This window comes from Phaenicophaeus curvirostris, chromosome 1 (assembly GCF_032191515.1).
Source record: "Phaenicophaeus curvirostris isolate KB17595 chromosome 1, BPBGC_Pcur_1.0, whole genome shotgun sequence".
In the NCBI taxonomy this organism is placed as follows: domain Eukaryota; kingdom Metazoa; phylum Chordata; class Aves; order Cuculiformes; family Cuculidae; genus Phaenicophaeus; species Phaenicophaeus curvirostris.
This window is the reverse complement of record NC_091392.1, coordinates 138793278-138914470: the sequence shown is the minus strand read 5'-3', so window position 1 is coordinate 138914470 and position 121193 is coordinate 138793278. Positions and strand designations below refer to the sequence as shown.

The 121193-nt window shown below is 40.3% G+C and overlaps 3 protein-coding genes across 9 annotated transcripts; 1 reads left to right on the top strand and 2 right to left on the bottom strand.

Annotated features, from left to right (window-relative positions):
* Positions 1–1844: 1844 nt before the first annotated feature.
* CYFIP1 (cytoplasmic FMR1 interacting protein 1) lies at positions 1845–79152 on the bottom strand. Of its 4 annotated transcripts, none has more exons than XM_069876006.1 (31): positions 79050–79152; positions 63107–63230; positions 62848–62937; positions 61375–61452; positions 60165–60266; positions 58753–58934; positions 57333–57429; positions 57066–57194; positions 55763–55867; positions 55497–55588; positions 54136–54253; positions 53322–53444; positions 50760–50885; positions 50312–50478; positions 48761–48908; positions 47262–47409; positions 45425–45581; positions 44770–44866; positions 44361–44437; positions 44159–44267; positions 43469–43588; positions 40524–40723; positions 33030–33117; positions 20553–20696; positions 18935–19025; positions 10827–10957; positions 7397–7469; positions 6127–6221; positions 4738–4976; positions 3433–3580; positions 1845–2962 (listed from the first exon to the last, which is right to left on the bottom strand). In XM_069876006.1, exons 2-31 carry the CDS (start codon positions 63221–63223, stop codon positions 2798–2800), a joined length of 3756 nt encoding a protein of 1251 aa, XP_069732107.1. In that variant the 5' UTR covers positions 63224–63230; positions 79050–79152; the 3' UTR covers positions 1845–2797. The 4 variants fall into 4 exon arrangements, with proteins under 4 accessions (XP_069732107.1, XP_069732099.1, XP_069732090.1 ...); XM_069875998.1 differs by lacking the exon at positions 47262–47409 and adding an exon at positions 46803–46956 and having other exon boundaries at positions 55497–55585; XM_069875989.1 differs by lacking the exon at positions 47262–47409 and adding an exon at positions 46803–46956 and having other exon boundaries at positions 79050–79151.
* LOC138730734 (fibronectin type III domain-containing protein 9-like) lies at positions 23998–28293 on the top strand. Its single transcript, XM_069876210.1, has 2 exons — positions 23998–24284; positions 26818–28293. The coding sequence occupies exon 2, from the start codon at positions 26949–26951 to the stop codon at positions 27618–27620; it is 672 nt and encodes a 223-aa protein (XP_069732311.1). The 5' UTR covers positions 23998–24284; positions 26818–26948; the 3' UTR covers positions 27621–28293.
* Positions 79153–87292: 8140 nt separating the features above from the next.
* Positions 87293–114667, bottom strand: TUBGCP5 (tubulin gamma complex component 5). 4 transcript variants are annotated; one of them, XR_011339068.1, is made up of 25 exons: positions 114485–114667; positions 110543–110596; positions 110358–110466; positions 108056–108152; positions 107354–107464; positions 106719–106798; positions 106127–106262; positions 105026–105143; positions 103576–103665; positions 102964–103057; positions 102236–102482; positions 101830–102032; positions 100986–101101; positions 99336–99604; positions 98183–98381; positions 95969–96157; positions 94867–95049; positions 94503–94587; positions 94284–94404; positions 93122–93300; positions 92256–92381; positions 91582–91670; positions 90279–90379; positions 88209–88323; positions 87293–87498 (listed from the first exon to the last, which is right to left on the bottom strand). XR_011339068.1 is itself a non-coding variant. In XM_069876014.1 (24 exons), the coding sequence occupies exons 1-24, from the start codon at positions 114661–114663 to the stop codon at positions 88277–88279; spliced, it is 3222 nt and encodes a 1073-aa protein (XP_069732115.1). In that variant the 5' UTR covers positions 114664–114667; the 3' UTR covers positions 87293–88276. The 4 variants fall into 4 exon arrangements, 3 of the variants coding, with proteins under 3 accessions (XP_069732115.1, XP_069732126.1, XP_069732136.1); XM_069876014.1 differs by having other exon boundaries at positions 87293–88323; XM_069876025.1 differs by lacking the exon at positions 107354–107464 and having other exon boundaries at positions 87293–88323.
* Positions 114668–121193: the final 6526 nt, after the last annotated feature.

Sequence of the window (121193 nt, the reverse complement as noted above, 5' to 3'; positions counted from 1 at the left end):
GAGCTGCTCTGTGGTTTTGGTGTTAGAGCTTGAACTCACGGATTTGCAGTTTTGTTTGCAGTGACAGTTACTGACTGTGACACTGCAGGGTTAAAAAAGCGGGTAAAAATGGAACGTAATGAGGTGGGAAGGTGGGTGGTACTTTTTTTTAAGTTCACAAAGGCAGAAAATAAAAATGAGTGATCTAATTTGCGTAACCACCTTTTTTTTGGTAGGGAGACAGCAAAGTACTGCAGTAACTTCACCGTTGTGCTTACTGTTAAAATAATCTAGTTTATTACCAGGACAAAACCAACCCCAGCAGCTTCCACCTGCAAAATTAACTGTTCCCTTCCACTGGCATGATGTGGGTGCAGGAGGGGCCAAGCTGTCAAGCAAGAAGGTTTCTTTAACTAGAATTTAAGAATGGGGTTTGAACTTCTACCTAATTTTAAGGGACATCACATCAGCGCCACTCAGTAATGGAAACCCAGCCCTCTAGCACTTACACAACAGAGAGCCCAGGAGCTGGGAGGGGCAGGAAAGAAGTCAAACTGCTGAGGAGTCACTGAGCTCCTGCCTGCCACGCTTGGGACCAGCCTCACCAAAGCCCAGGTTAGGGTGTCATACAATGGAGGCTGTTGTGATATTGTGATAGGCACTGTTGTTTTCCACCCTCGCTGTTTTAGAGGTGAGAGGATTCAAAATGAAAAAAGTTCTGCCTTTTTGTGCACCTTGCTGCACTTGTACCAGGTGAAGAGGTCTAATACCCTGTTGAAAATGAAAAAAATAGTTATCTTTTGAAATGCAGAACAAGCATTGCATGGGATTGAGGTCTGAATTCTTTTAAGCCCACGTTCACTAAAGGGGGAAAAATAAAGTCTGTATTAACACTGTTAGTTTTAAAATGTTAGAGGCCAGCTCTTCTACTGTTGCCAGTTAACTGGTAAGAATTAGAATTTACTTCACCCCATGATTAATCAGTTTTAAATATTTCTTAAACGTAAAACCCAGGCTTTACTAATTAACCTTTTCTGCACCACAGCGCCAAGTCAAAGCCACAAGGTATGTTGAGACATACCCCTAATCCAATGATTATCTCAATAAACGAAGAAAGCTTTTAATTTCCTTAATTGAAGCCTGCAGTGTAGGGACATGTTTGCTTGGCTACAAATCTTCTTCACGCAGTGCCATTAAAAACTAAAAATAAATGTTTCTTGAAGAAGACTCGCAGAAGAAATCTTGCAATGAGCCGGTGTAACAAAGCACAAGTGTTTCCTACTCTTCTCTGCCCTATAGTGGGTGACTTGTGTGCGCTCCCACTGTAACAGAGAACAGGGAGACCCTGTGGTAGTTGAATGCTTATGGATCAGCAAATCTCCATGCTTTATTTTACTGAGGAATTTCATCTCCTTTCTCGTTTCCTCAAAATCCAGTTCCCTGCCACGCCAGTACCTACCCTGTCATCACCTCCTGCAAACCTCTGCTGTCAGATGCTCGTTTCTACCCAAGTCCTGAGTTCAAGTCCATTGCTGCGATGAGTCCAAAAAGAGCTGAGCAGGAGAAAAGCCGTGCTGTAACCTAACCTTGAACTAGTAACAGGAAAAGGAAAAAAAATGGATTCTCAGAGGGATGCGTTCTTGGTTTCACACTAGGGGTTAGAAACAGTAACCAAATAACGTATCCAGAAATCTCTGGATTCCAGAATCTCTGTGTCTGAACCAGCCACCATAACTCACGTTTGTTTTGGGCTGATCCTAGCAGACAACTGAAGAGTCCTGTTGGGATCCCGCAGTGAGCAAGCAGGAATGAGGAGCTTTTGGCTGAACAGGCTGCTTTAAAATTAAAGTTTTACAGTTGCAAAGTTTTACAAACAATTTTACTGATGCGGTGTTTACATAATACAGGAACTGTAATTAAACAGAAACTTGCCATAAGTAGATCATGATTAACATCATTAGAGCTTATCTACTGGGATAGACTACACCCGATCACTGTATTCGAGAGTCTTGTAAACAAGAATTGCTTATCACTTGTAAACATGTATTTTGGTACATGGGTATGTATCGCCAGCCAAAATATTAATTGTGTTAGGAGCTCTCATTAGAAAAAGTAAACAGCCTCCATTCTAATCAATTAAAACTACTGATTAAAGATCAAAATACTATCAGTCTCCTCCATGTTAAAATTGACAGGTACGGTTGGACTCGATGATCTCAAAGGTTTTTTCCATAGGATTCTATGATTCTGTGAAACAATCACCTTAATTAGCCTTCATTTCCATAATTACTAATCCCAGATAATAGTTTTGCAAAAAGGAAAAATAAACAACTGACTAGGAAAATTATTCACAAAGCACCAGCAGACTTGGTTGGTTTTTTTTTTTTAATAAAGGCTAATTAAGCAATTAATGCTCTAATACAAACAATTAGGAATTGATTTCTAAACATTTTTTTTTTCTATAGACCCCAGTTTCTTATCCTCCACAGCTCTTACTTTCATAGCTTCAGGAGGAAACCATGTCAGTCCAGTCTAAAACGGCCACCGCAGTACAGGAATGCAAAGAGATCTCAAAAATCTTCTACAGTCACAGGGTTTTAATCAAAGCGTATAAAATTTTAGTCTAGAAAAATATGTACGGATTGTATACAGTTACTGTGCTTGGAGAGTGAAGAGGAGAGGGCACCATTCAAACGGCACAGGCAGATGGAAAAATGTAGAGACTTTCCTTAAAACTCTTGGTATGGGGGGTTTTGTTGGTTTTTTATCTCATACTTTTAACCTAAAGAGGTGCAAAAAGTATCATTAGGCGGGAAGCCTAGTTGCTGGCAAGGGACTGATGAATAGGTGGCTGGAAGCAGCGCACGTGTTCCACGGGTGTGCTCTCTCCATCCCCGGACTTCAAATACTTGTCCAAAATAGCAATGATTTCATCATTCAGAATCTGGAACTTGCGAATTCTCTCAACCATTTTCTTCAAAGGCTGCAAACATCAAAAAAAAACCCCAAACGCGCAGGAATTAGCATTGGAGATAAAAAGCCTTGGTCACAAAAGCAGCAAAAGCTGCTACCTCACCTCTCCCAGCAATGTTCTGAATGTTTCCCTTACACTGCTAATCCTGGGAAAATCCAAGGTGCATTTTGGTTTTTGAAAACGCTGCTTTTTACACAACGAAGGGCAATTTGCAGCAGCCTTGTCATAATCTGAATGCACGTACGTGAGACAGAAAGCACTAAGGAAATCCCACATAGTCAGGAAATCAGAATTCTCACTGACCAGTTCAAACTCCATTACTAATGCCTTAATTTTTTGTTCCTAAAAATCCCCGTGCCCTCATTTGCAACATTCTGTTCCGAAAAGCAGTTGCTACCATCAACGCTGCATTCGAGTACAAACAGCTCTAATTTATTGTTTTTACTATAGTGAATACAGAAAAGATGTTTTCAACTCACCACATTCTTTATAACCTCATCTTTGCCATCGTGCTTCTGGACTTTCAAGAGGTGGTAGCAGAAATCCAGCACATCAAAGCGACGCTGCTGTCCCAAAAGCACAATGATCATACAGCCAGCCCAGTGCAAGCCATCTCCAAAGCACTGCCTGAAACAGGGAACACACCACATAAAGCACGTTACACCTATATCCTCAGAAACACAATAAACACTCGGGTCCAGACGAGGCTACAAGGATGACCAGAGGGCTGGAGCATCTCCCATACGAGGACAGGCTGAGAGAGTTGGGGTTGTTCAGCCTGGAGAAGAGAAGGCTCCAAGGAGACCTTATAGCGACCTTCCAGTACCTGAAGGGGCTACAGGAAAGCTGGGGAGGGACTGTTTGCAAGGGCTTGTAGTGACAGGACAAGGCGGAACGGCTATAAACTGGAGAGGGGCAGATTTAGACTAGACATAAGGAGGAATTTCTTCACCATGAGAGTGGTGAGACAGCGGCACAGGTTCCCCAGAGAAGCTGTGGCTGCCCCATCCCTGGAGGTGTTCAAGGCCAGGTTGGATGGGGCCTTGGGCAGCCTGGGCTGGTGGGAGGTGTCCCTGCGCATAGCAGGGGGGCTGGAACTAGATGATCTTTAAGGTCCCTTCCAACCCAAACTATTCTATGATAATCAGCCATTATATTAAACTACATCTATATCCCTAGAATATATTAGACATTAATCTAGAAAATGCTGCAAAATCTCCTTTGGGTTGCAGGCATGAAAGGAAGCAAACGCCCTATGTTGCTGCCTCCATAATTGCCCAGTGAAGAGCACTGTGTTACCACTCCAACAGTTTTTCAAAATAAGGGTATTACCAAAATTAACAAAACCAAGAACTACAGTTCCTGGTTAACTTGTGTCAGTCATATTAACTTCCAAGTGCTCATTCTTGCTCATAATTCAGAGAAAAAAAATACTTGCTAGGAGTACATGCACCAATGTTCAGCTATTTTATTTAAGTTTAGCGCCTGCAGGGGTCTAGCTACTATAGAAAGACACATGGTAGGGTCTGTTTGCCACGGGATCATTCATTATACATGGCCAATACTTAAAACAGAGGGTTATTTTTGTTCAAGATACAATAATATCTGTGTTCATGGATTATGAGCCCCTCTCGGTGATGGCAGCACTTTCCCTTGTTTTAGCAATAAGCTCTTGGACACAGGCAAACAAACGGCTCCATTCTGGGTCCCCTGGCCAGTGACACAAGGAGGACAAGCAAAGCGCTGTGCCCGCAGGTGCCCTGCTGGCAGCTGGCAGTACATACTCCACAGTGAACTCGTGTGTTCCCACAGGGATGCAGTAGACGAACTGCATGGCGCTCCAGAGGCGATGGAATTCCACACACTCGTCCACGTGCATCACTCCATTGCTAGGCAGGGGCCCGCGCCAGATGGGATCATCCAGGAACGAGCGGATCCTTGTCAGGATAACCTCAAACATGGACAGGCCACAGCAGAGGCGTTCTTTGGTCAGCAAGTCCCCTTCCCTTGCGATTGCTATTTGCTGAGGTGGAGAGAAAGAAAGTGCACAATCCTTGTAAAAAACACTTAACCCTAAGACTATATGAAAAATCACCACCACCACGTTTTTCAGTTTCACTTGGTTTATTCTAGGATATATTTCTCCTGACTTAAAGTGAAGTCAGAGGCCTGGGCTTCAGTTCAGTGGAAAAAACAGTCCAAGAAAATTGTAATACCCCTTTAAATCCAAAAAGTTTGCAAGTAAGTAACACTAACTGAAGTAATGCTAATCCTGGACCAGTCTCAGGGAAGTTTAAAGATTTTTTTTTTTTGCCAGAAAGGAGGCAAAAAGCAAAAACTGAAGAGTTCAGGGCTCTGCTGCTGGTACGGGCAGTAGCTCGCGCCTGTGCTTTTCTGCGTATCTCCCTAGCTGCTGCTGTTAGAGGTGGGAAAGCTCCAAAGAGAGCACAAACAGGTTCAGACAAAACCCATAAATGGCAATGCCAGTTAGGGCTTGTCCCAGCTTGTGCCATCACATTGAGAGCTCTCTCCTACTGGGCACCAGCCTGTTTTGAGCTGCAGCACATACGATGATAAAAGCAGTCTGAAGTCTGCTTCAGAGCACTCTGCGCCTAGATTCTAGTATTCTACTCAATCCCTCGTAAAGTGCTAAAGTCAGCAGGGAATTAATGTGCCCCTCACTGACAGAAAATAATGCTGAAGCTGCAAGGACAGATCAAGAACATTCTCTGTGGTCATTGTGCTTCCAGGAAAGCTCAACTCAGCTCAGTTTCCAAGAGTTTCTAATCATCCGGCTGAGAGAGAATAAATTGTGTGTGCGTGTGCTTACATGTCTGCGCGTATCAGAAAACTGATTGCTCTTGGTGGCGTTTGCACTAGGAGCACCCAGGCTGGCCCTTACGCTGAGAGGGTGTCACACAGCAATGTACATACGTTAGCATTTTCCCCCAAACATGTCAATGACACCTGAGACTCAAGTATCTTGAACTTCTGATCTTTAACAGCTTTACCAACTCTATAGATCTGAAAAATAAACCCCAAAATCCTATTGTGCAAACAAAGTGGATGTGCAGGTTGAAGTTCTGACATAGCTGTCAGCATGTGTGAAAGGAGAAGCTTTCTAGCACTCAAGAATTTTTTTAATTGCTTCTGACACAAATAAGCAAGATTACCTGGGGTGTTCCTAGTCTTTCAATGAGAGGAACCAAATGTAGTGGAGCATATTTTGATTCTAGTCTCTTCATTTTAGCATCAAGTCTTTCACCCTCTGCAAGAAAAAAGAGAGCACTGACTCATTTAATTGGTAGCCAACTTAATTTTGTAAAGAATATTTTTTATAATTTTATAAATTGAAAGTAATTAAGAAAATTCTTATTTTTACACAACCTTTATTCAGTGCAGTAGAAAACTGGATAAAGTATTTTGATAGGTATAAATAGCCGGTTAATCTTTAATTTGCTTTTAGAAAAATAGGTATTATATTTTAAAATGTAGCACTGTTTGTGCAACAAAAAGAAACCAAGGATTTGCAGTAGAATACATTTAATTAACTAAATTGAAGACCAAGTATAAGACTTGATTATGCTGCTGCTAACATATTTGACTCCCACTTGCACTAAGCCAACTAAATTGCGCTTATCATACATAAAATGCTTGACTTTAGAAGGTGGGGTATAATGAGGGTGGAATTCTGTGTATAACAAGGTTTAAAAAAACAGTTGGCGCCCCCTCAACACTGGCGAACAAGAGATGTTCTCTGGCAAATGGGAAAATAGAATTTACAAGTAGGTACGGTGAGTCTGGAAATACTCTCCAAGATTTTTGGCTGACGGAATTTCTCTGAGCAGAACAAATCAGCTGCTCTGCCAGCGAGAAATGGAAAGAAAAGGAGTCTAAGGAGCAACAAAGAAATAAAAGAAGCATGAGGGGGATAAATAGCTCACTTTCTGACAATGAAGGATGAGGACAGCAGATACCAGAGGAAGCAATCCTGCAAACATTCACCACCGCATGACCAGTTCCATAAAAAGGCATATATGAAAAGTCCACTGGGACCGGAGACCACTCGTATTTACTTTGCTGGCGGATTCCCTATACCCTGTACGACTGACCCTGTATGATTGAGTCTACCCTATTTAACTGGCTATCATATAAGCTAAACAGCACCTTTGGAAAAGCCCTCTCACCACATCCACATCGAGGAGTAATACTGCCCTGAGCATCCATCCCACTCTTCCTTTCTACAGCATTCCTCCTGCAATTTGCTCTGAGCCTTGCTAAGAAGCATCTATTTTTAAGTCAAATAGGTCTGAACCTATTATCTCTATCCCATAATTAACACAGTGTTGTGAAGGATGACCGAGGATGGTCACTGAAACCGCAGCAGCAAGCGAGGGAAGTGGAAAGCATCACAGAAGGAAGGTGTTTTCACTTAGCCCATACCTTTGACGTGAACTCTGGGCAGAATATTTTGGAATGGTGCCGCATGCAACAGGTCACACACCTCTTCTAGGGACTGGAATGAAAAGGAAACGAGGTATTTATTTAGTTCCAAAGCACACACAAACCACACCAGATCCCTACAGCAGGCTTCCAAAAGCATGCCAGTGCCACCACAGAAACACCAGAGGGCAGCCAGCCTCTGCTGCAACCACGTATTGCTGCTCTGAGCCCTCAGTCTCCAAAGGCGATTTGATTCCATCAGGTTACCTTGGATTCCTGAATAAACTCCAGCAGGTCTCCTCCTACCCTCAGCTGGTAGTTTGTAAGGGGCAGGTTATTTATTAAGAAGACTAATGCAGAATGAGTGATTTTGGTGTGAAAGCGGCAGACGGCTCCAGTGCAGACAGAGCGGTGAAGGAGGTGACTCACTACTTGGTTATTTTTACCAGTGCTATTCCCACAACCTGTTATCTATCGTGGCAGGCATATGTCCCTGCCAGGCTGGCTGAGACATGTGACAGCAGCAGTTAACCACCTCTCAGGAAGTATTTCACATCTTCAGGGACAGGCGGAAGGAAGGCTGGTGCCTCCTGGTTCTTGGCTGCCACATGTGCAGAGAAAATGCAGAGATGACCAGAAGCAAGATACATGACTTTGCTATGTCCCTCTCCTCATTTTTGGAGAAGAGGCTTTCCTCATTTATAATCCCTCAGTGCTAGAAGAGATATTCATCAGCCATACCCTGGGCAAGGCCAGTTTATTAGACTTAATAAGCCTTCCCCACATCTAGCTGCTTATGGTTGGACTTGATGCTCTTAAAGGTCATTTCCAACCTAAATGATTCTATCATTCTATGTTAACATCATTGAAAATGTATGTGCTACACAATTAAGACCAACAAGACCCACCCACTATCAGAAATGCATTACAGGCCTGCATTTTACACTGGGGTAAAGTCATAGAATCATAGAATCACTAGGTTGGAAAGGACCCACTGGATCATTGAGTCCAACCATTCCCATCAATCACTAAACCATGCCCCTCAGCACCTCACCCACCCATCTTTTAAACACCTCCAGGGAAGGTGACTCAGCCACCTCCCTGGGCAGCCTGTTCCAGTGCCCAACGGCCCTTTCTGTGAAAGTTTTCTTCCTGATGTCAAGCCTGAACCTCCCCTGGCAGAGCTTGAGGCCATTCCCTCTTGTTTTGTCAAAGTCAAGTTAAGTTATGATAGATGACCACCATGGAAAAACATAGGTTCATCAGGGCACCACCGAGGACAAAACCAAGAGGAGGGATAGCTGTAGCGGTGTATTACTAGAAAGTGTCACCACGGTGGTGTTGCAAAAAAACGTGCACCCAGCACTGGTGTCACTTCAGTACACCCTCAAGCAGTGAGGGCCCTGGCTTGCATGGCCTTTCACCATGCACCCTGTTAACCTGAATCGAAAGTAATCCAATTTCTCATTTTGTTTCAGCTATCCCATTACTGACTATGGGTTCGCTGCTTGTCACTTGTCCCTCTAATTGTTCTCCACTACAAGGGAGGGATCCTCTAACAACATGAACAGGACTCTGAGGAACACCAGTGTCTTCATCACCTTATCTTACATCAACAGCTTTAATACACCCTAAAGAATGAGTCTTATGTGAGGCTTTATTTTTGTGCAGCAGCAGGCCCCCAGCCAACTTGTTGAGGAAATGACGTAGCTGGTTCACAGTCAGTAAACATCTCCACATGACGGCAGCCCAGACTCGGCGGCAGCGTGTGCCTGCACAGCGTGGGCAGAGCATCCTGTACCAACAGGCAGGGGAGAGACTCCCTACCCAAGTGTCAAAAACATGACACAGGTAAAGAAAGGGAAGACAGCCCCTGGCTGCTTTTGCAGTCCATAAGCCACCTTTCCCTCTGTAAGCACCCAAAAGCCTAAAGATCAAGAAATTACAGATCTGGTCATTTCGTTTGAACAGCAAATTGTGTAATGTAATCGTGTAATGTAAAAGAAGAATGGGAAAAGAAAATCATAGAACAGTTAGGGTTGTAAGGGACCTTAAAGATCATCCAATCCTACCACCCTGCCATGGGCAGGGACACCTCCCACCAGCCCAGGCTGCCCAAGGCCCCATCCAACCTGCCCTTGAACACCTCCAGGGATGGGGCATTCACAGCTTCCCTGGGCAACCTGTGCCAGTGCCTCACCACTCTCATGGTGAAGAAATTCTTCCTTATGTCTAGTCTAAATCTGCCCCTCTCCAGTTTATACCCATTGCCCCTCATCCTATCACTACATGCCCTTGTAAACAGTCCCTCCTCAGCTTTCCTGTAGCCCCTTCAGGTACTGGAAAGTCACTATAAGGTCTCCTTGGAGCCTTCTCTTCTCCAGGCTAAACAACCCCAACTCTCTCAGCCTGTCCTCATATGAGAGGTGCTCCAGCCCTCTGTTCATCTTCGTAGCCCTCCTCTGGGCCCACTCCACCAGCTCCATATCCATCTTATGTTGAGAATTCCAGAACTGGACACAATACTCCAGGTGAGGGCTCACAAGAGAGGAATAGAGGGGCAGAATCACCTCCCTCGCCCTGCTGGCCGTGCTCCTTTTGATGCAGCCCAGGATGCAGTTGGCCTTCTGGGTTGTGAGCGCACATTGCCGGCTCATATCAAGCTTCTCATCAACCAGCACCCCAAGTACTTCTCCACAGGGCAGCTCTCAATCACATCATCCCCCATCCTGCAATGAAACTGCGGATTGCCCCAACCTAGGTGTGGGACCTTGCACTTGGCCTTGTTGAACCTGATGAGGTTCGTTTAAAATGAGAGATAGAGATAAAAAGCAATTGTAACACCGTGCTCTAAGGAGCAGACAACTTTGCAATCTGTATGGTAGAGACTGGGCATATAGGAAGCAGCTGAAAGACTGAATGTTTCACAGTTTCATTCAAGCTAAGACAGCCGAGTGTCTGGCAAAGCAGGCTCTATTGTCAGCCATCCAAGCAGCATGAAGAATATCCAAGAAGTCCACGTTAACTTTGCGATGTTTCAGATGACAACAGGAATGACAAGCAGGGAAAGAAAATAACAGTACCAGATGTACAACTCATCGACATAAAAGAGTGGCCACCCTGTGACTGACTGCAGGAATGCCATATTTGATCATAATTTATGATGATGGTCATAATATTTGATCCTAAGGCACTGTACATGAGACAATGTCTCTCATCCAGCAAAGTCAGGAACCCCTGCTACCTCATAGACATAAAAGCCCCTGCAAGACTGTAAGAGATCAGAGTAGGGAACTGTTTCTACCCATCTGCCCATCAGCAATTGCAAATTTGCAGATTTCAACCTTGTTATTTATGACGTTAGTAACAAAAATTGGAGAGCACATTTTGAGAGACAGATGGGTTTTAAACTAGCACAGCAGGCACCTACCAGACTCTGTTCAATGAGGAGGCAAAACAGGACAGCATTTCCCACTTCCCGCAAATTCTGGAAGCAGACAGTCTTCAGTTCTGCATACTCAACGATGTCCTTCAACTGATGGTGAAAAAACTCCAAGATACCTGAAATCAAAAGAGAAGCAAAAAAAATTGAATCTCAAGAGCCAGACCAAAATCTAGTGATGATCACACAGGCTCACCTGTCACCTTGGGAAAGTAGGCAAAAGATTCTGGTCACGTGGATAAGAGTCACGTGGATCAGGACTAATTTTATTTTCTGCCTCAAAAGCACTCCAATTTTTTAACCAATTTGCCTATTGAAATGTTGCAGTAAACGTGCATTAAATACGCTGTATCAGAGCACAACTAACTGAGGGTGCAGGCTTAAGAGTTCTCTCTCCATGTACCAGCACATGTTTTTATCTCCAGCTGTGCAGCCCAGAGGAAACTGAAAGGAGCAGTATTCAAATATGTTTAAAATCAGAGGTTATAAGGGACTAAGTCAGTGGTGCACCGATCTTTTTAACTGGATAAATCATGCAAAATGGAGTGCCTAGCTTATCGCTCCTGGAAAAGGGAGCCAGTATAACTTATAGAGGTAAGAAAACAATTTCCAGGAGCAGGAATAAAAACTAGGGCTCTTGTCTGCTATTAGAATCATAGAATAATCAGGTTGGAAGAGACCCACCGGATCATCAAGTCCAACCATTCCTATCAAACACTAAACCATGCCCCTTAGCAAATTATTAATCCTGTTTCAGCCTCTGTCTCCCAACCTGCTGCACCACCTGACATGTTCAATTCACAGCTGTTATTTTTGAGGATGACAGAGCCAGCAAGGAGCAGAGCACTAAAGATACAGGGAACAGGACTGGCGTCGGGCTATGACTCTGACAGTGACACACTCAGCCAGAGGTGATCTGCAACCTCACAAAACAATTAAATACAGAAAACCGCAAGTGAAGATCTGCTGTCAAGAGTACATCAGATCTTGCTGGCAAGCACAGCCAGAACATGGTTTTCTTAGAGTTTTCCTAAAAGCTGTTATAAACCAGCTAAATTATTATTTTAAAAACACCTTACTTACACAAACATGTCTCTTCCATCAAACCTCTCCCCAAAAATGGTGATGCTTAACACACTAGTGGATCTCCAGCTCCTTCCTCCCAGCCCCAGAAAGGCTGCACAGTCCCTTGGCTACAGACAAGCCCAGGAGACACCAGGCTTGGCAGCTTTTGCAGGGACCTGATCTGGTCAACACCACAGAGGTTAAAGCTACAGGCGAGGAAGAGCAGAGAGTTGCAGTAGGTCAGACAGCTCTCTGGCTTTTTACAAGTTAATTTTTATCAGCATTTTTCCATTTGTCTGCACAAGCCTGACCCTTTTAAAAAGCCACCAAAAACCTTGAGAAAGAAGAAAATACACGCGCAAAGCTTTCAAATTGCACACTGTGTACAGCAGTTCATTTCCATTACACTGAATTCAGTCAGACAGTTAAATCTCTACCCAACCACATCTAAAGCAATTGAAAGGACATGAGGAATGACAGCACAGATGCCCCCCACCATCTCCCCATGTGTTTCTTGGATGCAGCTGATGAGCACTTCCCATGCAGAAGGTTAGACTCCTGTATTTACTCAGTAAGGTAATGGCTGAGAAGGGAAAGCACAAACATAAAATACTATGATAAACTGGACCATATCCATGCCAACAAAATCCCTTGAAAATATACAGCAAAGGAAGGAACTGTACTGCTAGCCCACACACTTCTACAGAAAGCCTCACATCATTAAAGTTAGTAACACGAAACATCAATAAAGTACATGGTGAGGAGATGCAGGGTTGGCTCTTTTGCATCTCAAAGAGCTGTTTGTCAATAGAAAATTTGTAGTAAATGAGTGTTCCCCCACACATTCACTGGAGATAAATTTCAGACCTAACTTTGGTATTTTAGCAACACCATAGAAAAACAGAACTGAAAAACTAATGGAGAAAGAAAAGTCAGGTGTAACGAGTGCTTGCTAAGCTTGATTTATTCAAAGGAATCACATTTAAATCTAGCTAAAAAGCAAATAAGTCATGCCAGCACATCAGAGACTTCCCCCTTCCCATAACATGGGAGCCATCTAATAAAAAAGCTCTGGAAAAGACTGTCAGTGTCCATTCAAAGTTGCGACACAAAGGTCAGTTGCAACTCCCACATATCTGACCAGCAGTGAGCACTTATATTTTCTTTTTAAACACACCAGCCCACCGTGGCAATGAGATGCTCCAGGGCTGAATACAGCGATTCCCATTTTAAAGATGAGGTTGAAAAGGCAGATTGATACAGCAGAAAATTTTACACAAATTTTTGATGCTAGGAAAAAAAATGCAGAGTGAGGGAACTGAAGAAAGCTTTACTACAAATCTACAAATTCCTTTACTACAAATTCCTTTGTGTTTTTCTCTGTCAATAATAGGGCTTCCGTGCCTTGCAAGATAGGTCGTCTAAGGATGCACTGCTAGAAGTCAAGTCAAATACTTTCCTCATGCCAACACTGGATGCCTTTCTGGAAGCAAAAGTCGATTGCATTGTCCTAGAAGTAGATCTGTGTCATAGAGGAAATCAAACTGGAATATCTACCAACACTTCTGGCCTTAGTATCCGTGGCATGTGCACAGACATTGACGGTGAACTGTCAGAAGGGCTGGAAGATTCCCCAAAACATGGTGCATAACTGTAGAATTCACATAGTTACCATGGCAAGAAAGCAGAAGCCAAGCAAGTAGGATATTTGCTATACGGATGGACATAGGAACATTTTTCCCTTTACCTTGTATGGCAAACAGGGAACAATTTGGTAAGAACAGAAGTTGAGCAGAGCAACAAGGATGATTCTGCTACTGCAACATGGAAACAACTAGCAGTCATGAAGGGGTTGGAAAATGATGGGGTGGGGGTCAAACTCTCCTCAGCTCCTCACTCAGCCTGTGGATTTTGTGGGGAGTTTCAGAAGAGAGATTGATGCTCAGAACAATGTTGAAAATATTTTATTAATGTTATATGGGCAGCTCTGAAGGGAAATCCTGGGAACCACCCATGTTGCCTAAAGCAAATAAAAAGCAGGACGGCACAGAGAGAAACCAGGAGCAATACAGAGGACTGGCAACAAGGAATGCTACTACCTAAACCCCAACAGAAGGTGTGACTGAAACCAAAGTCTTAAGTTCACCCAAAAGCAGAAGAGTAGCATAAGTCAAAGAGGCTTGAGGTTCATACCAGAAAAATTATGTATTGCCTTTTATAGTCACTCCAGGTGACAGTTCCTCTCACAGGGGACAGGACAAGAGGAAATGGCCTCAAGCTCCGCCAGGGGAGGTTCAGGCTGGACATTAGGAAAAAATTTTTCACAGAAAGGGTCATTGGGCAGTAGAACAGGCTACCCAGGGAGGTGGTTGAGTCACCTTCCCTGGAGGTGTTTAAGGCACGGGTGGACGAGGTGCTAAGGGGCATGGTTTAATGTTTGATAGGAATGGTTGGACTCGATGATCCGGTGGGTCTCTTCCAACCTGGTTATTCTATGATTCTATGAAAGATCCTTATTTCTTCACCAAAGCCCAGTCTCCACATACAGACATAGAAGTACAGACACCCGCAGTGTCTGCCACAGAAGTCCTGTGGCAGAAATACATCACCACATTTTCAATAATGTTCGAGCAATGGCATTCCCAGTCACACCTCCTTGTGTGGAATACAGAACTGTATTTTTCTGACAAACTACACATGCATACTGAAGCTCTGCAAAAAAGAAAAGGGTCTCAGGAAATTAAATTTCACTTAACTGCATGGAACTTTCCTCTTCCCCTAATGTTCTGTATTGTGATAGGTAAGTTACTGAATTAGATACATATACATAGAATTTTGCAAGGCAAATGATTCAAGGGTTTTTGCTCCTTCTCTCCAAGAAAGCACTTTTAATTAAACTCCTCTATTCCTGCAGATGGGATGACATTAGGTGTCATAATAATTGATTTTATAATCCCAGTTTCTGGTTTACACAGATTTCAACAGAAGCAAAGGCTGCTGATATAAAACAGATCTAGTAAAGTATAGAAGATTGCTAAAGGATTATGTTCCATCTCTGCTTCTAAAATCCTATCTCAATAGCACTCAAACAGCAGATGCCAGGTTTCAGCTGTGCAGTCTGTACACTAATTAATTTAGGAAGTCAGACCAAGTCCACACATGCAATGGAAAGCTAGTTGAATTTCTTCCCTTCAGTTACCTTTCATTTGCTGTAAAACAATTTCAATTCACACCTGCAGACTCAAATCAAACACATTCCAGAGCTTGTAACTATTCTAGTACCTAAAAGACTAGGATGAAAAGTGGCTATTAATTCTAGAACTGAACTGCTGACTAACAACAAACCTGATCTTGAACATAATTGTTGGTCTAGTTGTGTCAAGGGTTATTTTCTGCAGAGGACTGACTTGACTCTTGCCAAATAAAACCCGTCAATCTACAACAAAAAATCTGCTCCTAAGAAACTGGGTGCTATGATGACCTTTAGCTTATGTTCGCTTTCACAGACCTTCAAATGCTAGCTACAAATACTTCCTTAGCTCACAAGAGACAGAACGAACTCTGCATATCAGCAGTCACGCCATTCCTTTCAACAGAAATGCCTGTAAGGCTTAAGTATACACATGTATCTGGGAATTATGATCAATGAGCCTGAGCACTGTGTTTATTTTGCTAGAAAGAAAAATCCTTTGGTTCTGTGGATCTAATAAGTCCTTACAGCCCTTTCACAATTATCTAGGTGATTTGCGTTGCCCTCAAACTCTTCTGAGTAGTCTGTGATTCCCTCAAAAATCTTTCTCCTATGTGCAAGAAAAAAAACTATGAATAAACACCCTTCATACTCTTCCCCATGAGGATTCTCCTCTTTGTCCAAGTATGATCAAAAGCCTGAGAAAATGGGAAGCATTACAAGCCCTTCTGCTGTGCCCCAAGTGATGCTTCCCCAGCAGCCTCCAGCCACTACTGCCCTGCACCATGCTTCCCAGCCCAGGCTGGCTCCAGTTCCTATTAGACCCTGAACCAAAATATTCCAGAAAAAGGAGGGGTGGAAGACAGTTTTTTGCCCACCCGCTTGTGCTGAGACAGCTCGAAAAGTGTTGCCAGCAGCACAATCAGACCCAGGAGAGGTGGGAACACAGCATCCAGCAGCACAGGGCACTGGAGGCTTCCCCAAACTGCCATGTGAACGTGTGGGATCATGACCTGGTGTAATGAGGTGCAGCAGCTTTGGGTGGTTTGTTGCATTGATTTTTAAGGAAGAAACATAGAAATGCTAAACTTGGGGAAAAAATACATGATTAGACTACGTTCTCATCAAGCTTATAATATCTTGATACCTTTATCAATTTTTTTAAACAACTTTCTTTTGGAGAAGGGATATACCAATGACAAAACTCTAAGATTCATCTCACAACAGAGCTGACAAATTGCTTTCATCATTGTGTCCAATGACACTTCAGAGAGGCAGGACATAAAATACTCATTTTTGAAAGCCAGAATGCCATATCCAAATACTAGAAAAACAGCACAAGAAAATGATACCTCCAAAATTAAATTTCAAGTTTAAACTCTTATATGCCAACATTCCCTTAAAAGATTTAGTGACTTTGAAAGGTCCCTTTAAAAATCCTCATGCTTAATGTATTTTTAGACAAATATTTTTATGACTACCAGATGAGCAAGTTCCCCGCTGCTTTAGACTGTTCCTATGGAAACAAACCCATTGGCGAACAGGAGTCCTGAACAAGTCTGTACCCTGCTCCTTTTAGCAGGAATAAATCACTGTTTAGAAATCCACAGGTCTCAAGGGCTGATTATGCAGGGCTCAAGTAATTGCAATCAGCAGAGTCTGAATGAAATGAAAATCTGAAGTGTACGAAATAGCTAGAGGCTTACTTACCAAGCACACTTAAATCGCTTTGCATATGGAGAACGGACTCAGGAAATTAATTCTGATTTACAACAAGACAGATGAGGGTCTACATATTTAATCTGTAGATCAGAATCACAGATTTGGTCTGTATGTGTAGGTAGTGCCAATTATAAAGAAGTGATTAAATGATTTGTTAGGAAAGAATAGAAGCAGCACACATACACGTTCCATTGCGCTTAAACTTACTACTACAACTACTAGCCTCTGCAGGAAGATTTCAGAGGCAGAGGAGGGAAAAGACAACAGTTGGTATGAATTAGCTTACATTTTCTGTGGTGATCCAAGTAAACAAGCTGTGGCAAAGACCACTGCAGAGGAGAATTCAGCGCAGAAAGGAGAGGACAGTGATTCAAGCACAGTTTAAGCCTGCCCTTCTACAAACTAGCAGTTCCTCTCAAGATGCCAGATGAGGGGTAAAATCTACAGCACATCCCCATTGCATCGAACATTTTCTTTTATCAGTCAGAGCTGCTCCAAGGGCAGCTCAAGGGCTCCATGATGGAGAGATGCCAGGGGAGTGCAATGCAGTTCTCCAACGCCATGAGAGAAACATGATGATACACTGAGCTTCCACAAGCATTTTCTGTCTAGCATGTTTGAAAAGAAAAGGAGAAGCAGCATGACAGTGTGATGAAGACTGTCTCTGCCATTTCTTGGAAGAGACTTTCTGTGAAGTTATTAAGTGTTCACTGCTAGAAATAGTTCGGAACAGGAAAAACAGATGTGTTAAGACAAAAAACTGTTAGAAACAGGAGCAGTGAAGGAGCACAGAATCAGACTGATTTTTGAGATCCACTCTAAATCTAGTTGCCATGATCTTCCTTCACAACAGCAAGGGTTATTCTGATCACTCAGTACAGCAGGCATCTAAACCTGTGGGATTTCTTTTGCAAGAGTAAATATGAAGTCAGTTTTGTGATCTCTACAGAAGAGGCAAGTGATGGAGGATTTAAAAATGTTTTAATCAATCCTGTGAAAGCTACCATTGCACAAGTAAAGTGCAATGAACCTCAAGAGAAAGTTTCTGCTTAAGTTCTTGGGCATCTCCTGCCAAATACTTAATCCTTACAGGTAAGGATTTCTGGCAAGAGACTATAAGCTTCCTCATGTCACCAGCAGCACCGCACACCCTGGTGATGCATAACCTATATTTGGGAATACCTACTGCTTGTGTGGTCAGACCTTAATGAGTGGCCAAAACCCTCAGACAGATTTTTTTTTATACTGCTAACTACCGTGATTCATCTATTTCTACACTACAGGCAGAAAAACAGGAAGGAAACACTTAGTAAGTCCTCGATTTCGTTCAACATTGGTAATGAGCGTCAAGCAAGCTGTGGGAAGCAGAAAGAAACCAACCTCATTCCACTTGGAGTGGCATTTAATAAACCTAAGCCACTCTGGAAAAACAGAGATATACTCAGGAAGTGGGTGGCACATGGAAGGACTAATTTGTGTTAATTAGAAGTTGTGGAGGAGGAATATTTTGAAGGGGGGGAAGCAGTTTCAGATTTTCAGTGAACAATGTGATAAATACTAATTAGCCAATTATTTCTCTATAGTGGCAAGCAGCTTTCAAAGTAATTTCTTCTGCAACTGTCACACCTCCTGTTAAGTGGCTAAGACGCACCCCACAAAAGCCTCAGACATAACTATTCTGGCAGGACCGGTTTGCCTCTCAGCAGTGGCACTCCTTTCATCTTACATTTGATAAGGGCAAAGGAAGAAGGAGCAAAGGCTTTTCCAAAGAATTTGGGTTATCTAAATGAGACATTTAAACAAAACAAGTGTGAAAGGGTAACATACTTAGGAGAAAGACTAGAAATAGAAAGTATTGCGAACATCCCACCTCAAGATCAATTATATCACTAGGCTGCCTAATCACCCTTTTATTTGCCCTAAGCATAGAATTCTTAAAACTTTATTAAGTACTTTCAGGAAGACCAGCATTCAATGTTATGAGAAGAAGAAAAGACTAAGTGCAGATTATTGGGAGAGAAAAGAGAGGCAGGGAAAAGGAGAGGTAAACACGATCCAGAAGACGGTAGTTAATATCATCTTATTAATTCTACTATGGTAACACCAAACATGAACTAACCTGGAGAGCCATACTCATGTCTTGGTAACCTACAGATCTTCGGCATCACTTCCATTAGGGTCTTCACATACTGAAGAATCGTCCCTTGTAACTAAGAGAAAACAGATGTGTGTAAACACGGCAGTGTTACTGAACTAAGAAATTTTACCAAAAAATTGCATTCAAACTACACATAAATTGAACAAGCTCAAACAATACTGCACTTAATTCTGTCAGTCGTCATCTTCAAAAAGACAACTTTTTCACATCGAAGTCACACTTTCCTTCATATTTCCTGTAGCAAAAGGTGGCTAATGTAGAGTGGTAAAACCGCTAACACCAGAAGGGTAAAACTAGGGAAATCATGTTCTTCTCTTGCAGACTGTCTCTGACTGACTAACTATTTTCCAGATTTTTGTTAAAAAAAGTTGCATTTGAATGTTTTCAAAAGCCACAACAGAAAAATCTTTAGCATTAGGTATGTCTGTAACAGCTTATACTGGCTACTTCAGACATACCAGTTAAGACAGAGTCCCAGCCTACAGTCTTCCTTCCTCCCACTAGACACTTACACCTGTCTCCCCACATCTAAGCATCTGCATCAGTCATCAGCAGGATGCCTCCATCCAGGTCTTTTAACCTCCTTTTCAAATACCCAAGCATTCAATGCTACCTCTAATGAGTTAAGAACATTTACCATTTAAATAATTTTTTTAAAATCCCCCCCAAAAACAACAAAACAACTCTGAACCCCAAATCACAAAAAAAAAATCTGTATTTTCCCCTTTTCTTGGAGATTAGACCATTGTACCCGTTCAGGCAGTCACCAGTCTTTCTAGAATGTCCAAAACATACTTAAAACATTGTGGGAATTACTGTAAAACTGCCGAATGCGTCAAGCGTCTGAAGCGAGATTATGAAAACTACAGCTATCCCCTGATACAGCTGGATTGTTTTAGCAGCCTGCTCCTAACAGGCAACATAGGGAGTAAAAGGCCATTTCTTCAGCCTAAACATAACCACAAGGCATTACAACTCTACACATAGATATTAATATCACAGCAAACAGCCAGCCCCTCAACCTCCTCCTAGTTACAGAAAAGACCCTTTCCAGGCTGTTTGGATAACTTCCTCAACATCTTCAACTCTTTCAAATACGCCTGAAGCTATCCATTGCTAGATCAAGCACAGAGATTAAATATTCCTTGTTATTAAGGTGTCATCTGTCAAAGATGTTATTAATGAAAGCCCTGAAGTTAGGCAAAGCAGAAAGCACACTCCACCTGTTCTCAAAAAATATCAAGAAAGTGAATTTACAGTACAATCTTTAGATTGAAATCAACTAATTTAGAACATTCATACTTTTTCAGAGTTTACCTAGAATCTAACAGTTCTCCACAAATTAAATTCATCTCCAATGTAAAATCCAAGGCTTTCAGAACAGCTTAGGCTACCAAGGCACATCATCTATTGCTTTCACAAGACACCAAGTACTCTCAAACACAGCTTATACTGAATTTCAATGGTAGTAACATTTCAATTAGTTTTATCAGAGATCTTACTTTCACTTTGTTTTTCTTGAGACATTTCCCATCAGAAGGCATTTGGAATAGCAAAAAAAGAAAGACAATTGTCATACCAGGCTCTTGACAACTTTCAGCAATTCCTCCATCACCACAGCAATACCCTGATACCCAAGAAGTCTACAGATGACTTTAAAGTGAGGGGGTCCAACAAAATTCCTGTAGTTGCTGTAGATGCTGGAATATGCCAGATTCAATGCCTAAAATATGAAAACCGATATGATTAATGACAATTTCATCTTACTGCATTTTTACAATAATCTCATTTAAACAGCATTTTAAAGCATATTAAACATAAAACAATAACTTCATACCTCACTCTCTCTCCAAAAAGTTAAAATACAAAGCTTCCCATTTGTAAAGCAGGAAACTCCAACCAAAATCTCTGTATTAGCAAGAAAAACTTGTGAACACTTTTTTTCACCAGGCATCTTCTTTTTACCATTTATAAAGTCATGAACATGTCCTCTTTTGTATTTTTTTGTTTACACAGATGCAAGAGGATAGAAGTAGTCAATGCCAGTATTCATATCCCTGAATTTAAAGCACAGTTTCTATTCCTGTATCATCTATTTTATGTACAAAACATCTTGAAAGAAGTTACTTCAATTTTCAGTTCATAATAGGTGTTTTAAGTCTCTAAGGACTCAACTACAAAAAACCAGCCTTCTGCAGTTACTGCTCTCTGCAACTAATTAATAAGGATCTCTCTTTTTCAAATCCCTCAGCTGTACACAACATCAAAGCAAATCCAAGTCTACGATGCAACTTCATGGAAATTCTTCCAGAATTGTATAAGCAGGATCAGGTGCTTTTGCCACATTAATGACTATTTCTTCAAAGCAAACACAACTGATGCCACATAGGGATTTAGGAACTGCTTGCTGAAGCTGTGGATCAAAGGAGATTTAGCTACCTTAACATCCTCCACTTCTGTAAGTGGGTTGTTCTCCCAATACCCTGAAATTTAATTTTAAAAGGGAATCTTGTCAACTCTTCTTGCAGAAAGTTCTGTTGTGTTTCCTTTTCTTTTCTGCCATTTTCATTCTCTCTAATACATTCATGGAAGAGAGAATATTGTTAGACTTCCAACTCTACATGCATCAGCTGTAACAGAAAATTTTCCTTCACCAATATCCAGGAAGAACATTGACCTTTCCTCCAATGCAGATCCTCCTCCAATTATCCATGCAAGTCAATTACAGATACTGTAATAGATAGTATTGCACAAAGAAACTACTAGGAATCCAAGTCATGAAACCACCAAGCTCCTGAAGGATTTTAGTCTCATAAAAGAAGAGGACTTACAAATCCTCTTTAGAAGAGATTGGGATATAAGATTTATGTTGGAAATCTCTATATAAACACCAGTTTCCAATATGTTTTGAACTGTGGACTTACAAATTTAAAAGTTGTATTCTAGACTGACACATAGCAAATGCAAATTTGGCAACAGGTTAATGCTTCTTGGCCACCTTCTGTGGATGACTTAGATGTATTTCACAAAGCTTCATGGGGCAAAAATTTTTGCATTACGAGAAGAAATACACAAAAGAACAGGCTCGGAAGAGACCACCTAGGTCTTTAGAGAGAGAACAAGAATCATAGAATCACCAGGTTGGAAGAGACCCACCGAACTAGAGATCAAAATCCAACTTTCTGAATCAGGTACCTCCTTGTCCTAAGTGAAAAACCCTGCATATGTTATTAAAACACACATCCACAGACAATGACATAAATTTTATCATGCTTCTACAATCACAGAAAGCTTTAACCAGCAATTTATTTCTGCATTGCGAATACTCAAGAAGTTGCCAGTACTGAAATTCACTTTTTCACGTGCTATATTTTTTACGTGCCTGAAATTCTGATTCTATCTGTGTGAAGAAACTATACAGTAAGACAGCCTGAGCTGCAGAAGGCTGGGTTTGGGGACGCTTTTTGTTTTTCTTATCTTGAGGGTCCTGGTGAACAAGCAGCTGACCACAAGCCTTGTGACAAAGGTGACCAACAGTCAGCAGGGCTGCATCAGGCTGAGCACCACCACCAGGTCAAGGCAGGTGATTCGTCCCCTCTGCTCAGCACTACTGAGGCACATCTGGACTTTCAGGTCCAGTGGTGGGCTCCCCTGCACAGCAGAGAGATGGAAAGACATATGGGACAGTCCAGCAGTGGGCCTCAAAGATGATTAAAGGACTGGAGCATCTTTCCTATGAGGAAAGGCCGAGAGAGCTGGGACTGTTCAGCCTGGAGAAGAGAAGGCTCTAGGGGAATCTCATCCACACGCAGCAGTAACTGACAGAAGGAGTAAAGGTAAAAGAGCAAAATCTGCTCAGCAGTGTCCAGCGTCAGGACAAGGGGCAACGGGCACAACCAGGAATCCTATTTAAACATCAGAAAAAATTTCACTACTGTGAGGGCGGTCAAACAGAGAGTATCTGTCCTCAGAGATGTTCAGCATTCAACTAGACATGGCCCTGAGCAACTTGCTGCAGGTCACCCTGCTCTGGAGGTACCCCGTCCTCAGCTGTACGTCAGTCTGGGAAGCTCTCTGCTCTAAGGACTGTGGGCTTGTGTTGATTCTGTGGAGGAGGACTGTTTCCAAATAGCCAGCCATCTTTTCTGTGTACTTCAACTAAAATAGATACTTGGCTAGTTATTAGACTCCTAATATATGACGCAGTCCTGCTATTAGACTGGAGCTGGCTAAAAGGCTGTACTCCAAACTTATCCCACTAGGCAGGCAGCCTAAAACTCCATCCCTCTAGTACAACGCCTGCATTTGAGTAGCCCTCCACGTACAGAAAGGGGTCTGGGGCATTGATCGGGGAGAGAACTGATGAAACCTTATAAAAACATGTGCAGACAAATGTCCCAATAACACTAAGCATTTGTACAGTTGTGAGATTTCATTCTTTGCTTTTGATGTTTCCAGTCAGTTAAGTCTCAACAAGTAATGCGTCCAAGCTATCTACTTCAGCTACAGTGCAAGAAATTTACTTCAGTAGGTTAAAGCATTTTACCGCTGTGAGGTTAGAGGGAGGGAACTCCTTTTCACAGAGCAGAAATTTGTCATAGAAAAGCAAGCAAACATGATTTCAGTATTTAAAAAAACAATCCTCTCACCAATGCACAAGAAGAAGAAACCAATCCATCTAAAAATATACCTTTATTTAATGTAACCCTCATGGGGAAGTAGCCAAAATGGTCCACCTGTAAATGCTGGATTAGCAGAGATTTATGAACCGTGACAAGGGATGAAGAAACACCATCACACACCACTGTTACCTCCCCCCCCATGATGCACAAAAGCATAAAATGCTTGGGGAAGAAGCCACTAACAAAGGGGAGGATGAGGGTAGAGAGGGAGGGAAGGAAAGAGCGAGTTCATTATTTTTTAAGCTTTTTGCTCCCTTCCCTGCTTAATATTGAGGGGAAAAAAAAAAAGGAGAAAAAGAGTTGCTAGTTGCTGATGTCATCAAAGTGCTAACATTAATCACTCACAGCATCACTGGTACACACACAAGAGCATATAACAGGGATATTCAGGCAGCACATCGTGCGAGGAGAGGCAAGCAAGAGAGGCAAGAAAAGACATTATTTTTTCTCCTGTATGTTCTTTGAAAAGCAAGGACACAGCACCTTTGAACAAGATGTGCTCTTGCATGAATTTAAGTGGAAGAGACAAAGAAACCATGCCACCAGCAGCATCGGAGAAAAAAACTGAAAGCACCAAGCAATGAGAATTCAGTCCAGGGAATCTGAGGGGAAGAAAAAGCAGAGACCAGGTAGGAAATAATTCATGTGAAAAAGGATGCAGAAAATTTAGCGCTCATGTCATTTTCGCAGCAGCATCACTATCTGAAAATTCTGTTCTGAAATTTCTGTCAGGAAGTGACATTAAGTCCTGACTTTATAATCTATAAAGTATCAAATTGCTTTTCCAAACATTTATGTGTCAGTAATTACGTGTCTCCTAATAACTGCTATTTTCCAACAACAGAAATGTAGTATTGCTATTTAATTAAAACCTGAACATTCTACTTACAAAATGCTGTGAATATGAAACTATTGTTTCTAGACTGTGTTAGGAAGTGCTCTACAAAAAAGAAACTATAATTTTAAGCAGCTAAAGAGAAGACAAGCGAGCAAGTAAAAACTTTGATTTTACTAATGCACCCAATTTTAATATCTGCAGAAGTTAGATGACAAAATGTGTCTGTCTAATAAGGTTATTTGATAGCAAATTCACTTTCTTTATACTGTTGCTTTATCATAAAGGGTGCCCTTAGCACATGAATAGAATGGCAGCATCTATCCACATCGGTCATCTCTAAGGTTTTACATTGTAATGAAAATAAACATACATATTTTTGTTCCCACTTGTCAATAAGTATAATTTAGAAGCCTTGAGCAACAATTTTAATACATAAGCAGTCACAGACGTCTTACTATTAGTGTAACTATCAAAATCCCACTAAAATAATATATATTTTGCCAGCCTCATATCTGGAATAAAACACAACAGAAGTATTACTGAATGATTTCAGAGTATGTTATGAGCAAGTCTGATAAGCTTTCTTCATCAGAAGAATTTTTAATAGTCAGTTGTTGCTTAGCCAAGAGATTTAACATCTTAAACTCGATCATAAAAAAAAGTAATTCATTTTTATAATTAAATAATTACTAATGAAACACAGTGTTACTGTTGTGGGTATTAATGTTCATTTAAAAAGTAAGAAATTTTCACAGTGGAAAAAACTTTCATACTAGTGCCACTAGAAACTGACTATTAACCTAAAAGAGAATCAGTTTAAATTGCTGAGGTAGGCTCTTTTTCAAAAGTTACCTTTCACAACAGCAAAAGCAAAAAAATCCACACCAAACAAACAAAAATATACACTGGCTGTTATTAAGGCTTGCTTTATTATAAAATAACAACTTCAATTAAAAGTCTACCAAAGCCGAAGCCAAATTTTTGCCTTGAAAGGAAGACATTCTTTAAAAGAAGCATTTAGAAATTTACAGAAAATAGATGTTGTCCTTACACTATTTACAAATTTTTTAACACAAATTCAGAATCTCAAAGTATTCGCAGGTTTTCGAATGTTCATTTTATTATGAGGAGGAGTGTTAGTTCAGGGCAGCTACATACAATCATTTGGCACAGAAAATAGCATTAGTTATGTTTTTAAAAACACTATTTATCCAAAAGGTATGCTATAGTGAATACCACATTTCACCAACTTGCTTAGCTTAAGAAAGCCTGAAGACTAGCATGAAGATTAGATATTACAATTCTGATGCCACCAATGTACAATCATCACAGCTGCTGCTCTAGCAGTGGCTATGGATGTGCTAATACACTAGCAAAAAATAAAGAATATCAAGGGATGAAAAACTAATGTAAAATGATAATGGAGAGAAAATAATATCTGGCCATGTTTCCATGTACTGTTTTTTTTTTAATTAACCACTATGTGCAAAAATCAAGACTTGTAGATAGTAGAGGAATTTATTCCTCAAAATCCACTCCTACCACCCCTTACTTGCTACTTAACAGAAGAAAATTCATTGCTCACAAAAATAAGCTTTGAGATTACAGAAAACACCGAATTAGTAAAATAAAATGCAAAATACTCACTTTTTTTCCCATAAAGTTTGATTCATAGTATAAATTATGTTCAATATTAAGCTTTTTTCCCTATTAGAAATATTTGTTCTACTAAAAAGAACTCCAGCATTCCTCTGAAGGAGAGAGGCATTTATTAACACACCTGTGTAAATTTCTGATAATTTCTTTTTCCCTGTGGGAGGAGAATATATTTCAGAAGTACAAAGCATATTAATATCTCCCCTTGATAGTCTTGAAGAGGTTTTATTTCCCTTAATGTTACCTATGCACAAATTCCTTAAGACAAAAATATCCTTATTTTAGGGAAGGTCCCAAATACGTGGGCAGCATGTATACCAAAGCTGATATAGAAGCAAAGTTTGAACAGGATGTCAAGGGCCAGCATCCCCTTGGTTCCTTGTCGCAAGCACAGGCATTTGAAAAAAAAAAACAACTGTGAAAACAAGTGGTTCCTCAATTGCAAATCCTGAAAAACACACCATCTCTCATAGAGACAAGATATAACTGGTCACCTGGACAGGCAGCAGCTCCAGTTGAATTTCTATGAGCACATATCTAGCCTTTCACTTGGGAAAAAACACAGTTTAAAACACTCCAAACTTTATGAACTGCCAGCCCTCACTTTGAGGTAGCAGTACTAACAACAAGAGCACAGTTTCCTAACAAACTCCTTTCCTAAATTACAGAGCACTACGATTAAGATCCACACATCTCCAGTGCTGCACCTTCTCAGTTACCTCCCTAGGAAACAGACACCCTCCCTTCCCACAGCAAGATCAGCATCGGGAGTGAAAGAAACTACCTAAGCAACATCTCAATGGGAATAACCGTCCAAAACATCACAGGAAACACGGCAATGGTAATTTGGCCAAAAATGGCCAGTTGTGCTGACAGTTTTTACAGTGTCATGTACCATCCTAACTGGAACAGTATGTTATCGAGTTACTCGAGAAAGAGCTTTCAGAAGGAAGAGAGAGTCCCTGCCAGTCGCTCCTCCTTTGTCGTTGAAAACCTGACTCCGCTGACAACGTACATTGTGTGTGTGACCTGCCAGTCCGCCAACCCCTCCAGTGACCAGTGCAGAGTTTTCAACACGCTGGAACAAGACCCAGCATCTGTGAGCAACACCAAGAAAGAGCTGGCACTAGGCATCTGGCTCACCAGCAGTGTCCTGCTCCTCATCATTGCTGCAATCCTCCTATACGGCTGCTTGCACCTCTTGTGCCGCAAGAGACGTGAGCATTTGCAAGGGCAAAATGGGACCTCCGAACAAGACCACAGGATGGTGTGGACCAAAAGCACAGCACATGTCTCAGAGGAGTTCAGTGGGCAGGGTCAGCTGACGCAGGACATAGAGGGAAAGCATCCAGGTGGCATCCAGTTGGCCACTATCATTGAGAATCCCTCAGCCTGCAAGGAGCCCGTCATGCCGACTTCCAAAAGCCAGGAACGAGCGGCAACAACAGAACAGTGCTCTGCTATAAATTAGAAACCTTTCATCAAGGAGAAGATTTTTACAACACACAACATCCCAACTGCTTCAAACACATCACATGCGTTGTCAGGGCTCACAGTGGGGAGCTCCAACTGTTCACTTGCAGCACTACCAGCTGTACCTCTGTCGTCACGTCCCTTTCCAAAAGCCCATATGCAGCCAGAGGTACCCAGAGGCAGAGGTTCAGATTCCCAAGAAGTGAGCACTTCAGCCACTTCTGTTATTAAAAAATTAAGCATGTAGCAAATAATCAGTTTATCTTTTGAGGGGATTTCTGGGGTTGCTTTTCTTTAGTATAAAACAGCAAGATAGCAGCTCTGTAAGGACACTGCTAATAAGACTAAAGACCTGGGTTATCATATTTTGCACTCCCCTGTACACACCACAAACCACCTTCTGCTCCGCAGGCGAGTGACTCCCTGTAGAGGATAAGTTCAGAGAAGCAACTCCTGGTCCTTCTTTTTCTCTTTCCCTTTCAGTTTTAATGATAAAACTCATTCACCAGCTGTAAATTTCTATCCAACTTCACGGTGTGTTTTGTGTAATGAAGGGGCAAGGAAGTGAAACCACGTCAAAATACTTTTTATTTTTGTAGCAATCAAATCTGCCGATCCTCCCACTCTGCCTTGAGCTTCAGGGCAAAGTGCAAAGGCGCTTCGGACAGAAATCTCTTCACCCTCACAACATGACGCATCTTGTCTGGCTTACGTGTATAAGTCACCCTGTTTTAAATCTCAAGTGCATCTGTGTTCCTAAAAACATAATAAATCTTAGTATCGCTGTATAGTCTGGTATGTCTGAAAAAAAAGATACACTGTGATTGAAGGCATTTTAAAATTCTGAACATGCGCATAAAGTCAGCTCTTGTTGATGCAGCTCAGTTGTACCAGTAATGGCCAGGGAACTGCTGGCTGGGCAGTTGCCATCCCTTTTCATCATGCCCTGGAAGCCAAGGTGATGTACAATTTTGGCAAGAGAGCACCCGCTCAATATTTCACAGCAGGCAATGGGTCTTTTCTCTTACCATATTTTGACAACATTTCCCACAGCTTGTGAAAGACGTCAGCTCCCATATTGCTAGGAAGACAGGAGCTGGCATAAGTTTCATGTGTCACCTTTAATTTTTCCTTCTAGGATAGGTATGACATGCAGAAACACACGCTGAATAGGGGAGCACGTTACTTTTAAAACACTCCAAAATGTGGTTTTACTGTGTTAAGTTAGCACTAATGTTCTCCATCACCTACATAGCATTTCCTCCAGCTGACACGTTTCTCTTTGTCTTAACACACCAGCCTTAAATAAACTGTGAAGAAGACAACAATTTTCTGCTGTTTCAAATGAAGGTGCTTCACGAAACAAGCACTGAAAAACTGTCTTCAGAGGATGAAGCCCATATTACAAGTTTACTGCCAAAAAGGGGCAGCTAGGTAGCAAGGACAAGAAAAAAATTATTTTAAATGTTCTTGTAATCAATTTAACAGTAACACTTTTCTCACTAGGATTTCATCAAAGAAAGAAAAGATGATTTTAGTTTAGTGGAACCAAGAGACATATTCTCATCTCTGCCAACTTCTTGAGCCCTTGACCTGTTTACTTTTTTGCATCTCTGTTTCTTTATGTGGGTTTTAAGGCAGCTCAATACATATACTTACACACATGTTAAACACACATATATATAAAGTACACTGAGAACAAGGAGCAGTTCAGTCCTCAAGCAGTTTTGAGGCAATTCACCTACTGAATTTTAATATTTATACACAAAAAGACATATGTGTATGTCAGATTGAGAAAGCAGGGAGTTACCACGGAAGCGCTGCCAGGAATAGGATTTCCCTCATCTAAATATAAAACCATTCCACCCAAGGAGTTTACTATGCACTACTTAGATAAACATCTACATTGCCTCATGAGCAATGGACATTTCATACCTGCTGCAAATAAGCAACGCTCAGGGACTGTCATCCGACTTCTGCACTAGTTTTGAAGAACTCGCGTCATCACACACTATCACAGAGCTACAAGACTCTCTGTCTCTTGCATAGAAAGTTTTATTACAGATTTATTTAGGTTCACTGTGGCAGTCCTGTATTTTGGTAGTTCACTGTCCAGTTTTAACAGTGATTTAGTAAGAGCAAAACATTCCAAGTGATTACTAAACTGATAACAAGATGCATCATAGTGCAAAGTGATACTGATTTGTGCACCAACAGCAGGTAAGAAACCATTATATTCACATTGAGAAATATTTTCCAAAGGGGTCCTTTTTCACAGAACAAATAAGTTAGCATCTACAAAATGCAGAAGACATACAAACATGAAAATCTTCGGAAAATGCTGCACGAGCCAGAAAGGAAGCTCTTAAATTCTGGTCTGCACAATCTCTATTAAACCATGTACTTCATTAATGTGCAAAGCTAATTTCAAATCCCCATAAGAGTCTCTTTCTTATATGTACATTATTAAGTATTTTATTCACCCAGCTCATTCGAATCTGCTAATATTCATTTCATTAACGCTACACACAGTTCATCTGAGCAAAAGGATTGCAATGACCATGCCCAATGAGCTTTTAAAACATTCCAGCTCACTTAAAAGGCTAATGAACTTTTGCAGATTGGCTCCTTCCCACCTGACAGCTCTGCTCCCATATCAGCAGGAGAAGCAAGTTGTATCTGGGGATTTCCGTTTAACTGGATGAAGATACTGCCCAAAAAACTTTAAATACAACAGAGAACATGGACACAACTGTATATCCTAAGCATCAATACACACTATTATAGGCCAAATGCTTTGATTAATTTAGAAATATCTGAGAATATGTGAACACACTGAGATCAAAACTAAAAATTTCCTTTAATTGCTCTTAAGCGAGCATATTGACTGTGCAAAGCTTCTGCACAAAAACTGTTTAGCCATGACAGCACAACACATGCAAGTATGAGTGTACATACTCACAAGAAAACACAATGCCCTTGTCTTGGCCTAAATTAACAACAAAAGAAAACTACACGAAGAAAACTGAATCCAAACAACCTGCCCCAGAAACAATACCCAACCAACAACAAGGTCCAATAAGGAAAATAAAAATGAGGGGCTCTTGATCAGGGCATGTAGTGATGGGATAAGGGGTAATGGCTTTAAGCTGAAAGAGGGAACATTTAGATTAGATATTAGGATGATTTTTTTTATTGTGAGGGTGGTGAGGCTCTGGAACAGGTTGCCCAGCAACCTCATCTAGCTGAAGGTGTTCCTGCCCATGGCAGGGGAGTTGGAACTGGATGACCTTCAAGGTCCCTTCCAACCCAAACCACTCTGTGATTCTATATTCCTTGGCTTTACAATCACTACAAAGTGCTCACCTAAATATCCTGAGTAGTTCAAGAAATAAAAAAAGACAATAAAATAAAAATTACATAGTTACTCCTTACCCTGCAATAACTCAGGCAGGAGACGATTCAACAATATATAACCATTAAAGCATCCAAACAAGGATGTGCTCTGTGACAAGCCTAGCTATACAGTACACAGAATACTATCAGGCAGTTATATCACATGCTAGAATGTGTAGCCTCTATCAGGTGAGAATTACCAGTTGTTACTTGCTATATACAGTAGAAATGTCCTCCTAAAATTCCATACAGATATACTCAATTCCAAAATACATTAGATTCAAGAATGAAAATAGACCCTCGTAAAAATTTAGAACTACAGAGTCAGAAATATTTCCTAATCTAGGCTCATCTTGTTATGCAACTTGCTCCAGAAATGCACCTAAGAACTCCCACAATTGCTCCTGGCTTATACAGAAAAATAATCAGTTTTCTGAAAACATACAGCTCTCACAGTAAAGATCACTAAACTCATTTTAACAATGTAACCTCACTGATAAAAAAAGGACTCACCAGTTAATCCTCTGTCACTCACCTCACCGTATCATTACTTAGCTAAATTAAGTTAGCAATACCTACTAAATTCAGTGGGCTTTTTGTTCCTTACACTGCATCTGGTGAACTCCTAAAATAGTAAGGAACACATTAACTCTAATGGAGGAAAATCCCACTTTCCTAAAACTTACTGTTCCATCTTGTAGAAAATATATTCACGGTACCAGACAATCAGTTGTTACATTCCACATTAAAGGCAGGAATCCTTTTCCACTTCCTTTACATTTTAAAAGCATCAAAGTTTTAAAATGCAGCAGGTATGTTAGGACTAAAATTTGTAACGTAGGAGCTATCTCTTCAGCTCTCAAAAGCTAGTTGGCTGCACAAACGCCTTCACTGAGATTGCACAATATAAATAGGATACGATGTGCAGAAAATAACAGTAAGACAAGGACTAATAATGCTCATGTTTAAGTAGGAGCTAGATAATGAACTTAGCTAGATGTGAAAATGACACAGTGTACTTGTATAAATTACAAGAATAATTGAGTACAACTTTTTTTTAAGTCAACAATCCTCTAATTTGATCCTCATATTTTTGTTTGTCGTTTCCATACTTTCATTTTGCCTCCTTGATACTCAAGAAAACAATGCAAAATTAAGAGTGACATCTTGTTAAATATTCTCAAATGATTTGCTGAAGATACCACTGCTGGTTTTTACTGCCGTTGGATGTAGATGAATATTTCTAACTGAATATTAAAAATGCAGATATATGTTAATGTGCTATGCCTCTAACTGTCATTAAGACTCAGGTAATAACTCATGTGTAAGAAAATAAATCTGCAGAGATCAGGGAGAATAAATTTATCCCTCCAACATACAATACTGCACACATGAGCATGGCATCGGTCCTGTGAATACAAGTTAACTTTCCTCACTTGCATAGCTCCACAAAACCCACCACTGCTCTCTTGTGCCAAGTACTCCCTCAACATAAGCTCATTTCCAACCTCAGTAGGGGGCATCGCCTTAACCCACAGAGTACGTGACTGCATATCACGTACAATTCAATTGAAAACTTGTATAAACCTTCAAGGCACTCCTAACCTGCAAAGCAAGAAAGATGATGCTACTACAGGAAATAAGATGGCCAGAAGGCCAAGTTCATCACAACCACTTTGAGGTCCTTAGGTTGAAGATGCCAAAGAAATGCTATAGTTTTTTTGAAATAATTTAAGTACTTTGGTATCTGATAGTTTAGGATGGTCAGAATCTATATTCCTTTTAGCCATGACAGAGAAGACTAACCACCAATCTAATCACTTGCACTTTTGGCTGAAACATATCATAAGCTTCACAGCAAAGTCTGAAAAAGGTGTATGTTGAATTTAAAATACTCACAAAATATATCTGAATCCATTTTTAGTGACTTACATATTCCATAATTTGTACAACTAAAAAAGACACCTTCAAACCGTAGCAAACCATAAATATAAAGGGAATTAAATCCAACCTTTGATCCATAGAGATACTGCGGCTGTGCATTAGGCTGCTTGTCTCTCTGAAACTCTTGAGAAAACGGTAGCACGGTCCGAACAAATCTATAAAAAAAAATATATATATTCATTAATTACACATGGGTTAATAGGTGTGCACCTAATGTACCTTATGCTGTAACACTGCTTTTGCCTACAAACAAAATCAAAGCCAGACCCGTAGCCTTTCAGCCTAAGCTGAAATCGGGGAAGCATACAGCCTGCCTTGCCCAAAAGCCTGGACCCAAATCATAACGCAATTCTCCATCGCTTACTGGGACCCTGTTCTTCCAGTGGTGTGCAGGGCCCCAAAATATTTCTCACCTCTACTCAAGCCCAGCCCAGCAAAAAAAGAAGCACCTAACAAAGCAGCAATAGCCTCCGAGAGAGAAGGCGGTCCTTGTGCTTCCAAAATTAAGTCATCGAGAATGAATTACACCTTCAAAGAAGAGCATGACATTTCTACTTGAATGTTCTGGAGGTTTCCCCTCCAAAGAAACTCACAGCAGGAGAAATACTTCAGATTAATTCTTTCAAAAAAAAGTCATGAGGAAGGATGTAATCCTTGTAGCAAAATCCACATTTCAAAAGTTTGATCACACTTTAGTGTGAGTATGTACCAATACAAAATATGTTTTTACCTTTGTATATTGTTAAGAGGATGACAAGAGAACTACAAAGCTATGGAGTACTGCAAAGAGAAGATCAAACAGTCCACTCCTAATTAGAGTCTGAGTAAAGGTGCTTAGGTAGAACTCTGAAGGCACGAGTCCTCTTGTGAATCAGCCATACAGACCTACTCCCTTCATGTCATTCATTAACTATGTAATGCGCATTTTGCAGCACTACAGTTGAAGCACAGAAAGAAGTTAATCAACATCTAGTACAATTCTGATTTTGCTTAAATTTACTAAGCCCAGCAAAATTATTGGTGTGTGATTGTGGATTGGATGGTTACTCAATGTGTGGGTTTAAACTTGATAAAAAGGATTTCTTGGGGCAAAGCTGCATGTACACAGGGAAGAGGAAAACCACCCATTTAAGAAGCATGCACCAAATGTTTGTAACAAGTGAGGCCGTTCTGTGTGTTATTTTTATACTACGTAGGTATAAAATTTAAATTTCCTCCTTACATTTACATGTCCTCACCGTACAAGTTTCCTCCCTTCTCTCTCACTTACATAGCAACTTAAAACTTCCTCTTCAGATTACTTGAATCTGTTGTCTGCACAGATGCTTCATTAACGAGTTTACTGGAGATGTTGATGGAATGCAAAATAATCTGCAACATATGACAGTCCCAAAGATTACTCTATTCTTTCTCTACAAATCCTATTCCTTTTTAAACTGACATCAATTTTCAAGCCCTAAGAAAATCTCTAAAATGAAAGAAATCAAAAGAGATATCATGTCATTTGAGATAAGACTGGGTTTCAGTGTGCAGTCGTATCAGACAAGGGCTGATAAGTTATCACTAAATTAAAACCCTCGCAAAGAAAAACGTGTTTCAGAATATAAATGTGGGTGCATGCCATGACTTGGGAAGCTATAACTATTACTCTTTTTCTTTCCAGAACAGTATTATGAATATATTTGAACTACAGTGTCATTAGTGACTGTGAGCTAACCAGTCAGATTGTATTTGGACTGAGAAGAAATCACAGCCTCAGAAATCATATACCAGAAACATTTTGAGACACAGTCTCTATGTTTCATTAGCTCCCTACAAACACAGGTAACTCTTGTGTGTTTCCCAATGCTCCTCTACATTCTTGAGGGTTTGTCCACCTCTAATGATTTAGAATTGTAGCAATTCTAAACAGGGCTGATTGATGAGAAGCTCGACAAGAGACAGCAATGTGTGCTCACAGTCCAGAAGGCCAACCGCATCCTGGCCTGCATCAAAAGAAGCGTGGCCAGCAGGATGAGGGAGGTGATTCTGCCCCTCTGCTCTGCTCTTCTGAGACCCCACCTAGAGTATCGTGTCCAGTTCTGGAATCCCCATCATAAAAAGGGTATGGAACAGATCCAGAGGAGGGACATAAAGGTCATCAGAGGGATGGAGCACCTCTGCTAGGAGGATAGGCTGAGAGAGCTGGGCTTGTACAGCCTGGAGATGTGAAGACTCCATTGAGACCTTATAGTGGCCCCCAAGTACTTGAAGGGGGCTACAGGAAAGCTGGGGAGGGACTTCTTAAAAGGGCATGAAGTGATAGGATGAGGGGGAATGGCTTTAAATTGGAAGGGGGAAGATTTAGTTTAGACATTAGGAAGAAATTCTTCGTGATGAGAGTGATGAGGCACTGGCACAGGTTGCCCAGTGAAGCTGTGGCTGCCCCATCCCTGGAGGTGTTCAAGGCCAGGTTGGATGGAGACTTGAGCAGCCTGATCTAGTGGGAGATGTCCCTGCCCATGGCCGGGGGTTGGAACTGGATGGTCTTAAGGTCCCTTCCAACCCAAATCATTCTATGATTCTATGATTATAAATAATCTTAAAAGTTTCTCAAAGACTTGAAGCAAGTATCCTTTAGGCTTTCTTGAGGAACATGGGGGAAAGATGCCATGAGAGAAAGACAGACACTAATAAAAGGAAATAGGACCAAGAGATAGTCACTTGGTATCTTACAGCAGAGCTATGGCTATGTACTAAGGATATAACAGGGAAAAGGGTGCATCAATCTAGGAGGTACAAGACTAATAAATATTAGAGATAACTTCTCTCAAAACTAAAGGCTATATAGAAACCTTTACAGTTCAGCATCATCTGCTATTCTTCAAGCTTTTTCAATGTGTGTGCTTTCTCTTTTTGGCATACAGCGGGTTGGTTTCCTCCTGCTCCTCCTCCAAGAAATAGAAATACCTCTTTGAAGGACTGAAGTTCTTTGAATATCAGTGCTAAAGCTAGGCAAATTTTTACTTTCCTTCAGATACTGCTAGATACAGGCTTTGGCATAATCCAAGATATCAGTTCTTTTCATTTTTAATCAGTGTTGACGATCTCACAGCAATTTATCCATTTTAATCAACACAGCTTGTAAGCAGTCAAAGTAGATTAAGCAGATGAAAGCCTGCTGGCTTACCAAAGCTGTGCAAGAGTGATTGCTAAAGGACAATATGAACTCCAAAGTAAGTATTTTAGGTATCAAATAATTTTATATCAGTGTTTTTGCGATAGCTACCAGAAAGGAGTTCATAGCGAGCACTTTATAAACTACCCTAAATGATTCTATGATTCCAATTATCATAATTTATTTAAGAAAATAAGGAGAAATCTGAGAGAAACCACTTTGATCAATAAACCTGCCGCCTTGCTACTGCAGGAACCAGATCAGACAATCTCATTCATAAACTTTCTGAGCTTCATCTCAGGAGTAATAAAAGTACCACAATCATCCTCCCCAGCTCATACAGAAAGTATCCCTCTGCACCTCCCTGTCTAATTGGTATAAACACTTCCAATTTCCAGCCTTCTTAAACCTGCTTGTCCTATCTGCCAGATCTAAGGGTAGCCCTACACCTCCTCTCTCAGTGAATGCTAGATCTAACTCACTCTTTTTGAACATTAATGTCAGGACAGAGAGAACAGGGGGCTATAAATTGAAGTGCGAGGAAACAGCAAATGAAATAGAGAACGAAATATTAACAGATATCTACTATCCCATTGCTATCACCTTTCCTTTTGGCAGAAAGACTGGTTTGGGCTGGTTTTCTTTTCCAAGTGGGGGAAGATAAGGTACTTGTTGTCAGAGTTGATGGAGTATTTGACTACAGTCACCCCTACTTTGCATTAGCCTATATTTGGCTTTTTGTAGCAGAAACTAGGTAGTTTTTACTGTCGTACAGCTATTCAGGTTTGCTCCAGCAGTGCCTGAAATGACTGAATTTTTTTCTGAACAGTGACTATCATAGAGTATACACAAGACAAGAAGACACAGCTGCTCTCTTGTGAAAACAAAGCAGTATGAGAGAGACACGGAGTTCAAGAAGGGAAGGGAGAGGAAAGCAGGAAGATTGCAAAATAAAAAGCTGGTCTCTTTGTTCATTCTGTGATAACTCTGTATCTGCACAACAAATATGTCATACTGCATTTGGAAAAGTGCTACACGCATGAATACAGAGAATATAGATTTGGATAATCTGTTGAGAGGAGATGGAGCTACAAACCTGACTACTCAGGAACCTTCTATCATTTGTGTCAAGAAAGCACAGAAAAGCCTCAATCCAAATAAACGTCTAGGCTGTTTCACACTAGCCTCTGTTAGCCCTGAACACAAAACATGCCATCAGCTTAGAATTAGTAAAGAAAATTAGGAACACTACAGATAGTGGAAAATGATGAAGATGATCAGAGGGCTGGAGCAGTTCTGCTAGGAGGACAGGCTGAGAGAGTTAGGCTTGTTCAGCCTGGAGTGAAGACTCCGTTGAGACCTCATAGTGGCCTCCAAGTACCTGAAGGGGCTACAGGAGAGCTGGGGAGGGACTGTTTACAAGGACACGGAGTGATAGGATGAGGAGGAATGGCTTTAAACTGGAAGGGGGAAGATTTAGATTAGACATTAAGAAGAAATTCTTCACAATGAGGGTGGCAAGATACTGGAACAGGTTGCCCAGGGAAGCAGTGGATGCCCCCTCCCTGGAGGTGTTCAAGACCAGGTTGGATGGGGCTTTGAGCAGCCTCGTCTGGTGGGAAGTGTCCCTGCCCATGGCAGGGGGGTTGGAATTAGATGAGCTTTAAGGTCCCTTCCCACCCAAACCATTCTATGATTCTATAATTTGAATCCTCCTAACTCCACAAAGATATGAGGGAATAAAAACGTACTAACACTGGCATAAGCGTGACAAAGATTGCTGGTGTGGAAAGACCTTTGGCTTGGAAAAATATGCAACTAAAGGCCAACACGAGAGCACCGAAAAGACAACAAGTAGGAAATGGCTGTTCACTCAGTGTAAGAACTTGCAGGCAACAGCTTGAGAGCAAAGTAAAGAGATACTATTTCGTGAAACACAGCTTCACTGCACACTCCTCACTACGGCAAACCAGGAATGCCAAACTCGGCTTTAAGAAGAGGACTGGACAAAGCAATAGGGGGAAAATAAAATACACGTAAATGGCCAGAAATGAACTAATATCCCACTGTTTTTACTCTACAAAAACACCTGATCATTGTTAAAGGCTGGAATATTTCCTGGGAAAAAAAATCACCAGAAACCTTCCTTGTTTTCATACTCAGCCTCTGCATGGCTGCTCCCAGTCTCAGGACACTGAACTAGAGAGGGCTCAGACCTCACCTGCAGTTCATATGTTCATGCCATTATCCAAAAGTTTGTTCTCTTTTTTTCTGATCAACAACAAGCAGATTAAAAACACTCCTGGATTTCACTGCTAATGACCATCTGCACAAGTTCTCTAACTGATCTCCCCTTTTGTTCTCCACAAATTGTTGGGCCCGAGTCTGGATATAGCTGAGCAGCTGGCCAGCACTAACGAGACTAAATTTCAGAAAATTGGCAACTGCAATTATTGAATTGCTAAATCTTTTAATAGCAGCCTCACTGTTTAATCTCAGTACATTATCAGACATAACAAAAATTCCCAAGTCCCAAACAATTAAATATGCAACACGTTTCAGTGCTTCTGTGTGAACAGCCTCAGCCTTTGAACCAAACCTGTGGGGTTTCTAAACACTTGACCTCTCTTAACAAATGTTTGAAATCATCACATTCAAGTATTCCTAGAAAAAGAGCTTCAACAAGGTGCTGGATACCAGTGAATCTGACCAAAACACTAACATTAAAGGAAGGATCCTTAAGCCTAGGCTGTGGTCAAATTAATAAAAGGCATATTTCCTGGGAGCTCTGCATCCAAGCAGTACCTCTGCTTTCATCATACTTATTACTCTTTCTTCCAGCCTTTGGTTGTTACTTTTCTCCCCTTGTTTGCATGTAGCTTTCACGCAAGATATTACTTACCAAGAGTAAAGAATTAAACTAGCAGCTCTCACAGAGCTCCTTACTGCATTTGCACACAATAACCTGTACAGATGAATACAGAGAGCTCATCAATTTAAGGTTCATACTAACGGCAAGGCACCAATAGATATCATGAATGTGCTTAAGAACTATAGATGGTCTAGAAACTCCCTGTTCCCTAATGGGCACCGTATAGCATGTGCACCCATTAATTCTCTTCACACTGCTGTTTTTGACTGACACCAAAGGAAGTCTGTGATGAAATCGGACAAATGGTACACACATACCACCTAAGACCTGGCTCCCTTTATCATCTTTTCAATTACCGTGAATTAATGACCCAACAAGCTTGAGGATCAGCCTAACTCAATTTGTAAGTACAGTTTTTAAACAGACAAGCAACAGTCCTACAGGATGCTGCTAGTGTCCTTTGGCATTCTGTGCTTGTTTCCCAAGCACTGGGGTCTGCAGTACGGCAGTCCCTATAGCCAGGATGAACACGGACTGAATTGTCACAAGAACCACTGAATGCCTTTCATTAAAGCTGACAGATGAAGGATTAGCATTTTATCAAGATTTTCTTTTAATACCATGCTTATATCATTATTAATACATCACACTGAAAATTCCAATATTTATCTCCAGATATATGAACTGCACGGGAGCTTCCTCAGAAATACATTAAACTCTCCTCTGCAGACAGATTTATGTAACAGAAGTTTCTTGACTAAAACTTAACCACAAAAAAACACACTCGCGCAGACAGAATCTTGAATCTAAAACATAGCATAACCATCATGGAAGATGTCAGACAGGGAAAGCTTTCCAAGGAGAAAGTGAAAGAAGAGAACAGGCTTCAATTTCTTTCTACAGCTCAATATTCAATATCATTTTACTGTCGCTTCACACAGTTCTAACCAAACCCTGAGTAAAGGCTAAAAGCAACACAAACCCTAAAAAAACCACATAAGCAGGAAGCCCAGAAATGTGAAGTCCCAAGTACTGTGACTTTCACTCATTCAGGCTTTAGATCCCACCTTTGTCTTTCCACTGTTCACTCTCTTTAGAGGCTGCAACTATAGATGCAGTGCACTTGTCCGTTCTCCAGTAAACAATCCTTTTCTTCACATGAACATAGAATCAGGAATATAAATTTATTTCCATTGTCTCACAGCTGAGAATCCAGTTTACCAAAATATCTCCCTGATACGCACTTTGCAGTATTTTTGGACACACTTTATTTTTCAACATATGATAGCTAAGCCATTAAAATGTCAGAATTTGGATGCTGCAGTTACATTTTACTTATTGTGGACAAATAACAGGCTTTCACACATTTGACAGTACTTAGTAAAATGACTCATGCTGCTTCGTTTCAAGTAAAGTATTAGAAATGGAAAACACACTAAATGAATAGAGAAGGAATTGTCAGTATTTGGGAGAAAAGAAATTGCAGGAAGGTTGTAGAAGAATTGCTGCAAACAAAAGGCTGCCATGCTAACCTGTTAGTGGATCCATTGTAGCAGTAGTTTGGAAGGAAATCATAATTGAGTTCCCAAAAGACATGAAGAGTGATTCTTCCATAAGGGGCTGACACGTTGTGATTGGCTTCTCTGAACATGGCATCAAAGCTGTCCAAGGTCATATATCTACTCAGAAGCTTGTGAGTCATTTTGTTTATCTCTATTAAGCCATCCAGCTCCTACAAAACACAAGAGAAAAGAAAGTGAGCAGTGTGTTTAATAAAGTGAAGAAACTCAACAAAGTACATAAATAACCTTGACCAAATAGAAGATTAGGAAGAAGTCAATACGAACAACTGACTCCCCGCTTAATCCCTAATGATAAAAGCTGGAAAGAATCAGTGCTCTTGGCACTGTTTGTAACTATCTCCCATCAAAGCCTTCTGAAACTTTGAAGGTATTCATTAAAATCTGTCCACACTACAGACTGGTCTCAAACACTGATCTGCGCCAACTTTTTTTTTCATTGAGCAAAAGTTAAAATGTCAATGTTTAAATGGGGTCAGACACAGTCCAAGAAGCATCTTCTGGATTTCCTGCTTCACAAGGTATCACAAAGTAATTTCTGCTCTATAGGGCAATTGGTGAACTAACTTTAACAGTAGCACTGGTAGGAATAATATACATTTACCATAAACCCTTCTGATGACTTACTCCATGGAAGAATGTGCTAAGATGCAATTAAAGACCTTCCCAGATATTTTAAAATGTCTTGAAGGTATCCACAAAATCACTGGCTGCAGACTACACAACTATATGTTAGCGCCTTTCATAATGTTTCCCCTCTTGATAAGAAATTCCCAGCATGGTTTCCGGCACTTTCATGAAGTACATTAAATGTAAAAGTAAATGTAAAAATAAATCCATCTCTGACGTCAGACACTAAAAACACCAAACACGAGCACACTCTCTCACTCCAAAAAAACCCAAGCACTGATTTTAAAGATTGTTGTGCAAGTGACCTAGCGAATGAATGTTCAGAAGCTTTGTTTGCCTGTGCATCACATTACTGGTCATCTTCCCATGCAGTGCTGTCAGATTTAATTGCTCCAAGCTTCACAGGATTTTCAAAACTGTGAGTAACAGTCAGTTTAAGGAAAAAGAATGACTATGATTGTCATTACAGTACCGAGTCTAATTTAAGGGGAAAAAAGTAGCTCAGTCTTTTAAAAATTATCTCAATTTAATTTACTTAGCTTGAAACACAGCCGAAATTACTGATTAGTTAAGCTACTACTATCAGTTTCTCACTAAGGAAATCAAGTAGTTTTCAGCAGAAATTATTTCGCATAAAACAAAAGAAGTGAAAAAAAGAGCTCAGTGTAGGGATGACACCTTAGCCCTTCCACTTCCTAACTCAAAAAAGAGTGAGAACCCGTGACCAAAGAAACACATCACTGACCATCTCTGTCCACTTAGCCACTAAGAAAATCCTATGCATAATAAAGAAAACTATGTTCCAATAACTGAAAGGCTAGAACATCCAAGTGCAGAAAAGTCAAGAGGCTCTATGGCCTCGGTATTTGATTTATCATCAGTAAAGAATGACATTAATTCAAGGTAGTTAACACAACTGGTAAAAAACCTATTGTGAAAAGCCCGATGGTAAAATTCCTTGCATAACTTTTAATTTTTTTCTTCACTCCATCAGAATTGAATGTGTCTTATATTTTTCTTGTTGACTGCATATTTACCTGTCAAATTAATGCCATCCGGAAATAGACTTTGGGCTTTTAGCATTTTAATCAGGAAAATAACTCAAAAAGACAACTCAGTATTGCACAGATGCTCTTCTTCCACAGGCACAAGTCAGATCTTGCTCCTCCACAAAACAAATATTTTTGTCATGCTACAAAACCAAGCTGCCTGGGTAAATAAAGTAATTTTGATTTTATTAGGCACAAAGCTGTCTTGTTTTGGTCTGCAATATATCTAGAAGCATGGACAAAAAGTGACCATTTATAAAAACTTAAATCCCAAGAACGGGGTTGCAGCAGGTTTATTTTTTTCTGAGCAAGGGAAGAACAAGATTCTCAGTCTCAACAGAACTGGGACTTGCACAGTCCCACATACAGCAGCATACTGAGAGTACTGCATCAGGTCAGGCCAAAGTACTGTTTGAACAGAGATGCAGGCTAAGGCATAGGAAGAAAAAAATCATAGCACATCAGAATGAATTAAGTCCACAATATATTATAATGGTGACAGAGGACTTGTTAGTATAGTTTATGATGTAGCTGGAGCTGACTAAATGAATGCCTTTTGCAACACTACCTGCCTCTCTAATAAGAGGTTTTGTTAATCTAGACTTAAGAAAACCAGACGAACTTCAACTATAGCATTGTATGACTTCACACTTACAGAAAAAATATAACAAAACACAAGAAAGAAAAGTTTTGTTATTTGTAGAATCATACAATGTCCTCAGTTCAAAGCAACCCAGAAAGATCATCGAGTCCAGCTCCTGCCCCTGCATGTGACAACCCCAAAATTCACCCCACATGTCTGAGGGCATTGTCCAAATCCTTCTGGAATACAGTCAGGCTTGGCACCACAACTGCTTCTCTGGGGAGCCTGTTCCAGCACTCCACCACTCTCTAAGCAAAGAATCTTTTCCTAATATCCAAACTAAAGGTCCCCTGGCACATGTTCCTGCCGTTGCCTCGGGTCCTATCATTGGTTGTCAGAGAGAAGAGATCAGCGCCTGCTCCTTCTGTTAGGCATTCAGCCTTCTCTTTCAGCAGTGACTGTACAACTATTTGCTGAGAGAACACCTAGAGCACTTCTGGTAAAATCTGAGAGAAATTGTTTCTCAATGCAAATAAAAGAAATAAAAATCAAATTAAATTAAACCAAAACAAAAGTAGCATCCAGATCCCAACTGCAGTGCTAGTGCTCTGACAAAACTACAACACAACACTCACCACAATGGAAGTCAAATCCTCACTTTCAAATCGACCAATTGCCAGTTCCATTGACCTGTACATGGCTGCTGATATTCGCTGAGTGATCAGTCGGTTCAGGTCTATTGATCTACCAAGAAGCTAAAGAAAAAAAAAAGGCTATGAAGTTTTAAACTGAAAGTCAAATTACAAAACAAGCTGTACAAGGTCTATGAAACTCCGCAGATTAACAAACTCACACAGTGAACTTGTGTTCCAAACACACAAAAACAAAGCAGATGGACAAAAATTTATAAATTCATGAACAAATGAGGTTAAAATTTACATCCCAATTCTCACAAAAAGAAGTAAAATCACATGTTGCATTTATATTTAAGTATAGATATCAGCATTTTATGCTTCCATGACATTGTGCCGACAACATATTGAAAATGGTGAAAGACATTACTAAGAAGACAACACTACCACATGTGATATTCCTATTTGGCTGGTGTTTGCTTAACTGCAACAGACATTTGCATTAAAACAGACTCTTAAGATTTTTTTCTTAATTTACCCCTTCATATGACAAAAAAGCTGCTCTCCAACGTCAGTTATGCCACTTAGATGACAGGACCCAAAGCACAGAAAGAGTTTTGCACACCTACATAAATCAACAGCACTGGAAAACTGCCAAGCAACTCAAAAAGAACAGAATATGAGTTAACTTACTTGGACATGTCTTTGTTTCAGCAGTGTCTCATAGCGGTTGGACGGTAGCAGCTGAATGGTTGCCCCTTGATTCTTGCATTCTGAACGTAATCGTTTATCCAGAAGCAGGCTATTAAGAAAGGCAGAAAACGGTTGAAGTATATTAAACAGCAAAGCAGAGAAGAAAAGCATGAATAAGACTGCTTGCTACTGGAATAGCTACCTGCCAGCCATCGCCTTGTAGTACACAAATATTTGGTCCGCCAGCTTGTAGACAAATTGGTCAAAACAAAGGTTTACCTTGGGAGCAAAAAAAAAAGTGCTTTTAAGAAGACTTAAGATTAAAAGAGGGGAGCTTATCCAAGACCTCCCACTATTTATCAGGCATAATTAAGAAAGCTACCACATCCAAATTTCCCCATATAAAAGATGATGACATTCAGTCTTCAGCATTAACTTCAGGCATTTTGCAGAGGTCTACAGGTCTTCTCACCACATATTACCCAAACAGTTACCCATCATCTGTTTTTTTTCTTCTCAGTTTCTCATAAGAAAGTTTCCCATAATAGCTCTTAGCATGTAGCATAATTTTCACATTCAGGTACAGACTATTTTTCTCCAGGTTACTTTACCTCTGCCTCAATCTCATCATAGAGGAACTGTTTCTTAAATTTAGTAAGCGCATAATGAGCACTGTCATTATAAAGGTCCAAAGAATACAGAACATACCTGAATGAAAAAGAATAAAGAAAACAGTTACATGTGTTTAGAAATTATGATTCTTTAGGATGGTGCAGTCAAGATGATGTAAGCCACTCAATATTGTAATCTACATGTGGTTCATGCAAACAGGACTTTTGCTTGAGTTAATATATAAAGCCACACTTTCTCTTTTAAGAAAGTCTTTTATTAGTTCAAGAATTTGCATAGGTAAGTTTGCAGTCTGAAACTTGTTTTCTAGAGGTAGTTTTCCATCAGAATGGAACTATGCTTTTACCACTGTACATTATATTTGACATCTTTGAGGATTAAGGAGAACTCACTCAGGAAACAACACATAAGGCTGGTGCAATGACACTTACATGAAAGGTTTCTTATTTCAATTATTCACTTCAAAAAGAAAACTTTGAGAATTTGGAAATTGGCAAATATAAGAAGAAAACTGCATGAAGGTTTAGAATACCTCCTCAGACTGCTTGTTAAAACCAATAAAAGCAGTAACATTATAATACAGAATGACAATCATTAAGAATAACCATTCAACTGAAGAGCAGAAGTAGGTCTTACTCCATCATTGATGCCTCTTTGGTCTCCAAAATATGGTCCGTCAGAATCCAAGGCATGGACATCTCAATAGGAAACTGGATTCTTCTGCCCATTGTCAGCTCTAAGAAGAATTCCCTGAACCACAGCTGTGACAGATCACAGCATTGCTGCAGGGTTTCTTTCAGAATAAATAAGGAAGAATTACACTTCTTATAAAAACACATTATGAACAATACAGCTGTGATTCTGATGATGCAATGTGAAACAAAAAAAGCAGCCATGACTCATTAGAGCTATCCATAGTCCAAATATGTAAACCAAATTCAAAACAGAGCCCATGACTCATTCAAAGAGTTTGGAACTCCATGTTGACCCACAAAGTGGTGTCTTATTACAGAAATAAGTGTGGAAGTGGACCAGACTACCAGTCAAACAGAAAAACTACATACATCAGTAAAGTGGGATTTCTAGTTTAATTTCTCAGTTAGAAGCTGAGAAAGCTTTACACTGAACTTGGGAAGCAGCAGGTGAAGGAGATAAAAGTGTACCAGATCCACCAGTACATCTTCCCCTCTGGAGGACTGCATCACTCCACATGTTCCTCTGGATTAGATGGGCAGGAAATGACAGACACATGAAGGACGGATTAAAACAAAAAGTTTCTAAGGCCACTGCCATGGGCATGGAGGTATGCTTCCCACGTCTCCAGAAAACACTCAGCACAAGCTTTCTTTTGCATAAGGCTTGAGAATCAAAACAGGAATGAACTTTTTATGTTAAGATCTCCTAAAGACCTTTGGAAGTGCTGTTCCCCAGTAGCATTATGACTGACATTAACAGGCTCCCCCTTCTTTGAGGGTAAAGGAGTCCAGCAGCAAAACAAAAATGAAAGACAACACAGCATGGTGATGACAAAGACGAGATACACTCAATGTCAGTAGGTGAATACTTTAGGACAGTATGTTTCCGATTACAGTTAACTGAATAGTAAGAGTAGTGAAATGACATCAAATTTACCACAACAGAGATTTTTTTTCCTCTGTACTTAAGACAAAAACAAAAAATCCCCAAAAACCCAAAACACAAAAACTACTTCCTTTTAAAAATTTTGACGTGTATAGGCTTATCTGTCCCTTGATTATATAAATATGTACATAAAAAAAAATAAAAGGGAGGTAACAATATGAAATTTGACACATTATAAATGAATGTATAACAAGTCAAAATAAAAATCCCACCACAATACTGAATACCAGGTCTCAGAAAAAGTTTGTACAGACCAAGGCTTTTGATAAATAAACCAAAGATAAGTTGGCTTAGGCAATCGGAAACATTTTCCAGGTCGTGTTAGAGGTGTTAGGACATGCTAAGCTGGACACTGATCATCTACATATCTTACCACTGAAATTTATCAAATGAGTGTAGAAGAAAGACTCGCGATGGAATTTTTCTATGTCCAATATGGTGGGCCCCTCAAGGCTACTTCTCAAGGTTTTCTTGGAACCACTTTTGTCAGCAATGAGGGACTCTAACATAGTTCTCACCATGTAAAGCTGTATCATTAAAGGAAACAATTGTGGTGGAAAGGGGGGAGGAAAAAGGAAAATACACACGGTACATTAGTTGAGCAACACTGAGAATTACTATCAGTAAGCGACTGCTCCCCTTGAAATTGAAAACTGACACTGTATGGGTAAAAGCCTTTCAGGCAAGAGGAACAGATGCAACGGTAGCCTACACACCAGCACAAATGCCTACCCATGCCAAAGGGACCTCCACTGACACTTAGCAGCAGACCATTCGCAGTGGAACAGTTCACATCACCACAAAAGAGAAAAAGTAATAAGTAATGTCTTACCACCAAAGTTTAAAAGAGGTGGATAGATGTAGGACTGCCTCAGAAACTTGTGTGTCACATGCAATAGCTTTTCCAGTCCCAGAGCCTTGAGCTGCTTCAACAGCTCAGCAGAGTTTAAGGACTCTGTCATAGTGCGAACCATGTAGAGCTAAAAACCAACAGACAGGGGCAGGCAGGGGAGAGAGAATCCGTTAATAAAAACACATGGGTAAATAAGGAAAGGGAAACAGAAGCAGAGAAAACTTGTTAGTCTGTTAAAAATGAAGAGCAGCACAGTAAGCATGCAGAGAGGACACACAGAAAGGTCTCTTGGAACAGAATAATCACTGCAGTCCAGTGTTCCCTCAAGCAAAGGGAAAAGTTCCCACTCCTTCCAGAGGATGCTTAGAGAGCCACTACCTTCTCAAACGATTTTGCAAAGATTTCCAAATATTACCAATTCACATGTAGCCATTTTAGAACTGCATGAAACTGAGAAAAATCTATCTAAAATCAATATATTTGACCTCCCTTCCTCCTGTCAATTGAGACAGACAGGTGTGCCAGTTGAAGAGAAGAAAAAGCAGACAGAACTGCATACTCAAGACAGCCTGTTGCAGCCAGTGAAACAAAGCCCTTAAACATACCAAGCGGAAGCACAATGGTGATGATAGTTACTTTTTTGCCCCAGAAAACAGAAATCAAATTTTTTTTTCCAATTCCCAAAGTAAAATCTGCATTAAACCCATCTTACCATAACTTAAGCTACTTTTTATTACCCAAGATTATTATCCACATATGCTCTCTTCCCCACAGATTTCAGGTATTAAAAGATTGGTGCTCAGTACCTCATTTTCTCAGATGAGCTATGAATATCAGACCATATACTCTCCAAACAAATCCACAAAGAAAATAAAAAAAAGAATTATATGGAGGTAACAAGAACAAGCATCTAGGTATGGGATTTCTATGACTACCACAAACAACACACCTGAAATACCTCCTGTTTTAGCAGCAGATTAAAGAGACTTTATGGAGTAGTTTTATCATTCATTACTGAACAGTAAGAGGGACCTTGTCAGAAGTCAAATACTGTCCCATATTTTACAGGCAATCATTTATATTTTAAACATATTTTAACATAGACATCTATTGAATAATGGGATTTAGAAACAAAAAAAAACCTACCAGCCATAACAGGAATGGGAGTCAGTCAATAAATGATTCAGATAGTTCAAAAACATTATTTAAAAAACATTAGGAGCTCCATGAGAAAACATTTCTTCCCAGAAAATCAAATTAAAGAGATTGAACACTTGGAAAAATTATGCATCAGTGTAGAAAGTGACAGCAACCCAGACAGAGGATTTTGGTTAAGTACATATAATTTTGTAAATATAAATCTGATCAAGAGTAGATTTTTAGCGTTCAAAAAGAAAACAACCCAAACCCTGCAATTTTTGAACAGCTCAAGCCAGAGAGAAACCATATCATATGAGAACCACCAGACAGGAAAATACCTGAGTGCTGGAGGGTCCAACTGCACGCCTTGGGACTTTGATGTCAAAACCACTTTTGGGGTCCTTTTCTCCCCTTAAAGCTGGGTCATTGAATGGCTCGTGACCCGCTTCCCAGTCACAGACTGTCTTTCTGATGGCCTGCAAAACACTGAACGCATATCACGCTACATCAGACCAGAATGCATCCAAGTGCACTGATGAGAACATTTTATTTTTTAAAGCACTTTTCCACAAGCACAGAAACTTTGCAACAGCATCTGGGAGCTCAAGGTAACTCAGAGCAACTGCAAGCAATTTCTTCAACAGCTTCAAGAATGCTGCATCCATGAAACAATGGCTCCATGCTGTTTATCAAAGAGGATAGTCCAGAGCCCTTCTCGTCTGAGAGAAGAGCTCCAGCCTCTGAAACTGGTTCATCAGAGACAGAAGTCACTTGTCAAGGATTCACCTTTGGGATACTTAGCAAAAGCATAAAGCCATTTTTTTGTTCTAATCCACAAGCAGCAGATTAATTGATCAAACCAAAGCAGATTATTAACCAAACTAAAGAAAGAGAATTCTGGCTTGAAATTAAAGGAAGCAGCAGAATTCCTGTTTCACGGAGAACTCCAGAATTCAGCTGGAATTTATACAAACATCTTCACGCTTCTAACTCCAAATACTGAACTGGACTTCAGACACTTGTCAGAAACACAGCCAGCCACATCCTGTGGCATGCTGAACGATCAAGCAAATGCCTCCTCCAAGATTCAAGGAGGTATGAAAGTAATATCTTCCTAGTTTATTAAACTCCTGGGACAAAAAGACTCATCCTGCAAACTTGGGAATTGAGTAATTTGTTTATTTCTGGTTTATGACGATATTTTTGTGGCAGTCAGAGCGTTTAGCAACAGCCTAATTAGTCAAAGCCGTTCACCTCTAGGAGTTTTGCAATGAAACATGGGAGAAAACAAACAGCAAACAAGTTAAGATTAAAAGCAAACATTTAGGAGCAAAAAAATAAGGTCAGGAAATGCCACCAGTCAGTGTGGGCAGCTGGAGTACTTGAAAGAAAAGTGTAAGGCTAATAAGCCAAGAGCAGCCAAAGCTGAGAAAAAAAGGCAGAATGCTAAGGCGGCAGAGATAAGACTGTGGGGTGGGATGTAAACAAGATACACAAGGAGAGAAAACACTGGAATCATAAGGTAGGTAGATAATAACACCTTTTTTGGTTTTTTTTCCAAATAAAAATACTAGTCTCGCTTTCAATAGTACAGTGCTTATCTTTCCTTAAAATAAAAATCATCTACAGGGAACACAAGACTTCCTGTGGCAGTTTTAAGTGGCTCAAAACAATTTGGACTCTTACTGTTGCTCTACTGGCAGCCATGCATTTTTGACTTAAGAATTCTTCAATTTCTGCTACATACTGAACTGAGCTAACTTTGACTACCAGACAAGCTAGTAGGGGAGTACAGGCTTAAAGAGACAAAATTTGACAGCTGCGCAATTCTGCAATGAATTTAGTAAGACTGGAGGGAAAAGAAGATAAGATGAAAACAAGAATGCTACCTCTGAATGACATTTTTCTTCTTTTTAATCGCTTGTCTTAAAGGCTCTCTAAGTGTGACTTGGGCAAAGTCCTGAAGAGCTGCATAAATGGTATGGCGAATGGCATGATTGAAAACACTTTCCATCCTTCCCATCAGCACCTGAAGACCTTTGATCATGGCAATCACCTGCAAAAAAAAAAAGTGTATTTTAATTGTATAATTGCTAAAAGAAAAATCAAACCTTTTTAAATTAAAAAAAAAAGAGAAAAGGGGAATTAACTAGTTCCAAAAGATAAAGGATAGTTCTCCTGTGGTCCTCCTACGTACTGAACAGAGGAAAACATGCTCTTTCAGAGTCAACACAGGGCATGCTGTCTTTAGCACCAGGTATAGAAAATACTTATAGAGAATGTTCTCCTTTGTATAGAATTAATCTTTGGAAAATCCCTGTAAAAAAGATTTCTTACCTCAACCAAAGCAAACTTCTCCTCACTAGTATAATTGTATCTTGTTGCTCTTTCATACTCTTCTGCATTGTCAGGACAATCTTTATTAGAATATTTATCCGTTGGGTGTACCAGCTTCCATGAATACTGCAGACCACACAGCAGACCAGGGAGAAAAAGGAAGGGGGGAAAAAAAAAAGGAAAAGCCTGAGAAACACAAAGCATAGCTGGACACAAATAAGATGCTTTAAGAAATACTGAAGTGTCTTCAAGAATATCTGACAAATTATATTTGGTACTATTCTCAAAACCTGCACAAATTCTGAAACTACTGTCTAGTGGAGATGTCGAACAATAACTTGCCAAACAAATTTTTTTGAAAGTCAGTGATCCTGTATTAGCTCAAAAAATGCAATTTACATTCTGCAGGTAATACATTTCAGGGTATTTTGTACTGAGCAAACACTAGAATAGACAAAAATTTATTTTTCACTTCAAGCACAAGAAACACAGAGAGACCTCAGCATAACAAAAAAAATCATCACACCTGCAGACAAAAAGAGGACCTTCCAACTGGGCCAAACATCCACATTCAGAATTCAAATGACAACTGGAAAACTAATTTTTTTTGGTGGGTGGAAGGGGTAGGGTATGTTTACTAGACTTGAAGGTGTGGAAACGGCTGTATTATCTGTGACAATATCATCTGCACAGCATGTGTTTCTCTCAAACACTGTCTCTTCAGGCACTGCAAACACAGCTCAAGATGTTCCTAAGCAGTGTCAGGCTGATGTAATTTCCACCAGGGTACAACTAGTGAAAAATCCTAGTCACAAACACAGTTTTCTGACATTTTGAGTTCAGCCAACAGCAAGGCCTGGTTGACATTATCTTTGCATAAGTGTTAGATTACAGACCAATATAAATTTTCCTACTATAATGGATTAATGTTTGCACTGATTTACCTGTGGCAAAGAGCATCACACCCTGCAAACTAAGTGCTACAAACAGGACACCGGGGAAATTACTAAATAAAGATGAAGTATTTGGGGGGCATTAAGTTGACAGGATTAAGTTGGACATCAAATGTATGCTGAAACGTTTTATCTGAACATGATGCATGTAACAAGGTTCATGGATGCTCAGTGAATGCATAAAACAGGTAAATAAGTTGGATGCTCCAGATTAGAATAAATTCTCATTAGGAGGACGGGGAGAAGATGAACACAAACTTACACAAGAAGCACTTACGGGAAGCAATACGAATCAGAAGGACAAAAAAAAAGCAGTGCTAATAGGCAAAAAAACCTGCTGTGGCCATCAGAGAAAGTTTGTTCTGAAACCAGGAGGATAAAAACAGAGCTAACAATGAGACATTTTCTACAGATATATAATAAAACAGAAAGACTGTCACTGTGAAGACAGAAACTGAACACATTAATCTGCAATGACAGAAATAAAGGGACTAAGTCTGAGAGTTGCAGAGGCCAGAAATAGATGACAGCAGCCTCTCTTAAGAAGGAGAAAAGGAGAATAAGACTTTCATCACAAAATACACTGTTGATTTCGACAGGAATAGAATAATAACAGGAAAAAGTATGACTCATCAACTGGCTTTTAAGAGAGGCAGTTGAAAATACGGAAGAGAGAAAACTGGGTCTCTATGCCTGCTGTGACCACACTGGATTCAGGCACTGCAAATGGCTTGATGCTCCCTCAGACATCAGTGGCAGAGGAGGAGCAGCTCCGGCCTCTCTCATACAACACACCATGTGTTTCAACCCTTCCTAGAACATGCTTTGGTACAGGTAAGACATGCAGCTTTTATCTAAGTGTCTGCAGTATAAGAGGAATTCCTGCATCCCCCTCTTCAATTTTTGCCTTAAGCAGTTTCTCATCAGAAAAAAACCATCACTTTTCTAACTGGCATCTGGTGTTAAAATAAATTATTAGAATATAGAGAATCAAAACTGCGGGTTCTTTATTTCACCTCTTCCATCTCTCAAATTTTCCTTTCCTCACATTTACGTTTCTTTTGACCAAAAGCCTAATCTAAACCCAATGGGAGCCTTTCCATACATCTTTGTGTCTTTGATTAAGACGTTACATGCTTCAATTTACTAAGCAATGTTATCTAAACATAGCCAGTTAAAGCTGTTCTGTCACCTTCTCTGTGACTGCAAGTTGGCATGGGCATTTCTAACAGAACACAATTCTAAACAACATTTAGAGAAAAATAATGAAGTCCTAGTCTACAAAATGTATGTATCAAGAGCAACATAAAAACATCTGGTCAAGGCTCACAGGTGATCACCTATCCATTAAATATAACACGTTAATGTACAGTTTGAGATTGTATAAACTACTGCATCTTCAAAGCAGCAACATTACTCTTAGCCTCCAAGAACTTCCTGTACCTTCCTCCAAGAATGTGGTTTGGAGCAGAGGGAGAAAACGAATGAAGGAAGAGAGAAATTAAGGGAACAAAACACAACACGCATTTTTCATTCTGTCACAGCAAAGCCTGTCCAGCTTCACCGAGTCACCTCTTTTTCATCTGATTTTATCTCCCAGATAACATACCACTTCCATGACATGTGCACTCCACTGGGAAAGAAGCTGCAGGCCTTGGAGAGAGAGATCAAAGAGCTTCCGATACTCTGCGTCTGTCTTTTGAGCTTCCTGTCGACCAGATCCAGTCACCACCTGGAACATTATTAAACAAGAACACCAAATCCACATCACAACATGTTGTATTCAGCATCCATAGACAAATTTCTGCATAGATTTCTTTTAAGCCTTAAAACAGCATCATGTACCAGCACCTGCCTTAATATCAGCTTGTTCTTCTAGAGATTTACATAGTCAAACTTCACAGATTTTGGAAAAGAAAAGGAAAACACTGGTGATCCCTAATCACCAAAACAGTGTTACAGACAAATTCAAGACACCAGTTACTTATATTACACATACATATGTTATATGTATATTTTATATAAGTATACATGCATGGGTTTACATATGCTTTTGTTTTTACTGATCTCCTAACTTTTAGTTTCATTTAAACTCTTATGAGCAGCCATTCAGATTAAGGGCTAGAAAAACTACTCCAAGAGAGACATGCCAAAAGTTCTATGATATATATCCTATATATATATGCACAGAGAGAGGAAGAAGAATATTGCAGCTTGTATGATGTGTCATTACTATTTTAAATTTAAATAGAGAAAAAAATATCATGCAAAGAATGGGTACTAGCCCTGCAGCCAGCTTTTCTCCATTCAGGTAATCAAGTTTTGCCATTTACTTAGCCTGAGGTTTACTGTTCTTCAGATACTTAACAGTAACTGTTAATCAGTGATGTGAAATTTGCACATATATCTCTAATCCCACATACCTCACTGTTGCTGTAACGAGCCAGTTCTGATATGAAACGCATATGGTCTTCTCTGATTTGGATCATCTGCTCACATATATTGTACTGGGGACTGCTGCTGGAAGACGTGCATGTCCATCTGTTTCAGAAGACAAAAAACCCCCACCTAAATCAGTTTAGGCAACAAACAATACAACTGATACTGCAATGTAAGATCCACAGTGCATAACCGCTTTAATTCTTCCTTCTTCTCTATTTGAGGCCTTCTCTCTTCCTCTACCTCTGACCTTGCACAATCCGTTAGCAATGGACTGCCCTTCTGAGTTCAAATAGCACTTCTTCTAAGTCTTAAAGAAGAAACAACCTTTTTTCTTTGTGTTCTTTTTTTTTTGTTTAGGTTTTTTGGGTTTTTTAAGGCTGCTGCTATAAAATACAAACTAGCATCTCTCTTAGGGAGCATACACTCAGGCACAGGACCAAAAAGAACTGAAAGGCAGGGCAGAAGTATAGGTACAGACTGTAGGATACATTTAGATACCTTCAGATTAGGTTTTGTTATTCTTGCTTAACTATGAAGAGCCTACTGTATGCTCCCAACTATTAAAAAATGCATTATAAAATACTATTAACATGTTATCAAGAGAGACACAAAAGACATGTTACCAAGAATGTCACATTAAGTAGCCCCATATTTTTAGTAGCTCAGTAGGCCCACTGCTATGGATTTTCTCTTAGCAATTACATGCAGGTTATGTGATTTTTCTGCAGGAATTAAAATGCAAAGCACTACATTCTAAATTCATGTAACTGCATGGAGGGAAGGGTCTTGGAGGAGCACAGAAACATTCACTAAAACAAAGCAATAACCATAGACCATGGAACCATTTATGTAACAACTGGCTGCATTTCCCAGCCGTTTTGCTGTGCTGCATACCTAGCCAAGAAAAAAAAAAAAAAGAGGGGGGAGACAAGCTAAATTGCTGCTCCATATACAATATACACATGCCTATTTACCCATGCACTGCTACTGCTCACCTTGCTTAGTAAAATCCTTCATTTCTTTTAAAGAAAGTTTCATATTTAAAGGAAAAAAATAAAATTAAATTAGTGTAAGATAAAGTTCATTTCCTCCAACCCAGGCGATAAGAAATGTCACAGACACATGAATGAGCTCAACACTATAGAAAGGACTTTAAACAACCTGTTTTTTTGTTGTATCTATTATGTGAATTATATTAATAGTGAAATACCCGTACCAAAAAGCAGACCAAGGTGAAAATCCTATTAAAGTAACTCCCACAGATAGATTATGAAAATACACTCCAAGGGTCTGACTTTCCCCAGCCTAGATGATCCCTTCTTTGTTTTCTTCTCCTTCGTACCTGGATTTATTTTCTTCATAATGGGCACTGGTCTTAATGTATCTTGCAAGTTCAATCTGCATGTCTCCAAACAGTGGGACAACCTGCAACTGCTGTACGCAGGGAATAAGTCAGATTAGATTAATTATTAAACATAAATCTTAGTGAAAGGAAACTATTATTTATCTGTATTATAGTCCAAAGTGATCTTTATTCTATTTCATTATATTTAAAATGTAAGTGGGATTACCTTTAAAATCAGATATTAAGATCACATATTAACCAACCTTGAAGAACTTGTCTATCTTGGCCAAATTTATCCTTTTCTTTGCATCCAGCTTATAGATGTTACTGACACTTCCATCCATCAGATACAATCCAAAGCCCATAACCTAAAAAACAAAAATCAAACCTCTCTGTAAAAAGACCTCAGGTAAAAAAAAACTGCAGTCCTGAAACACCCACTCTCTATCAAACAGAATATATTTTCAAATACATATATTTCTGTAGTATTCTTTTATTAAACATATATTAGTAGTTCCTACATTGACATTAGCCTGATGAGTCATCCTTAAAATACGCTAATTGCTTGTATAAAGGTTTCGCATACAAAAAAAAATCTCACTGAAACTAGAGCCTGGCTATTTTTAAATAGCCTTTTTTTGCTTCCATTTTATTAATATTCTGTACGTGCAAACTGGTTTGTAACATAAGTTTAGATCTAACATCTCTGAGCATTGCTTTTCACGGCTTTCAACACATCTCTGAATTGTATGCAGAAGAGCTCAGAAGCATCAAAAAAAATCTAATTACATTTTATCCATTTTATTCATTAACATAAAGTTATAATTCAGTATTTACAACAGTAGGAGCCAAGCATGAGCCACTGTGTTCTAAGCATGCATTTACTGGAAAAAAAAGGCCTAAATATGAAAGACATGCTGGACATCCCCACAGACAGAATGCAAATGTCCTAGAGTTTGCGTACGGTCTCAGGATTCTTCCATTTTGTCCTAATAAACAGAGCCCTTCAGAAGTTAAACACTGAAATGAGTCACAAATATTTGTCATAAGGCAAATTGTTAATTTTTACTCTATACCTTTTCTTCCACTGCAAGACATGCAGCCGATATCAACAAACTCCATATTGCCCAGCACCCTCTTACTACATGTACATATTCCAGCTAACTAAACTTACCTACTTACCAACCCTAATTTGAAGCTACTTGTTCCCTGAAATATTTGATACATGGCTTCATCTCCAAAAGCTTTTTATACAAACTTGACACATATAGAAATAAAGCGTAGTAGTTCCTTTCTGCTGTCACTATACTTCATAGAAATACAATGGCATAGAATTGGTTTCCTAGCAAGGCTGAAGTTCAATTGTGTCAACTTCAATTTACGAAAAACAAAAATGGATTAGAAAGTTTCCAAATACATTTAGTATGTAAAATAATAAAAAGAAAGGGTGGGGAAATTCGAGTTATCTTGTTAATCATAAATGAAAAAAAAAAAAATCAAGAATTGCAACATCCACGTCTTGCCTTAAGCACTCTTTTTTTAATTTTGTACCCAAAAGATACCTACTTTCAAAAGCATATGTTTCTCACTAGGCGTTAGATACATTTTGTTTTCATAGTAGTCCACACACAAATTCACAATATCTGCAAGCAGCTCTTCATAGCCAACAATCACCTCCAACTGCTGCTGTAAAGACTGGAAAAAAAAGAAGAAAAGGATATTAATTACAGTTACACTCCCTGGGAAACAGTAGTTACTACCAAACTGGAGGACTTTTAGTTTAATGGTTTTGTAAAGCATTAGGTACCTTGCAAAAACACAATTAAAGCTTACTTGTGTTATCTTGTTGTGGTTGGCAAGGAACATGGAGAGGTTCTGTGATTCTTGAATGGACTGAGGATCTGCCATTTTCCTCAAGAACTGAGCAGCTCTTTGAAAACAGAAGGAAAAAAAAATAGTATTTCCCTTCAACAGGACTGCTTGTTAGCAAAACACCCCCATCCACAAATCCGCCAGGGGAACTTAAGTTGTCAGCACATCTTCAAGCATCAATACAACGGCGTGTCATTTCCTGCTTATACAGGATTGTCAACCTCAGTGTATCTCCAAGCTCCTGGATCAAACAGAAAGAGATCTTGGCAGACGTGGCCAGTACTTTTTTGCCACAGCTTTATAAAACTGAGTTACCGAAGCACAAGCAATGGACTTAACAAAAGTGTGTCAAGAACCTGTTTCATAAAAGATAAATGGAAAGCTTTTTAAGAAAGGTTGAAGTCCACTATAAGAGAGATACGGACTTAATTTATCCCAAATGAACAGGCTTACAATCTCAAATCCCTCACTGCACTCTAGTAAAAAGGCCTGATCCAACACAAACCAAAAACTGTTGCCCCTCAACTGATGAGGGCAGCAGTGACTCTACAGACCCAAGCCACAAAAACCCAAGAAGTCAGCCTTCAACAAAACAGTTTGTGCTTCAGAAGCACACCTCCAAAGAAAGAAGACAGGCCAACCAAGTAAGTTTAAGATGTTTCCAGGCACAACAATAATTACAAAAGGCAGCTACTGGTCGAGGTAGAAGTTTAATCTCATGTATATAGGAGCAGCATAGATAAAATTGGCTAGTTATTCCCTGAATGGTTTCCTTTGTGAAAGATCACAGATGCTACAGCTGGCATAAAGATGGTTTTCCCCTGCTCTGACACTGCATTCGACAAATGATACTTGATACCATTTAGCAGCTTAAGCACAAAATTTGGCCACTGATATCCCAACACCCTCCCCTCCCTGTAGTCACAACAACCTTGAACAGCAAAGCTGAAATGTCTTAAGAACAAATGTAAAAACTGTCAGCTACGAATGTGAAAAGTGGATGTATGGAATGGAACAAAACGGAACAGAACAGAATAGAACAGAATAGAAGTAGCACAAGTGACCAGAAAGCCACTTCCTTTCAAATTTAAAAAGAAAAGCTTTGCTAAGCAAGGCATATTCATCATGTTTAATGTACAGCAAGACAGAAATTTTTGACAGCGGGAGAACCTTTTCCTGCTGGGAGAACTGCATAAAGAAAACAGATTTACTCAACCACCTAATCGCAGTCAATGCGCCCCTTGGTTCAAGGTAAACTGTCCCAGGCATGACAGGACTACTTTTGAAGAGAAAAAGTCAGAAAAAGAGCAACTGCTGCCATCTCGTGGGAGGCCTTACCCTGGCAGCAGAAATCCAGGTCCTGTTGCTCCTCATTACTTACCGCTTGTATGCTGAATGGTCGTTCTTCACGCTGCACTTCATATTTTTCAACTCATCCAGTACAGCAAACATGTTGATGAATTTGCCCAGCGTGATCAGATATGCTTCAGACACAAAGTCCTTCCTCCTCTCTGCATGGCACAAGCGCCTCACCTCCCCACAAAATCGTTCAATTGCATTTCTCTAACAGGCGAAAAAAAAAAGAGAAGAAACAGGGAGTAATGAAATTTCCAAGAAAAAAGTTCCATCATTTAAGTGGAGCTGGTCCAATGAAAAGTGCTGCTGAAACAGAAAAATGTTCAAAGCATGTGAGGCTAACAAGGCACCAGCACAGACTTTCCAGCTCCACCTCTGTGCACTTGATGTGTGCTACGAGTGTCGCAAGCGATTTTTGCCACAGAGCTTGCCTGGCACAGGGAGCAAGGTTATTCTTTGCAGATTAAAGTTACAAAAGTTTAAAATCCCTTTAAAATAAGTGATTTCACCTTCTTCAGAGAGAAAGTGTATATGCATTAAAAGGTATATTATAGGTATATTCTCTCAAAATTAAAACACCCACAGCACACAGATTAACAGCACTGCATGCCAACTGCAAAATCATTCTGCCATGTGTTTATTTGAGGGCTTATTTCCAAGCACACTTCAGGTCATTTAAGACAGCAATTACAAGTATAAAAAGAAGAGCGACTTCGAATGTAAAGAGGAATCTGTTCCGAGTTTAAAGAACTTATTTCATTGACCAGAAGGAGGTTGTTTGTAGTCAGTAATATCCGTCAGTTGAGGAAGACGACAGAAAATATTACATTTCTTTCAGTCTCCTCTTCCTGTGTGCTCCACGGCTCAGGGCTTTAGCTGCTCTGCCTCCCTCCAAATAATGCCTGGAAACATCCTCAGTCCATTGAACCAAATGGCAAGCTGCCAGCACGAGAGAAGAAAGCAAGACAGACGGCTATTCAACAGCATCCATGTAGCTCGGGTGGCTGGCAGGTCACAACAACTGGCTTAGTTTGCCTCAATTATGAATTTCCATAGCAGAGCTGCACCTACTGCTCTGGTGTCCAGATTCGTGGATCCCTCACCCCCTCAACGAATGGCTTCTGTGCTGGGAAGCTTTTATGTATACATGTGAAACATATATATATTTTTTCCTTTCTTCCTAAAGTGCCAGAACTGTTCCCATGTGCTACAGAGGGACCATATAGAATTACCTTCAATTTTGTGCTGGAAGCCTTAATGGAGACTGCCTGAAATTTTTAAGATAGGCAGAAATTCTGCCCTTCTGAGAGACAATATGTTTGGTTTTTTTCCAAAGTATAATGACTAGGTTCAGTATCTGAGCACACAATATCAAGCATACAAAATAGTAATGGAAAACACAAGCCTACTGACAAACTTTGTCCCCATTCCTCTTACCTGAAAATACATAAAATTCATCAGTTTTGTGACTTCTGGCTCCAGAACTTCCACAGTTTTCTCATAAATTTCTACTCTGTTAGGCTGCTCATTGCACTTAACCTGAGGACAGATAAAGAGATCATTATAATTGGAACTTTTCCTGATAAAGCCTCAGAAACTAAGACCCCAGTAACAACTTGAGAAAAAGTATTATCATCCTAAAGAAACAAACTTAAGGCATAAATTGCCAGTTTTGGTAATTTTATGCTGGCCTTCTAAGACTAATTTTGTAGATTAAAAAAAATATATAAAAACTAAGGCTTTTTTCTCTATTATATCACAGCAAATAGTTCGGTTTTCAAACACCTCTGTATGGTTCGGGCAATACCCTTTCCACCTTATTAAACCACTTGTTGAAAGTCATGCACTAAGACAGGGATAAAACCAGAAATTAAAACAGATTACCTCTTTTCCACTCTAAGTATTTAAATCATCGAATAAGCTTTCCTTGCATTCCAGCAAAAAAATAATTGCATTGCAAACATCTTATAAGTAGGCAGGTGGTTATAGTTTTGTCTGGTTTCCTGATGCATTTTAGTATTCTTCCCACCCCACCCCTGCGGAACCCAAACACCTCAGGATGCTTATGGACTTCTCACATGTTCACAGAGTTTTAATTTGCGTACAGCTCAATAAAACACTGCATAGCTCTGACATTCAGAAAATTACTACCTAATATGTGTAGAAGCTTAAATCTTTAACCTGAATTATAATTAACACATGCTATGCCACCTGTTATATCTGTTTTGAACTTAAGTATTAAGTTGGGGGGCACTCTCTTGAATAAAATTTATTAAATAATATCATAGAATGGTTTGGGTTGGAAGGAACCTTAAAGATTATCTATTTCCAACCCCCAAATTTACCTCAAACTATCTGACAATCACAGATTTTCCTTCTAGAGTGCTTACCCCTGTACTACTCTTGAACCAATCCATAAGGTTAACACAATACCTTTGAGGCATTGCTATTGTTCCCTTGTCAAAAAAAAGAGAGACCAACTGGTCCCCAAGTTCTAAGAGACACTATGACATGCTTAGCTTGCTTATTTGGGAGTCAAATTAGACTACATTTCATAGCCCCTTGATAAAGCTACATCCATGCAACTCCACACCAAAACAAGACAAAATCTCACATGATGCGTGACAGCTTAATTTTCATCCTTTACCTGAGGAATGGCTCTTGAGCAGCTTCTCCATGTGTATAACATGACTGCATATTCCTGCCCCTCTTCTAGCATTTCATTCTGTAAGGAAGAGACTCAGCATAATTAGGAATTGGAATATACAAGAGAGAAATCCACTCGTGTTCCATCATTCCAAAACCTTGTCCAAACAAACCTATTTCTCTTATCAGAATGTAAGTGTACAAAATCAAATATATTGCAAGCTGAATGATACATCATATTTTATGTATGTAAAATAACATTACCATAATCCATAGGCCCACCTGGCGTATTATATGTGTTAGAGTTGACCAGCTACGGATGTACAGCTTGGCTACAATCCAACAGCCAAAAAAAAAATCATTTCTTCTCAGTCATATACTTTAGAACCCAACTTAATTCTGAGAGAATTCACATCACAGTCTTCATACCACATAAGCCAAAACACACGTACCAGATCATTAATCAGCAACTGCAACAATTACACCTACCTAATGACAACTATTATTATTCCCCAGATCTGACTGGTTTTGTATGGTTCTTTCTTCCCAAAACTAGACACTGTCATCTATAAATAAAAATACTAATCGATGGGGGAGAGGTTCTGTTTGTTTTAATTTTTAAACTCCGGTACTGCAAGTGGAATGGTCAAGGATGAAACAGTCAGCATGTGCAGAGCAATATCCTTTACCGACATGTCAAAGGAGAGGGTCTACAACATCCAAACAACGAAAACAGGCTAAGGAGCAGCCAGGTAACTTTTAGAGTAAATTGGTGGAAAGTGACATAATTTTCAGTATCATGTAATTAGGTGCTTAACTTGCCCATCCCACTGTTTGTGAATTGGCTTTTAGTCACATTACTCCTCATTTTCCAAGAGTGCTATGAAATGATGACAAGTTCAGTACAGAGCAGTGTTTGCAACCTACAAGTTTTTTTGTATTCCAAACCAGCAACACCATCAGCAAAGAGGAATGGAGTTACTAGTAGGAAGGCTATCCTATATTGTGGAACTGTTAAAAGCCACACATCTTACACAAAAGCATGTAAATAAATCGCTAACGTACATGCTCCACATTGAGGAAGCCAACAAAACCCCTTCAATATCAATGAGCTGACAGAGAAGTAGTTGAAATTTGGGAGGACGGAAGGTAATTTTTCACTCACATTACAGCAACTACTTATCAATATAACCAACTCACCTCAGAATACTGGAAAAATTCACAATGAAATAAAGAAACATTTAAGCAACACTGGTTGATCAAGGAAAAAGACCACTTCAAAATTATCAAGAAGTACACATATGAAAAAAGAAAATCCACATCCTTTTTCATCTCACTGCCTCCTGCAAGCGTTGTAGGTAACCTGGTTAGTGGTTTTCTGTGACCACTCTTCTTATAAAGAAATGAGAGAAGACATGTCCCTCTCTTTTCATTCCAAGTTAACACAAAAGTATATGTCTGAACATCTACTTACCATGCTAGAGTGGACTGTAGCTTGCTCAATGTATCTCGCAATGCCAGTGACAAATGCATTTCTGTCTTCAAAATTAGTGTTGAAGTTTGGCTGCAGAGGAAACAAAATGCAGAATTTAATCCTTGGTAGGGGAAAGAATTTTTATATATATTGCAAGTATAAACACACTTTGGTTTTGTTTATTTTTGAAAAGCACATATTCTTTTTCTTAATAGCAATGAGAAACGGAAAACCTCTTTTTCCTACAATGACAACACACCTGGTAAAGCAGAGATGATGGTGGGGGCTCAATACATGGTTGCTGATCTGGCAATGGTAATTCTTCCAAGAGATCCACATTGGACAAGGCATCCTCCAGTGTTACCTGAGCAGTCATTTTGCACCTGGTTAAGAAAAATATACATTCATACATATAGATATGGATAAACACATACATATAACTTTTAATCTTATTATTTATACAGAAAACAAGTGAGTAATATGAAAAGCAGGAAAATTTATGTTTTGAGAAATGTGCAGTTTCTCTTCAACCATATCAGAAGCAAAACAGTCAAACTGAAACCCAGCTGGTTTTAGCATACAAGTCTGAAAAAGCCTTTTAGGACTAACATCCTCCCCCTTACTTTTATGAGTTGAGGAATGTTTCTTTTCCCCCACTGTTGCACACCAGAAATACACAAAAAATAGTGGAAAGAATAACCTCTAAGGCACAGTAAAGAAACAAAGACAACTACGTAATCTGTTGAATTAGAAGATAAGGTATTCCATGGTCTGCTTCAATTACAATAAACATTGAAACAATCCTGTAAGAAGCCCAGGTACAAAACTTTCCTGTAAAGTTTAAATTTTGAGCTGACAAGTCTTCAAACTCTTATCCACAGATACAGCTGGCCAGCCCATCTTCAGGATACCTGGCTGTCAAGAAGTGCCAGCAGCCTCCAGTGTTTCATGTCTTATGACAGCCAGGCTGGCTCTGAGTAGTTGGTGATAGGCACCTTTGCTGCCACTGCATGGGGATTTGACCCAAGAACAGTAATAAGATTTATGAAGAAAGTGTGGGGTGAAGAACAACCCAATCTGCCACATCTGTAGAACAACCTACTCGTCCTCTTCGGTGGAGTGAAAAAATGGTCACTTCTATGGGAATACATCTAATCAAGCTTCCTCTTTTGTTTATAGAGCTTTGCAACTTCCCCTGCTTACCAGAGCAAACCCACACACTTACTGTGAAAGTAGTGTCTGAGCACTACCCCTGGCTCTAACCAGGAGGGCAGGAACAATCCCTGAAGCACAAAAACCCACATACCTGAGAAGCGGGGCCCCTCCTGGAACATCATCCCTGTAGAGCTATACCATCCTTGCATTCAGGAGGAGAATGAGCAGATCTTGTCACAGCTTTGCTGAAAGCTCACCATGAAAGTGAGCCAGGACAGTCTGGTGATCCCCCCAACTAGCTGCATTTCTAGTGCATTGACAGAAAAATCTCACTTTTTTTTATGTAATTATGGTTTCCTGGGGAAAGCCCAACAAAACTAAAAAATTACCTCCAAGGAAAGGCTCAGCTGACAAAAAACATCAGAACCCAAAGCAAAGGGAAGGAAGCAGCCAGATATTATGATCTATCTATGTTCAGAGATCAGCCTTGCGTCCCAAGCCATCAACACAAAACTAATGCATCATATATAGAGAGAGTATGCCAACAACTTCATTCAACAGCCAATGGAAAGGTCTATGGGGCTTCTGCTTCTTGTCTCCCCAGCCCAAACCTTGCTCCAAGCTTAAGCATGTGAGTTTTTGTTAAAGCAAATAAACAAACACCTGTATTGTGCAATTTGTGATCCCTGCCAAAAAACAAAGAAGGACTAGAGTAACAGGAGCGCAGGCTGTCAGACCTGCACTGGGACGTTTGCCCAACACCTGCCCACACCCAGCTCAAGCTCCTTCACAAGAACCACAGTTTTTCCTCAAATTAGAAACCAGTAAAAACCACAGCGTCCTTCTTTTGATAAATAAACAAATGCCAAAAAAATTCTATGTTTGGGCAGAAGTCCTATGAGGAGTTCACACTCACAACAACTTTACCCTTTCCTCTAGAAATGGAAGAGAGTTGCTAAAGAGACAGAGCATTTCAAATAAACAGTGTTTTAACTTTGGGTCTCAATATCTATAGATCAAGCTTTAGCTAAAAAAGAAAAATACCACAACACATTACTTGGGTTAGTTCAGCTGAGATGCTCCTTCCAACTTGAAACCTTTCCTCCTCCTAGCCTCTCTAGCAAAGCAGAAACACCTGGCTGTGTGGCTGCTCTGGGACTTGGTGGTGGCAGTGGGACCAATAAGCCCATAGCCCTCTTACCTGCCGCACCACCGGATAAGGCCACACCGGCTCCAAGCAAGCATAACAGGGGCATACTACAAAAAAATGCTCCAGAGACCATAGTGAAAAATGTCTGCCTTCTCTGTGCTAAAAATTACTGCACCTATCCACATAAAGGGGAGCTGTCACCAAGTGCAAGAAAAGCATCAACGGCCTCTCCACAATCCACACATCTTCCTTCTCCTCTTAAAACGGTGACTCAGATCCCTGCTGCAGGAGAAAGCCTGTCATCCCCAGAAGTCAGACTCCTGAGCTGTGTTTCCTCAACACTATAAACAAATATTTTGAAAGCGTGGCCTTTAATCCCTGCGTGTGCTGTTTCAGCAAGCACACCTGGAATGGTTTGGGCCTCAATATTTACAATTCCACAGGAGTGACCTCCCAGTATCAGCTTTCTATTCTGTAACCAGCCTTTGTCTTGTTGCACATGATTGATGAAGATCATTCCTGCATGTGACCCAGGCCAAATAAAGGATGCTTGCTTTCTAAAACTCCAAAATGAATTTTAGAGAGCTTTTATTTGCCGACATTTTCAGTATCAAAACTATCAGACATTAGACTGTGGATTTTTGGGGGGTTTAATACTGAGAAGTAATTGAAAAATAGAAACCAGAGCATATGCAAACCCGACATCCCATTTTGCTTGTGCTCCAACCTATTTACTAGCGTATGGATGGGAAACCCCCATCAGCAGGCCAGAAGCACAAGCTAAGAAACTAAAGCTTCCTGCTGCCCTCTGGTTGTGAAAAGAAATATGGGAAGACACATTTTTACAAGCCCTTTGGCACGATTTCCCAAAGACAGATCAGCATTGTTTTGAACCAGGAAAACGCTAGTAATTGGGCGCAGACTGTTAGAAAAGCCTTCTTGATTTAAGGTTACTTGCTGATAGCTCCACTCTGTAATTTTGCCCAAAGTTATCCACGTGCCTGGCATTTCACTGACCAATGCTCCTGTCCTACAGCTTTTTACTCCTGTACCTAGCAAGACATGAAAGAGGAAGCAGCCCCTTCCTGCCCAGCTTTGACACTTCGCAAATGTTAGGAGGGTATGAATCACCCTTCCCTTCCCCTCTGCTCCCAGCAAGAGGCCAACAGCAGAGGTTTGAGAACTGAGGAGGCAGGGGGAACAGCCAAGAGCTCAGCCACACTCGTGCTGTGTTAGCTTGGAGACAACGTCCCACAGCCAGGTGCCACCACCACGTGGTTTTTGCCATCTCCTCACCTGATGTGGAAGCCCTGGGACCAGGAGTGAAAAGATTCCCTGAAGTTCAGGGGGCGTTCTCCTTTCTTTTCTGCTGCTGTTGTTAGTAAAACCAGGTACAAAAGACAATGGCTGTTTCTAATGTATAGCAATAGAGGGCAAAATCAGATTTTTCCCCCCACCTAATTCTCAGAAAAATTAAATTTCAGAAAACCAAAATTCCCAAGATACAAAATTGGATAGTTTTGCATCCTTAACAGTCATTCACTATAAGCTCTTACAGGTAAAATTACTGGGGAGAGGACCCAATACTTTAATGGACTCGTTATTGGCAGAGACAATAAGAAACTTCAAAGATCTAGTTAAAAAATTCAGAAGCTGCCATCTGATTAGGTGTTTACCTAAATGAGAACGTATTAAAACACAGTAGTCGTACTGACAATTATAGTTATACTAGTAAATTTACCCAAGCTGTGAGAATTACTGATTCAGTATATTCAGCACTCAAGCTCCAAGTTAAAAAATTCCCCCAAATTCTAGGGAATTTAAAGTCCTTAGACTGCCCTGGTATGAAGGGCTGCAGCAAGCCAGTATAAAAAACTGATGGATGAAATAACTTCCCTCCAGAGTTGAGCCACACTGAATCTCAGGGTGAGAAGAGTCAGACAAGTAACAGAACTGACTAACCTTCCTCTGTAATTAAGGAAAAGCAACAGCCTACATGGGGAAAAGCAAGAGTCCAACTTCACACAGATGATGCAAGTACTTTCCCTGGAACACGGCATAAAATGAAGCCATAATTCAGATGCAAAAGAAAGGGTTGAGCATTGGAATTATCATAAACTCTTAATTTTTACAAACCATATAATTCAAACCACAGGGACTTATTCTTTTCACCATTCTTGGACACCAATATCTTAAATACACATCTCAAAATAATATTTTCACTCATTTCACCAGGAGGTCAAAAAAACCTTCATGTTTCAATCCATGAATCCATTCAAAATGGATTCAAACAGTCTGAAACTGTTCAGGAAAAACATGTCCTATGGCTACCGTAACAGCAGGGCAAGTTCCCACCACTCAGGAGAAAAGGTTGGGGCCCCTGGTGTCAAAAGGCTGGCTCAGCAGTTCAGGGCTGCAGCTGGCAGCCACCACGCTCTGAGCTAAGATCAGCAAAGCCTGACCCACTCAATCACAGCTCTGCTCTCCTTCTCCGCGGTGGGACAAGCTACCACACAGTCTGTTCTGCAACATGCTAGTGCAACCGGATAACTGGGGCAAGAAGAGATGCTGCAGCACACCCCACCTCCAGCTGCACAGAACGTGACACAGTTGCATCCAGTACAGCGTAAGCTCTTAAAATTAGCATACATCCAACACCAATAAAACGTGTAAATATTAGAATAAGAATACAGCCCAAAAAAGCAGAGGTGTTTGGCGACATTCAGGACATAGTTTTTGGTAAGACCACGCGCTACACAACCCAAAAAGATCTCAAATGCTGAAATTTGTGAGTGGAAAAAAATATTTCATATCCAAAAAAATGGAGAAGCATCATGCCAAAGAGTGACATAATTAAGGTGGAGTTTAAATGATGAATAAAAAATTGTTGGATTACAGAAACTTTAGAGTATTCTATGACTTTGCAGATGAGAACATTGTTTCATTTGACTGAAAACAGGTGTTGGGAAGCGATGCCTCATGCCTTTTTGCAGTCCACTGGACACGTTTCTTTGATTTGCTTTTAAACAGATGCATTTCATCTCCAAATGCTCGTACATGTTCCCAGGCTCAAAATATAACACAGGGGAAGTCTGTCTGCTCTTTAAACAGCACTTCCCTTGACACTGCCCATCGTCTTTCCTAAGTCCGCAAAAGCATCTTTGACTCTTAAATTAAAACAGAATTTCAAGCCTGGTGTGGATACTGAAGACCAGAATTGCTGTGCAATCCATGAATTGAAATATGCATCCACAGGTGCTGTTCTGTCTTTTAAAACAGGCATAAATAAATAATTAAATAAATAAATGAAGTAACAATTAAAGAGGGAGAAGCATAGCCTTCAAAAAGGAGGAACAAAGGCATTCCACAGTCCTGCACTGAAGGAGAGAAATTAAAACATAGATAAACTTTAAAAGATGATTGAATGAGCTGCTGAACAGGGGTCTGTGGGACCAAACTCTGTGAATTCCATGGGAACTACTGACAACATTCCTACAGGACCAGGCTTAGTCTGCACAGGAGCAGAAGTTACATTTTATCCCTAGAGCAACACAACACTTTCAAGTTTCTTCTGTTCCATTGTGTCATTCTCCTTTGCTACTAGCTTGCAGAAAATCAATTAAATCATTTTTCTATGAAGAAAAATTGATTCAATATTCTGTTTCATGTTCCGACTCAAGTTAAACCATGAGACACTGATCACAAAAGGCCCTTGTGAAGGGAAGAGCTAACAAAAGGAACTGATTTTCTCTTCTAAGGAAAGCAAAGCAGCTACTCTAATATTCACTTTTCTTTAAAACCTCCCAAATCTCTCTCAAAAATTCCATTTTAGTTCTATTTTAATTAAACTTCAAAAGCCTCAGCAGTTAGACTGCATACCTATGAATTCAGACCAAGCAGAAAACATTTAAAGAGCCTGATAACTAAAGTGCTTCAAAGGACAGCAATGTGCTGTATCTTCTACGTTTGCATGCTCTTTTTCTGTGCTCTGGACAGCATAATCCACATTTTTGCCAAAGGGATCAGCATAAGATGTTCCTTTTGGGACTACAGCTCCTCTCCGTTCCTAAGCAACAGATTTGCATAAACAGAAGGAGCAAAGGAAAATGCTTTTCACATCATTTACTGGCCTGCCTGATTAAAGTAAAAGACAGAATAAAGCAAACAGCAGCTGACAGTCCTTTGTGGAACAGATCTGACATACTGTTAAGCTTTCAAAAATACATCTGCAATTGGAATTAAAAAAAGGCTCAATAGGTGCAAAAGAGAAAATACGGATTCTGGCACGGAATTATCCCAGCCTAGACCACAGCAAGTCCCAGAAGAATGGCCACATAATAGAAACTATTAACTTAGTATTAGACTCCTATGGGGCAGCATGGCTCACATTAACTTACATCAGAGGCACAGGGCAGGAAGCAGGCTTCCAAGAGCAGACACGGAGTTGGGGGGGAAATGTAGGGCTAAAGAGCAGAAAACTAAATCTTTTATTTATTTATTTTTAAAACTTCAGCTTCCCAAACTAAAAGCTCTCTGTATTCAGTCATGTGTGAATTTTTCATGCAACCTTCTTCATTAAGGTGGCCAATACTGCTGTTTGGCTTCTGTCCCCTGCAGGGAAACATCACGACAAGACAATTCCTATCTCTTCACAGATGCAATACCTACACTATGGCTGGGCAACCAAGGCTGAAGCACTCAGTGATACACCAGCCTTATCACCTCAAAAACCGAATTCTGTGCAGTATCAGATACTATGGCAGCACCACTAACGCAACCTAAAAGCCACACTTCCACGAGTCAGTACCGTTACTCCCACAAGATAATCAAGATCAGGAGGACACTGCTGTTAACAATGCTGTCACAGAGCTGACATGGCTTGCTGACACACTGACCACCAGCACTCATATGACTATTGGTCACGCTTGTCAAATAACTGTAGGCGTTCCCTTCCAATGTCCTGGATGAATTCAAGTGCATTTCAAATGGCAGGGAGGCCTAACTATCATCACAACATGTTATGAATGGGAACCCTCAGGGTGTTTGGACAAAGCCTGCATCAAGACTGGTGAACCACAGTAGGACAGAAGTGCCTTTCTTGATGCCTGCACCAGGTGCAGGTCTGCTAGCTACTCCCTTGTAAGGTATCAGTAAGAAAACCTGCCCACTATTAGAGAACATCGTGTCACACTAGCACTCCCATAGCATAGGCTGGAGTCACCATACTCTTACTAGCAAGAGCTAGCAAGAGTGTGTTTATCTTTTTCTGCTGTGTTAACAGACAACAGCAGCACATGGATGAACACGTACTAATTCCAGAGCAGAAGCAGCTGCAGTGAACAATGCAGCAAGTAATTGCCCTGTATTTCAACAGGCAGCCTGGCTAGTACTATGCGCCTCTAGAATCATTCTAAGCCTTGGAGCTTCAGAGGGAAGACGCAACATCTTCATAATAAACCGTAGGTCAAATGCTGTCCCCATGCAGGAATATCAAGTGCAGCGTGATGCACACACTTCAAAAACTGGAAACTGATTCTGCTCATTGCCACTTATTTTATTCAAGAATCCATTAAAATTATATGGGAGAAGACTAACCCTGTAAAATTTGCTCCAAAGGCATCCCATGCATGTGAAGAAGGGAGGACGAGCTGCCACTGTAGTCTGGTCTGCAGCATGCAACTCCCTCTGCGACAGCACTTGTGCTACAAGAATTCAGGGAGGGTTTTTGCTTGGTTTGTTTTATCTGTGTACCTAAGCCTGAAGACCAAGAGATAAGTCAATAAATAAAATGAAAAAATAAAATAAATTTTAAAATTTAAAATAAAGAAAATCAGATACCTGCTATTGGTGGGGCTAGATGGCTGCGAGAGCCCATATTGGTTTACTAATTAATTCTCGCAGAACTGAGTTAGTATTCTGAGTGAACATGAGAAAGAAGTATTAATGCTAAAAGTATGTACTTACTAAAACTCCTTTTGCAATATCTGGCCTCCCTTCAGGTTGGAATGAAGTTAAAAATTTAATTAATTGTCTCATTCTAGGTTAGCCATGCTGAGGTCTGTTTCACTACACTTATTTGTCTCATCCTTTAGTACTCCCCACTACTCTACCTTTGAGTTGCATCAACTGCAACTTACATTTTGTTTGTTCTTCAAATTCCAGTTCTTTCTTTTTTTATCATTTCTTGACTAGCTCTCTCCTCTTCTCTTTTTCATGTTCTTTTCCTGCCACCCAGTTCACTCCCTTCCTCCTCTGTTTAATCTTCTCTTCTGGTTTTGCTGCTTTGGCCATTTTGCTGTGCTGGCCTCCTGCAGCTGTCCCCAGTGCACATTTCTTCCATACTTCTGTTTATGATTCTTCCTGCTGCTGCATGGGCATGTTAGGAAGCAATGCTGCACAACATTGCTCTGGGAAATGTTAATGCTTAGCACCAAAGCACAGCGCTTACAGCGTGTTCTGCAGTTGTGGAAAGCGCTCTGGTTTCTTAGCAAGGATAAGATTGCCAGTGTAAGGATTCTGTGAAAACCAGGGAGGGACACAGCAAGAACAAGAACTACCCCAAAAAGAAGGGCAGAAACCACATGTGTAGGGAGTAACCCGGCACTGCTCAGACACAGCACCTTTCATCCTGCAGAAAGGCCACCATCGCTGACTGCTTATGCTCATGCCTGTTCCATAGGCTTTTGGTTGGTTGTCCTTTGTATTTGGGGAGGGGAGAGGAGAGCTGCTGTTACTTTAATCCAAAAGAGCACACCTGCATGCATATGCTGAAAGAGGCAATGGATGGCAGACTGAGCACCAGTCACATCACAGGTGAGGGAGATGAGTCACAGAGATCAAGAGAAAGCCTTTGGTCTGGAGTCTTGCATTTCAATCCAAGCAATAAGGCAAGCCCTGAGCCTTAGAGAAACTGTTTACTTAAGCATGCAAGCTCCTGAACTGTACTTTCATTTCACAAGATTGTGCAGAAACAAGGAAGAAAACATTGTTTCCCCAGGGGAGGGGAGAATAGCACACTCTTCCTGATCCCACTTCAGGCATGGTTGCTCCAGGGTCAGCCTTCCCCGCTTCTTGGTGGAGCCCACCCGGCTGCAGCCCCTGCCTGTGGGGAGACTGCCAGGCACACCCCTGGGGCAGCTGCCCACATCAGGGCAGCCCCCTAAGTCTTCCTTTCCCCGCACCTCCGCATTATGCATCCTACTCCATCTTAGAGCACATGCCGCCAGTGACTTGACAGACTAATTATATCAAGCCAGTTTCTTCAATACAAAGCTGCAGGTGAAACTCTGGCTTCAGCAACGATGACTTATAAATTGAAAAACTGAACAAAGGCTTCAATAACAATGCCTTCTTCAAACAGGGCTGTGTGCTCTCATTCCCACTCCTGCCCTGTCCCTGAAAGCATTTACTAAAATCAGCAGCACAACTCCCTCAGCCTTCTTTGAGTGGGGGTAATTGAGGAGGAGGGGTAGTAAATGTATGCTTCTTTATGGACATGGATCTGTTACAGCGAGTCCAGAGAAGGGCCACAAAAACTATTAGAAGGCTGGAGCGTCTCCCATACCAGGACAGGCTGAGAGAGCTGGGCTTGTTCTGCCTAGAGAAGAGAAGGCTCCAGGAAGACCTCATAGCAGCCTTCCAGTACTTAAAGGGGGCTACAGGAAAGATGGGAAGGGGCTCTTTATCAGGGAGTGCAATGACAGAACAAGTCAGGACGATTTTAAGGTGAAAGACAGGAGATTTAGAGTAGATATTAGGAAAAATTTTTTTTTTACTCTGAGGGTGCTGAGGCACAGGAACAGGTTGCCCAGAGAAATTGTGGATGCCCCAGCCTTGGAGATGTGCACGGCCAGGTTGGATGAGGCTTTGAGAAGCCTGATCCAGTGGGAGGTGTCCCTGCCCATGGCAGGGAGGTTGGAACTGGATGATCTTCAAGGTCTCTTCCAACCCAAACCATTCTATGATTTATCTGAAAAATAAGTTGGAAGATATTTTGGGCAAATTGCTACTATTCATGCTTAAAAGCAGCTCATTTGTTTGTTTGTTTAATATCTAGCAGTACAAAAATAATGTACAATTTTGCAAAATCACAGTATTTTTAAAAAACAAAATACAGAAGCTGTTAAAAAAAATGTATGACCACATGCATTTCATGAAGGAGGGTGAGAACTTATAATTTAAAGCTCTCAACAAAAATTAAGGAAATACAACAGTGGAAGGTGGAAGAGAAAATGGAAATAAGCAAATAGGCTTTAGTGTCTCAAGCTTTCTTTTACCTCTAAATGAGCTCATCATCTGTAACATTTTATACTTTCATTTTGATACAATACATGAAAATATGCAGTTTTAGGGAAAATTCATCAAAAAGTTACTTCTGTTATCACCTGATAAGCATCCATATCGACCTTAAGCAATGTTTATCCAAGCTTTACATTCAGACTGCATGATTCAGCACACTCTCCTTATCAAAGAAGACTATAAATCAAGTTCAGGTCTATAACATTTTTATTTCCTTTCAGTGAAGTGTTCATGTCCCTATCAGAATAAAAGTCTTTTTAAGTAACATACAGCAACACCGTATTTTTTATCTCAAGCCTAGAAACAAATATCTTGCATACCTGTACTGCATAAAACTAAGCATTGCTGAAAGCTCCTTGTAGCATTCACAAAGCTGGAATCACTACTTAGCATGTCAACTCTTGAGACTCATGTCCCAATATAAAACCACAGAACTGGTTTTGAATGCCAAAACCAAAAGTATCATTTTTTTTCTTTTATTTAATATTCTATTCATTCCTAAGAAAACTATTTAGACTCAACCCTGCTAATCATTTGTAGAGTGTCATCTAAGCACAAGTCTACACATTGTCAGAACGCTTAAAATGCTTTCTGGTGGAAGAAGGCGAGAAAGAATGGTATTTTTTGCTCCAAATGAGTAATTGTTGGCTTTAAAAAGACACTTGGTCAATCCACTACTTCCTGACCAACAAACCTGAAAAGCAGACCTGCAGAAACCAGCCCTGCAAGAGTCTTGCTGAGAGACACTCTGTTAAACTGAGAAAAACTCTCAACATCTGGTCTCCAAGCATGGAGAAATCGTGCAATTTCAATCCACGAGTAACTGCTCTGTAAGCCTGCTGCTCCATCATTTCTCTCTAACGAAAGCAAAAGCAGAAGCATCAGCTCCTCGTGTGACAGTATTACTCAACTGTTTAAAATAGGAAAAGCTTTATTAGAGTTCATAGGTAGAACCTCCCTTCCTGGGATGTTCATTCACTTTAAGCTGTGCCTATGATGCCAGAGCACCTGTCCCAGGTGCAACATACATGCAGATCCACAGAGAAACCACCCAACGGAAGGACCACCCCATTCACTTTTACTTCTCTCAGAAAACTGAGAAGTATTTAATGGGGACCTTGCAGCATGACTTGGTGGGTTGCAAATCTGCACCTGGCAGACCACAGCCAGCTAAGTTCCATACAGGGGGTGCCCAGCAAGCAGCTGCATTTGGCTATAAAGGGATTTCCACCCTGAGAACCCTCTCTGAGTTCACACCATGAGATGGATAATCCATTGGGGTCCCTGACAGCAGGAGCAGAGGTCTGTCAGAATGAAACAGCTACAGAAGATGTGGGGAAGCACTGAACAGCACAGGCGCTGCTCCTAGCCATCCCCAGGACTGCCACCTCCCAAGCTGGGGAGGCTCAGAGAGCCGGGCTCCCTCCCCAGCCAGATCTGCTCTCAACTCTGCAGACCACAACCTTACATCACCTCCCCCACAATTGTGTTTCTTTAGAAAGGCCACACACCTATAAATTCACTTACTGTCCCTGCTGACGACCAGTCTGAGGGGAGGGGGACTTCTACTGAGGTGACAAATGCCTGACAATTATTTGTGCCATACCCACTTTCACCACCACCCTAATATTCCCTGTTAGGAGACAGAGACTGAAGTATTTCCCTAAAAAAAACCACTCAACTGTCTGCAGACAGGGTTTTCTCCACAACACACATATTTATGAATGCACATATATTTACACACATAACAGAGGTAGAGAGCAAACAATACATACTGTCGGGGAAAATCTTTTAAGACCTATAAAGAAAACAAGCTTCAGGATTTTTTTTGGCCACTGTGTTTATGAGAGATAAGAAACAGTCACCGAAAAGATTAGTTACAACATCTTTGGTGCCAAGAGATAGAATCTGTTATGTTAAACCCTCTGCCTTCCTGTAGCAAGTCTCATGAATGCATCATACATTAATTTTACCACTAGAAAGGCAGGTGATGTGGATTAATGCAATTAAACTTAAAACAAGCAAGTCAATATGCTCTCTCAATTAAAAGCATTATGCAGAAAAGTGTACCTGAGTCCTACAAATGTCAGCATCTGAGGGCAGATGTAAAGAAGAATCCTAAACTACTGTTCGGAGATTAAAATATAAAGTACATTACTAAATTCACAGCAGTATACAGTAGGTATACAGTTATATTTCGTAATTCTGAAATGTTCTTCTTTCATGTTACTGTGTCAGAGCCGCACACACAGTACAAAAAGGAGAAAAAAAAAAAGCACAATTGTTAGGTATTTAAATAACAATGTAAACAAAAAGTAACAAAATGCCCTGCAAGTAAAGGTCTGCCAGAGGCCACGGGTAACAAGGTATATGTTCTAAATATCAATAGTTTCCAGATCTGTTATATTTACTACTCCCTCTCTGTGCAGTCTAACAAAGAGCACGTCCAAATGGAAGCACTGGACTCTTATTAAATGAGTCACCTTCCCAAGCGCATGGGTGGATCCACCCCAACCACTTCACTGGCCATTCACGCTTGGGTCCCATCAAGCTCCTGCAGCATCCCTAGGTAAACAAGCACTTAATTTGGTTCAAGAATAATTGCTTGTTAAGTTGGGGGTTGCCACAGTAGCTACAGCTATTTAATATATATATAAACAATAAAAATTCAGAAACTTGCTCTGTCGCTGTTTCAAGAGGAACTGGCTCAATCATAGGGCTGACTTCTGATTCACTATGGTATAACACGCCGCCTGACATTAAAGTTCACTTCACTTGCTGGAGCAGTAAAGGAACCACAAGATCTTTTCCCTGAGAAGGCAGTACAATGACTATAAAATAAGACTGTCTTGATGCACACCTAAAATATAGAAATTATGTGTGGCAATTCTGCTAAAATTAACTGTTGCTTGTACAGCACTGCAAGCAATTCCAGCAGCTTGCAGGCCAAAGGCTGAATAAAACTGAATCCAAGAAAAGGACCTTTGTGGAGACTTTTTGTTCCATCCTTTTATTCCAACCTTACAGACCAAATCCAACCACCGTGAAGCTTCCACTTCAGTCTGAATACATTGGAAATCTTCGAGAAACAAAATGAAAACTAAAAAAATAAATCAGTTGTGACAAGATAGTGAAACCTACCCTCAGGAATGAGCTGACTTTCAAGGCACCTCTCTCTTGCAGAATGAGTAAACAAAGCACTAACCAAAACTTAAAGAGTATACCAGACATGCTTCTAAGATAAAACGCATAGCTGGAACAGACATCTGTTAAATAACTAATAATGCTTTAAAGTCTGCAACAGGTCAAGAGAATTTCTGGGTTCAAGCCCAGGAGCCAACTTCCACCTAAGACAAACCGAAGAAACAAGACTCCTGTTAATGAACGCTTTAGATATTGTATGCACATCACTAATAGACCTTTTGTAAGTCACACATTCAGGAGTTGAGAACTTAAAAGCCTAGATATTTTGTGGAACATCTCCGTTCTCACAATGTTTTTGGTTTTTTTTTAAACAACTTCTATAATTCAGCTCCATCCAATATTGTGAGATCTATTAAGAAGTTTTAAGTGCTGAACACGTTTTAACCATCACACTACTCTCCTCATCATGACCCTTAACAGGAACTGATCAAATCCAAGGTCTGCACACAAAACGCAGTCTTATTCATCTTCAGCAAGACAGCTGGGGAAGGGGGGATGTCTTGTTTATTTTTCTAAAATTTAGAGGTTTGCTCTCCAAATACACAAATAAACTAGGGGTGGCAACCTGAAAGCCACCAAGTAGAACTGAGATATTCCATCAATCACATCATCCTTAGAAAAAAAAAATTAAACTAAGCTGTTGCAGAGAAAGACTACTGTACATTTCTTAGAAGACAAGTCAAGCAAGCTTTGACCGTACTTGGACTAAGCCTTCCTGCTGTATCCTAGTGCCATACAGGCTGCTTCCGAATTCCTCCTCCTCCTTTCTGGCAGCTACAGAGACACTGGCTGCCCACACCAGCCAGACTTCACAGACCAGTTGTCTGGGAATGCTTAAAGAGCCTTTTACATTAAATTAGGAGAGGCTCCATGTTTAAAAAGCCAAAAAGAGTTTTCAAAAGGTAGAAGTAGAACTTAGATAAAGCCAAGAACCAGAACACCAAAGGCCTAACAATGCATTTTCAAGCATAGCTCAGAGATACTCTGTCTGAGCACAAAACAGTTTGCGTAAGTGCAATTAATATAAACTGTAATGCAATTCTGTGATTATTAGAAGTTCCCCTTTGAAAGACAAGTAAACAAGCAACACTGCATGTGTACGTGTTCAGTAAGTTTACCATAATAAAGTTATGGCAAATAAGTAACTGGAATGCAATAAGGAGTGAAGTTGCTCGTTAGCCTCAGCTTTCTATCTCCCACAGTTTACAGCAAAATGTGGTGTGACCTTCTAATTAAGGAGAAATTCTTACCCCTCTAATTCAGCTCTCCAGCCACCACTCCAGGCAGACTGGCTACATCCCACAATGTCAACTCCCTCCTAATAGCCTCCCTGGCACAAACATCCATTTGCATGTCTAAATGCTACTCAAACCTGTTATCAAACGGCACAGGAATAAAAAACTAAGGCAACGAGAGCCTATTGAAAGGCAAAGATGATTAGTGGAGTTGCTGATGAACTAGAGGAACGCTCCCACAGATAAGGTGTGTATCTGTCCTCACTCCCTGCTCACCAGAGACAAGTACAAGAGGGATGGGATACAGGTTCATCCACTCAGGGAGTTTTGTACTTATGTTGTTGCCCTCACCACAGCATTCTTATTTTAACTGGATAAAATTTAACTTCCTCAAGAGGGAAGTTCCTCTATGCCCTTAGACAGACACTAGACCCTCTTTTTCATATGAAAAGCAGGACAAACTTGCACCAGGTCTTTTCACTTTTCTTTTTCCTCGTCTAACCCGCTCCCCAGCAGCCTAGGGAGCAGAACTCTGATCACATCTGTGTAACAGTCGCAGGGTCTACACACGAAATAACAATTTCAGACCCCACACCCGGGAAAAGAAAAAAAAAAAAGAGACTGAAAATTATGTTTTAAGTAAAAAACCCTGCGGCTTCACCCACTGCTGGGGCCTGCCTGCTGCTGACAGATGCCAAATCCTTCCCTTTCCTTTCCCTTCTCCTTCCTTTCATTTCCCTAGCCCTTCCCCTTCTCTTCCTCTCTCTCCTTTTCCTTTTCTTTCTCCTTCCCTTCTTCTCTCCCTCCTCCCTTCCCTCTCCTTCCTTTTCCCTCCCCTCTCCCCTTCCTTTCCTCTTCTCTTTCTCTCTCCCCTCCCCTTCCTTTCCCCATTCTCTTCTCTCTCTCCTTCCATTCCTTTCTCTCTTTCTCGTTCCCTTCTCCTCCTCTCTCTTTCTCTAACCCTTTCCTTTCTCCTCTCCTCTCTCCCCTTCCTTTCCCTTCAGTCCCTCTTTCTCCTTCCCTCCCCCTCCTTTCTCCTCTCCTCCCTTCCCTCCCCTTCCTTTCCCCTTCTCCTCCTTTCCCCATTCCCTCATTTCTCCCTCCCCTCCGCCCCGCCCGCGGTTCAGAGGCCGCTCGGGGCCCCGGGACGCGCCTCTCACCCTCTCGCCTCCCGCTCCCGGGAGCGGGGAGGATCCCGTCTGTCCGTCCGTCCGTCTGTCCTCCCCGGGGTCCCGCCGAGCCCGCGGCTCCGCTCCTCGGGCCGCGCCGGGGCGGCGAGTTTCCTGCCTGAGTCACTTCGCCCGGGAGCCGCGCAGGGAAACACCCTTCCTGCCGCTCCGGCTCCTCCTCCTCCTCCCGCCTCATCCCGAACCCGACGCCCCCTTCCTCCTCCCGGGCCGGGAAAGGCGCCCCAGGCCGCCGAGTCTAGCCCTGGGCGTGCCCGCTGAGCCGCGTCCCGAAGCTCCACGTCCACGGACGGGTGTTTTTGAGAGTGCTTAGGAATTACAGAACCACAGAATCCTTACGGATGGGAAAGACCTCGGACATAATCTAAACCTCCCCCGGCACAACCTGAGCTCGCTCCCTCTCGTCCCATCACTTGTTGCTCGGGAGAAGAGGCTCCAGGCTCCTTTCAGAGAGCTGCAGGGCACCCCAAGTTCCCCCCTGTAAAGTCAGAATATGTTTCTCTCTTTCGGATCGTGACACCCTCTCAGCCTCCTCTTCTCCAGGCTAAACAACTCCAGTTCCCTCAACTGCTCCTCATAACCCTTGTGCTTCAGACCCTCCACCAGCCCTGTCACCCTCCTCCTTTCCTTTTAACGAAAGCCACATTTGCTGTGCCCTGTGTGCAGGGAAATCTATACGCAAGACAATAAATCTACAGGGGAGACACCACCAGAATCATAGAACCACTAGGTTGGAAAGGACACACTGGATTATTGAGTCCAACTATTCCCATCAATCACTAAACCATGTCCCTCAGCACCCCATCCACCCGTCTTTTAAACACCTCCAGGGAAGGTGACTCAACCACCTCCCTGGGCAGCCTCTGCCAGTGCCCAATGACCTTTTCTGTGAAAAAAAATTTCCTGATATGTTTGAACCTCCCCTGGCACAGCTTGAGGCCATTTCCTCTTGTCCTGTCCCCTGTCACTTGGGAAAGTACTACTTTCAGGTAGTTGTAGAGAGCAATGAGGTCTCTCCTCAGCCTCTTCTTCTCCAGGCTAAACAACCCCAGCTCTCTCAGCCGCTCCTCATAAGGCCTGTTCTCCAGCCCCCTCACCAGCTTTGTTGCTCTTCTCTGGACTCGCTCCAGAGCCTCAACATCCTTCTTGTGGTGAGGGGCCCAGAACTGAACACAGGATTCGAGGAGCGGTCTCACCAATGCCGAGTACAGAGGGAGAATAACCTCCCTGGACCTGCTGGTCACACCGTTTCTGATACAAGCCAAGATGCCATTGGCCTTCTTGGCTTCCTAGGCACACTGCTGGCTCACGTTCAGTCAGCTGACCCCCAGGTCTTTCTCCTCCAGGCAGCTTTCTAGCCAGACTTCTCCCAGTCTGTAGCACTGCACAGGGTTGTTGTGCCCCAAGTGCAGGACCCGGCCTTTGGCCTTGTTAAACCTCATCCCGTTGGTCTCAGCCCAGCGCTCCAGCCTGTTCAGATCCCCCGCAGGGAAACGCAGCGCCCGGCGCTGGCAGCAACAGGGCACTTGCGCGTTTCCACTTGGCAATCTTGGCAGGACGGCGTGGGAAAGAGCCCAGCAGGCAGGGTGGGGACCTAACCTTAATGAAGCCAAGGGTGTCCTGTGGGGAACCCTTCGAAATGACCCCTAGAGGGCGCTCGTGGATGCCTGTTTCGTATGCGAAATGCAACCGCGTAGAAAAAGAACTAGGACGGCTCTTTTCCAGCGCCTGTTTACAACACCCCACGGTTTTTTTCTGTAAAACACAACATGTATATACTTGCTCATTTTGAACATTGCTTACCTTTTCCATGTAACCTTCTCCCATTTCAATTGGTTTTTCTTCTATTTTTTTTTTTTTTTAAGATTCATCTAATGAACATGATGCTGCACCACAAAATTAAACTGTCAGCTCTTTCTCGCTAAAGTTTGTCAAGATTGTTCTTTCCACCCACTATTTTCTGGCAGATGGAATTCATAAAGCCACTACAGGTGGCTACAGTCAGCTGAAAGTATGGGAGCTTCCAAACAATTTTGATTGGCTTGTATTTCACCATTTTAAATTGCATCTAACATTTTCTTCACTCATGAAAACCCTCTCTACTCGTTAGCAAACTCCACAGCATTGCTGCAGCAAGCAATTTTAGGTCTCTGTTTTCAATAGCTGTTAGGGGGACACTAAGCTATTAATGCTTTTTGTGCTGAGAACAGAATAATTAATCCTTTACTTCAGCTATTGTTTTTGTCAAACAAGTTCCCACAGTATTAAGTTGCCTTTTTGTAATGCTATTTATAAGAAAGCCTTTGCAAAGTGGGGATAAATTGCTAAACCCCCTAATTCTCATTATTTCAAGTACTCTCTAATCCAATTATTCCACTCATTCCATATCATTAAAAGTTCCCACAGCTGGGAAGAAGTTATGCATCATTTTAAAACACTGTTACCTTTTCATCTCATCACAGACACATCTTCACAGTCGTGTTTTTCCCAGTGCTGCAATATCGACTTCTCAATGAAAATTTATTTTTTGAGGATGTGGCTGATTATTCTTCTCTGTTCGTATATATTTATAGATATTTCAAGTACTTCAAGTACATATAGTAAATGAATTAATTTCACCCATCATAGCCCCTTTCAGCCCAGCTTTTAAACCCAGCTCAGTCAAAACTGTAAAACACAGAGGTGTATGCTTCACTTTCTAAAACAACAGCTGATAACTGTTCAGATGCAATCCATCCCATGCCTTCTGCCACAAACCCTGCTTGGGGCAATGAGGTTGCTGAAGTAAAGAGTAACTCGCCTTTGTAATGCAGGATTGGTTTTTGTCTCCTTGTCCTGGGTGAGTGCAAATTCACAACAGCCTCGGCTTAACGCAGCCACTTGGTCTACATCAGCAGAGACACCTCTGTTGAAAGGTTCCAGCAAAGCAGCAAGGACACAGAACATGCTCGGAGCCAAACCAAAAGCTGCTAAGGAGACCTGATCAACAGCATCTTTGCCCTAGATGGGTGAGGCTTCCTGGTGCTCCCATGTGAGGCTGCCACTGCAGCTCCCATACTTGCCAAAAGCCACCTGGTGCCAGGAGCAGCTGCTTTGCACGAGAGCAATGCCAACCAGCACCATCCTGTCCTAGCAACAGCAGCTTAGCCTCAGGATTGGCTGATGCCTCCTTCTAAAGTAGGCTCTGAGTGGGCAAAGGAGCTAATTCCCTGCTGCTGGAGCAATCTGCTTTTTATCAACATTCCCATACTCAGGTTTATAGCTACCCATAAGGTCAGAGAAAAAATATTGATGATAATAGGTAGCTAGTCACAATTTGTGTTGTTTTTCTATTATTGGAATTAGAAGGCAATCACATTTTACGATCTGGTTGTCTGTGTTCTCGTGTAACAAGCGTGAGGCATGCTTATCAGAACCGTTTCAAGAGCCCACATCACACCATTCCAGCTGCCTGATTTAATTCTGTAAATGCCCCTATTGAGACCAAGCCATTTCCACTTCCATGTGATTTAAGTACTCACTGCAGTGACAGTACTTGATTAAAGGAATTCAGCAAGTCTCCATGACCTGCCTCTTCCTCTACAGTATCCACCCTCAATCCACACTGAATGTGGGCCTCTTGGGCCTAGCTAAAGGTAGATGTTATCTACATATTCCTGATCAAGCCACTAACTGATCTCCTAGACACTGGAAGTTATAAGTGTTTTTTATGAGTCCAACGGCTGGACTTTAAGATCTTAAGCGGTGCATTCTTAAGTGGTACCTGATACTTAACCCATAACTATCAACAATACTTAGTGACAGATTGAGGAAGGTGATTCTACCCTCTACTCTGCTCTGGTGAGACCTCCTGTGGGGTCTCATTCTGGTGAGCTCTACATAGGAAGCACATGGATCTGTCAGAGCAAGTCCAGAGGGCCACGAATACCAGGACAGACTGAGAGAACTGGGCTTGTTTAGCCTACAGTAGAGGAGGCTCCAGGGAGATCTTACAGCAGACTTCCAATATTAAATAAAGTCTACAGGAAAGATGGGGATGAGCTCTTTATCAGAGACTGCAGTGATAGGATGAGGAGTAATGATTTTAAGGTGAAAGAGGGGAGATTTAGATGTTTTTTTTTACTATGAGGGTGGTGAGGCACTGGAACAGGTTGTCCAGAGAAGTTGTGGATGTCCCATCCCTGGAGATGTTCAAGGCAAGGCTGGATAAGGCTTTGAGCAGCCTGGTCAAGTGGAAAGTGTCCCTGCCTGCGGTAGGGGTGTTGGAACTGGTTGATCTTTAAAGGTCCCTTCCAACCCAAACCACTCTATGGCATCTGTAACACTAACATATCACATCCCTGGCAATTTATGTGCCCTATATCTAAACCAGGTGAAAATGAGATAATAAGGTAGTAACAAGCTTAATGCAACTGCCTGGAAAATAGAGAAAGCCTTCGTTCAAAGCACTGTTAGTCCCAGGCATCCACAAGTCTACTTCCTGAATTTCAGCTATTGACATTTTATTTTTAATTTCTCCATAGTATTTACCCAAAGTCAATGAAAGAGTCTTGCATAGGAGCCCACAAAAGAATTTAATTCCACACCAGTCTAAGGGCTTCAACAGGAACCTTGTGGCCCTGCCAGGAGGTGTCTGCTGTGCCTAAAACGCTGATGGTTTTGCACCTTTCCAACTATTTTAGCAATTAAGCTTAATAGCATATCTAGCTATTAATTTCATTTCTTTTACCTGCTCAGACCACAGAGATATTTTCACTCTCAGAAAGGAGGAAAGGCAACAGCATGCAACCCTGGAGACCTCTGCACGGGAAGGACATGGATCTGTTAGCGCAAGCCCAGAGGGCCACTAAGACCATCAGAGGGCTAATCAAGATCAGAGGCTAACAGGAAACTGTTGCAACTTGACACAAAGTATTCATGAAGCCACAATGGGCAATGGTTGCAATGATACCAAGAATATGACGTCATGCAAAACTAAAAAGACAGAAAATAGGTAATTGTTTATAAATTAGTTTAAAAAATTACATCCAACCTATGCCAACATATCGGCCACCTTTCCATACTCTAAAGAACAAGGCAAGATTTTTCACACAAGAAGTAATCACAGACTTCATTTTGTGTCAGAGGTGGCAAAGGTTTAGAGCGTAGCAAGGCTACACAAACACCTACTTGCATCCTCAGCACATGTAGCAAACCCACTGTCTCAGTTCTCTGGAGGGGGCAGGCACCTGTGTAAAGCACACAGCACTGGGAGAGTTTAAGCAGAAGAGACAGAGCAGAAAGCAGCACCTAGCTCAGAGGTCTCAGTGAGCAGCCAGCTCATAAAGCGAGAACCTGCTCATGGCCGGAAGCCGGGCCTGCTTATGGTAAGAGTTTTAACTCCTACCATCCCTACAGCCTGGTGTTCCGTACTTCACAAGGCCTTAGGCAAATGGAAAGTGATCTGGTCACCCGCACCTACCTTTATCTCCAGGAAAAGCCAGATTCCTATCCCTAAGAGCACGTCACGTGTGCCCAGAAGCAGAGCTGCCAGCAGCAATCATGCTGCACATTCATAAATACCCACTAGCACATGACGACATGTGGAACTCCCTGGTTCCAACTTCCCTCCTAGTGCTGAATGCCACTACCTCAAACAGATTTGAGTCAGCAGGGTTTTGGTTTCTTAGTTCTGCTTCCCAGCTCCCTGAAATACTAGACAAAATTTCTGTTGCTAACTTAGAGGGATTTAACTTTTCATCTGTAAAATGGGCCCACGTCTCCCTTACTCCGCTTTCCAAGAACCCTGCATGCTGTGCTGCCAACCATGCCGGAGTCCACACAACTCCCAGACAGGCGTGAACAGTCCTTAAATACCCTCTTGATCCTGTTATCAACTAAACTCATTTTGCTCATGCAAGATGTCAGTACAGAAACCAGGGCACGTACGTTAGGCAATTCACAGAATCACTAGGTTGGAAAAGCCCTTACAAGAGAACACACTCAGAAGCTCATGAGAACAACTAAAGGTGGAAATGAAGTGTAAATGAAACTGTGACAGCATCCAAAAATGCAGCACATTATTTTCCAACATTTTTGGACATCAGACATATCTTACAGTGAATTATTATAATCTTCTCTAATACCATGTAACCAAATCCTTACTTTTAAGCACCCAAATCCATGCTTGCTGTGCCACCCATATAAATGCTGCTTTTTAAAGTCCTTCTCCCTTGTACATCATTTAAGAACTTATCCTCATGTTTCAAAAATCCAAGCAAGCCCATTTGTGCCTTAGCATAGAATAGAAGAATACGGCTGAGACTACGATCTAAACAGTTTTATCTCTTTCTAGTTTAAAGTTCTCTAGGATCAGAATAACCTGCCTATCACTATAAACCAGACTGTTTCTTCTCCTTGAATAATTAATTAAAGCCTCTTCTCCCTAATTCTCTTCTCAGAATTAATTTTTTTAAAACTATATAATAATTATTTCATATTTTATGCTTTTTAGATCAGACACATATAGGGAAAAACATATGCCTCTTCTCATTTATACACAGACCAGCCTTTTGATCTTATGAAAGCAACAGCCATGAGCTCAGGAAGAGATCAACTAATAAAAAAAACTTCCCTTGACATTAAAATCTGCTGCCTAGTGGGCTTTGTTAAAAATATGGTTTTAAATTAAAAGATACATCCTTAGAAGCTTAAAAAGTTCAGGTTTTGTTTGTTATTTTTTTGCTTTCCTTTGGCTAGACTTGAAAATTTACAAAACAAATGACTATGACAGAATCTCCACACATACAATAAATCACGCCTCATACTTCTAACAACTCTACAATTGCTTACTTGATATTCTAGAAACGTAAATAAAGCATAATCAGATGATAAGTCTCCTCCAACAAAGAGGAAAATTGTCCAAAAGGAAAGATTCAAATTAATTCAGAGATAACTGATGGTAATTTGGAAACAAGGTCAATTCCAAAAATGTTAAGAAAATTTGAGCAAATAAATAGCTAAAATATCCCAGACCTCACTAGAAGCCTTCTTTTTTCCCCCAACAGGTAAAAAGTCATTATAACTACACTGCCAGGGGACTGATGAAAAGGTCCTGAAAGAAATGACTTGTTTTTCTGTGTCTAAATAAAGAGGCAGAGATGCCATATAATGAACACATTCAAAGGAATACATTAGCTGAGTATTACTGGCACACAAAAAGCTAAGCATAGAGGATATCCCTGTCTAGAATCAGCCAACATTGCCAGTTAGATTTTCCACTGTGCTCTTGTGACGACAGAAAAGCAAACAAATATTGGAAGCTGGCTGAAAAACAGCACGCAGACATCACCCACCTCCTTGTTGCATGCAAGGTTAATTCCCAAGCAGGAGATAAGGTGAAACAGCAAATTCTTTCACCTCCACAGGGTCTTTCAAATATAAGTAGTAAAATCTGTGAAGAGATTTACTAGGAATTATTGTTTCAACGACATGAAGGATTGAAGGATTTTTTTTTCCTCATATCTAGCTAATATTATCCAAGGTAAGTCGATAAAAAGCAGTACTTCCAGTGAAGGTAACTACCATACAGAAAGAAGAAATAAAGCAATTGCTTGTTTGATTTTTAAAAACACAGTATAAAACATACATATACTCAAAAGTAATGAGCCAATGTATACAAGTGATGAACTTCCTAGTACAGGTCTGCCTTCTAAATTATCAATATGCTATACATTTTTACTCTGAATGAGCAAGAAACATTTAATAAAAACCAACACTGTCTCTGCTTGCAATAAATAATGGCAACTCAAATGAGAACCAGTCACAGTAAACTGGAAGTACAAATTACTTCTGTTAATAGGCATCCACCTATCAAAAAAACATCCACTTGGAAAACTGCCATGTAGCCACAGAGAATAATACGATGTTCTCTAAAACCAAACTTCCACTCAAACAAAAAAGAACATGCTACCTGGCAGCAGAAAATTTCCTTGTGTTATACTTTAAAAAAAATCAAACATTTTATGTTTGTAACTTGGAAAAACTTCTTGAGATCTCCTTTTCAGATAAGAACCCCAATATTCATTTTCATGTAAAGTAACTGCTAGTTCATAGCTGAATAGTTTCATGTAAGCCACAGTCTCCCCCTTGGTTACTCTATTTCATTTACCTTGCAGAAACAGCCCTCAAACTTTAAGTTAATCAACATTATTTCAGCAGAAACACACACAGCGGTGAAATGCCAATTATTAAATCTTTTATTTATTCAAATAAATAAAGAGGTAAATGACTACGATCGATTTTCTCTTTTTAAATGGAGGCGTACCAATACCAGAATAACAGAGCAGCTTCCACAGGGAGAAGACAGGGCAAGTCATCTTGCACAGAACACCTTCCACATTTACTTCTCTAGAAATGTATCCTTCTGTATTACAACCTATGACTTTATAAGAGATTAGCTATTAGATGTAAGGTTTGTTTGCAAAAGGTCTATAAGTAGAACAGGCAAGTCATATCTGACCATGTTTGTAACATCAACAATTCAACAGTTAAAATTAATATATTACACACAGTGTTCTCGATCCTACTTAAATGGACAAGAGTTATCGCTGAAATTAGTAAGCATTTTACCATTTAACATAAAAAATATTGGTACTTTATGGTCTACAATAAGCCATTTCGGTAAGTTAATCCTGTATTATTTTCAGCAGCTTATTGTAACAGTCATAACTGTTCCCAAAAAGTTCTTAAGAACCATTAGAGGAATGCTTCACCCTTTTTTTACAAAGGAAAAAAAGGTAAAAAATTATTGCAACCAACCTTCTGAATACTAAGAATTGAGACACACCACTCCACACTACCCTATGCAAAATTAATGAACAAAGTAAATCAGCATTCATCATTTTTAAAAATTCCTTTTTACAGCATGAAGTACATTTTATGTATTTTAAAGTAAGATTGTGTACACAGGATGAATTTTACACTGTACATTTTTTGATGTTGAAGTATATAAATACAGAGAAAAATATTGCCACAATCAATACACTTAAATACCTGTACAATATTTACATTGTAAAATATTTTACACGGCTTTAAACCATCAGCATTATTTAAGCTATACACATTTCAAAAACCAGAGAGTAAAATGCTTACAGTTTTTTAAACACAATTTCAATATAAATGCTGCTTTCAGTTCTTTAGTACTTCAACGGATTGAGGTATTAACTTTGTTCCATGCCAGCCATCAGTGACAAAGCTAAAGATTCCACTGCAAATCAAACCATAAAAAAGTAGTTAATATTTGCACTTGCACCAGACTGCAAGCAGTTATTGCAACATACAGTTCTGTAGCTTAAAAGGAAGTTATCGGTTTATCTTTTTAATTACAAGGCTTCTGGATTTAAGATGGTTAAGGTGTTTTATGAATCTCTGACAGCCTAGTATTTCACCACTTTCATCATCAGTTATCCCTTAGTTATGTCAGGTGGGAAGAACTGTTAAGAAATTGGCTCCTTTGTTTAAAATGCTAACTGCTGTATACACAAAAAACACTCCAAACATTTGGGGTGCGTCTGTGAGAACAGTAAGCCATTCTCACAGACAATTCTTGCAGGTAAGCTTTTGTAGACTGAGAAACAGTGACGTCAGATATCACCTCTTTTAGCAAACCATTAGAATATGCATCTCCATCCCTGCTAACCCCATCCAGCAGGTGCCCCTCCAACTCCAGCTGGCACTGATTAGCAATTTAAGCTAATATCGAGCTGCAAGTAGAAGCACAGAAATGTCATCTGCCATTTCTGATACTGAGGAAGTAACTTATAAGAGATGGCAGAGCCAAGAACTCCATATAGTTGCAGCTGAGGCACAGTTGCATCTGTTCAAGTATATCACAGCTGTCACCCAACAACAACAAAAATGCTTTTCTATGCCCTCCAGAACTTAGTTTCAGTCATTTCGAAAACTGCTTGTCACTTGCTTAGGTACAACAGCATCGCCTCATCAAGGAAAAAAACTGTCTGGATGGGCAGGCCCAAAGAGTGGTGGTAAATGGGAGTTGAATCCAGCTGGAGGCTGGTCACAAGTGGTGTTCACCAGGGCTCGGTGCTGGGTCCAGTCCTGTTCAATGTCTTTACCAACGAGCTGGATGAGGGGATTGAATGCAGCCTTAGCGAGTTTGTGGATGACACTAAACTGGGAGGAAGTTTCAATCTGCTGGAGGGTAGAGAGACTCTACAGAGGGATCTGAATACGCTGGACCAATGGGCTGAGGCTTGCACTTGGGACACAACAACTCTGTGCAGTGCCACAGACTTGGGGAAGAGAAGCTGGAAAGCTGCCTGGCAGAGAAAGACCTGAGGGTGTTGGTCGACAGCCGACTGAATATGAGCCAACAGTGTATTCAGGTGGCCAAGAAAGCCAATAGCACCTTGGCTCATATCAGGAACGGTATGGCCAGCAGAAACAGGAAAGTGATTGTGCCCCTGTACTCAACACTGGTGAGGCTGCACCTTGAATACCATTTTCAGTTTTGGGCCCTTCACTCCAAGAAACATTGAGGTCCTAGAGTGTGTCCAGAGAAGAACAATGAAGCTGGTGAAGGGGCTGGAGAACAAGTCTTATGAGGAGAGGCCGAGGGAACTGGGGTTGTTTAGCCTGGAGAAGAGAAGGCTGAGGGGAGACCTTATTGCTCTCCACAACTACCTGAAAGGAGGTTGCAGAGAGAGGAGAAGAGACCAACACCCACAAGTGACAGGTGATAGGACAAGAAGAAATGGCCTCAAGCTGTGTCAGGGAAGTTCAGATTGGATATTAGGAAAAGTTTTTTCACAGAAAGGCTTATCAAGCACTGGAACAGGCTGCCCAGGGAGGTGGTTGAGTCACCATTCCTGCAGGTGTTTAAAAGACAGGTAGATGAGGTGCTTAGAGATATGACTTAGTAGTAGACAGGTACAGTTGGAGTTGATGATCTCTAAGGTCTTTTCCAACCTAATGATTATATCATGCTATGATTCAGTAAAGTAAAGACAGCTTTCACGAAAGAGAGGATGGCATAAATACCCTAAAATAAAAAGTAAGGCTTAATGGCCCCCTGTAAATATCTCACAAAATGAGATTCTTTAAGACATACTGACAAACAAAGACAGATTAAAACGTAACTACGTTTCGAGCAAAGCTCACATCCCAATAGGTGCAGGTATGTGAGAACCCTCATGTACTTACAGTGGGGAAAAGAGCCTCGACAGACAGCTTTGTTGAGAACTGTTACAAGAAACATGTGGCAGTTCTTAAAATCAGATTCCATCTTCTCTATGGATTCCATCCTACAAAACAGTTTAACAGAGAAATGCTTAACAGAGTTCACTGTGTTATCTTCAAAATATGACAAAAACTTCACAGTAAATGACAAAAGTACTCTTTGCATGGCATTCCTGCTTGAACTTAAAATATTTCAGTTATGCCTGCATATACCACTTCTAGAAAACAAGAGGCAATTTTGACAGGAGCACCTGAGCACTATCACAATGGCATTAAATAAGTTCATCATCATCTCAGAAATCTCTGCAGTAACTCAGAGGAACTGTGTGGTTCTGACAACTATTACTCCTACGTAGCTTTGTACTTCAAGACATCCATTCCTGGTCCCTATTGCTGCAAAGTTCCTTGGGGTAAACTTACACTGCCAAATAAAACAGGGACACCCACACTCCTTTACTATCAGCCAGCCCTCAAATTTCACTTTAGGCTGTACCAGATAGTGCTCACCAGAGCAGAGAGAAGATGCGGTTCACAATAGTCGTGCTTTTCTTTTTTCCCCTCTCCCAAGAGGATATGGGTGATGTCACATCTGCTATGACTTTTTCCTGCCACATCCAAGAGCACACAACCACATGCCCTGAGTTTCAGTCTTTATCAACAGCCTTCACAACGTATTTCTCACACTTCAAATTGGAAAAGCATTCCAAAAATAGCAACTTCCTAATGCTGCAGGAGAGCGGGATCCACATTCTAGGTAGCATGTGTGCCAAAGAGAATCAGTTCTGAAAAATATGGATTTGAGCCGGTCCAGACCTGCTGGCCTCAAGGCCACAGATCAAGCCTTGAGTGTTACACACAGCTCTGGAGACTTGCCCTCTATCATCCCTCCTTCAAGCAGCAGCTTACATAGGTAAAAAGTATAAAGGATAAAACAGGAGAGGAGTGGCAGGCGAGCAGCCCTGCAAAAAGGGATCTGAGGGTGCTGGTTGACAGCAGGCTCAACAGGCGTCAGCAGTGATCAAACCTTGGATCAGGCTTCCTAGAGAGGTGGTCCATGCCCCAACTGAACATACATTGACACAAGTGCATGAAACTTGTCAAGTTCATTCTAAAAGAAATCTCACTTCACTAAGAAACAGGAATTAGCCTCTAGCATCTGCTGTTATGAACAGAGTAAAGTCCTGTTATTTCACACAAAATATACCTCAAAATTATGTTCTGAGCTGTGAAATTATGACCACGTAGAGTTTTAGCTATGTATACTTACTTCCAAGCACCCAAACCAGCCTGCCAGCGGTCTGCAAACATCAGTACTAAATTTAACACTTTCATTATAGCTTCTTTCACAAAGCTCACCTAAAACAACAATTAAAACATAAGGAATAACATTCAGAAATGCATTGTTAAGCATAATAACTTTCATTATTAAGTTGCAATACAAGGTATCCCATGCCATTTAATCTGATCTGTAGAAACAATCTCCTAAGTACAATGTGATTCTTCCATATTTAATATGTTTTGTATTTACTCTCTAATTCATTCCATGGCTGAATCTCAATGAGAACTAAGGACAGACAGTATGTGGGATAAAAGGCTATGTTATTCACGTACCTCCATTTCCTGCTATACCAGTATGTATAATCCCTATTTACATTACCAAGCCTCACTTTGTTCAAGTCTCCCATCTCTTAGAAACAAGTGAGTCATGTAAAATCCAATGTCAAGAATTTAATTTTATTCTCTCTTCTTGAAAGGACTGAGATGAGACTTGCAAGGGAAACTGGATCTCAATGCTAAGTCTGGAAAAGCTACCTTTTCCTCAAGAGTACCTTTATATTACTTAGTATGTATGAACTGCCAAAGAGACAGCATAGTTAGTACTGAACCACTTACTTGTCCTGCTAAACTCAATGTATCAAATAAGCCAATTTTTTTACCCACCTTTTCTCTCAGTAGGCAGCGATCATGGATTGTAGACAGATATCTGTAATGAATCTTTATCAACTGATCTAAATCTTTGGCTTCTTCTACCTGATGTTGAAACTCCAAGCCTGTACTGTGAAGAATCTGAAAAAGATGACCAGAGTTATTAGATTCTATGTTGCACAAAATTTTTTATGACTCTTTTCCAATATTTATATATATTTAAAGAGCCTAAAATTGCCTGAATCATTCACTCTTCACTCTCAAATTTTAGGCTCACCCTCCAAGTTACCACCAAATACAGCAACAAAATCAAGCTTTTCTCTTAACTGCATGACATTCCTCATGTAAGTACAGATACTGCCATTGCACAATGGCAGGCAGACTATCCCTGAAGGAGCTCATTTGGAGTATATTAGTTGTACTAAAGGCAAAAACCAGCAATATTAGAGCAGATATGAATCACCAAGCGTTGCCTTTATATTTGAAGAGCCAGATATACACTTTTGGACCCGTGTACTATAGATTTTTAGGAAGAGTCCATTTCACTAACAAGCCTGTAGTAACACTTCTATTAGCTTAATAGCTCTTAAGAGTAACAGCTTACAGAAACCTATTTTTACATGGCTGTGCTTCAGTCATCTAGTACTGGGAGGAATTAATAATAGCCAAAGATCAATCATATGCCTGAAGAACTTCTAAAGCATTTTTAGAATTACTGATTTAAAAAATCCAAGTTAAAACTGAAACGTATTTATCTCAAAATTAGTTCAATGTCCTTTCTGCAATACAGTATTTATTTTGTTAATGTTTTAAATGAAAATTAGTACTGCATCTCCAGCTATAAGTTCTTAATCCAAATTAAACCGTGATATAAGACAAACCCTAGTCATGATGTAGTTGTGCAGGCTGTTAACAAAATGCATAAGTTTCACTCTTAAGAGGAACATGCGATGTATTTGTTGTTTTATGTTTTCCGTTTGGGGTCCAAATGGAGGAAGTATTCCTTGTTCTAATAAAGTTCCTTCCTTCACCTGCGGATTTTCTGCAGCACAGACTAATTCTAAAAAGAAAAGGCAAGAGTATTATATTGAAATGCTTATGAACACAAATTGAAGCTAAGATTTTACTTAAAACTGAAATGTGTTATTTTTATTCTGCATGCAATACTGATGTAAGATTTTTATTGCAACATAGATTGTTATTGAAGTGTAGCAACAATACACTGAATAGTTTGACAGTATATGTACGATGCAATTTGACAAACACTACGATAGGAAATGTTATTTAAAAGCTAAAGATTATCTAAAAGGATTTAAAAAAATCTACATTAAAAAAAAAGCGTAAGCTATCTCCACACAGGGAAAAAGACTTAAGCATAAAGCCATACCCATAGAATTTAAACCACAGAAAAGTACAAATCTAATTAACTGATGTACAGAGATGAACTCATCAACCTTCTAGTTTATTTTTCTGGGACATGAAATGCATATCCACTTTACATGGGACAGGAAGAGTATAAACATTAACCCAGTGAAGGAGACACTTAGGAGATCTCTTTCTACAACCTCTAAATATTTACATTGCAGCTTAAAGCATGTATTACAAACTATCCAGCTTGCTGTTTCAATCTCAATTACAATTACAATTTTTTCCATCTTGTTTTCATAACTCCTTTCAGCATATTATTCATAAAAACTTGGACTACATACAACACAAAACATTAGGGCGTAACACACAGACCTTCTTTCAACAGCAAGGTCTGAAGAATGAAGTAATAAGTTTCCAATATAACTAACTAGACATGAATCAAAGAGACTAAGGAAACGCATGAATAAACAGTGCTGTCCCTGAGGCTGAAAAGAAGTGAGAAGCATGCCCTGCTTAATATATCTGATTTGTGAAGCTAATAGAGATTAGTACTTTATAGAATGAATAAAAATTCTGACAGGTTTATACTGCATACTGCAGCAAACAGCAGACTATTTATATCCTTAGACCATAGAACAAGTTTTTAGAGTATCTCTCATTGAAGAAGTTTCTTACCATCAAATCGTAAAACATCTAGACTATACTTGGCCCACTTGATTTGCAGTAAGAGCAGAAAAACTTGATTGTAAATTTTTTGGCACTCTAAGCTTATAACTATATCCACAGGCCAAGGAACCTAAGAAGAGGATAATCAAGACAAAAAATGTAAGTCACCTCAATACAACACTTCAAATCTGTTCTACAATAAGAACTACAGCAATATTAACTCACTACCTTGTAACTCAATGTCAAACCATCTAAGGTGTGGACTGGGAGTTTCTTCTTTGCTGTATCAACAGTTTCAAATGATATAGACAACCTACGAGAGGAAAAAGGTGATTTAATTGGCGCTAGTCTGTTTTAAAATAGTGGTTAGATTAATTAATTTATTTTATTTCTTATTGCTAAATACCAACTGTCTGATTCAATGTGACGGAAATGTGTAGAAAATATGACAACAGCTTAAAACTTCATCAAAACAGATTCTTGTAATGAGTACACAATAATTTGTATTATGCTATACAAGGTAAGTACATTAGTACAGGCAAGCGTAAAACAAACGTAACCAAACGCTATTTTGCAGGCTTTTGCATTTTACCTTGTACTGTCCTCTGGATAGCGCTGCCCAACTGCCTCTTGAAGTTGAACATTTAAGAAAGCCACATTCTGCCAAGTTTCCTTTTCTCTAATTTTGTCAAAAATAGATGTATAGAAGTCATACATGGTATCTCCAGCTTCAAGTAAGAAAAAATTTCTCATTGCCTGCAAATATTCCACAAGCCTGAACAGGGGAAAAACATATAACAGTTCTTCAGTCTTAATCATACAACTAAAATCAAACACAACTGTTCTAGAAACAAAAAATCTCAAAAACTCTTCACTACAAGAACTCAAACTTAATGAAGTCCACAGTAAAGCCATTGTTTAACCTCCATACATCCTTCACATATGTTCAAATAAAACAAAATAACCAAGTGATCTTTTCCTGTAAGCTTGAACAGCTCCATTAACTTCAGCAGAAGTGCGCACAGCATTCAGCTGTCTTACAGGTCAGGCAATTCTCATAAATAGCTTAGAGTCTGGAAATCCCGTCCCTCTCCCTCAACAGAATTTATGTAAGGAGACGCAATTTCAGGGAGATTTCTGTCTAAGAGAAGACTTTAATATAGAGCTCCTGAAAATTATTATATGGATTTTCTTTTACTGATAAAGTACGAAGTACGGTAAGGCTACGACCCTCCTAAGAACCATGACTATAAATACATTAAGTATTCCAGGGCAATTAAAAGCATGACAATTTATAACCACCTGGAAAGGTTATTTTACTTTAAGCAATATAAAAATATACTTTTTCTACTATACCTCTTATACTATCATAACTGAATTTCATATTAAACTGATATATTCTAGCTTCCTAAAATTTGTCTTCTGGTTTCAAATTACAACACTATTAAAAGTACAGCTTGAAACATGCTGTTGAACATCTGCTGAAGTCAAAAGATAGCTTCACTGCTGGTTTAAACTAGACCAAGTCTTCACCCAGGATTCTGTCATGTTAGGTCCTCCCTTTATTCCTTAATAATTGTATTGTTATTACCAAACCGGAGTAGAAACACAACACAAAATTCCTGCTTTTAAGCATGTGGTATAACACTGGTAACTAAAAAAAATGTTAATGAAAAACAAATCTACTTTCTTACCTATAATCCTTCTTTAAAGTTTGCATTAGATTACCACAGCATTCCAAGTATTGCTTGTCTATGTGCGGATAAAGGCAAGACCTCAATGTCAGTTCAAAAGTCTGGCAGGTCACTGATTCTGAGGATCTATCCACACAAACATCTCCACCAGTGAACTTCTCATGAAAATCACTCTGTTCCAAATATAATCTTAAAAGAAAACATGCATCTCAGGGAAGAAGCTTCATAATTCATACAATATATAAAACAAACAAAAAAAAGTCACACTTTCAAAGATTTTCATCAAAATCAGATCCTCTGTTGTAAAACATACAGTGCAAAAGTAACCATAGAATCGCTAGGTTGGAAAAGACCTTTGAGATCATGAAGTCCAACTGTACCTGTCCACTACTAAACCATATCCCCTAAGCACTTCATCTACCCATCTTAACACCTCCAAGGATGGTGACTCCACCGCCTCCCGGGGCAGCCTATGCCAGTGCCCAATAACCCTTTTGGTGAAGAAATTTTTCCTAATGTCTAATCTGAACCTCCTCTGACACAACTTAAGGCCATTCACTCTTGTCCTATCACCTACCACTTGGGAGAAGAGACCAACACCCACCTCACTACAACCTCACTTCAGGCAGTTGTAGACAGTGATAAGGTCTCCCCTTAAACTCCTCTTCCCTAGGCTAAACAACTCCAGTTCCCTCAGCCGCTCCTCATAAAGCTAGTGCTCTAGCCCCTTCACCAGCAATGTTGCTCTTTTCTGGACACACTCCAGGACCTCAATGTCTTTCTTGTGGCGAGGGGCCCAAAACTGAACTGAACGAGGTGTGGCCTCACCAGTGCTGAGTATAAGGGCACAACCACTTTTCTGTTCCTGCTGGCCATGCCGTTTCTGATACAAGCCAAGATGCCATTGGCTTTCTTGGCCACCTGGGCACACTGCTGCATCATATTCAGCAGCTGTCAACCAACACCCCCAGGTCTTTCTCTGCTGGGCAGCTTTTTGGCCGCTCTCCCCCAAGCCTGTGGCCCTGCATAGGGTTATTGTGTCCCAAGTGCCAGACTCTGCACTTGGCCTTGTTAAATCTTGTTGGTCTCAGCCCACTGGTCCAACCTGTTCAGATCCCTTTGCAGAGCCTCCCTACCCTGAAGCTGATCAACATTTCCTCCCAGCTTAGTGTCATCTACAAAGTTGCTAAGGGTACATTCAATCCCTTTATCCACATAAAAGCTCTTTCATAATTACAGCACAGATTATGTCTATTAAGTGATCCTTTCTACTGTTTTTGTGTGACCAGGCATAAGAATATCAGATTCAGAGATTCAGATTTCAGAAGAATATCAGAGAAGAGATTATCTGCAGTCTACACTTGGTAAGTCTAATTATTTTGTCACAAAAATTATCGAATTACTGTAATTTGTAAAAAGCTACTTGCTAGCTGAATCCACGGTAAGAAGCCCAGCTCATAGCAGCCAGTGCCTTGATAAACTGAATGAGTCAGACATTGAATTAATCTATCCATTTTGACAAACAGAATAGTCCCAATTAACAAGCGAAATAATAGTCTTATCTACTATTAACTATGACTTCTTTTAAAAAACTCTCCTCCTAGGACTAAAATGAAAACACGTAAATTGCCACCTAATATTTAAGAAAAACTTAAGGAGCCATTTCTTCTTTGTAATCACAAATTAAGTACAATTTTCAGAGTCTGTCTTTCCCGCTCATTTCCAAGACATTCTTAACCTCTATGACTTCCCTCATTACGAAGAATAATTTCTACTGAATTAATATGAATTTCTGAAGGCTTTTGAAGTTAAATTATTTCAGCACAGTACAAATAAAGCTGTGTTCTTCAAAGAACACACTCGGTGCAAATCAATGACATCGCGTACAAGTTCCGACCAAACATATTTAAAAGTTTAGATTTTACAAGTACTCACTATTAAAGCACTTATTTGCTAAAAGCCTGTTATTCTGAAGACTACTCCCATTTCGTATGCTAACAGATGCGAGTAGCAGATTCTTTACTGCTTTTAATTGTTTTTCTTCAACAAAGCACAAGGGTGGTGTTTACTTAGCTTCCATCACTAATTATTGGTGTTCCTCTTTATTCTGCACTTGCCTGTTTTCAGCAGCAACAACAATAAAAATTTGGTCTAACAAATGTCACCAAGCAGAATGTTGCTCTCAACAACACAGCAGGAAGATCATTCATTTACCTGGCAAAATTAATAGCCAGCAGTGGGTCATGGACATCATCCAGTTCCAAGTGTCTTTCTGCTATAGACTGCATCTTTATCAGGCTCTGCTTTGTGGCTTGCTGTTCTGTAATAATATCTGGAACAGACTCTTCCCCATGCCGCAGGCGAGACTGCACCGATTCCAAGAACAGTGTATATAAACTCTTTCGTTCAGCATCTAAATTGGGCAACGTATTACATAGTAAGATTTTATTCCATGAGAAAGCATAATCTGAACTACAAGAACTCCTTTGCAGTTCGACGTTCACTTGCTAAGTTTTGACATACTAAATTTAGGCCATTATTCAGGAAAATACTTAAATACATATTTAACTAAACATTCCTAAAACATTAAGACTTGTCCGACACTGAAGTTAGGAATACATTCAAATGGGCTGCTGAATGGGTGTCTGAAATATAAAGTATTTCTGAGACTGTAAGAGAACTTCCTCCTTCAGGTGCAAGGGCAGTTGATGCTTAGCACCTGAAACAAGCCTGCAGTATTCAGTAGACGAGACTGTATTCTCACACCAAATGGGAAAGTAAATCTAGAGAATCTCCAAAATAACTTAACTATCTCTATTTCTAAACATCAAGAAACAGAAAAAAAGCATTTGTTTTGTTTCAAAAAGTGTAATATTGGTTACATTGTTGTACTGTTTTACAATCACTCAAGATAAATACACCAGTTACCCAAACATGCCTCATCTAACTATTAGTAAGCTTTTTTAAATAAATAAAAGCTCCACATGCTATATCAGAATTATTTGGCCACTCAGTAAAGAAAAACAACTACTTATTAAAACAGAACAGCTTTATTACTTGGACATACAAGCTGTTTTCATTAGTCTCATAAGAAAAAAAAATGTTTTGCAAGTGCAGGAGAACAAGTTTAATTAGAATTTAAAACAATAAAAAGCAAAGAGAACACTCAGTATTAACACACACTGCCCTTGTCACTTCTTTGCACTGGAAGAGTGTTTTCAATCAGACTTGAAGTTACCAACCACGATACTGACATTCAACACAGAACATTATATTATTCCAAAGCCACAGAAACACTACTACAAAAAAATGTACCCATACTGTTAAGATATCCCAAGGCACAATGGTCCACAAGCTGACATCTCACCTCTTGACGCAGCCTGCTGTGGAGAGCCATCTTTGCACTGAAGATTCTTCAACAGCTGCATGGATTTTCCAGCCATGATGATCTGCTTTAGGACAGGTTTCAGGAAAGAGACCATAGTATGTTGCCGGCTTGAAGGGGCCTGATCACTGCCAGAACTGGCACTGGCATTGTCACTCATCTTCTCTTCATTTTCTGTCTTCTCTGACACACTGTATAATGTGTAGGTAGCATACCAAAAGTCCCTGTGATTAACTGGAACATTTTTGTTTCTGTGAAGAAATAAAAAATTGATGAGTTGTGTCCCTTTTCAAAAGACAAAACTTCATTACTAGACGATGCATACCGTCTTTCCCCCATGCTTTGCCTTTCTCTTAGAACAGTCAAGAAGCACTTTCAAAACTGTATTAAGTAAGTTCATTCCTACCACAAACTATCTAGACTCTTCTAGAAATGACAGCATTACCAGGTTAAAGAATGAACTCACAGGAGATAAAACTATTCTATAACCACCGAAATCCCAAACCAAGGCAAACAGATTAAATTATAATTAAGTTATAATTAGCTATAATTAAAATATAATTTTAATTAAATTTGTCCAGGAAGTTAACTATTCATGGTGGCATACATCCTTAATAACAAAACGATTAGTGACTGACTTGCAGATTTATTTAAAACCCACAATGAAGCAAATATTACTGGGAAAGCTGAAAAATTCTAGAGCAGGTGACACTCAATTCTTAGTTCACTTTGCTTTTTTGTGTTGTTTACATAAGATACGTAGTATGGTCTTTGAAGTCAAAAAATAACCTGAATTAGATAATAAACATGAAGGACATATATAAATAAAAGTTCAAATCACCCCTGCTGGTAGCATTAAAACACAACTACAGAATGACAGAAAGAAAGTCAAATAGGACATAATAAGGATGTTAAAGAGCTCAATTACTAGGGTTGTATTACAATCGTACTAGAACTGTTCTCTTACTTCGTGCCCACACTCACCTACCTTTACAGACAAAGGTTCAATTAAGTTTTGCAGACAGGGGGAAACTGATTGGTAATTATGAGTCAATATCCTAATTTCTATATTCACTTTCCCCTTCAAGCTGTCAAAAAAGGAACCAGCAAAATGAAGCATACCGATGGAAGAAAAATAAACAGCTCAAATAATGCTTAGGATATGTGCATGTAATTCAAGATACCATACTGACTTGTAGTACAAGTCAGAAGAAATGAGTATTTTAATTCTAAACAGCATTTGATTTACAACAATACAGATTAACAGAAGAATTAAAAAGTAACTTTTATAATTTTTGCAAACGTCTTGGTTTTGAAGAACAGTTAGCTGCTTTCAAAAGAGTTAACATACTCGGAGTCTGACTGCCATTTATTTACTATTTGTGGAAAAAAATAAATCTGTTTATTTCTCATCCAGAACAGTATCTGGTACAGCTCCATATCAAATGCAATTTCCCTACTGGGAAGTTTGAGACAAGTTATAAAAGTCTGATTAAGAAATTAATTCTACTTAAGTAAAATAACAAACATGAAAATCTACTGTTATTGTTACCCTTTACTTTCTATGTTCTACAGCAGGTTTTATATATGTACTTGCACAGCATTGTATGTGTCCCGTATCAGCATCCGTACCTCTGAATGATAAATTCCTTTGCAGGATCAAACAAGTTACCATGGACTATCCACTCATCAACCGTCTGCAAATACGGCCTCACGGTTTCAACCCAGAGTGAGAACAGAAGGGATACCTGAATTTAAAGGGTGGAGGGAAAATGTGCCTGAATTTTTTTATGCTAAGCAGTAGAAGCAATGCAGCAAAGCCTAACCTCTTAATTGTGCAATCATAGTTTATAATAACTACATTTAAGGATTTTTAAACATGAAATGTTAAACTAAAAACTACAGCTTCAGTATTTTTAATGGAAGCCTGCATTGTGCATAATTCCCTGTGCTACTTTTGTCATCACAGTCGGACCCAAACAACAGTTTTCATTGTTTTGTCACTCTAACATCTCTGTAATAGCAAGGAATAGTCAAAAAATCCTGTAGTTAAGTAACACAGAAAAGAGGAAAACAAAAGGACATGATGACGTCTACTATATTTTTAGTAGTATAACGAACAAGTTATTGTGAAACACCAAGCCCCTGCATTTCAGCATTAAATGAATCATGCAGCTGTAGAAATAGGAGGCAAATCTATTACAAAGCTCTCTCTTTTATAACAGCTACCCGGTCTGTAATTCCCCCACAGTTCCTCCGCTCAGTCCTAAAACCACACTGCTGCTGATATCCCCATAAATCTGATTTTGTCCAAGTTGAGTGGACTCATGTCAGAAAACAGTAATGCATTATGGATATCAAATCTGTCCTCAATGCCTGGTAGCTGAAGGCTAGTCTATTCCATCACCATAAAGAAATTTAAGTTACTAAATATTTCACTGTGTTGGTCTATTAAGGAAGGAATGATTTCCCCTACCGTTTGCTCAGAGGCTTCTCCAACGCTGTCATATTCAAGAATAGCTTTGTAGAGAGTATTAAGTAAATGAGATGCTCGTACAACATTTCTAGTGTCAGGTGGCACTTCTGCTACCCCAGTGCTGAAAACTTTGTGAAGTACCTTCAGCTGTGCCAGTCGGGGAGACAATTTATCTATTACTATTGAAAGTGTGACTGTTTTATCTGGAAAAAAAACAACCCAAAGATGTATTAAAATAATATCCAACAGAAAATCAAGTTTTGTCAATGTTACTGATGAGGTTTTAGAATGCAGCATGGCATCTTTCAGTTTCAAAATGCATCTGCATAATGTTTTCCATGTTTCCCTCTTAGAAACATTCCCTTGTGTGCCCATGCCTTTGTGTAAAATTTCCCTTGCACTGTACCTTTGTTTATTATGCATTTTTCAATTTCAGTAAGTTCTTCTTTAAAGCTAATGAAATATTTATACAAGGCCCACATAAAAGCTTGGTAGGTTCTGAAAGGGGCTTCAGTAGTTTTCTTTGGAGTGGAAACTGTTCCATGCATTATGCTGTCTGGGCTGTGTCCCATCACTTCATCAATAAACTTCTGTAGTCTAAACACAACTTGACCATATGCTGCTATCTGTTCCAATACAGATCTCAGGCAATTCTAGAAGGAAAAAAAAAACTTTTTAGAATAACCTAATAAAACTTTGTATTTTGTAAAGCCTAAAAATAAAATCACAAGGTATTTATATGAATTAAAAAAAATTAAAGTTCTGCCATCTCTATTGCTTCATCATGTTCTCAGATAATTTACTGTGAGGGTGGTGAGGCACTGGAATAGGGTGACCAGAGAAGCCATAGAAGCCCCATCTCTGGAGGTGCTCAAGGCCAAGTTGGATGAGGCTTTGAGCAACTTGGTCTAATGTATGGGGGAGGCTGGGACTAGCTGATCCTTCCAAACCGCTCTGTGACTCGATGATTGTCAGATACAGGAAGAACCCCTTCAGTTTAATTATGTCAAATGTTATTAGTAAAAACACAACTCTGTAAAGGTGACATTTTCCACAAGCAGCTTAATTTCCCATGTCCCAGAATATCTGTCTTCCAGATAGATATATTCCTGCTGAGATTCAGAAACAACTTACATAGGTTAAATGAGTCACAATAATATCGTTCCGCACAGCCACTTTTCCATCATTCAGCTGAAATATAAAAAGCTTTTTCACTCCCGAAAGTAGCCTTGAAAAGAAACAAAGTGAGTAGTAATTTTTCCTCCTTAACAGACATAATTATAACAAAAAGAACTAGCTCTCGCTTGCCTAAAAGTTCTTTTCTTCAAATAAAAGGGGACTACAGATCATTTACCATGCTACTGGTACTGCAAGTTGTTGCTAGAATACAAACAATAAAACAGGCATCAAATAAATAGCTCTTGAAGTTCCTTTCCAGTTGAGCTTCTTTCCGGCTATAGGATGATTCAGACCTACTTTCTAAAATTCAACACTGAATTAAAAATCCATAAGGGCAGGATATGAACAAGTTGGTTGCTCTTAACAGTTAGGACTTGAAGAATCAACACATACAAGGAGTAGTAAACCATCTTGTTCTTTGTAAATGGTTCACCCACATAATTAGCAGTGGTGCAGCTAAAAGCTCAATAATAATTCTTTCTTCAGACACAGCTTCAAAGTTAATCTTTCATTCCCTTAAGAGAAATACTAGATGTTAAAATGAAAGCTTTGTAATGTTGATCTTACCAAAGAGTTTCCCGTATAACTTGGGTTTCAGTGACTAGTGTTCTCTCTTCTGGCACATATAAAGGATCACTGGTGTACAAGTGGTGGTCCCTTAGAAAAAAAAAAAGGAAATTAAAACAATGTAACAGCCAAAAACACTGCGGGAACACCTGAAAGTAAGAATAAAGCAATAATCTTAACACTCAGTTTTGTTCTAGTTGTACTTGAGTAGATTCAACGCTCACGGTGGCATCTTAAGTATATAGACAAAAGTAGAGTTTGTTTTCATATTGCTGAGCAATACACTATGGAGAGCATTAAAAGATCATCTAATCCTACACAGCAAGACAAGCAACAATTATGTGAAGTAACGAATTTGCATTGTTTAGGGTTTAGATGGGTTTTTATTTTGAATTCTTGATCCTTGATTATTTCTCACTCAGTGCTCTGTAAACGTATACTTTTTGTTAAAACTACTAAGCTAAAAAGTAAATTACCGATTTCTCTAATTTATACAAGAAAACGCACACTGTAGCCAAAAGTTTACTTAAGAGAAACTTCTTAGGTGGCTGTGGAAGTTTCTATTTCTTACAACCCTGCATTATACAATTCTCTTTAAACCTCCCACAGAATTTTTCATATTTTAGCAAAGCATAGAAGGATAATTCACATTTGTAGTATTTTGACTCATTACTATTAACTGCAGCAAAATTCATAAATCCAAATTAAGTAATACTGGTCATATCTCATACATATACATAGAATACAACTGCAAACAGCACCAAACATAAACAGTGTTGCTTTATGATGTTGATAGTTCCTAATACTCACTATAAATTTTGCTTCGTAATTGGTTATATAATGAACTGACACTAAAATAAATTTAACTTTTTTCTTAAATTAAAAAAAAAAAATCATTAAACTAGGGAATCAAAGACAAATCTAATGATACGTATTACTGCAGTATATCAGATCTGGTGACAGAGGGAAGAATCAAGGTTGGTTGTATTTTTTCCTAAATTAAACTTCATTTTCATTTATTTCAAAAACAAGAGCAGATCACAACAATATGCAGTTTTATGTCCTTTCCCCACACAAAATCTGTGTTTCAGACTAATTTACTACGGGAAGCACCAAAACCAAACAAAAAGTTAACACTTTTAGCTCCTCAGAGACCTTTCTAAGGGTTAACCCAAACAAAATTTAACAATAAGATTTGCTTCTTTGAAAGAGGAAAACCCTCTCTCTGATATGATGAACAACAGAAGCCAAACAAAAAGCAAATAATCTATTAATTAATAGAAAAAGCATCTCGCCTGTTCATTTTATTAACTCATACCCTTTTAATTGTTTTTACCTGAATCAGTAATAACTACACTATCTTTAATGCTTCCACAGTAAAGAAGCTTAATAAAGTAATTACTTAGCATTATATGCCAGTAAGGAATGTGTAGTAATAATGTTTTCCTACCACACTGCAGCAAGGTTGGAATGCAAGTGTAAACTATGCGGAAAACGAGGAGCTCTTCCTGTCCAGTACTGAGGAACTACATGCTGCTCCAGCCAGCTTCGAGCATCAGGTTCACCGACTGTGAAAACACATGAGAGTTGTTGAGATGTTTTTATTTATTCAGGAAATGCTTGTAAAAAAGAGTTATTAAGAAGCCTATCTGCTAAGCTGCAGAATCACAGAGCTTTTCAAGTAAATTATGATTTACAACTATTTGCACTTTACTGCACTCACATATATGATACCATCGTGCACAAATTAATTGACATAGAAATGCCTCATCTCCCAAAAGTCCTAAAAAAACCAACTTGGAGATTTACATAGTTTCCTTTCCAACTCTTCTTCAGAAAATGTGGTTCCATCTCAGGCAATTCTCAAATGACATATACAAAACCATCAGACTTTAAAAAATGAACTGCCAAACATCACCAGCCTTGCCACTACATTCCTTTTTGCCATGCATTTAGTAGATTTTACCTAAAAGTGTTTTTTCTTAAATTTGATTATCAAGAAAACTTTACCTAATCCCAGACAAGACAGCTACTGCTTATACACCATATGAATTTATGCAGTTTTCTTATATAAGGTATCCTGTATCCTACAATATTCTATGCAAAAATATAGTTACAGTTAATACTCCCTGAAGCTATTCAAGCCATTAGTTTTAATTACATAAAACTTTCTCAGAAATGCTTCATAACCAGAACTGAGTCAACTGTGCCTGTGTCAACTAAATTTTGTTTCAGCATTCTGATACTCAATAATAAAATTTTACATCATATCCAAACAACTACATGCTGAACTTAAGTTTTTATTTCCATATTAAAATATCCACGTATATTTCCACAGAAATAGAGAAGTCTTGCACATCAGCAGCAACAGAAATCATCCATTCCACAGTGCTTCTTTAGTGTTAAAAATAATAAAAGAAAAGCAGCAGTGAACAATAAAACTACAGTTATAGTGAGGTATTGTGGTTTTGACCTAAAGAGTAACAAATAAAGCTGCGTTAGCCAACTTAACTTGAGTATGTACATAAAAAGAATTATAGCTTATTCTGACCTTTCCAGGAAACATTAGGTACTGTTTTCTTATTTGGATCTTGGTCTTCTAAAGGTGTCCTGTCTACTTGAATACCCGAGTCCTCCCTACTCAAAGGCTGAGTGTCTTCCTCCTCGTCACTTTCTCCAGACCAATCCTATTAAGCACAACAAACCCCAGTACACTTCAGTACAACATACAAGACATCTATATTCACTTCCTATCCAAGTCAAACAAACTATTCTCCTCTTTCTTCTGCTATAAAGTAAATTTAGGACACTAAGACTAACATAAACCTGTCTCTGGTAGACAGTTAAGTCATACATAACATTAATAACCAGACAAATGAGAGAATTGGTAAAGATCACAGAACTACAGCAAGTTCTGATTCAGAGCAGGCAAGGGTCAGCAGAAGGAGCCAGTTTACTTGCAGGGCTAAATCAAAAGCACTTGTATTACTATTACTCTGTTTGGATCTGTATGTATTTCATGGCATTAAGAAGCAACGTATTAGGGAATCCAGCAAGAATCAACACACGAAGCATACAAACTAGGACAACTCAACCAGGTCTCTAACATACTTCAAACTGGTTTACACAGTTTGGTTACTTACTGGTGTATCTATGCCTGGGCCAAAGTAAATTTCTTCTCCTTCCATTAGATACTTTCCCCAATCAAATTCTTCTTGCTTTTCTAAAAGAAGTATGAATACAAAAATCGTGAGTTTCACATAACTCTGACTTTCTTTTCCTCTAAAAACATTTCCAAAGTTAAAACTCCCTTGTTACTCTAATACAAAAGGCATTCTCTTCCATTTAAGGTTACACCATTGTTCCTTCAACAAGGTTATATACTTTCAACATGACATGTAAATTGTGATGCATCGACCATGTATAGTCTTTATTTACTAATTCTCAATTTCGTTGCTTATACACTCTAAATAAGCAACATGGTGTGACAGCAGCACATTTATCTGTGTTATGTTACACCACTCTACACTTCAATCCTGGAAAAACATGCAAGAATGCAACATATCACTTATAGTGACAATTCCAGTTTAGTTTGGTGGAAACATTCAAAATGTGTACTTTACATGTGCACAAGGATCCTGGATTGCAAACAACATAAAGCAAGAACCATCTTACTCTCCAAAACAGACACCAAATATCCATGATGTGATGTGTAATACTTTAAAAATAACAATCACACTTACAATATATTATATCTTAAACATGAAGCTTACTCAACTGTAATTAGTGCTGTTTGAGATAACTTCTTCATATTCACATTCCTGGAATGGGCTGAAAGTGCATTCAAAACACCGCCGAGGGAATGTGCAGAGATCATTCAAAAAGGAATCTTAAGATGCAAGATTTTCTTTAGGTTAGTCTGAAATATTCTTCTTTCAGTCTATGATACAACACTAAAAACAAACGGGGGATGGCATTCACCCAAACTTAAGCACAAGCCTCGTTTTTAGGCACGGAGTGAAACAGCCCCACTTGAGAAAGCAGGCAGCTGGGAACTCCCTCTGAAAACCTTTAAAGGTATATCCCTCATCTTGACTACGAAGGGACCATAGGAATTTACATCAGCAAAGCTGTTTCAACAGCCCTCTTGTTGAGGTGCAAGACAGAGACTGAGGATAGAAACCCGCTGTCTGCCTTTTAGCACATAAGCACTGCTGAACAGGTGGAGAACACTGGTAAGTGATAGCGGCACAAGTCAAAAAGAGCTCCCAAGGTGCTTTGGTGGGTGGAAAACTTAATTAGGTGATGTAACATAAATTGGGTAGGAACAATCCGCAGGCTACTTTAAATGTATACATCAAAAAAATAAAGCACCTTGAAATGAATGAAAAAATAAAATGGAGAGGAAAAATGTCCTCCTTATCAGCTTGCATCAACGGACCGTACTTTCATTAGCAATATAAACATCTTGTAAACTTACCCACTTCTTTGACTCTTGGTTTTTCCACATAGGTGGTGTTGGATGGAGAATCAGACAAACATAACAGAAGAGACAGTATGGAATAGTGCGTATCTGTCTTTAAAACACATTAGGAAAAAAAAAAAGCAACTCAGTAAGTGGACTAAAAGGTTCTGGCTAAAACAAACTCAGCCTATTATCTGCAGGAACACTCCCCATTAGTCTCCATTCCCTAGTCCTGAATTACAAAAATAACACCTGCAACATGACATTGAATACAATCAGTTCTCTCTTGCCTACTAATTAGCCAATCAATATACAAGTACTTCAAAAGTACCCAGAGCATAAGCTGCCTCTCATTGAGCCGATAACCCCAGAATACTGAAAAGAGATAAGAGAAACCCTGAAGTACTGATAAAGAAAAAACCCACTGCAGGACAAAGGATAATGGATAGCTATGTTAACATGAGGTGGGAGGACATTGCTAACAGGTCTGCAGGACACCAAGTCTTAAATTCCCTTATTTGTATGGCTGATGATTTCACACAAGCTAAAATTAATTTAGCTAAAATATCTTACAAAAACTATTATATTTTAGTATCAGATTGACATTATTTTCCCTTGTCCAAAAAAATCTACACAAAGCTTTAAGAATCCATCTTTAACTCCAATATTGCACTAATGAGGTTGTGAAATAGAGGCTTTCAATCAGGTTAGGATACTGTGCCAAAACAAATCGCTGCAGCATACCAGTGTGTTACAGACTATTCTCCAGTATCTGCTTACAGCACCACTACTTCTTACTAAAAAAAGGTTTTCCTTTGGTCTGATTCTAGCTTTCCAAAGTTCTTTAGCAGACCAATTAATATCTAGACACATGGGGATTCTGCTATATACATCCTATATACTTAGACACATACGTACATACACTTACAAAGGTTTTTTGGGACAAGATAGACTTGTATTTAAAAAGAAATAAGTAAAATTTCTGATAAAGTAGCATCATTTTCCTCTAGTATAGATGGAATTGAATATGTTCCTACTGGACATTACTGACCACACAAGAGTCTGCCAAATAACTCCAACAGGTCACTGACAGACGCACACATGTAAGCTGGTGTTTCACTTACTGGCCGTAAAACTGACAAACACTGTCTTCCCAGTTATGTGCCACTGCTAAAAACTAAATGCAGTTTAACTTCCAAACTATGAGATATTATCTACCCCCAGCTACACCCCAGTCAAAATTACAGAGGGGAAAAAAAAAGTGGAAAAAAAAGGGCTCTTAAAATCTTGGGATATTTGCAATATCCAAGTATTAACTGCTTGCTTCGGCTTTTGTTTTGGTTAGTTTCAGTTTAATTTTATTTGACTTGAAACAAGCACAACTAAACGTACTTCTTCAAAATCTAAAGAGGACAGTATAATGATTGAAGATATGTGTAAGCTATTGAGGGTCCCAGAGTTTTCCCCACAAATTAGAGGAAACCTAAAACAGTGCAAAGAAAGGTAAATGTCAGTTCGATGAGAAGCAAAAATCAGACTACAACTCAGAACACACAGCCCTACTAAAGGATATTATTATACGGAGCACAACTCTTAAATGACATGCTCATTATTAAACTATCACACCGGAAAGAGTCTGAGACAACTTTCACCATATCCACCCAGTCCATATCATAAACTGAGTTGATACCCAGTGTATCAAAGGTGAAACATATATACGGTCTCAATAATGGAGCTACAGGGCAGGAGCATTCAATTTAGAAACACTAAAATTGAAATGCCCAGATGCATTACTTACTGTAAAAGAAAATAGGCAAAGAGTAAGAACTGCTCAGTTTGCTGCTGTTTAGAACAGATAGGAATTTAGATTCATCTAGACTCCAGCTATAACACTTACACCATGTTCACAATAAAACATCTGCTCTGCCATGAGAAGTCATCCTTTAAGTCCTCCTCCCTGGAATTGTTCAAGACCAGGTTGGATGAGGCCTTGAGCAGCCTGATCCAGTGGGTGGTGTCCCTGCCCATGGCAGAGGGGTTGGAACTACACGATCTTTAAGGTCCCTTCCAATCCAAACCATTCTGTGATTCTAAGCCTTGAAACTGCTCATGCTGAAACTCCGACAATGCAATAAACACTTAAAATAAATGGGGAAGCCAAGGAATTCAACCCTGAAAATCCATGACCTGAACAGTAACTGCAAACCCCACTTCTAAGTCATCTGGAATTTCCAACACAACACGACAACTGTAGTCCCCATCATCAGTACAAAGACAAGAGTGCTGGAAAAAAAGAAGAAAATTGCAGCCTACATACCTTTGTCCCTTCAATACTCGGGAGTGGAGAGTTCAGAAATTTTTCTGTTAGTCTTTTCCAGCTTGCAGCTTTTCCAAGGTCAGAATGAACTACCAATTTTTCATGTATTCTAATAACAAAAACAGTATCAAAAATGCTTCCTAAGGTTAACTAATGCATTATTAATTCACAAGCACAAAACTTACCCTTCAATCGTCCTCTGTACTTTGTGGCTATTCACATCAAGAAAACGGTGAAATCTGTGTAAGAAATCTGTATTAGAATATGTTTAAAAAGGAAGCTTAAGTAAGGAAGAAAATAAAGCTGATTTACATATATGAGGAAAACATTATTGTTTCATAACACATGCTTAATTAAGCAACAGCATTAAGCATCAACTAAATTTAATGTGTGTCCCTTATCTCAAGAAGAATTAACTTCAATTGACCTTAAAGATGGAAAAATGGAATCCAGGTTACAATTAATGAGGACTTTAAGCTGAATGGGAAATTACTACTGCATCAGCAATCCAAGCAATTAAAGTACACTGTCAGCTAAGTCAAGTGGAGCAAGGAGATCAAGACCTGCCTTGTCAAAGGTATCTATGTTAAATGCACAAAAAATGTTTGAACTTGCATCACAAGCAAAACAAACACCCACATGAGAAGGCACCTAAATCCAAACAAAGCTCATTTATAAATAGTAGAGTGCCTAAAAGAAAAAAAGAGCTCGATCATAATAAAGAAACACACACCAACAAGTTAGTATGTATAGGGACAAAATAAGAACTCATGAAAGGTAAGCTGGACTTTGCAGAAGAAATTATAATATGAACAAGGTTCTTCAGTCATGTACAGAGGAAAAAACAGAATGCAATGCAACAGCAGTGAACATAAGGTCAAGATGCTCTATATGTAGGTCCTCAAGGCCAACCTTATATTTTGCCTCAGTTTCCAGCAACAACAGTACAGAACACAGGGGTAAAACTCTCATGAGCAAAGATAGAAATGAAAACTACTGGATCCAAATCAGGAGCAAAAGTTAAGCTAAACAGACTGAATGTGGAAAGACAATCTAAAAATCACCTCAGTGTTAAGGTAATGAACTAGAAATTGAAAATACTAGGCAGGTAGCAAGGATTCTTAATAAATATCACTAGAGGATGAAGATATTAAAGAAAAAAATTACTTTGTTAACTTTTGTTGTTTTGTATAGGCTCAGTCTGATTTCAGCTATCTGTAAGGGTTTGGAATAAAAGCATGATAAAATGTTAACATTAACTGGGTAGCTGACATTTACGCTATTTAGCTTATCTCACTTACTACAGCATATTAGCTTATATAGCAAATCATTAATTCAAATGGAAAATGGTGAGAAGCACAAAAACTGGAAGATTTAAAACAACAGACAACAATAACAAAAAAACCCCAAAACATGGATCTGCATCAAAAAGAAACACACACACACACAACCAAACAAGGAGTTTCACAAACTTGAAATTGAAGAGCGTTTCTGCTACAGCCCAAAGTCTCATGGCTTAAAAATACAGTGTTAGTCAATCTCAGGCTGACATTCCACACACATTTCTTAGGCAACAATTCTAGTCTAAAACCCTTCTTTTTCCTCACCCTCCCTGTCAAAGCAGCTTGTGGTCAACTCTGCATCACCCGTGCTCCTTTTTTGCTATGTTGTTTAAAACCAAAACTAGTCCAATCCAACAACTCCCCAGTCCAAAAGAACACACAGCTACACAAGCAACTGTGTCACCAAAACTGAAGGAGGGACGTCACAAGACATGGAAGGCAGGGCACATTTACCTGGCTCAAGCAACGCTACTACCATTACCAATCTGCAGATTCAGGATAACGACTGCTAGTAGCAGCTATTTTGATAGAGCTACAAAACCAAGAAATGCAAACCTACAATGCATTACACAAAATATTTCTGGTAAATACAAAAAACACAGGGAGACGACAGTTAGAAATAGCATATTCCCACATTCCCAATGAAAACAACTAGCCTCCTCAAAATTCAGTTGAACGTGTCCAAACATCAGCTCTCCCACACCTCAGACTCACCTTTGCCGTTGACCCACAGCTACGTGGTTATTAGTCTTACTTGAGCCTATTAGTAGTTAGGATTCACAGCCTGAGTTGATGCAATGTAATTATGCAATTGCTCACCCCCAAAAACTGATTTAAACAGCATAAAAAAATGTAAGTGGCATTGATTTAACATAGATTAGGTATTTGCTGCAAGAAGTTAAACAAGAACAGAAGGGCTCCAAAGAGGCAGCAGTTGGTGACAAGATGGGAAATTGGAAACAGAACATGTAAAACTTTGCAGCAGACACCACAATGGTAACTGTGATAACTGAAAAAGCAGCGTGTAAACTTTAGTAAGGACATGTTAGACAGTAGTGTAATAAACTACAGGTTAATAAAGCACACGTTTATGACAAGCTCAAATAACATCAAAGACATTGGCTTCTGCAGATTGATAACCTTTTCCAGAAGCAGCACAGTATTCTCTGTCAGAAGCTTTATAGAATCATAGGAAGGTTTGGGTTGGTAGGGACCTTAAAGATCATCCAGTTCCAATCCCCTCTGCCAGGAGCGGGGACATCTTCCACTACATCAGGTTGCTCAAAGTCTCATCCAAACTGGCCTCGAACACCTCCAGTGATGGGGCATTCATGACTTTTCTAAGGCAATCTCTTCACTGTCTCACAACCATAGTGGAGTTCTCAACTATTGCGTTATCTTGAACAGGTGGAGTTCTCTTCATTTGCTGGTTACATATAACGATTATGTCTGGACTTTCCTCCAACAAACAACATTGTGTCTAACTATATTAAGGCGCTGAAAAGTACTTTTGTACGGATGAGGAGAAAAGCCCTATAAGACGAAGATTTAAGAGTGATGGAGTCCTCCTACTTGTCTTGTTTCTGTTTTGCCAAGACATTTAACTCCAGAGTGATGGAATAACACCCACTGGCCCTCTGGCCAGGACTGGCAAACAGCTCCCAGGGCTACCCAGACACCCTGCCCATAGGGATAGGCAGGACATGGCTCCATGCCAGTGATACAAAAAAATGCCGACAAATAAACTTTCTAAGACTCATTTTGGAGTTTTAGAAAGCAAGTGTCCTTTATCAGGCCTTGGCAACATAAGGACATGATCTCTATCAACCATGTGTAGTGAAAACAAGAGCTGTTTACAGAATAGATTTCCCACTTACATGCATATGAACATTTTTCCCAGAAATCTTATGCATATTCTATTACTTTCCAAGGACTAATTTTAATGTCATTATGAACTTCACAACAGTCAAATCTCTTGCTAATCTGGAGCTTTGGGCCAACTCTGCCTGACCTTCCATTTGAATCATAGAATTGCTAAGTTGGAAAAGACATTTGAAATCAAGTCCAACTGTACCTGTCCACTACTAAACCATATCCCCAAGGAGTACATCTATCCATCTTTTAAATACCTCCAGGGATGGTGACTCCACCACCTCCCCAGGCAGCCTGTGCCAGTGCCCAATAACGCTTTTAGTGAAGAAGTTTTCCCTAGTGTCCAATCTGAACCCACTCTGGTGCAGCTTGAGATCATCCCATTGAAATACAGAAAAGACCACAAACAGGTGATGGCAGGAGACACATCTGTTCAGCACAGATCACACTGAACACAAGATGTCATCATCGAGAAGAAATCATAGAATCATAGAATCACCAAGTTGGAAAGGACCCACTGGATCATTGAGTCCAACTATTCCCATCAATCCCTAAACCATGCCCCTCAGCGCCTCATCCATCCGTCTTTTAAACACCTACAGGTTGTTTAATGAACAGTCTAAAAGAGAACATGCTACCAGAGGGACACGCTAACTTTCAAAAAATAGAATTACTTTGACGAAACCTAACTCTACTTCAGCTTAAATAAAAAATTATTCCACTTTTTTTTGTGACAGGGAGCGATTCCTGTGTCACCAGGGCGGCCTCCAGCCCCGGGCGGCGGGTGTTTGGGGCTGCCAGGCAGGCTCCAGCCCCAGTGCCGGGTGTGAGGGGGGAAAGGGCCCCGCTCGCCCTGCCGCAGCCCCGCTCCTGACGGGCACCGCGGGGCCTTCCCTCCGCCTGGGCGCTGACCTGAAGTTGGACCAAGCGAAATTCAGCGCCATGTGGAAGCGGCCGCCGCCCAGCTCCTCCTCCTCCTCCTCCTCGTCAGCCAGGCCGGTTACACTGCGCACCAAGGCGCGGACGGCCCGGTCCAGGTCCTGCTCGAAGCGGCTGCGGTGCCCAGGGGAAGCGAGCGACGGCGCCGCCATCGCCGCGGAGCGTGGGGGGCGGGAACCTCAGGAAGGCGCCACTGAGCCGCCCCGGGACGCGGGTCTCGCGAGATTTCCGTTTCCGGGCAGCCGCCACCGCCTCAGATCTCGCGAGACTTTCCCGCGACAACTGGCGAGGAAGTGGCCCCGCCCAGGGGTTTTGGAAGGGGAGGGCAGGGAGGAGCTGGAGGGAGACAGGGAGGAGTCAGGGTGCGGGGGAACAGCCCAGGAGGACGGGGTAGGGGGTGAGGATCATCGAATCATAGAATCACTAGCTTGGAAAGGACCCACTGGATCATCCGAGTCCAACCATTCCTATCAAACACTAAACCATGCCCCTCAGCACCTCGTCCACCCATGCCTGAAACACCTCCAGGGAAGGTGAATCAACCACCTCCCTGGGCAGCCTCTGCCAGTGCCCAATGACCCTTCCTGTGAAAAATTTTTTCCTAATGTCCAGCCTGAACCTCCCCTGGCAGAGCTTGAGGCCATTCCCTCTTGTCCTGTCCCCTGTCACTTGGGAGAAGAGGCCAGCACCCTCCTCTCTACAACCTCCTTTCAGGTAGTTGTAGAGAGCAATGAGGTCTCCCCTCAGCCCCCTCTTCTCCAGGCTAAACAACCCCAGCTCTCTCAACCGCTCCTCATAAGACTTGTTCTCCAGTCCCCTCACCAGCTTTGTTGCTCTTCTCTGGACTCTCTCCAGAGCCTCAACATCCTTCTTGTGGTGAGGGGCCCAGAACTGAACACAGCATTTGAGGAGCGGTCTCACCAGTGCCGAGTACAGGGGCAGAATAACCTCCCTGGACCTGCTGGTCACACCGTTTCTGATACAAGCCATGATGCCATTGGCCTTCTTGGCTTCCTAGGCACACTGCTGGCTCATGTTCAGTCAGCTGACCTCCAGGTCCCTCTCCTCCAGGCAGCTTTCTAGACAGACTTCTCCTAGTCTGTAGCACTGCACAGGGTTGTTGTGCCCCAAGTGCAGGACCCGGCATTTGGCCTTGTTAAACCTCATCCCGTTGGTCTCAGCCCAGCGGTCCAGCCTGTTCAGATCCCTTTGCAGAGACTCCCTGCCCTCCAGCAGATGCACACTTCCACCCAGCTAGGTGTCATCCGGAAACTTGCTAAGGGTATACTCAAAGCCTTCAGGATGCAGAGGGGAAAAAAGAGGGAGCAGCTGTGGAGAAGAGGGGGAGCAGTGAGGGAGAAGAGGAACAGCCCAGGGGGGAGGGGATGCAGTGGGGAGAAAGAGAGAGCAGCAGGGGAGAAGGGGGAGCAGCCATGGTGAAGGGGGACCAGTGGAGGGGGAAGAGGTGGAGTAGCTGGCAAAGAGGGGGAACAGCTGTGGGGAAGGGCGAGCAGCCAGGCTAGGGTGGGAGCAGGCAGGGGTGAGGGGTGATGGTGCTGCGTCCTGCTCAGTGGTGGGAGGGGGCCTGACCTTCTTTCACCAGCCCTCCAGCCCTACTTCTGAAGTGTCTTTCTGTTATGGAAGTGTCACTTGTCTTCAGAAACACCCCTATAAATTAATGATCACCGAGGATGAGTAATTGGCTAATAGCAGGCATCCAAATAAGAGCATGAGGCTGACTTTGCCTTGCAGAGTTCTTTTTGGCAACCTGAAGTGCAATACTTGTCTTGATGAGAGGATCAGAAGTGTGCTACCAAGGGCAGGATGCTCCATCATTCAGGTTTTCTCAAGGATTCTGCCCACCACAGTGCACCAGCCACCTGGTGACCAACTTCAGGTGTACTTGGTACTTGGTGCTGATGAGACTACACCTCCAATGCTGTGTTCAATTTTGGGCACCTCAGTGCAAGAAGGACATTGAGGTGCTGAATCATGTCCAGAGAAGGGCAGCAAAGCTGGTGAAGGATCTGGAGCACAAGTCTTATGAAGTGTGGCTGAGGGAACCGAGGTTGTTTAGCTTGGAGAGAGAAGGCTGAGGGCAGACCCTGTCACTCTCTGCAGCTCCCTGAAAGGAGATTGCAGAGGGGTGGGTGTTGGTCTCTTCTCCAAGGTAACAAGTGATAGCATGAAAGGGAATGGCCTCAAGTTGGGCCAGGGAACATTTAGATGGATATTGGGAACAATTACATCATGGGAAGGGTTGTCAAGCATTGGCACAGGCTGCCTGGGGAAGTGGTTGAGTCACTGTCCTTGGAGGTATTTAAAACATGGGTGGATGTGCCACTTAGGGACATGGTCTACTGATGGACACTTTTAGGTTTACACCTGGTCTTGATGATCTTTAAGGTCTTTTCCAATCTAAATGATTCTATCATATTGCTGAGACCACCCTGCACCAAAAGGCCAGGCTGCCACATGGCTTTTCTGAGGCAGCTGGGCATGTTCCCCCTGACTGAACCTCTGCTTTTGCAGAACTGGGTAAACCACCGTTAGTGGATACTCAGTACACAGAACACAAGCGTGCGTGCTGGGAGTGGAGTAAGAAACCGGTTGTGTCCTAGCTCCATGTCAAACACTGGCTGTTACCACACTGAACTACCTAAAATGCTTCTGTGTCTCCATATGGTCTTATAGGGCAGCACTGACAACAGCCTGGTGGTGAGCTTCCTTCTAGACACAAACTAAATGAATCAGGGGGAAATGTTACTATTGACCGATTCCTGCAACAGTCTCTACTTAGCTGCAGTTGTCATATCCATCATTGTTCAGCTTTTGTCTTGCTTAATGTCATCAACAAATATTGGGCTGTAATCTACTCTGCCAAAATTTTTCGTTCCTCTTCTCCATTAGAACATTTATATTGGCACAATGAAAGGATTAGCTAATGGATCAGGAGGAGCAGTAGAAAGAAGGCCTGATAAATGTCTTTTATAATTTAAAATATATTTAATATAACAACATCATGTGGGCAATTATGTAAAAATACAGTAGTTAGTATAATTTCATAATCCTAATAATAATAAAATAAACTTTAAATTCTTATAAGTTACAGTGCATTAAGAAACACTAGTACATTTTTACCCAGTTAGGTTAAATCCTACCTTAGGGTTCACAGATGCAGAACCACAAAGAAGTGATGGCCTCAGTGAACCCATGGGCAGGATGCTCAGCATCAACATGAGCTTAGAGGGGCTCCACTCCAGGGCCTTGCTGGTAAAACCTGAACTTAGTAGACCTTCAAGGAATAAATCTGTAAAACATTGCTGGCATTCCTACATCTACCCTGATATTGTACATGCTTCCTACCTTAGATTAGCAGCAGTCTTTTTTACTCTGTAGTTGACTTTGCTAAGCAATGCTTTGAGCCATGATTTATTGTTCTAGATGTTAACTAAAGGTCTACACGTCAGTAGACACTGCAACGGTATGTAAAGTAGTAACTAATAGTTGGGATTCTGTGAATGACATTTAAACAATATAATTAGATAATTAGGCTTCAAGTGTTCTTTAAACAATGTAACTGTGGTTCTCACTTGACTCCTGTATATTAAGGTATACCTGTGCTATCACTTCAGTCACAGTTCAGAGGGGAAGTTCCAGGCTTTGCAGCAGGACAGGAGCATGCAGGTGTCACCTGTGCCCTTTGTAGTGTGAGGAGCATGGCAGCCACCCATTTCAGCATCCCATCAGGAAAAAACTATGGGATTTTTGCAGCGAGAAGGATTCCAGATTTTAACAGCTGTGTCATGGCAAGAGAGTACCGAGAAACATGGGCTTTAATGACAGTGCTATCTGAATGGTTTCCTGCTTCCCGGCTCTCCTGTACGGGTCCCTTTCCCCTAACACCACACCCTCAGCTATGCCGTTAGTGAAGCAACACATTGAACTATGTCAGGGAATTCATCCAGCTTTAAAATAGTGTTGTGTCTCTTTTGCTAGGAGTTTTAACCCAGGTCAACTCACTGATCCTTGGAGGCATTAAGTGAGGGAAGAACCACACACCCTAAGGCCCCCCAGGCAATCAAAGTACAACCTCCGTGGCAGCTGAATCAGAAATGTGTGGCTGGTTTTCAAAACAGGATACTAGGGCTGAGACAAACGTATAACATCTGTGCTGCCTCAGTCGTAAAAGGCTTTAATGCTACAAATATTTTCCCTCATCATAAGCCTCATTTCTATTTTTGTTTTGCCAATTTACAGTAGCAAGGCTTGGTATTTGATTTCAGCTAGAGGAAGGAGCACCGGGCAGGAAGAAGGCACAAAGGCCTTCTCTAAAAGTAGATATAAAACAGTTTTTAAATAAAGTTTAAAGCTAGGAAGCTTAATGGTTTATATATTCCTTGAGTTTCATGTGTTAACTGTCATTTCCCACACAGCTGTCTTGCCAGGCCACACTCCCATGAACTAGATGTATTTCAGCTAAGATCTCCCTTGCTCATAGCATTAGGTCATATATGGGACATGTGTCCCTCTCTGTACTGTCATATAGAATCATAGAATGTTTTGGGTTGGAAGGGGCCTTAAAGATCATCCAGTTCCAGCCCCCCTGTCATGGGCAGGGACACCTTGCACTAGACCAGGTTGCTTAAAACCCCATCTAACCTGGCCTTGAATGCTTCCAGAAATGAGACAACCATTGCTTCTCTGGGCAGCTTCTTCCACTGCCTTACCACCCTCACAGTAAAAAAAAGTCTTCCTAATGTTTAATCTAAATCTGCCTTCTTTAAGCTTAAAATTGTTACCCCTCATCCTATCACTGCGCTCCCTGATAAAGAGCCCCTTTCCAGGTTTCCTGTACGCCCCCTTTGAGGTACTGGAAGGCTGCTATAAGGTCCCCTGGAGACTTCTCTTCTCTAGACTAAACAAGCAAAATTCTCTCAGCCTCTACTCATATGGGAGACGCTCCAGCCCTCTGACCATCTTCATGGCCCTCCTCTGGACTTGTTCTAACAGATCTATGTCCTTCCTGTGCTGAGGACTCCAGAACTGAACACAGCACTCCAGGTGAGGTCTCATGAGAGCAGAGCAGACAGCAGAATCACCTCCCTCAAGCTGTTGGTTGCATTTCTTTTGATGCAACAAAGGATATGGTTGGCTCCTGTTGAGCTTCTCATCCAACGACACCTCCAAGACCTTCTCCTCAGGGCTACTCTCAGTACATTATCTGCCCGGCCTGTATTTGTGCTTGGGATTGCCCCTACTCAGGTGAATGCCTGTGTCCAGTCACATATTGAAGAAGGAATTTCAATACAAGTCTTTTGCTCAACTGTGTGTCCTTTAGAGAAACTTCTCTGAGCAGGCCATGTCTCCCCTTCTTCTCAACTTCAATTAAGGAGACGATTTGCCAGATAGGACACAAAGGCAGAAGAAATGCATGAAGTGAAACACGTCATGCTGCACTGTACTATTAGACAAGCCAGCTATGTGAAGTTCACATGTGATGCATGAGACTAGTCACATTTCTCATCAGCTTCATCAGTCACCTCTGTTACGAGTGAAACATAGAATAAATTCCACAGGACTGATGGAGAGTTTATGTAAAATACTGTGTTTAAATAAGTATTTAAGATTGTAAGTGGTTTTTTTGTTTTGTTTTGTTTTTTTCATTTTCAGTGTATTTATACAAATAATTATTTAATAATTAGCTGGAGTAGGATACAGGAAACTGTTACCTATCATCAATATGTTGTGGCCATACTTCACTTTAACACTAAGTTTAGGATATATGAGACTTATGTGAGTTCTGAGCTACCAGTAAAGAGTAAGACCTGTCTTTATGGTCTTGCAAAAATCAGTCCAGGTGACTGAATACCAGAGGAGTCCATAAAGTCATGATTTACACCAGAAGTTACACAAAAATACCTCTGAGAAGCAACAGGAAGATGATGCACCAGATCTTTATCCTTAACAGGAAGGAGGTAATCTGATAACTTTCTATTACAATAGTTTTTGAAGTGCATTCTAACTTCTTGCTCTTAATTCTTCATCTGCTAGCGTTTCACAACTGAATATAATGTAGGGCAGATTTCAAAAGCTGCTGAAACTGACTTTAAGTCTGCAGTTTATAGTGGTATGTGCTTCCTGTTGGTTGGATGTATGTTTAAATAAACATTCCAGGGCCTTAGTTAAAGTATCATTAATTGCAGATGCAACAGATTTTTATTTGAGACTAATAAAGATTTGATGTAGTCCTAGAGGAAAAAAAGGATAGAGGAGTGCAGATAAAGAAATCATAAGGATACTAAGCTGAATAACTGAAAAGAATACAGTAGGACAGCAGGCATAATTTGAGGAATTTGCTGTTGTATTAAAGTCTTGCTTAAGTCAGGATTTAGTGTGCAGTTACATTTCCACTCAAGCATGTTGTGGGGTGAAACAATGCATACTGCTAGTCTTCTAATTACATCGTTATCATCAGCTTCAGCAAAGATCATTGTACTGGTCTGATGCACCTAAAATATTATTTTGACAACAGAGAAGAATATTAGATAAAATTCTGACTGTGTAATTTTTTCCTTACACATCTTGGAGAATGGGGTGGGTTGGCAGTCACCCTTCAGGTATGCATATTGCTGAAATGTTGTAGACTTGTAAAGCTTTCTTCAAAAATGAACAAAAACCC

What these genes read in the sequence shown, in the direction of transcription:
- TUBGCP5 (XM_069876014.1), bottom strand. Translation starts at nt 114,663, where the DNA reads ATGGCGGCGCCGTCGCTCGCTTCCCCTGGGCACCGCAGCCGCTTCGAG. An exon ending in CGAGTATTGAAGGGACAAAG is followed by an intron (nt 108,153 to 110,357) that starts GTATGTAGGCTG and finishes TGTGTTTTAAAG; the next exon opens with ACAGATACGCACTATTCCAT. An exon ending in CTGGCTATTAATTTTGCCAG is followed by an intron (nt 96,158 to 98,182) that starts GTAAATGAATGA and finishes TTTTCTTTTAAG; the next exon opens with ATTATATTTGGAACAGAGTG.
- CYFIP1 (XM_069875989.1), bottom strand. Translation starts at nt 63,223, where the DNA reads ATGACTGCTCAGGTAACACTGGAGGATGCCTTGTCCAATGTGGATCTC. An exon ending in GCTCAAGAGCCATTCCTCAG is followed by an intron (nt 60,267 to 61,374) that starts GTAAAGGATGAA and finishes ATCTGTCCTCAG; the next exon opens with GTTAAGTGCAATGAGCAGCC. An exon ending in ATGATGAGATTGAGGCAGAG is followed by an intron (nt 44,438 to 44,769) that starts GTAAAGTAACCT and finishes TTTGCTCCCAAG; the next exon opens with GTAAACCTTTGTTTTGACCA.
- LOC138730734 (XM_069876210.1), top strand. Translation starts at nt 26,949, where the DNA reads ATGGGAATAACCGTCCAAAACATCACAGGAAACACGGCAATGGTAATT.